This window comes from Myotis myotis, unplaced genomic scaffold (assembly GCF_014108235.1).
Source record: "Myotis myotis isolate mMyoMyo1 unplaced genomic scaffold, mMyoMyo1.p scaffold_m19_p_3, whole genome shotgun sequence".
Lineage (NCBI taxonomy): Eukaryota > Metazoa > Chordata > Mammalia > Chiroptera > Vespertilionidae > Myotis > Myotis myotis.
The window spans coordinates 7,910,046-8,054,224 of NW_023416335.1; the positions used below are offsets into that span (position 1 = coordinate 7,910,046).

At 43.5% G+C, this 144,179-nt stretch overlaps 1 protein-coding gene across 5 annotated transcripts; it reads right to left on the reverse strand.

Annotated features, from left to right (window-relative positions):
• Positions 1-376: 376 nt before the first annotated feature.
• FAT1 (FAT atypical cadherin 1) lies at positions 377-116,968 on the reverse strand. 5 transcript variants are annotated; one of them, XM_036301205.1, is made up of 29 exons: positions 116,525-116,914; positions 94,740-98,022; positions 58,793-59,107; positions 45,988-46,049; positions 43,570-43,899; positions 43,025-43,235; positions 40,677-40,816; positions 38,232-38,507; positions 37,904-38,114; positions 28,277-32,344; positions 27,565-27,761; positions 26,269-26,422; positions 25,240-25,473; positions 23,562-23,951; positions 22,074-22,288; positions 21,016-21,153; positions 19,923-20,066; positions 18,549-18,746; positions 17,399-18,200; positions 16,809-16,940; positions 15,249-15,406; positions 13,878-14,340; positions 12,129-12,282; positions 11,846-11,956; positions 9,775-10,412; positions 7,907-8,044; positions 5,263-5,322; positions 2,841-2,876; positions 377-1,851 (listed from the first exon to the last, which is right to left on the reverse strand). In XM_036301205.1, exons 1-29 carry the CDS (start codon positions 116,657-116,659, stop codon positions 1,220-1,222), a joined length of 14,025 nt encoding a protein of 4,674 aa, XP_036157098.1. In that variant the 5' UTR covers positions 116,660-116,914; the 3' UTR covers positions 377-1,219. The 5 variants fall into 5 exon arrangements, with proteins under 5 accessions (XP_036157098.1, XP_036157093.1, XP_036157095.1 ...); XM_036301200.1 differs by lacking the exon at positions 5,263-5,322; XM_036301202.1 differs by lacking the exons at positions 5,263-5,322; positions 116,525-116,914 and adding an exon at positions 113,830-114,034.
• Between the last annotated feature and the right edge of the window lie 27,211 nt (positions 116,969-144,179).

Consider the following 144,179-nt stretch of genomic DNA (forward strand, 5'->3'; position numbering starts at 1 on the left):
TATAAAAAGACTTTGCTTTTTATATAAGTCATAGGCAAAAACCATAAAAGCATTTAAATTATGGCCAATAAATAGTAATAAGATAAAAATATGTAAAGGAAAACTTTCTTAAGGTTTTAGTTAGAAAATATTTGTAAGAGTGCTGTTTACCTTTATACCCAGAATTCTGAGCAGTATCACGTAGCCATATACTGCCACCTAGTGGTTACATCTGTAAATATCGCCCGGTTTTGGCAACTGGAAAGAGACTTCACTTTTAAGCCACACAAAGCTATTTCTACATCCATTCTTCCATTCATCCACCCATCCATCCATCCTTCTCAACTCATTAACTAAATCCTGACCAGGAGTATAAATGTGAAAGAAAAACAGGCAGTAAAGCTAAAATATTTTATTAATAATTTATTGTCAGTAAGAAAGACTGGCTAATGGTAGTTTTCAGTAAAAACCTTTACAAGACCGTTGCATCACAAATATACAGACACTATAAAAACTGTGTCATGATGGTTTTGGTTCTAAACAGGTATGCAGAAGGTCCCCTTACACTTTCCAATAATGAAAAATGTTTGATAATTCTAAAATACAGCAACCCATTTAAGACATGGCATGGATCAGACCTTTTCCTCATCCTATGTACACCTAGAAATGCATGACTACACTGAAATGTATGAATGAAATGTCAAACTTCCGTGAAAAAGGACATAGCGTGAAACCCTGGTTATAGGAAACGATCAGGGTGCTAGGCAATGACACTAACACCACCCAAATCGGGTAAAAACAACACAAACCAACCCCACAAAATGTCTTGGGAAAAAAAATCGAGTTAAAACTATGAAAAATTAAATCTGTACATAACATTTACAAAAAAAAGGGGTGGGGGGAGTAAGGGAGACAGGAAATTTAAAATAATCAAATCTATATAAATACATGAATCATGCTAACAAGATGGCAGGACAGGTTTCCGTTTCATTATCGTTAACACAGACAAAACGCAAATACAAAGCAACTGCTGGGACGTGGCACAGCCGACGACACCTGCGCGCGGTACAGTAGGTGAGGACACTGGAAATGGCTAACCCGGGGAGGCGGGTGCGGTGCAGCCGCGCCCACCGCAGCCCCCCGCAGCCAGCGCGCACCCGCCGCTGCAGAGAACACTGCGGGCCATTCATAGAACCTCGAGGTTCCCTCAAGTCCAGGCACTTCGGGGGGAGTCGGGGTGTCAGACCTGCGTGTGCTGCTGCTGCGCCTCGAGCGGAGGGATCGTCACCTCTTCGAAGTGGCCGTCGTCGCCGCTCTCATAGTCACTCATCAGGACCTCGGACTCCACTTCGCAGCACGCGGACACGTCGGAGCAGGAGGCCGTGGAGGCGTACACGGCCAGGGGCACGTGCTCGGCGGGGGGCGCGTCGCAGTTCCGGGGGTACCCGGGCGGGTACGGGGCGTAGGGCTCCCGGCACGGGAGGCTCTCGCCAGCGCCGGCTTTCTGAGGTTCCGACAGGTCGACGGGGTAGAAATGGGGCAGGTACTGGTTCAAGTGGAACCGCTGCCGGTTTCGGGAGGAAGCGCCCGCGCTGCCCGTGGCGGGCATGTCCCGAGGAGGGTGTATGGACTCGAACTGGTCGCTGAACTCGGGCGGCAGCGGGGGCAGCTCGTCGGGCGCGGGGAAGTCCTCGGGCGGGGGCGGGAAGTCGCTCTCGATGTCGTAGCCTCCGGGGTAATAGTCTGTGTCGATGGAATTGGGATCTGCCGCGTACAGGGGCGTCTGCTCGTCGATCACCTCGTAATTGGGGAATTCCTGGATGTCCGGCAGCGGGACGGGGGGCATCCAGTCCGATGTGTCCCAGTGGTAGCCTGGGCGGGAGACAAAACGGCAGGTGTCAGCGTGCTTTTCCGAGCCCGGGCCGCGGGGAAAGTGCTCAGAGCGTCCCGCAGCAGAGGCGCCACGCCTCACGCACGCGCAGGCAGGCGCATCCTCTGGAGACCCCGGCTTTGCTCTGAAGACACCCCCCAACCCCAGCCCAGTTCTGAGAGCCTCTCAGAACCGGGCTCACTTCCTAAAATGTGGGCTTCATTTTAGGCAAGTGCCTTCCACTCCAGGAAACAGAGTTTGCACAGAAGCCGTGTGCTAGCATCTAAGACATGCACCTTCCCCCAAGGACCCCCCCGTCCTTCAGCTGCCCGTCTGGCTCCATGTGAAGAGGGGGGTTCGCTCAGCTCAGGACACAGGGAGGAAGTTTTGTCCTTTCAAAGAGGTTTCCATGTCAAGTATCAAATGTCACCTGATCTGCACTAACTACTTGTCATTGAAAAATACTCTTTAATGCAACTCTTTAAAATAGTAAAAGTAATCTTTAACATGCTAACATCTTAAAAATTTCCTATATAATAATGATAATGTAGTAAGTTTAATATAAAAAGTTATACTATTTTTCATTAGCCCTAAAAAACACAATGAAGTATATTAATACAGGTGTGTATCAAAGCATGCTTCCAAATCAAGCACAATGCAAACGCTGAAACGTAATACATTTTTGATAGACCACATTGATTTGTTATTTGTTAAAAGTCTACAGATCACTTTAGAGAACATAAAAGTATAATAGTTTTTTTTTTTTTAAACCCTCCCAATGTGCGGGTAGTTTTTTTCTCCCTTAGGATTGTGCAATCCTGTGGCTGAGAGGGAAAGGCGAGCGGAGGGCGTTTAGAATGCAGGGCGCAAATAAGGAGGGACTTGGTTACTGCGCATCCACCGAGCGAACGAGGGAAGCAAGTCAGCACTGGGGCCCGATCTTTGCCAATTTTTAGTGCGTATCAATCAACAACTGGCATGCATAAGTCACCTCTTGATTTGCCCAGGTCAGGAGCAGCCAAAGACTCTTTTGGTGGCAGAGTAGAGAGAAAAGAAAACATTCATAATTAAAACCGAAAGACGGCTGAAAAAGGCAATCAAGACAAGTACACGATACAACGCAAACTGTTCGTAACGGCCCGGTCAGCCATGGACCCTGCCTGTCAGCCACTCGCTATGAAAATTCCAAATGGCTGAGACATTTATGTAGCACGAATATAACAGGACATGAGAATGGAGCAAAAAAAGATGACCGATGATGATGACCTGGCGACTTTGCCGGAAAGCTCAAACATTATTTTACTTTCTTTTCCTGGTTTCGGCAATCTAAACCTGAAAGCACACGATTTTGTTAGGAAGAGTTAAAATAAAGTATATAGTCTGTAATAAAATGTCAATTGATTTAAAAACTGAAATTACAGCTTCGTGGTACTGAGAAACATGATGAAATCGCTTTGTCTAATACCAGGTAGCATCAGGTTACTTAGGTGATAACCCCAATACATCTAAAGCTACATAAGACATACTTAATAAAAACAGTATAGCCTTCAAATGTTTATGAAGGTCAGAGATATTCAAGAAGGAACTTAGATACTTACAAGTAATTAAAAGTAAATCTCTCCACCCCACCTCCCCTTCGAGTATGATTTGATATTTACATTGTTCACTTTTCCCTGGAGGACCATTAGCTACACTTACTGCTCACCGCACCCACATTGTAGTTACGCTCACGCTTTGCACACTCATTTATACCCAGAACCCCAGCAGGCGTGAGAGAAGGCAGATGCAAATCCCAGGCCCAGGGCAGGTGCTGGCCAGGCTAAGCTCCAGGCTCTCGTCTTTGAAACGGGGGTGGAAATCCCTTAGAGTTATTACGAGGATTAAGTAAGATAAGGCAGGTCAAGCTCTCACTGGCAGCTATCATCTTGAGTCTTGTTATTGCGAAAGTTGTAATCATGGGAGAAGTGTGGTTACCTTAGTGATTTTCTAAATGCTTTCTATGCCTTCCACAATGTTCTTAAAAACCCATGTAATAAAGTAATTTGGAACAAATAAGATTTGATTGATGGTTCTCTTCCAGGCATTTAAATCAAGAACTGAAGAAAACTGGTGCCTCTAAAAAATGAATAAGCCACCATTTAGTTAACATGCATCTATAGAATATTTTCAAAAGTCTAGTAAAAATGCAATCATTGCATTTTAAAAAGAGGATTGACAGCCTTTGTTAATAAATGGGCACTCGATAATTCTTAAAATGTAAGCTAGTTTTCAATTTTAAAATCAATATGCGCCCCCCCCCAAATTATTTTACAAAGGAGGTTGCAGTGAAATAACTGTTTCCATTCTGTTTCTTTAAACGCTATCAATATTAAAAACATTAGAATCCTATCATGTTAAAACTAAAATTCACTAGGGCAAAATACAGATTACTTGCTGGTTTACCAAACGAAAGCACGGTACTTCTCAGGAAAATAAGCATCCGCCTCATCAGTAACTGGGACGGGCAACACTGAGACCTCTCGCCTCACTCCCCCCCCCCCCCCGCCCCCCGGCGCCCCGCATCAAATGCAGCACACCACCATCCTTCCTCTCCCTCAATCCTGACATCATACGTGTCCCAGCAGTTCAGGTCTCTAAGCTTTGTGTGCTCTGGGTGGTCTATGCCCCTGGTTCTCAAAGTATGACCCCCAGACCAGTAACATCAGAATTAACGGGGAACTTGTTAGAAACGCAAATTCTCAGGGCCAACCTAGACCCATTCAATCAGAAACTTTGGTGCTGGGACCCAGCCACTCAGCTGGCTTTTAACAAGCCCTCCAGGCGATCCAATTTATCATCTAAAAACTAAAAACTAGAGTGCAATTTGCATGATTACTCAATCTTCAGTACACTAAGAAAGGGCTAATTTAACTTACAATTTTCAGGGAGGTGGTCAGTGCCCTTTCTTATGAAAATTTTGGACAAATATATGAAAATCGACCTTCTGCCATGTTCAACCATTTCCCTGGCTCATATACGGGGAAAATCCGAAAGTGAAGAGCCAGCTATAGGAAACTGTAAACGCGGTGTGTTATTCTTATTCATATGAATATAACTTTTTTATATTAAAAATCTATTTAGATAGAATTATTTCTAAGCTTCTTGCCATATAAAGGCAACATTGTCAGGATCCCCTGAGTTACTTCTGATGTTGTGGAAGTTCATTATGAGTGACAAAAGGAAATGGAAACGCACAACATAAACATATTTCTGCCACGGATCTGGATTGTGAATATGTACACCTGCACAAAATAAAAGTCCGCAGCCTCCTCAGAACCACAAATGGCTATTTCTAAGCCTGTGAGAGGCCGAAGCACACGACACTAGCGACAGTCACTGTAACACAAACGCGAGCACACGCATGACGGCTGTACCTTCGTTCGTCACCGTGCCAGCTGCGGTGCTGACAAGGTGTATTACAGTCACTACGGAAGCTTGTAAAAAGGGACAAAGGGAGGAAAAGTTAGGGAAATCTTCAGCTCATGAGAATACAGTGCGTTAAACAGGATTTCTTTACATAATTTCTACCTCGAAATTTAAAAATGTGAAGCGAACACTTTAACACAATGTTAATGTGATGCATGACTCCTGCACTCTTCCTGTTAGTTCTGTATCTCAGAGATTTTTCTAATCGAGCTATATATTTGTTATTATTAATCAGAGAAATAGAGTAATAACCATGTCATATTGTAATTTAGGGAAAAAATGTAGCGGTCAATTTTTTCACAATTACAATTATGGATCTAATCATGATAAAACAGTCCTTATTTTAACATCTCCCGGGCAAAAGACTTCACATTCAACGAGTAAAATACTTGCTAAGACAATTTAGACAATTTTCTGAGTCCATGTAATGAACTCACACATTGTTCCAGGAAAAAGAAATTTAAAGAGCTACATAATAAGGTAAAATATGCAATACAAATACCAAAAAGGGGAGGGGGGTGCTTTGTCTCTGGTCTGTGTACTCCCAGCAGAAAAATGCAGACGGCCTGCCTGGCTGTTTCCTGTGTAACTTCCTTGTCATCTGTGTATCCAATTGTTTTAAAGTGTTTACGCAAAGATAAGGGAGGGAGCATGCATAGGGAGAAGGATGCTCTCAGAGATGTCCGCACCCTGACCCTGGGAACCCTAACTGTTGCCATCCCAGGCGAGAGAGACTTTGCTGATTCGATCATGTTAGAGAGCTGGCGGTGGGGAGATTTTCCTGAATTATCTGGGTGAGCCCAATGTAAGCACAAGGGTCCTTAAAGGGGAGAGCCTTTCCCAGCTGTGCTTGGAGGGGGCAGTGACCACAGAAGAATGGCCATCGAGACGGAAGGCAAAGGGAGAAAGCCAGGCAGGCAGCCTCTAGAAACTAGAAATGAAAACAGCCCTGCTGCCACCGTTTAGTGCAGCGGTCGCCAACCTTTCGGACCTCCAGTGGTCCTCGGACAACCGGCTGGCGACCACTGCTCCGAAGGTTTCCTTAAACTGGTGGTCGCCAACCTTTCGGACCTCACAGACCACGGGTTGGCGACCGCTGGTTTAGCCTACGGAGACTAATGTTAGACTTCCAAACCTCAGAACCATAAGATACATTTATCTTGTTTTCAGCCACTATGTTTATGGTAATCTGTTACAACAGCCTTAGAAAACTAAAACTATAATTTAAGTACAGACTCTTAATACAGACCTAACTTCACAATTGATAATGATGATGAAGATTGAAATATAAACTCCTGGACATATTTCTTTTTCCCCCCTCACATTACATTATCTAAAATTAATTTTTATAACTAATATGACCATAATTTATTTAAAGTATTTAGGAGTGTTTTTAAAAAAGAATGTTTTAAGAAAAATAATTAGAGAAAAAAAAAAAGAAAATTCTGAAATGTGTTTATAAAAAGCATTTAGGGATCAAAATATAAATTATTACATAAACTGACAACTGTAACATTTTAGAATTAAGTGTAATGAAAAAATAATCCTAATTTGTTGTGATTGGCATAATCAGCAAAGCTATGCTCATATACCGCATCACAATAATAAACACAGGCACACTTTCATATCATATACAGCATGCTTGAAGTCAGAAAAGAATGGAACATACTTAGGGTCATCTTTAGTTTGGAAAAGTTTAGTTTGCAATCTATTACTCCAGATTTAGTAACAAATAATTATTAGTGGGTTACTTCTTTCCACCAATAAAATATTTGAAATGTTTAAACACATTACATTTTTATGCCAAAAAAAAAAAAATTACAGTAAACTTTACTAATTCTGGGATTTGAAAATTTCCACTAAAAACTCACTTTATTGTGTTTAGTGAATACTGACAATTTTCTCTACTGGTATGTGTGTTATTACGGCGAAGCTGGTTCTCCATGCAATTTACCCTATGGAAACCAGACACACGTGACTGGCATCACAGAACCCGCTGTCAAACTGTCTTCATTAGAAAGGTAAGCAAACTTACTAGCAATCTCTTACACTGTGCTCTCAGTCAGTACGCTCTGATCCACATGGGAGCTGGGGCCGCAAGGGGTGAGGAAGAAACAAATAAAACCTTGTAATACCGAAGGTGCTACCGAAGGTCACACTGCAGACCGCCCCATCTCCTCTTACGGGCGTGGGAGAGGGGAGGGGTGAAGGAGGGAGGGAGTGATGCTCAAGGAAGTTGCTCTTAGGGCTTTGAAAAAATCCACAGAACTTCTAACATTTTCTGGTGTGGAAAAAAGTCAATACAAGGTTGGCCACCAAGATAAACAGTATCTTTCCATTCATTCTACTTTCTGCCCTATTACTGGGAAGTTGCCACAGTTCAAACACCAATCCGCTACCAACATTTTTAATATCTTCCCCAGCAGATGCTCATGCATGTATATACTGGGCATGAACAGTGGCCCACAGTGAAACATGGACACACTCTGAGATCTAACAAGGGCCCTGGGTGCATCGCGCTGATCACATCACACCACGCAATCAGCGCGAGGAACACGCAAGCGAGCAGCGGCTCCAGGGCTGCTGACTCACCGTTGTCATCACAGGACTCCGACTGGAAGGAGCTGAGGGACTGCACTTCAGACAGGCTCTCCCGGGCACTGTACGGGAGGGACGGCTTTTCCTCCAGAGGTTTCTTGGAGAGGCAGGGGTCAAGATCCACCACTTTAGCTACAAGGAAGAAACGACAGACAGGAGGCTCCATGAGGGCTCGGCCTGTGTTTTGGTCTCGGCTATAGCCTGACACAGAGCAAGCATTACCAAGACGGTCTGGGGTTTATTCAGTCAAAGAACACTTGAAATAAACATTTGAAAAACAAACAAAAAAACACAGAAAACCCCACAAAAAAACCCTATAGCACTCCTTGCAGATGCACAGAATAGAAATGAACCTGCCGCTGGATATCATTAGACAACCTGGGGAACTAAAATTTTGTTTTAAAATGGTACATACAACTTTCTACATTTTTTTAATCCTCACCTAGAGATACATTTTTATTGATTTGAGAAAGAGAGGAAGGGGTGAGGGGAGAGAGAGGGGGGGGGGGGGAGAGAGAGAGAGAGAGAGAGAGAGAGAGAGAGAGAGAGAGAGAGAGAGAAAGAAACATCAATGTGAGAAACATCAATCAGATGCCTCCCATACATGCCCTAACCAGGGACTGAATCCACAATTTGGGGATGCGTCCTGGCTGGGAATCTTGGTGTACAGCAAGCATGTCAAACTTGCGGCCCACAACGAATATTTTTGCGGCCCAGCCAATATAATGGCATGTAAGAAACATTTTAATAAAAATTTCATAACTTAAATTTTTACAATATCCTTTAACATAATTATTAATAACGAACTACAACGTTCGCTAATGACTCATGATTATAATCATGTTGCATTCATTTCCCTTATGTGCCTTACGTGCAGGCGCACCATTTCTCTCCACTAATACCAGCAGCAAATATTTTAGCAGCTGACTGCCATGTCATTAGTCTTGGACTGACTTGTTGGGTGTGTGCAACGGTAAATATTTCGCTTTTGGAGAACAAGAAAAATAGGTTAATTTGCGTTATGCTTATTAATTTGTGCAGTTATTCAGTGTCTGGTAAGTTAATGTTCAAGAAAATTATTAATTGTTATTAAAGTGTTCTATTATTTTATGCTAACGATGACTCATTTATTTCAGCATTCTGTATTCAGTATGTCTCTATCAAAATAAACCTACGCTTCTATGAAAATTGAAGCTTTGGTTTTTTTGCGGCCCACGTAAACTGAAACCTTGTTTATTTGGCCCGTGTTAGCCTTTGAGTTGGACACGCTTGGTGTACAGGATGACACTCCCACCAACTGAGCCACCCAGGCCAGGGCCATAGAGCTATTATGAAAGCATCATACATGTTAGGCCATGAAAATAAATACAAAGATGAGCAAAAGCAGGTTTACAGTTGTGAATGACACTCTTTTGAGTTAATAAAGCTATTGTAGTAATCATAACCTGCAATTCTTTTTCCTTACGAACTGTATACCTACTTTTGCCCACCCTGTATTGTCACTTTTTCTGGTCCTGTTTTTAAAAAATCCTACCAAATACCCTCCCGATTTTTTAAGCCCCACCCCCACCCTCCCAAATTATAGTTGAGGACCCATATCAATTACAGAAATGACATCTTTCCAGACTAACTGGAACATGACCAGATTCCATTCCTGAATTAAAATACGGTCACAGCTACAATGCTCAGCCAGGCCCGAAGGCACCCGGAAAAGATGGTCCAATCTTTCCAAGGTCTCCAGAGCCCGTCTGCAGTGACAAGGACTCCACATTTGGGCTGGAAGCACCGAGGCTCTGGGAGGGACTGGCAATCTCACGGTTCATCTCGGCGACACCTCCCTGAGAGGGGAGCGAGGTTCCTACCGTCATAGTCGAAGTCCCAGCTGGGCTTCTGGATGGAGTCGCTGTCCGAAGGAGAGTTGGACGGGGGTGGGGGCGGCAGGTTTGGGGCGACGCTGCAGACGGCCACTGCCTTCCGGTGTCCGTGCACAGACTCAGGGTTAAAGGTGCTGAATTCGGGGTGCTCCGGGATGGCAGAGCCTTCGAAGGAGTTTCGGTCCAGATTGTTCCTGGAGTCGCTGGGAATGCTTGGCGTGTAGGAGATGGGGCGGACGGGCACCTGGGGGGGTGTGTCTGAGTAAATGTTTTTATTTAGTTTTGCATCGAAATACGGCCTTGGCATGAACGCCGTGGTCGGTCCCAAGTGTTTGTCTTCGGGTTCCGGCTGGTGCTTCTTCTTCTTCTTGCTGCGGACCATCTTGCGGCAGAGGACAAACACCAGCACCAGGAAGAAAATGCCGATGACGAAGACGAGGATGCCTATGCCTTCGGCCAGCCCGATGTTCCAGGGGGTGGACACGTACTGGTTGGGAGCCGCGTCCTCGCAGTGCCTCCCGCGGAACTCGCGGCTGCAGTTGCAGTGGTAGGAGCCGTGCGTGTTCTCGCAGAGCGCCCCGTTCCGGCACGGGCTCCCCGCACACTCGTCAATGTCGCTCTGACACCTGCCGAGAGAGCCAAGGATGAGGAGTGACCTTCGCCTGTGAGTCAGACCGTGGCAGGCCTAGAACTCTTAGAGACCAAAGACTAATCTGATCCCTTCTTAATAACATAAATAAAATCAAACAGATAACGACCAAAAATACACTATCCCGCAAGGATAACTACAACCAGAAACTTCCCGGGGAGTAATTAATCATTTGTGTCATACTTGGTGCATTTGGGAGAAAACCACGAGGTCAAGCCAATATTTAACTGCCATGTTGCTAGGACTCAACAGGTGACTAAATCAAACGCATTGATTGGCTGTTTCTATTCTGATCCAGACATTTATAATGTGCATTTTGATACATGGTAGGCTGTAGTGTAAACCGTTCTAATAGGCTTAGATTAAATTTCTAAGAAAAACCCTCCCATAGGGGATTATGAGAGTTCCATCACACACGTGAAAAGCTAGAAAACTCGGTTTCCCATTTGTGTTTTTCCCTGTTGAACACCCCACAGCTCCTCACCCTTACGGAATGGTTCCCATTTGCACCTGTGCGTATTTCCCTGATGCTTCTCAAACCCTTCCTCCTTTAATAAAATGCTTCTACTTACTACCCCCACACCGACCTGGCATTAGGATTTTGACTACTGAGACATATTTGTCCATGATATTAAGTATTAATGGGTTAGAATTGGGAAAGTTAACATATGAACTAAGACGATGTGACCAGCAGCAAAATTCAAGACTACAACCTCCATGAGAGCAAACCCCCGTGGGAATACCTACAAGCAGGTCACACTTAAGGCCTGATGGTCAAGGCTCATCTAAACGGGCACTTTCGAAGAACATCCATTGAGTCATTTGCTAAAACTGAACTGATAAGAGGCCTAAGGAGAAATGGCATCTGAAACAAAATCTACCTCCTTCCAGGTCTACAACAGGCACCTCAGTGCCTCATTTTTCTTCCCTGGAAAACAATGATCACCTCTTAGGATTATGGTAAGGATTACGAAAAATAATGAGAGAGCTGGAAAAGGCTTCTAGATGCTGGAAAAAGTTTCCGGATGCTATCCAAGTGGCAGTTATAGCATATTATGAGAAAATGTCATTATCGCCATCCTCAAAGACAGCAGACCACAGGTGTCTGCTTACAAAACATAATAATCTTACTCATCCCACACACATTCACTTCCTGCAAAAAGCCATACATAATTTGTTTGTACATGCCTTGAAAGTATGGAAGTAGGTTTTTTCAAGAATTATACTATATTCATTTACTTGTTTTTATTTTTTTTATTAAGAGCAACGAGATAATTTACACCAGGGGCTAATAAGAGAACGATCAAATTCTGAAGCAACAGTGTCCAAACTACTAGGGTTTATTGGCATCTGCCACTCCAGGTGACATTACGGAGAGCTGGACATAAAGTCATGAAAGAAGGCAGTTACCTTTCTCCCCTGAAACCTGAGTCGCACTGACAGACGGCACCGTCCAAGCTGTCGAAGCAGGTCCCACCGTTTTTGCAGGGCTCGTCCTTGCAGTACGGACTAAGCTGGCACCTGAGGAACAAGGAGGAGGCGTGAACCGAACCCTCCTGCCGCCGATGAATACCGCAAGGCAGGCAGAAAACGTTAACAAAGGCATGCAGACGTTTTTTGGAGACGATCACCTTTCAAACATTTTTAGATACCAGAATTAATTATAAAAGCTAAGAAAGAAGAATACACCTACCTCTTTCCAGCGTATAACCCTCTGCACTGGCAGACGAAGTCTCCATTGTCCACAAGGCAGGTACCGCCATAAAGGCAGGGGTTGGAGGAGCAGGGGTTGACGCTCACCTCACAATAGGTCCCAACGTACAAGGCACTGCATTTGCAGTAATAACCTACATCAGCACGAGGGAACAAAAATGTCCTGTCACTCAAAAACTCAAAAGACAAGTCTTAGGACATGGGGCTTTTTTTTTTTTACTTTTATGTTTAGGTGAAGATTTAGTTCTCTAAGACCTGTAAAAGCCAGGACCATCCCCATTCCCTCTAGGTAAAATGCTGTGGAGATCCACAAGCCACTGCTTGTTTGGGTAGAACCAAAACACAAAGAACGAAAGAGAGAACTCGTCACTAGCTTTCGTTCATCAAGATGTAAGATGACTCGGCCAAGCACCCAGAACAGGGAAAAGGTAGTCCTGTATCTGGGTGGCCACTGGGTTGACAACACTTAGTACTTACATCGCAATTTATTTGCAGCTCACGAGCTTTTATGGATTAGATGAGATAGGCGTAAGGGAAAAAGTACTTTGAAAACCATGAACTACCATTTTAAGAAAGGTGGTCTTCGAATTTGGATAAAGGAGCAAAGATAAATGCCAGACCCCTCACTTTGTGAAGACTGAGACAGCTGGGAATTGTGGGGGCTACTTCCAATGCCCGACCTTGGCCACAGAAATGTGGCCCTTCGGGCTCAGAGCTGTAGGAGCCACTGTGTGGTCTCCCAGTTCCCTCCTCCTGCTGCTGCGGTGATTTCAAGAAAATGCCTCTTGGTCCCACCCCTGACGACAGTGAGGACGGACACGTGACGGGAGCACCACGGGAACTGTCCGAGTGTTACTGTGGGGATAACCTGGCCTACTCTTTGCATCTAGATTGCAGGCTCGTTCCAAAGAAAACAACAGGAAGCCAAGTCTTTTGAAATCCCACTTAATGAAAGTCTTATTTTGATTTCTGCTCTATTCATTACACAAAGCTCTATTTATTGAGCACGGCGACTGTCCTTTTCATAACCGTGCTCTGTTACCAGTAAGCGGACAAACGGGTCTAGGATGCAGAAGCCAGACCCTCCACTAGGCCAGGGCTTTGAGACAGGGATGGGGCACTTCAGGCCCCTGGAAAAGCAGTCCTCCCACCTACAGGTGGCAGGAGCAACAGTCCCCTGTGCGGGGCCATCGGATGAAGGGGGCATGGCACACAAGGAGAACTGAGCGGTACCCATTCTAAATCCCGCTGGGTCAACATCTGGGTTTGGAAGGAGAGTTCCGAATTAGTTGTGGTCCCAGGTGCAGAATGAGACGTGACTGCAGGAGCTCAGCAGGCAGACACTGCTCCTGTCAGCCTGGCTGCTCTGCTCTCCTGTTTATAACACACACGCCGTGATTCCTACCCTGATGCAAGACCTGACCATTGGATTGGAATAAAGAGGAAAAACAGCCCTCGCTGGTTTGACTCAGTGGATAGAGTGTCAGCCTGCGGACTGAAGGGTCCCGGGTTCGATTCTGATCAAGGGCACATGCCCAGGTTTCGGGCTCAATCCCCAGTAGGGGGCGTGCTGGAGGCAGCCGATCAATGATTCTCTCTCATCACTGATGTTTCTATCTCTCTCTCCCTCTCCCTTCCTCTCTGAAATAAAAAATATATCTTAAAAACAAATAGAGGAAAAACAAAACCACATGTAACATTTAAAAGCTGACGACATCACGAAGCCTACCTCCCGCAGGTGAGGGGTTGCAAACGCCTCCGTTCTGGCAGGGGTTACTGGAACAATCTTCCGTAGCCGTCAGTACGCACCCAGGAGACACGTCCACCCAGTCTTCAATGTGGGCGTAGCTTTTGGGCTTGTGATTTAAAGGGAGCTCCTGCCCATTCAAATAAATGGAGTCCATGCAACCCCGGAAACCATTCCCGACTTGGGGGCTCCTTCCGTGCCTCGTGCCTTGCTGACGGATGTGGCCACCGAAGAACACGTGGTTGTCCAGGTTCAGGGTTTTCAGAGTCCCCGGGGCCGTGCCCGACGCGGTGTGGACCTGGTCCAGGACCAGGCGAGCGTAGTTGCCGTTCACCTCCAGGGACACCGCGTGCCACAGCCCGTCGTTGACCTGGATGCTCTGCACAGACACGATGCCAGGGCCGCTCCCGCAGTCAAACTTGTACTGCAGTCTTCCGTTATGAATCTACGGCAGAAACGGGGACAGCTCGCGTTACTCTCATAGAATCTCCGATTATGAGATCAAACATCTGAAGGAGGGGTATGTGGGCAATTGAAGGCAGAAACTTAGGAAGGCCTTGGGTTTAAGTATTACAGATCCCACACTCATGTGTTCCTTGTACACCTAACAGCAGACCTTTGGGGATACAGAGTTCAGTTGTGAACTGCACATCCAAAAAGCATCATGGAAGGGACTAATACTCAACTAGTAACTGAACAACAACCCAAAATAGCACTGAATTATATCAAAAGTCAAAAGCTTTGGGCTGGGTTTAGCTCAGCGGTTCCTTCGCATACAAAAGCTAATCACACTTAACAAAATAATAAGGGTGGGCAAGATAATGATCACTTTAAACTTGTGTAGGCTCTCGCTTCACAGTAAGATGTAATAGCACTTAGAGTTTAAATGTTAACGGTCACATGTACCTAAAAATGTTTGTAAGCCACAGAAGTAAGTCTCCAAGCTACTGCACAGCAAAAAGAGCTTTTCAGCCCACAGTCGAAAGTCTACGAGGTATCAATGAACTATTTATAGGAGGAATTCAATCATTTTACTTTTTTTTTTCTTCAAAAATGGACAATCTGGCCCTGACCAGTTTGGCTCAGTGGATGGAGCGTCCACCTGCGGACTGAAAGGTCCCAGGTTCGATTCCTGTCAAGGGCATGTACCTTGGTTGCGGGCACATCCCCAGTGGGAGGTGTGCAGGAGGCAGCTGATCAACGTTTCTCTCTCATTGATGTTTCTAACTCTCTATCCCTCTCCCTTCCTCTCTGTAAAAAATCAATAAAATATATTTAAAAAAAAAATGGACAATCTGAACATCAAGTGGAATATTTTTAAAGCTGCCCATAGTCTGTGGAACAGACACGAACCTCCAAGATGCTGTAGTCGGTGCCGCGAGCATACATCACGACCGCGTGAGAAGAATACGTCCGGAGCCTCATGGTCAGCTTCATCTCCAACTTGCTTTCAATTTCCTTCAGGCGGTATTTCACAAAGCTGTTTCCGGTAAATGTTACAGATGAACTGCCTGTGAACCACAGCGAGGAAAAATGAATCAGAACCAAGCTGTGGCATATTTTAAACGTGTGATTTCATCTGCCCAGAGACTGACCCGGTTTTTTATTTAAGATTAGAACATTATCAAGTTGAATTCAATGGGAAACGTCTAGTTGCTTAATGAATGGCATAGTGTAACTAAAATAAAAAATATATTTTAGATGAGACTATGGTATCAAAAAGAAATGAATTCTGAAATACTTTAATAAGTAACTATAAAAATGTTCTATGTAAAATTACTACAAGGCACGTTAGGAAAATATTTGCATATCCTCGAGGTGGTTTGGGAAACCTTTGAAAGAAGATATAAAACAATCCCAATTCTCCAAAATGATGAAAATACTATCCATCGCCAGAGATGGAAATCGTTGTGTAAAATTATGTACAACTGACACAACAGAAATTAAATTTCAAAGTAAAAAAGATACTGTTAAATAAATAAAAAGATCAATATTACACAGACAGCAGAATGCAGATAATGTTAACACTGCAACACACAAACAGCTCCATATGTGAATACAAGAGACGGACAAAATAACCCAGACAACTGGGCAAAGAGTGCGAACGGGCCAGTCACAGAAGGAAAAATGCTCACATGCAACGACCAAATGAAAAGACAACTCTCACAAGAAGCCAGGCAAATGCAAAGTGAAATAATTAGGTAATCATTTCACGCCCATTAGAAGGGGGTATTTATTTTTCAATTGAAAACCTTTAATATTGGCAAGAGAATGGGGAATGGGACCTTCACACAGGACTAGGAGAACTAGAAAGTGGTACAACTTTTTACGAAACTAACATAATGGTACATTTAACAATGTTAAATGTTTAGTTTAGTCTTTGACCATAGTCCTAGTTTTAGAAACGGAAGCACCAATGGGTAAGGATGCACACGAAGGATTCCTTTTTTAGCAGAAGAAAACATTTTAACAACCTAAATCTCTGCACATAAGGAAACTGTTTGAATGAACAACAGGAGACACTTGACAGCTATTAAAAAGCATCAGGTTTACACACAGCAACTTGCAAAGATGCCCATGACTTACTGCTAAGCAGGAAACAGCAAGCGGTAGAGGACTGTGTAAGGTACTTCTTAATTTCTTTTTTTTAAAAAGAGAGGATGTGAGAGAGAAAGGACAATGAATCTGTCCACGTGGGACTGTATGTTCACACGAGCGCTGATAATAAAGAAGGAAACACGCCACACTATTCATTCAGGTGAGTTGCCATGTAACAAGAAAGTAGCATCTCTGTCAGGCATGCTATGATAAACATAATTTACAATACGTTTCACCCCATTAAAGAAGAAAATGATTAGAAACACGGAAAGTGGCTTTTTAAAATAAAAGCACGCCTAATCACTGGACTCTCACCTGGGCACTGCCCAAACTTGCCACCTGGACAGACACAGGTGTATGTCTCCTCCCTGGGGTCAGCGATACATTCCGATCCCTCGGGGCATGGACTGTCTTCACACCCATGATGGATGAGCGGGCATCTTCCCTCTTTAAAAAAAAAAAGAGGGGAGGAGGGAGAGCTAAAGAATAGGAATTTCAAGAAAATCTTTAATGTGCCAGCCTTCAAAGAGTATATGTGAAATCATGTGTACCCCCTAGTTTCTCCTTTTTGTTAACCTCCCCGGAGGACATTTTTTTCCATTGATTTTTAGAGTGGAAGGGAGGGAAGGAAGCATGGGGGAAGGGGGAGGAAGACAGACAGACAGAGAGAGAGAGAGAGAGAGAGAGAGAGAGAGAGAAGAGAGAAACTGATGTGAGAGAGACACATCAATTGTTTGCCTCCTACATGCACCCTGAATGGGGCCAGGATTGAACCCTAACCCAGGTACATGCCCTTGACCAGGAATTGAATCCGAGACCCTTCAGTGCATGGGCCGACGCTCTGACTACGAAGCCACGTTGGCCAGAGCATGTACCCCCGATTTGCACACACACACGGGTGTTACCTTTGCAGAGACACACAGCCGTCCTGCGGTGGCGGGGCGTCACGAAGCTCAGCCTGGCCGTGCTGTGTGTGGACATCACATTTTCGTCCACAGACACCTTCTCGTCACAGAACCTCCGTGGGCAGTCCAGCCCCGCACAGCGCCTCTGGAACACGTCCAGGATCCTGACGCCAACGAGGTCCTCGATGTCAGCCACGGAGGCGTTGATCTTGTGCAGGAGCTGCCTGGACGACACCTGGGCCCCAGCCGGCTTCTCTATGAAAAGTAAGACGTCCAGGTGGGGCTGGGGCTCCGAGGGCTGCAGGCTCACGATCTGTATGTCGCCCCTCCTCACACCCAGGACATTCCTCAGCGCCCGCTGGACGTTGCGCCAGTAGTCCCCCACGAACTCCTCTGGCGTGAGGTTGGCGAAGCGGATGGCGATGGTGTGGTTCAGCATCTCCTGCGTCACGGGGCGGACGTGCACCGTGATGTCGGCCACCGTCGTGAACCTTCCGTCGGTCACGCTGACATTGAGCAGGTACTGCCCCAGGTCCAGCTTCTTGTGCGCGATCAGCTTGCCCCCCGCGCTGGAAACGGAGAACAGGCCGTCCATCTGGGGATCGAGGCTGTAGGTCAAAGTGTCGTACACGTCCTGGTCTGTGGCGTGAATCTTCCCGATGACGCCGCCCGCGTATTCCTCGCCGACTGCGGTGATGAAAATCTCCAGGGGCAAGATCGCAGGCGGGTAGATGCTCTCTTCGATGACCATGATGTCCACGTGGGTCAGAGACGACAACTGAGGCTTTCCGTTATCGGCCACCTGGGAGAGGAGGAAAACAAGAAATCACCACTGTCCAGATCACTGTTCACAACTTCGTAATAAAAATGTACTTGCATTGCTTAAGTTCTTAAAAATGGCCAATTATTAGGTTCTTTTTTTCTCCCCATTAGACGCTTATCAATGTCTATGATAAAGTAACCAAATGAAGCAACGGGCCCCAGAAATGCATGGAATAAAAATGAAGGCAGGGCGGAACACAAAGACGACAACGCTAGACATTTTGTTGTCTTCTCATGAAACCTGAGCTGTTTACATACAAGAGGGTAACGACAGAAGCAGCTCTTCTCCAGGAGCCCACAAGAGAATCCTGCAGAAAGACGTCAGTACCTTCACGCGCAGTGAGTAGTGATCTCGCACTTTCCTCTCGATGGTGGCTGCAGTCAGGAGGACGCCTTGCTGGGTCACCTCGAATGCGCCGTCATCGTTTCCGCTCTCGATGGTGAAGAAGAAGGGGGGGCCGTTGTGAGAAGAATCCTTGTCGGTCACCACCAGCTGCAGCACACTGAAGCCCACAGGCTTATTTTCCTGCACAGAAAACAAAAACAAAATAAACCCACAACTTTCAACAAAACCAAAATCTGTTTCTGTTTGTTTGTTAATCCTCGTCCGAGGATATTTTTCCACTGATTTTTAGGGAGAGTGGAAGAGGGAAAGACAGAGAGAAAGATCGATGGGAGAGAATCACATCGAATGGTTGCCTCCTGCTTGAGTCCCGACCAGGGCCCAGGCAACCGAGGTACTTGCCCTTGACTGGAATCGAACCCAGGACCTTTTGGTCCGCAGGCTGGACGCTCGATCCACTGAGCCAAACCAGCTAGGGCAACAAAACTAAATCCTTAGAGCAAGAGACATGGGCAAGTTTCCTATACTATGAAATATATGGAAAGCAAAATCTTACTGCTGCTCCATTTGACAGGAAAGAGAGAAGAAAGGAGGGGGCTGTGATAAGGAGGAAGGGAAAGGGGGGATAACGAGGGAGGATGGGAGTGGACAGGGGGCATTGTGGAGTGGGGGAGGGATAAAGTGAAGTGGAAGAGGAGGGGAATGGAAAGAGGGGTGTTTGGAGGAGGAGTGGGGGTGGGGGGGGGGGGGGGGGTGGGGGTGGGGTGAGGAAGGTCAAGAAGGGGAGGGAGGAAAAGAGGGACAGCAAAATTTAAGATTAAGAATCAGGCTGATATAATGAACAACAAACTGATGAACAAAAATAGAGCCAGAGACATAGAAGCATCAAACAGATCATCCAAGCCTAGAGGGAAGGCGGGGGGAGCGTAAGAGATCAACCAAAGGACTTGTATGCATGCATATAAGCATAATCCATGGACACAGACAGTAGGGGGTGAGGGCATGTGCTGGGTTGGGAGGCGGGGGGAGGTGGCAGCGGCCAGGGAGATGTCAATGGTAGGGGAAAGTAGACACATGTAATACTTTAAATAATAAAGAATTTAAATTAAAAAAAAAAAAAAAAAGAATCAGGCTAGTGAGAATATCTTGAACACCAAAGCACAAAAAGGAGAGAAAAGCTTGGCTTCGTCATGAAAACGCTCATCTGTCAGTCCCGAAGAAGACCCTCTCCTCTGACCCATCTCCTGTTTCTGAGGCGCAGTCTTTGGGAAGGAAAGACATTTCAGAGGAATAACTGAGGCCAGAGAAGAGCTCATCTCCAAAGGGCCGCGCGCAACGAGCCCCCAGCGCCCGAGGTACCTGGATAATCACGCTGTAGTTCCCCTGGGCGAAGACCGGCGCGTTGTCGTTGACGTCGGACACGTCAATGTTCACGGTGGTCGTGTTGACCCTGGGGGGACTGCCGTTGTCGGACGCCTGGACTGTGAGCGTGTACCCTGAAATCTTTTCGGGGACAAGACACAGAGACGGCGTGTCCATTTTCACAAGGCCAAAGGACGGGATTCGATCAGAAATGTACTCCCGACAACCGGGAAGGGCAGATCTGAACGCCCGTCACCATTTGCTACGTCCTGCAAGTGGGCAATTCCCCAACCTACAGCAAGTTCACTGCCAATAACGTAGCTGCCAAATGGCTCAACCACTGGTGACTGGATTCTCTGATGCCCCCTGAATACGTACTCATTCTTTTCAAGTGTTCAAACTTGAGAAACTTACGGACCTATTAACAAAAATTAATACAGAAAAGTAATTCAAACGATGAGAAAAAAATGCTAATGGATCTCCACGGCTGTCACGAGAAGAAAGGCAACCTTTCTCAGCGCTGCTCTCAGCCGGAGGCAGACAGACGTGTGGCGCATGTCCCACCTGAGTGCTTGCCGATTTCAACTCCTCAGGACATTCCACATCCCCCTCCCATCAGTTTTGCCCTTGGACTGCCTACAACTCCAGAGATCTTCCCGTCACGACGTCCTATAAAAAACCGAGTCCAGTAAGGCAGCTTCCTTTCCAGGGCCGCGGAAACGCTGCCCACATCCCGAGTGTGTTCTGCAGCCCTTCTCTCGGCACCTGGGGTTTCTCGAATGTTTGCTGTTGCTTAAAATGCAGCTTCTGGCTCAATGAAGTGCCTCAAAACACTGGAGCCAACACTAATTTCCTCCTGACTATACCCTCAAGTCATCTCAACTTTAAGTACGAAGCACAGCTCTCATACTCTCACTGTATTTTCATACTGTTGTTTTCAAGTACTTCTATTGTGCTTGTCAGCTGGGAAGGAAGAGGCTGGCTCTACCCTTTGGGCACTTCCCATCCCACTGGTGGGTCTGACTAGGAGGCACCTCTAGGTACTGATTTTGTCATCAGTGAACAACGGGAGCCAAATGTTTTCACTTACTGTTTCCCGGTCTAGAAGTTTGGTCACTTTCACTTCTCCTCGGGTGGGGTCGATGGTAAATGGATTTCCTTGATTGCCGTCTATTATGGAATAGTGGATGTGGCTGTTTAAAGGTCCATCTGCATCATCAGCCATCACCTAGAGAATAGGACAATCTCGCTTAGGAGACAGCGAAGAAAGGGACTGAAATCTTTCAGCGAATTTCTGGTATCAACACCTAGCTGTTATAAGGCAATCTACATAATAAAAGCCCAGTGGCCATTACAGCAGAACGACCAGTCGCTATGATGCGCACTGACCACCCGGGGGCAGACGCTCAACACAGGAGCTGCTCCCGGGCGGTCAGTGTGCTCCCACAGCTGGAGAGCCGCTCAGCCAGAAGCCGGGCTCACAGCGGGTGAGCGCAGCAGCGGTGGCGGGAGCCTCTCCCACCTCCGCAGCAGCACTAAGGAGCGGAGAGTCAAGCAATAAGGGGTGAGCAGGCGGGCGATTAGGAGCAAGGGGTCCTGGAATGAGAGAGGAATGTTGGGCCTAAACCAGCAGTCAGACATCCCCCAAGGGGTCCCAGATTGCAAGAGGGCACAGGCCGGGCTAGGGGACCACCCTTTCACCGCCCCCTCCCCCTGCACAAATTTTGTGCATTGGGTCTCTAGTTACTTATAACAGAGTCAGTAATTGGCTTAACAAAAGACATTTCCATATCTTCAAAAGATATTCACGTAAGGTCAATACAGAAAAGCTGGATCAATCTTACTAAAGCAAACAAACAAACAGAAAAACCTCTTGCAGTGATCCAGGAGAAGAAAACTGTAAGGAAAAAATACACACTGTGCCCACCAGTGTGGCTCAGTGGTTGAGCATTGGCCTATGAACCAGGAGGTCACAGTTTGATTCCCGGTCAGGGCACATGCCCGGGTTGTGGGCTCAGTTCCCAGCAGGGGGTATGCAGGAGGCAGCCAATCAATGGTTATCTCTCATCATTGACGTTTCTATCTCTCTGTCCCTCTCCCTTCCTCTCTGAAATCAATAAAAATGTATTTTAGAAAAAAAATACACACCGTAAGGACAGGCTGCTCCAGAACAGCGTCCTCGCTGACCACAGCCGTGTAGGTGTCCTGGCTGAACACCGGGGTGTTGTCGTTGATGTCTGTCACATTCACGTTCACAGTGGCCACGTCACTCAGGGAAGGGGTTCCTCCATCAGTGGCTTCCACAGTCAGATAATACTCGTGAGAGCTTTCGTAATCCAAATTCTCAATGATAAATATGGCCCCTGTACAGAAAATCAAAATTACTCCTGCGTTTTAAAATGCTACCGCTTACTCAGAGCTGAAACAGGCACTTGTAAATAAATGGAACTTTCACTTCAAAAGTTTACTTCCCTTTTATGGATGTTTTCTAATTTCTAAACTCACCGATTAGAATTATAAATTTGCCCATCCCTGATCCTTATTTATGTCTCTTATTTTCCTGATATTCTTTGTGTTAAGTTATTCTCCCAATCAATACCATCAATACCCCACCTATAAAAATGGCTATTTGCCTTATCTCTTCTCAATCACAGACTTCACTGTAATTTAATAAAATAAAAACATAAAAATCCTTCCTTTGGCTTTGTTTTCTTTTCCTTCTTATACTTTTTCTTTTATGGAAATACACATCCTTTTTTAAAAAAAAAATCACTAGAATAACTACATCTCATCATTTTAAAAATCCCTTTGATTTAACAATGGTTTAACACCTTTCCTTTTCACCGCTGTATTGCCCATACTACTTACAGAGCCCTAAAAATAAGTTTTTAAGATATGTGTTAAAAATAAATTTTGAAATAGCATCCTCACACACTTACTTCCCCCAGGAAATAGTTACGGACAATTAAATACGATTTGAATGGAGCAACTTTTTACAATGTGCTAACACTTCAAGCTATGTAGACCACAGGATACCACGACTAGGGAAGTACTTAAGCAGCAAGAGCCTAAACTCCTATGACTTTTGACCTTGTTGGCAGTCATCCCATCAGTGTGATTGAAAGTACTCCACCTGTTATGCGTACCTGGCATAATAAAAAAGTCATCTTTCTGAATCATCAGATGCCCCCATAGATGCTAAGATCGAAGAGGTGGGGACTGCCATTTCATGTGGGAAGCTACTTCCCATGAGCTCCATACGGGGATAAAAAGGAGCCATTATGCAAGGTCCTTTTCTACCCTCCAGTCTTTATCTTCATTAATTTATCTCATCTTATATCTGTATCTTTACTAAATCCCTCAAGTGAGATACTTTAATTTTCTATTTAAAATTAATTTGCTTGTAGTTATAATGGATACATCAGAAATGTATCTTATTATGTGGAACCATATTTTGAAGTCTTGGAAACCACTTTAAACCCCACTTAAAATAACAATATAAAGGAAATGTTAGTTTCATCTTTTTAGAGTATCTACTAACACTTTATGACCAGTCCCTCTACATCAGGCCAAGTGCTGGGCAATCTACCCTTTATGGCAGAATAAAGGGCGTCATATCATTTATTGGTGAGTCACCTGTTTTAGAATCGATGCTGAATTTCCCGTGTTCGTTTCCACTGATGATGGAGTAGGTGATGTCTGCGTTTGCCTCGATGTCCCGACTGGCTGCGTACACTTGAAGGATTTCTGTTCCAACCAGAACGTCCTCAGACACCGAGGCACCGTATTCGCGGTATTCGAACACGGGAGGATTGTCATTTATATCCAAGACGGACACAACCACGGTGCCCGTCGCTGTCAACCTCCGTGGCACGCCCTGGTCTACGGCTTTCACGGTGAGGGTGTACACGGCCTGCAGCTCTCGATCCAGAGGTTTCTCCAGCTGGATGATCCCAGACAATTCATTGATGGAGAACTGCCCGTCCGCAGAGTTAATCAGAGAGTAGGCTATCTTCCGATTCAATCCTGTAAATAGAGGACATCACGCCAGAAGGCTCAATTTCAAAGAATTTAAACAAATTATGTTTTTTAAAATACACGTAGCGTACATATTGAAAAGGAAAAAGGCTAAAACACAATCTTTTAAAGGTCATTGTGATTATGACCTTAAAAAAGTAAACTTCTAGATTAACAATTTACTGAGTTAAAGTAAATATAATTTCGTAGTTATCCAGCTTCCTAAGACTGTTTTATATGAACTTACGCTATAATACTCAGATGTGTTTTTTTTTTAATCCTTACCGGAGGATATGTTTATTTGTTTATTTTTTTAGAGAGAGGAAAGGGAGGGAGGGAAGGAGGGGGAGGGAGGGAGAGAGAGAGAGAGAGAGAGAGAGAGAGAGAGAGAGAGAGAGAGAACATTGATCAGCTGCCTCCCACATGTGCCTTGACTGGGGACCAAACCGCAACCTTTTTGGTATCCAGGGCGACACTCCCAAGCCACTGAGCACCGGCCAGGGCCCCCAGCAGCTCTTTTAAAGCCTACTGACTACTTACCTTCAGTGACAAAGACTGACCTGAAAAGTAGCATTTCTGCTACTCTTCTACTTCCTCAGTATCAATATGACTGAAGAAGTTATTTTTATTCTCTGCTATCAAAATGCTAGACATCCTAGACTTTTATTTCTCCACGAAAACTTGGGAGGTTTGTAAAACTGTGAAATATTGCATTTGTTCCTATGATCCTAAAATAACTTTATGTCACTAATGGTTTAGTCACAAAACAACACTTCCCTAACTCAATGAGAAATGACGATCAGTCAACATAGTCACTAACCAGAATTGTAGGGACACCACAGCTACCTAACAGCATGTTCACTGGGCACCATTCTGAGACTGCAAATACTCATTAAAAGTGAACTCATGCCCTAACCGGTTTGGCTCAGTGGATAGAGCGTCGGCCTGCAGACTGAAGGGTCCCAGGTTCGATTCTGGTCAAGGACATGTACCTTGGTTGCAGGCACATCCCCAAGAGGGAGTGTGCAGGAGGCAGCTGGTCGATGTTTCTCTCTCATCGATGTTTCTAACTCTCTATCCCTCTCCCTTCCTCTCTGTAAAAAATCAATAAAATACATTTAAAAAAAAAGTAAACTCATTATTCTAAATATTTCATTCCATGTTTAAGGCCAAGGAATGAAACAACACAACAATGAGGAGTTACTCAACACGCAGGAGGTACAATAATTCCGCGGCCCGAATCTGGGATGTGTTTGGAAAGAGAGGCTCCTAGGATCTGGGAGCACGTCGGGGGTACCTGCATCCGCGTCTGTGGCCTGCACTCTGGTCAGCAGCGTCCCGGGCTCCGTGTTCTCGAACACGGTGATGGTGTGCGGATCGGCGGAGAACTCGGGGGCATTGTCATTCACGTCTTCTAACGTGAGCACCACATGCGCTTGACAGAACCGCCCCCCGCCGTCGGTGGCCTTGACGAGAAGGTTGTAAACCGCTTGCTCCTCGCGATCGAGGGGGGCTAGTGTTTTCAGTTCACCTAGAAACAAACAAAAATAAATGGCCTCCCTTGAAGTTTACGATGTGAACCACGATACCAAGTGTTACGTCTTCCCCCTTTCTCTTACATTTGGTAAGTCTGAACAACAGCCTTCCGTTGGACAACAGTTTTGTCCATGACAGGGCCAGCGGCTGTGTGAGTACATGAGTTCCAGGTTTCCAACCTGCCAAGTGCCAGCCCTTTAAGTCCCAAGGATAGCAAGGCCGGGGCCTTTTGCAGTATGTATGTCACAAAACAAAACAGCTACCGGATTTGCCAAATTTAAATGTTTCTAGATAACTCAAAATATTAGATTCCTATGTTCATAATTAGTTCTTTGGTGGGGGACAAACACTATTACTGGACCCCAATTTTAATAAAATACGAATTATAAGAGAAATACAACTATAGCACAACTTAAAGATGAATCACACATCGTGAGTTATTTTAATGAATATGCTAAATTATGACTTTATGGTCACGTAGTCATGAAAGCAAGCTATATATAAAATGGAGACAGTGAAAGCTTAAAATATACTTTAACATCGTGAGGTTTTCTTTTATTTTTAAAGGTGATAAAAACGACTTTAAATCCTTGGCTGTTGACTTTTTATCTCCTCCCACATTTTACATGTTAAGTTGCTGTTTCGGTTTCTAAAAGATGGCAATTTTGTAGCAACCAAGTACATTTTACATGAACAAAATGGAATTTCAAATTCTGCGAGTGGTCTAAAACTACCAACATAAACGATTTTGTTGGAGTACAATTAATTCTGGCCCAAACTCCATCATTACCTGTGTCTGGATTTAGGTTGAATTTTTCTGCTCCTGGACCAAATAAGGTGTAAGTGATTTCGGCGTTGGACCGGATATCTGCATCCGTGGCGGCGACCTGCATGATCAACTTCCCGGGGAAGGCATCTTCTGGAATCGTGTCTGAATACAAAGTCTACAGAGATTGGAAACAATACAGTCAACATGAAACACTGACAGCATGGCTGCCGAGCAAGTAACAGAAAATCAATCATTTCGCTTTGGCCATAGAAAACATGGGAAATGACTAATGTTAAAATCCAAGGAGATTTCAAAAGGATTTTCCTTATGAAACGAGGAGGAGCCATGGAACAGTGAACAACCCGATGTTGCCGAGTCTGACCTGACATTTAACTACTGAGTTCCGAACGCAGTGCTTTATGTCTTGGACCTGGGTTCCTATTCAGTTTAAATTCTTATGAGACAATATAAATAGTGCTCTACATTGCCCTAAAGATTGGAGAGACCAGATGCCTGTTATATCGTATCTACTAATTTCCAATACAGAAATCTATTGCTGGCAATCGTTCTTAACACAAATAAATACAGGCAGTTCAGAAAGAAGCGATCTTCAATCTTCATGTCTTGGGAGAAAACAAAGATTCCCCCAGACCCTGTGGGTGAGTGAAGCTCAGGCCAGGGCTCTTCCATCACCAGCTCTAACCTCTCTGCATATCCAACCGACTCTCAAACGAAGGGGTGTTTCCTGTTCCAACTGTTTAGAAATCCATGCCATAAACCACAACGTAAGACAGCAATCACTCCTGCCCAAGTCCCCACCCTGCACCTCCACAGACAGCTCTGCTCTGGGTTATTCATATGAAACAGCGGCTCCATAGTTGCAGGAGCCGCGCTGTGAACCCTGTAGTTTCTCTAGTGCGTTAACAGCAAGTGTCCCCAAAACTGTAAGAGCAAAAGCGAGCTCTGTTTGAAGAACTGCTGGCCAGATACTTCCTCCAAAGTAAACTCTTCCCCAAACGAAGGGAATCACTTCCTGAAAACTTTACAGGGCATTTTTAGAGTTAAACGCAACTGCAATCCGGCTCATAATTGACAGAATTCAAACTACTGGAGCACGCCCTGAACCAGTTTCAAGGCTAGCCCATCTCTTGCCCCATTGCACACTTGCCTCTGCTTAAATAGGAAGAGGTTATGATATGAAACACACCGAATGACACCACGGCATCCCACCACCGTCCTACTGCCCACCACAGTCCTGCTGGGTGGTTTAGGAGAGAAACCTGGATTCGTAATCTAGAAACTTAAAGAGCAGCCTACCTTTTCACAAACTGGACTGTTGTCGTTGGCATCAAGGACTTTCACTTCAACAATAGCTTTTGATGAGAAGGTGCCATCAGTTGCTGTGATTGTCAGAAGATAATTGTCCCTTTTCTCTCTGTCTAGAGGTTTCTTTACATACACCTTCCATTCATTCTGTATATTTTCAACGGCAAACTGCCCCAAAGGATCCCCTCCTATTAAATCAATGGAGAAAGATGACAGTCAAACTTGTTAAAATAAAGAAGGAAATACGTGATAGAAAAAATAAATTATAGAATAGATATATAATGTTATGGTTTAAATTAAGGTGTTTTTTTTTTATTACATTTGAATTTGGTCTATGAGCTTCCCCATTAAAATTTGTATTTCAATACAGCATTCAGCCAAATAAAATATAAAGACTACTAAATAATACATTAGCCTACATTGAAACTATAGCTTTTCTTTTTAATTACTACATATTTATTATACACGAAGATAAAGTTGAATAAATGAGTCATACAAATAAAAAAGGTATAATGAAGCAACTATTTCCTTTGCACAGGCAAAGAACTTGAAATATAGCTAAATGGTGCTATTTCTCCTTATTTTAGTTTTACTTAACTAAAATCATCCCTTCACCTTCTAATTCCCATAAAATACATATCTCAGCATTTATGCTTCTAATGTATTTAATTTTAAATTAAGCCACTGAGTTGAAATGTTTTACCTGTTATGTAATAGGCTACTTGTCTGTTAATTTCTTCAGAATCGGCATCTGTGGTGCTTAAAATGGCAATGACACCGCCCGGTGGGTCATCTTCACTCACGGTCCCTTTATAAATCTCCGCCGTGAACCGTGGGGGGCTGTCGTTGACGTCGGTGACGGTGACGTCCACCGTGGCCGTGGAGGACAGCTGGACCTTCTCCCCGTGGTCCGATGCGACCACCTTAATCTGGTAACTGTCTCTCTTCTCATGGTCGAGCTCCTTGAGGGTTGTAATCCAGCCTGTCTCCATGTTAATGGCGAAAGACTCGATGACCTCTATGCTCTGGGACTGATCTAGACTATACATAACTTGGCCGTTGGCTCCCGAGTCCAGATCCGACGCCCTGACCTGGATGACTCGACTGCCCCCTGGCTGGTTTTCCACAATAAAGGCCTCATACGGGTTAGACTCCAAGACAGGGCTGTTGTCATTGGCATCCTTCACTTGGATGCTGACGTCCACAGAAGCCACCACCTCGTGGTCCCCGTGAGCGCACCTGGCGAGGATGGAGAACTGGTACCACTTGGTCGTCTCGTGATCAAGGCTCTTCTCCAGTTTCAGCCTCCCACTCTGCCTGTCAATCACAAAGAACTCGTCCCTGTTACTCTCGGGAGTATTCCCCTTGACGAGGCTGTACAGGACCGTCCCACTGTGTTCCGCTCGGATGAGATCGATTTCGGTCCCGATAGGCATGTCTTCTGAAACGGTGTAGGTGTAAAACGGCTCTGAGAACTTGGGGAGCCGCATTTCTGGGGGGAGTACCTTCACGTAGACGGGAACAACAGACTCCCTGGGCGGAGACCCGCCGTCCACAGCTCGCACGAAGAAAGTGAAGACCTCGTCCTCTAAGCCAATTAAGCTTTCCTTTGTCGTGATGATGCCAGACAGCCTGTGGATCTCCAGGTTCTCCTGAACACTGTCAGAATCGGCTTCCAGGGCGTAGGTGACATCGGCGTTGGATCCCTCGTCGGCGTCACTTGCAAGAACTTTAATGACGGATGTGCCCTTGGGAGCATCGGACCCGATGTTGACCTCGTACCTGGTGGCTCGGAACTGGGGTGCATTGTCATTGTCATCGGTGAGGATGACGTTAATGGTGCAGAACGCAACCTTTCCTCCCGCATCCTTCGCCATTAAGCGGACTGGGATCACTTTCTCCGCTGGGATTTCTCGGTCGAGTTTTTCCAAAGTAAATACCTGTCCTCTCTCATTGGTGTAAAACCTGTCTCTGGCAAAGTCATTCACAATGTGGTAAGTGATGTGGCCGTAAACGCCAGCATCCCCGTCCGTTGCTTTCACCGCGGTCACCAGGGTGTGCACGGGAGCATTCTCCGCGAGCTCCACTTCGTACTCGTTCTGAAGAAACACGGGGCTGTGCAAGTTGCCCCCAATGACAGTCACGTGAACCTGCGCCGAACTTCGGAAAACGCCATCCGAAACGGAAATGTTAAGACTGTAAAATGGCTTCAAGGTGACCTGGCGGAGGTTGGAGAGCGTGATAATCCCCGTTTCGCCGTCCATGACAAAACTCTTCTGATCATTGCCGGACAGAATGGAGTATTCCAGCGTGTCTGCGTCTGAGCTGTCTGCATCGTAGGCTTTGACGCAGGTCACAAAATGCCCGTGCGTGGCGTGCTCGCTGATTTTGGCCTCGTAAACCTGTTGGTCAAACAGGGGCGGGTTGTCGTTGAGGTCCGTGACATCCACCGTGACCACCGCCTCGCTGCTCAGCGGGGGCATGCCGCCATCCACGGCCCTCACGGCAATCCTGTGCTGCCGGACCTGCTCGTAATCCAGCGCCCGGACCAGGGAAATGACACCCGTGCTGCTGTCGATGTGAAAATGATCGTGACTCTTGCTGTGATTCCCAGACATGTGGTAAGAGATTCCCCTGTTGGGTTCCGAATCCGCATCTGTGGCTCGAACACGCACCACCGAGGTCCCAATGACAGACGCCTCCGACAGCGTGGCGGCGTAGACCTGCTGAGCAAACACGGGGGCGTTGTCATTGATGTCTTCCACCACGATGTCCACAAACACCTCGGCGTGCGCCCCCGTCAAGGAGTCGGTGGCTCGGACGCTCAGTTTGTAGGCCGGGTGGGCCTCAAAGTCCAGGGGGGCGATGACGTTGATGACGCCGGTGTTGAAGTTAATGGTGAACTGGCTAAAGGGATCGCCGTCGGTGATGCTGTAGAGCACCTTCAAGCCCTCGGGACTGTTGGCTTGCACGTGGACGACGGGGCTGTGCACCTGGATATTCTCCGGGATCTCGGCGCTGTAGAAAGGCTTTTCGAACACGGGCATGGCTTTGTTCATCACCGTGATGGGAACGATCACTTCAGCCGAAAAGGCAGGGTTTCCCCCATCTTTTGCAACCACGGTGACGAGGTACTGTTTATTTAAGGTGTCGGGTTCGAATTGCTTCTTCAGTGAGATGTCACCCGATGGCCCGATCTGAAAGTGCTCGTGATGTTCCTTCAGGTAGTAGTGCACGTCCCCATTCCTGCCGCTGTCTCTGTCCACGGCGGTAACGTGGCGGATGGTGTGGCCTACCGCGGCGTCTACCCTGACGACGGCGTAGTAAGGGAGGTTGACAAACACCGGGGCGTTGTCATTTTGGTCTTCCACGGTGACCTTCACCACCACGTGGGCCACCGCAGCAGGCTTGTGTTCCTGCGTCACCTCCACGACCACGTCGAAGGCCTCCTGCTGCTCCCGATCGAAGGGTATGCCAGTGGTGGACAGGACTCCCGAGGTGCGGCTCATTTTAAACCTGCGATCGGGGTTGAGGATGTGATAGAACAAGGGCTCGTTGATCGGATTGCCAATCGCAGTAATGACAGCCAACGTCCTGGCTTCGGTGGAATTCTCCTTCACGGTTGCCGAGTAGAAATCCTGGGTGAACTTCAGTTGACTTTCTTTGCTCTCCTTCACGTGGATTTTCACCGAGGAGAAGCTTGCAAATCTGCCGTCAGAAGCGCGGATGGTTAACTCGTAGCGGCTTCTTAACTGAGTTGTGTTTTGCACCGTGATCGAGCCCGTCTTGTAGTCCATGAGAAACTTCTCCCCGATGTTGCCCTCAGTGATGGAGTACATTATCTGGGAGAAGGCGCGAGAATCGGCATCGGTTGCATTTACCGTGATGACTTTGACGCCTTTGTATGTGGGCAACAAGAGAGAGGCTTCATACAAGGACTTGGAGAACACAGGAGGGCAGTCATTAATGTCAATGACATGGATAGTCACGTTAGCTGCGTATTCAGCAAACAAGCGCGGTGTTCCCATGTCATGCACTTGCACGGTAAAGCGAAAAGTGCTTGTTTCTTCATAGTCCAAACTCAGTACTGTATGAATAGCACCCGTGCTAGAATCAATGGCAAAATATTTGTGTATCGATGGCTCAACGATGTGGTACACAAGCAAAGCATTCGACTCCTTGTCAGCATCGGTGGCTCGAATCACTAATGGGACGTTCTTGTCTGTGAGGACCACGCTGTTCAGGGAAGCCGACTCGCTGACGAGTCCTGTGTATTCTGCTTGCATAAACACAGGCCAGTTGTCATTTTCATCCTGCAGATGCACTAGGACCGTCGTGTTAGTGGACAAGCCGGCCATGTTGGTTCCTTGGACAGTCAGTGTATAAATGGGCAAAGTTTCAAAGTCCAGGGCCTTCTGAGTGATGATACTTCCAGAATGTGGATTAATGGAGAATGCATCAGCTATGTTTCCATCTCTTATTTCATAGACCACCGATGACTGACTGTGGGCTGTAACCATTCCGACAAAACTCCCAATGCTGATGGTTTCACTAATTTCAACAGAATATTCTTTAGACGTAAACCTCGGAGCGGCATTGTCAGCAATTGTAACAAAGATGTGCACGGAAGTGATTTCACTCAGGGGTGGACTGCCTTTGTCTGTAGCTTTAACCATTAGGTCATATTCCACTTGGTTACTTCGATCCAATTCTTTGGCAGTTTTGATAGAGCCCAAGATGGGATCGATTGTAAAAGAATTTCCAATATTTCCTGGGAGGGGAAAAAAAGAAAAAGAAGCACGTTAGAGAAAACTACAGGGATCAAATACTATTTGGAAATACAGAAACCAATGAAGATAGCTTTAAAAATTATATTCTGAGATTAAACAGAAATTCAGGGGTTATCAACATTTGAATGGAACTTGTCTCAAATTTTCAACTTGTTTCATTTCTGTCCAACTAAAATAAGGCAGACTAGTCAGAGTTCTGTCCATAAATTATGAAAAGTAAGAAACAGAAGAAATATCACTCTGGATCTAACACCAAACACACTCTCTTTTGCTTGAACCAAGAATGCGCTTATGGAAGGGTATGCTACCTTTCATAAAGCAGTTAAGTTCGTAATTTTCCAAGCGTTCCCTCAAAAACCCTTTAGAACATACTTATATTTCAGCATTTATCACCTGAAAATGCTCAAGGTTCTCATTCCTTATAAGAATTTAACAAATTTCATATTCATTAAGAGAATTTAACAAATTTCAAGAGAACTGTCCCTTATGTTAAATATTCAGGGTACTGATAAATAAGCTTGTGTATAACTTCTCCTACTCTTTAGAGGATTTTGGTAATAGTCTCTTCTGAATCATGTTCAGGTCAATGTATCCCCTAAGTCAGTGGTTCTCAAGTGGGGGTGATCCTACCCAGAAGGGGATGTTCAACAATGCCTGGAGACATTTTTTTAAAATATATTTTTATTGATTTCAGAGAGGGAGAGAGAGACAGAAACATCCAAGATGAGAATCATTCATCGGCTGCCTCCTGCTCACCCCCTGCTGGGGACTGAGTCCACAACCAGGGCGTGTGCCCAGACCAGGAATGGAACTGTGATCTCCTGATTTATGGGTCAGCACTCAACCACTGAGCCACACCAGCTGGGGTTTCTGGAGACATTTTGGGTTGGCACTACTTGGGGGAGAGACCAGGGATGCTGCTAAACTTCCTGCAGTACACAGGACGGTCCCCAAAACAAAAATCTGTTGTTCAAAAAGTCAGCCGTGTTGAGGCTGAGAAATTCTCCTCTAGCACCGATTGCTTTACTGGCTTTTCCTGCACCTTTTCCACCTGCACTGTAAACATGTATTCAGCTGCAAAGGCAACTCTGAGTCCTGTTGTTGTATAGCACCGACTGAAATCTTTCTGACAAAAACCAGCAGTTGACTATAGCTTAGCAGTTACCTCTCTTTTTGAACAGATCAAGGCAGTGTGAGGGTTCGACCCATCCATGAACCCTTCATCCCTATTCTGTTTTATAAACAGGAGTCCAGCTCCCTTATCCTAGACACAGAACTGCGTGTGTTCTTCCCAAACGAACTATTACACTCGCCCCAAACAAGGCTGACTGGCCACTTAACGGCTTCCTCCAATGGCTTTCCTCCAGGTTTGCAATCGAGTGCGGCCCTCCACAGAACAGCATTACTTAGTGTGATTTGCAAACCAGGGGATTAACCAAGCACTTCTTTCTCCACCTCATTACTAGGAAACGCTTCCTCTCTGGCCTTCATTTCCTTCCTTTAATACATTTTCCAAAAAATCCATGATAATGTTTTCTGAGGCCCGACCGAGCCTGGTTTTCATTAAGCCTGCCTGGCTCTGCACCCAGGGCAGGGGCCCAGGCTTCTCCAGGCTCCTGAGCTCTGAGCTAAACCCTGGCCCATGGACGGGGTCGTGCTGTCTCTGCCAGGCCTTGCAGACACGGGCCCCGGCCTGTCTGTGTCTATGAGTCAACGATCCCAGATTCTCTCTCTTACTCATAGTCATCACGGTCCTCTCTCATCCTGCCTGCGCATCACCCCACCTTCCAAAACTGTGACGGGCTGTCTGGACCATGGAGGAGACTGCAAAACCTTCATCCCCACTCCTTGGACTTCCTTCTATCTGTCCTAAAAGAGAAGCTGACCTACTGTATTTTATACTCATTCATCTTTGTGCATTTCTCTCTTATCTTGGATAGTGAAATCTTTTTTAATGATATATTTTTATTGATTTCAGAGAGTAAAGGAGAGGGAGAAATAGAAACATCAATGATGAGAGATAATCATTGATCCGAAGCTGCCTCCTGCACGCTCCCCACTGGGGATGGAGCCTGCAACCCAGGCACATGCCCTGACCGGGAATCGAACCGTGACCACCTGGTTCATAGGTCAACACCCAGCCACTGAGCCACGCCGGCCGGGTGGACAGTGAAATCTTAATGCTTCACGTACACAAGGCCTCGCATTCTTTATCACCTGGAGTTGCCTGGCTTTGCTAAAGACAGTTCTGATCCTGGCATTGGTAACAAGTAGGTAAACAGGAACCCAGCCAGTCAATTAATATATGGATCCCACAGAGACCACGGCAGAAAGCACAAGATTTACAGATGGGAGAGCAACGTGGTGTTTATTGGAAGAACCCCGAGGGCTGCTGAGTGGCTTGGACATGCCGTCTGATCTAGTAATAGACACGCTCACCAAATACTGAAATACACGTATGTTGTTTGTGAACGAACCCACAGGGCAGGGGCGGAAGTCTGTACTCCGCTGGGGGCTTAGTCAGTCTCCTTAGCTGGAGATACGGTGATTTCTAAAGAGCCTTAAACTGTCCTCGCTATTGGAGCCAGGCGACTATGTGAGCAAACGTGCATGCGTGCGCTCATTAGCTATGACTGTATTACACACGCACACCCCACAGGGCATCAGAGAGCTGCGCACAGGAATCCGTGTCTTCCCACAGGGACACGCTGTGGATGCCGACCGCCGGCCAGTGCGGCCACCTCTCTAAACTTCAAGTGCAACGATAGTGAACCTAAGTTTGGGGAAGAAAATCAATTCTGGTCAATAAGAATATTTACTGAAAGGCTCCTATTTCCAGGCGTTCCAATGGTTTTGAAGTTACAATTATCTACTTTCAAAAAATAAAGAGAACACGAAGCTGCCCAGAGTATGGCGCTGAGCATGTGTCTCCAAGCACATAACTCAACTGCTACTGAACATACCCTTTAATTAATTCCTTTTCCCCTGAAGACTCCTCATCAGACCCAACCTTTTGCTCAATAAATCGCTGCTAATTAAACATGCCGTGTGATGGCCTGAATTCATAACTAGTCTTTTGAACTTTATTAAATGTAATCTGACAGACATTAGAAACAGGTGATTATGAATAAATGGTAAGTGAGCGGCCACAGGACCATTTTATAGTCCCTGCTGTTCGAACAGATTCACACACACACAATTCCACAGCATTTAAGGGGAGTCATTTCCTATAAAGTACTTGTTCAGCACTATTTTTATAATACCAAATCGAAAACAGTATCTTTGTAAAAGTCCAAGGTCTGTGCTGGAATAGGCCCTTGGTATTATGTATTCGCTGAGTGGAGATACAGTTCCATTCTTGGAATACCAAGTTACTAATTCCATCAGCCCTACAAGCATTTAAGGAATGTGTATGCCTTCAGTCGGGCACCAACAATCATATTTTAACCACCCAGTTGTTGAAAATTATGTGAAAGCTAAGGGAAAGTTTAACATTTTCTCCTACACAAACCCAGCCAGTTTGTCTGCGGGAAAATTATTTCATTGAAGTGCTCGGGCATGCACACGTGGAATGCGCTGCTTTTTTAACGGCGACATTTCTGAACCAGTGGGAAAACCTCCATCGTTAGGCAAGGCACTAACTACATGAAAACACATCTTACTGCTGCAACCATGGGCAGCAGACGAGGTCTTCCTTATGAGGAATGGACTAAATTTGGTCGCTTTCAGTGAAATAAATGAAACTTCAAATATATTAAGAAATAAAAATAGTTTGACCACAAACTACATCAACAAAGTGTTTGTTTTTTTAATTACTATCCATTTGCTTGGCTTTTGGTAATATGAGTTAATAGCTAATTGACACCTCTTTGAATTCTAATGCCTATGATAGATGCAATTTCTAAAAATGTAGCAGTATGGACTTACAAAAAAAAAGGCAAGTTAAGTGGAAGATCTCAATACTTTAAATTCATTATAAAGGCAGAATAGGAGAGAGATTTTGTACTAACAATGACACAAAGACAGAACTGAAAAGTGCCTTCTCATATTGAATCACTTACTCCTATCATTTGGCATGAGCAGGAAAAGCTGCAAAGCAAGGCCATTTCTGACTGCACACATCAGATGCTCTAAAGCCGACTGACCCGTCTCAAGCAAGAACATGCCTGTGTGGACCAATGGCGACCCCCACACCTATAAAGTTCGAATATGAATGTGCCCAACATGGCACCTGCACATGAAATGAGCTTAATGAGACCCTGGGATGAATACATGGGTGGCTGAATAGCAGCATTCAACAGAGAACAAAAACACTGCTTGGCCACAGTGCTGCTCTGTGACGCTCCTCCTGGTAACCCTAGGCAAGACTCAGATCTCCTGCCTTATCCTCCCTGGAACTGCCCACACTTCCAGCTGCCCTCCCTGCCCTGGTTGCCTCTTGCCCAGCTCCTCCAGCCCCTTCAGCTTTCCAACATCTCTGAGTCCAAATCCCACCCCTGGGGACCGACCGCATGAGCCATGAGTGACACGCAACTGTGTGAGCTGCACGGGGTGACGGTGGCAGCAACAGTAAACCCGGAAGGAGCAGGGGCATGACCCTCTCTCTGTGAGATCTGAGTGGGTCATAATTGGAAGAGTCAGCAGTCCACCACGAAATCCCTGCTCTGCCTAGGAGAAAACACTCGCTACAAGTATACAAGTAAAGCACTGCATTAAGAGGCCAGCATTTTCCTAAGAACGTTTCCTAGTTTAAGAAGGAAAATGATTGTGTGGTGAAAAAAAGTTTAGAGCCCGGCTAGTGTGGCTCAGTGGTTGAGCGTCGACCTATGAACCAGGAGGTCGCAGTCAGATTCCTGGTCAGGGCACATGTCTGGGTTGTGGGCTCCATCCCCAGGAGGAGGAGTGCAGGAGGCAGCCACCAATCAATGATTCTCTCTCATCATTGATGTTTCTATCTCTCTCTCCCTCCCTCTGCCTTCCTCTCTTAAATCAATAAAGATATATTTAAAAAGTACAGCCCTAGCTGGTTTGGCTCAGAGGATGGAGCGTCAGCTTGCGGACTGAAGGGTCCCAGGTTCGATTCTAGTCAAGGGCACATGCCTGGGTTGCAGTCTCTCTCCCCACTTGGGGGTGTGCAGGAGGCAGCCAATCAATATGACTGTCTCTCATCACTGATGTTTCTATCTCTCCCTCTCCCTTCCTCTCTAAAATCAATAAAAATATATTTTAAAAAAATACAAGTTTAGAAATACTAAATTGGCCAAATCAAGTTTTCTTTGTGGTAGGACCTCTCAGCTTTGAATTATGCTAATATCGTGAGTCTCCAAGCACTTGACCCAAACTTGTTAGGACTCTATCCTAGCTTCCTAAAGAGCTAGAACTTAAATTGTTTTCTCTTTCTCCTAACATGTAAGCTCCATGTAAGTAATTTTTGCAGTGATACACAGAAATGTTTTAACCTCCAGAACCAATTTTAGAAAAGAAGAGACAGACATTTAACAAGTGCTAAGTTATGAACCTCTGGAGTGCTCCCCAAGTACCTGACTCGATGGAGTACACCACTTCGGCATTCCTCCCCTTGTCCTTGTCCAGCGCCGTGACCTGCAGCACCACCGAGCCCACAGCTGCGGATTCATACACCCGCCCTTCGTAGGAGGAACTCGTGAACCAGGGCGCGTGGTCATTCGTGTCACTGACATTCACCACGATCCTCGCAAAGTTGCGCTTCACAGGGACATCTTGATCTCGTACCTGAAAAAAATCAGCATTATCAATCCCGTTGGAATTTTCCTGACTTAAAATCCCTCTCAAATGCATGAAACCCTTCAGGAACTGCAGGGTGGCCGGAGAATGGGCAGAGAGCCGTACCATGACCGTGAGGACGTGCTGGTGAATGGCTTCGTGATCCAGTGTCTCCGAAGTGTAGAGAGAGCCAGTTGCAGGATCCAGACGAAACTTCTTGAGACTCAGCGGATCGATGCTACTCTGCAGGGTGTAGATGAGTTTGTTTTTCTCATCCTTATCCACAGCACTGATCTGCAAAATCTCTGTTTCTGGCGCTGTGTCCTCAGGAATAACGACTTCATACTTGGATGTAGAGAACTGAGGGCGATGGTCATTTGTGTCTATGACTTTGATGAATACCTATAATGACAGAACGAGTCACACAGAAATATTCCTAAGTCTGACATTTTAATAAATAACCAGTGACTCAGATGCACATTTTTAAAAATTGATTTCTTTTAGCAAAAATGAAACGCAAGCATGAGAAAAGTAACAAAAATCAAAATATCTTTCAATTTTTCATTGATATACTATTTCTATACCTGAGTATGATAACGAGGACCTTTCTAAATTCTTGAGGCTAACGTTGGAGAGAAAATGTAACACCTTTCACACATTTCCTTATGAAATGCAGCAGAGGTATTTCTAGATTCCTCAGATAACGATTACAGAGAAGTTACTTTCCCAGGTTTACAGAAGACTAGTTTCCTGGATCCGAGTTGAATCTGTACCTATCATGCTGCTGAGTGAGGATAATACTAGACTGTCACAGGATCTAAATTTCTTGTTCTAATCTTTGAGACTCCAACTTCTTATCGACAGATTATTTTTATATTTATGAAAAAGTAAGAAATGTGCTTGTAAATTCTTATCTTTTTGTGATCGCAAAACCTATGTATCAATAGTAAACACATCTACTTCCTAAAAGAAACTGAAGTACAACGAAAAGATAAACTCTCTTAAACATATCGGCATCGAATAAAAACCTTAGAGGAAAAAGGCTGATGTTAAAAAACTCAGTCCCCAGTAAAATCCTTTTACATGCCAGCAGGATTCATTTTCAGATTGCAAAGGCATATGTGGATGAGGCACAGTGGAAATCACCACTGATTATAACACCGATTTACAGTATGAGCAAGAAATCTAGGCTTCGTTGGTGCATCTGGAGAAAGGGGTGTGCTAGTCCCGATGGCACGGGAGGCCTGGGCCCGAGGAACGCACAGGTGAAGCTACTAACACACCGCCCCAGGCGTGTGAACCAGCGGCCTGTGAGAGAAGCAGGTACCAGCTCTCAGAGAACACCAAGTCCATGATGGATCGGCACGTCAGACTTTATATGAATACTAAATGCAATCACCAAGTGCAGAAAGGTTTTATGTGACAGTTATGTAAATATTTAAAACTACAGAGGCCTCACTCTTCAATGTCAACGGTGATGCAGAAGGGATGGCTCTAACGGCAATTTCTACAGATTAAATCATTATGCATTTACTCCCACTATAAATTTAAAGATCATTCTTCTCATGGAGTGTTGGGCAGACATCGTGTTATCCTGCTCCAAGATCCATTAATCACAAGTGAGCAGGAACCACTGAAGGAAAACCAGCCATTTTCGATCAGGCCATTCAGCCGCAACATTGGCTGGGCACTTAAAGGTCAGCGCTGAGCGTGTAAAATAAATGTGGCAATCCCGCCCGCATGAAGCTTTCAACCTCCTGGGCCATGCCCTGTACCTACAAAGTCTAATGAGGTTTCATACACGATCAAGTAAGTCTTTCAGAGAAGCTCTTCAGGAGGAAGTAAAGCTTTGCTTGCCTAGGCCTTGGGTTGGTAAATGAGTGCGTATTTATTCGGGTAGGAGTGAGATGCTAATGGGACTTTCAGAACGATGTTACCAGTTATTTTATACAGCCCTCGCTAAGGGAGCCAAGGCTTTAACCAGCTTCAATGAAAACGACTTGGACAAATCATCCTCACCAGGGACACATTTTTTTGTAATCCTCACCTGAGGATATTGTTTCCACTGTTTTTGTTTTTTTTTTAGAGAGGAGGGCGGAGGGGGCAGACAGAGAAACAGCAATGTGAGAGAGACACACATCGACCGGTGGCCTCCCGTTCGCACCCTGGCCGGAGCTGGGGATCAAGTCTGCAATGGATGTATGAGCCCTTGACCTGGAATCAAACCGGAGACCCTTTGGACCGATGCTCTAACCATTGAACAACCGGCCAGGGCATCAGAGATATATTTTATACTAATACAGTTGAAAAGGAGTAAAATATGAAAATATCTTGATAATATAACAATGTGTGGGTTTCTTAAGTCTTCTTTAAAAAATTTCTCGGGATTTGCAGTTAATTTTATTTCTGCAAATAAAAGTCCCTGGTGTGCACGTGTGTTAACTACAGCAACATGGTAACTTCTGATCGGAGAACCTCGGGGGGTGTGTGTGTGTGGGGGGGGGGGGGGGGGAGGGCAGAATGAACTGCTCATACCCTCCTCTGACAAGCACCCCCTCATCCTCCGCTCACCTGAGTCAGTATTGTGCTGGTTCCATCTGTCGCCTCGACGGTGAGGTTGTAGTCTGATTTCTGTTCCGCATCAAGAGGTTTGGCAACAATGATGGTGCCCGTGCCCTTGTCCACATCAAAGTGACTCTCATAGTTGCCACCTGGATTCAATTAGGACAAACAAGTAAGAACAGGTAACAGGATGAAAACCTGCTGACTCTTTTGTGGCTTTTTAATTCTTACTGCCAGTAAAACGAAATTTCTGATATATAATCAATATTGGCCAAGGTGATTCCCAGCGCTTTCATTTTGAGAACAAGGAAGGGCAAGGACAAAGGCATCCCTTTTAGAGACGCAGAATGGAGACCTAACTGTCAAGGCAACAACTAAGCGAAAGGAAGCAAGAAAGCAACTCTGAAAAGAGGAAAACATTGCTAATATTGCCCATGAATGACTGCCAATTTGATTTTTCGGGGGTTCTAAATATATCTTTAATTTATGTGGCAGTAGCTATATAAGATATTTGGTAACCAAGGTTGGCCATTTAAAAGTTTAATTATAAAAAATAACAACTGTAACACTTTGGGCATATTGCCCTAATAAAATACCTATTAAAAAAAAATGCTGACTTGGAAAAAAATAGCGATAGTTATCAAGAATTAGCCATGACTCATATGAAGTATGTGAAATTTTTTCCATTGTTGTCAAAGAGAATGAAGCAAACGTTTCTGTGCTACTTACATTATCCAAATACAATGCCAATGATATATTCTTGACAAACTTTTCAAATCCATTGAACTTGAGATACTTATATCAATGAAATGGAATGAAAATGTCTTAACATCACAGTGAAGTTCTATTACTAAATCTTACCAAAAAGCAAAATAGCACACACACGTGCGCACGCGCACACACACACACACACACACACACACAGCAAAGTCTTCAGTTAAAACGAAGGATCTAGGGATGGATGAGAAGTTGGTATGTTTGCAATTAAAATGGATGACCGCGTGCACACTATGAAAAGAAAACGCAATGAAAGGGAGGCCCTGGAAATAAAAGTTCTAAAAAAAAAAAAAAATGATGCTTTTTATTGCAGATCTCATAATCTGAGACAAATTATGTGATCTCAGCAGATACCTTCTGCTGTACAGTTCAGGTCACAAGTCATCTGAAAGATGTAAAACACTTCTCTAGCCAGTGTGTCTCCTGGCACAGCCAAAAAGAAGCAAGCAAGCATGGAAGAAAGCAGAGAACAAGGCAGAGCCGTCAATCAGACCGGTTCCAAAGGCAGGCGGGGTTACACGGTGATGTTAGAGGCTGCCCAGGAGCCGCCTGCTCATCTGGAAATGGGATAGGAATTAACAGACAGCAAACGAACTGTTCTGATTGCAGCGGACTATGAACACAATCTCATTTCTTGTCTTTAAAACTAACCTGTAATGGTTTCATAGGTGGTGATGACATCCACAATTTCATACATTGACCAACATGATGAACAGAGCCTAACTGTCTAGTGTGCAAGTTCAAGGGGGAAAGCCGTACACAGTGCACCTGTGTCGCTCAGCCGATGGCTGACCAGCTCGACTTGCTGAAACAGCATCTGGGGCTATCGTGGCTGAGAGGTGGACGAGGGAAAAGGGACATGAAGTCCCAATCGTAATGCGTGCTTCTGATCTTAAGTATCCTTATTATTAAAATAGTGTGAAGAAATCATAAAAACATGTCAAAGTCTAATGTGAACTTTTGAAAAGTATGTTGGAATAGGTTATTAGATTCTATAACTACGTTGAACTAAATGACAAAAAAAAAAAACTGGCTTAGGCATGTAATTTAATCTAGTGAATCTTGCTTCCTACTGAAAATGAGGTAAATAAAACTTTAAAAGTCACGGTTGCCACTATCGTTTTTAAGTTATAAAATTAAAAATTTTAAGCTTATTCTCTATAAAATACCAATGTGTGACAACCACACATAGTTATTTTAAACATTTAAATCATATCCACTGAAAATGGTAATCTGCCATATGCTATGTTTCAAGAGGGAAAAATTAAAAAGCTATATTTTTGGATCAGAAACTGTACTTTTGGACCAAAATGCTTAGATTTCTCTATAAATCCTTGATGTACTTTTAAAAACCTTAATTTTCATATTGAGATGGTACACATAGAGCACCTATTTTAAACAAGTTTAATATATGTTGGGTACAGAGGCAAACTTTGCAATCAAGATACCGCAATTTAAAACAAATTGGTCTTATTCCCAATTTTACATTTCTGAGACATGCACAAAAATCAGCAGAGCATAAACAGGTTCTCCACGGTATTACCTAGACAAGGACGATGACAACGATGAGGAAGGCTTACCAATGATGTCAAACCAAAGAGGGGTGCCAGGCGGCTCAACAGCTATCACTCCGATCATGTGAGCCACGGGGTCGCTTTCCATGACAGTAAAGGTGAAAAACGATTCTTCAAAGGAAATTGGCTCCGGGGACGGTTTGGGTTTGGAGATCCATTCAATATGGAGGCGAGTGGTTGACCACTTCTGGGGGCGACCGTTGTCCACTGCCTTGATCTATATGAGCAGAGGGGATCAAAACGGCAAATTATTAGAAGTAGCATCCCATCACTGAAGCATGGATTGGGCTGGTCTTAGACTGAGCCAATTTCAAACATTTAATATCTGTCTTTGCATATTCCATGTGGTTAATGCTATATCAGAAAGCATCCTCTTCAGGCCACACTCAACAAATAATAACTGGAGTGACAACTGCAAAGAGGAAAACAAACCCATACTTCCCACTGTCATACTGAGGCCATTTACGGAATAAAGTTATAAGAGAACGAGACCAAAGACTAGATTAATAATAAATGTTTGTAAGACATTCAAAGACTCGATCTTCACTCACTGAAAGAATATCGTATTCTCCAGCTCCAGAAAACTTCTTGGATGACACCAGTCCGGTTTTGGGCTCAATAAAAAATTTTCCGTGCTCATTGCCCTCTTCGATGCTGTAGGAGATTTCTGCGTTGGGACCTTCGTCTTTGTCGGCAGCGATCACCCGGTAGATGGGATCGCGCTTGGCGTTCCGGTCTCGGTCCGGCTTTTCTCGCTCTGGGAGTCTGATCTTGTAGAACTTTTGCAGGAACTGAGGTTTGTTGTCATTTTCATCAAGGATTTTCACAATCACTCTTGCAACAGTTGATTTGGGGGGACTACCATTGTCTGTCACGGTAACCTATTTTTTAAAGGTGAGAGATCAACAATGTTTTTAAAAGACAGTAAATAAAAGTGGTTGCTTTCTTCCCAATGAGAATCAGCATCTGTGGAAACCTATCCAGTGCACACAGCTCTGACCACAAACCACCTCCTCTCGTTCCAGCAACAGCCCTGTGAGGAGGCAGGACAACCTCTCCCATTTTCAGATAGAAACTCAGGGAAGGCAAGGGCTAAGAAAGAACTGGCTGTGAGCCCTAACCTCTCCTGACCAGGCATCTCCCTTCCTCACACTGCCATTTTTTAAAAATTGGTTGTAAAGAGCAAGAGAGGGAGAGAGAAAGAGAAAGACTCATCAATTTGTTGTTCCACTTCTTTATGCATTCACTGGTTGATTCCTGTATGTGCCCTGACTGGGGATCGAACCTGCAAACTTGGCGTTAACAGGACGATGCTCTAACCAACTGAGCTACCAGGCCAGGGCCCTCACATAACTGTTACTGTACTGTGAATGCCACCAAAATGCTAAGCTATCAAACTTATTATTTTTAAGCCAAGGAAGGGATACATGAAGATTTTGCTTTAAGTATCTAAAGAGTCCTCTTAAACTATATAGATACTGCATATACTTAAAAATAAAATCTCCACACAGTCCATTAAAAAAACTGTCATTTTTAAGCTTCATCAATAAAATAAGCTAAGTCATCAATTTAAAATATGTGCTAAGCAGCACGCCTTTTAATACTAGTAATCATCGTTTTATTTTGTTTGGCTCTTGCACAGAAGTTTTCCATGTTTAGTAGGGTGAACCACAAACATTTAAATTTAATACCAATTTATGAAATAAAAATTTCAGTAAAAGAAATGTAAAGTCACTTTGATTCTAAGTAAATTATTCATGTCATCAGTGTGGAATAAAAATCAGGATTCTTGGGGATGCACTGGCATGTGCTTCTAGATGCAAAAGAAACAATTTCACCCGTTAATCAAATGTCCTCAGTGTGTAGATTAAAAGTAATGACCTTAGTAACAGTTATTCTCCCCTCACACATCCTCCCAAATTAATTACTGAAATACTAAAAACTAAAGTGGATTGAAGTTTCCCAGGGAAGTATTTTCTGTTTGAAGCTGATAGGTGTAAATCCTGTTATTTACAAACTGTGAATGGATCCTGACAGTACTTGTCAAGTACATGCTCTACCTTCCCAAACTCTCAAAATAAAACAAAAAAAAATTGCTATTGCAATTTTAATGTCTCACACCATTTCCCTGTGACCAGCTGATATTTGGGAAAAAAAGAAAAATTAAAGAGGAATACAATCAAGAATGGTGCTTTATAGTATTCATCACCAAATTGTTCCTAAGCCTGGATTCAATAACAAATAGCCAGTAACACAGTTTTGTTGCTGTTGTTGTTCTATACTTTTACTGACTTTTAGAGGAAAAGGAAGGGAGAAGGATAGAAAGATAGAAACATCAATGAGAGAGAGAAACATCATCGATCGGTTGCCTCCCCAACACCTCCTACTGGAGATCGAACCCACAAACCCAGGCATGTGCCCTGACAGGGAATGAAACCCAGGATCCTTTGGTGCAGGAGACGATGCTCTAACAACTGAGTCACACCGGCCAGGGCAAAAAAGGCATAAACTTTACATAATTCAGTTTAAAATGGAAAACAAACGAACAAAAACCTGGAAACAAGCTAACTACAGTTTAAAAGGTTGAATTAATCTATTTACAAAAGTACATCTCAAAAGCATAATACTGAAGAAAAAGATGTGGAAGACATACAAAAAACCACTTATGTAAATGAAACTGAAATTCAAATCACTGTTTTCGGTTTTGCTTACTCTCTGTGTGTGCCTGAATAAGTACAAACATTAGAATGGGACTTAGGACAGTGGTCTTGCATCCCGGGGACACAAAGGGACATAAAGGAGGCATAAAATACATGCACAATGTTTTATATTCCTTTTTATTAATGACAGTAAGCTAATATAACAAAATGTTAACAGCTATGAATACTAGTAAATGAGAACAAGAATGTTCTGTCCCATGATATTTACGAGTATATTTTCAAAATAACTGCAAATAAAGAAATGCTTACTTCTAATATGTGCTCATCTTGCTGCTCTCGATCTAGTTTCCTCGATGTAGTTGTGATGAGACCTATAAAAGGATAACAGTTCATTAGTCCTCACAACAATAAACCGTAATCTCACATAATCACACTCTGTATGTAAGTCTGAGCAAACCTCTTAACTTATTCTCAAGGGAAAAGAATGATTAATAAAGAACAGTTAATTATGTTATTTTCATTTAATAATTCTTAAACTCAATAGGTATATTACAGAAGTATTAAGAAAGTGAAAAACTCAAACCAGTTACATTTTTTGGTTTAATAGTTTCAATCTGTATTGTCAAAGAAGGTATTTAGAACACGAGATGAAATTATGCAGGATTTCAACCTCATCCATATCTCCTTCAACTGCTGCAGGACCCGTCTTCTCTCTCTGTATGTCTCTCCCTCTCTCAAAATCAATATTAAAAAAACACATATCCTCAGGTGAGGATTTAAAAACAGAGAATTGACAGAAGCAATTGTTGTAACTAGTGAAGACGGCCATTGGAACTGGTTTGGCTCAGTGGATAGAGCATTGGCCTGCGAACTGAAGCATCCCGGGTTCGATTCCAGTCAAGGGCATATGCTCAGGTTGCGGGCTTGATCCCCAGTAGGAAGTGTGCAGGAGGCAGCTGATCAATGATTCTCTTTCATCATTAATGTTTCTCTCTCCCTCTCCCTGCCTCTCTGAAATCAATACATATAAAAGAAAAGGGCCATTGGAAAATATAATGTATATGACTATGTTTCATTACCTTTGCATCATCTACTCTCAAAAATGAAGATTATAAAAGAAATGTGATTTTCCAGGTAATGCTGCTCAAATAACAATCATTTCATTTCCAACAAAAGAAGAAAATTAAGACCCCCCCCCCTTATTTCTTTGATTTTTCTACCAAACTACAATATTGAATTTATATCTCTCTCCTGAACTATGACAACTATCTGGTAAACTGTGAACGTATGGAACCAAGAAGACCATTAAAACTGATTGAATTTATTCTTGTACTTCACAAAACGTACACACAAAACTGCCCCAGCCACTGAAACACCCTCCCCAGCCTGTGTTGATGATGGACAGGTGGGTGCTGAGCGGCTCCAACATTCGCTCTGAAGGTCAGGAACAGCCTCATGTGGCAAGACAACGGCTAGGGCCAACCTTCCCCTGCCCAGCTTTCTGTGGTTCTTCTGCACGGAAATACTTCAAATAATTCATATTTAAGAGCAGACTTTATCCCTCTTTTGGATCTTCTCTAATATCCTATTTTCACAAAACTACCAATTAAAGGCTATTCAAAATGTTTCTCTACGTTTGTAAATGAGGGGCTTGTGTTTTCATGTAATTTGAAGTATTTCTTTTTCTTAATTAGTCACTAAGAATCTAAATCCACATTGTCTTCCCCATACTTCAATGAAGCAATGCTCTCTTTTGAATAAGAACAACAAAAGACTGTTTTGTAGTTATACTCTGAGGTTTTCCCTCGTTCGAGGAAAATGCTTCACAAAGCTTCATGGTTTGAAAATGTTGCTTTGGCACAAGTTTAATGTCCATTCCTTCAAAACCTTTTCAAGTTCAGTTCTTTTTTTTCCCCCCATCAAAAGTTTACCACCCCTTCTGATTGTGGTTTTTAAGTAGTTCAAAAATGACAGGAAGTCACCGGGACGAGTCCCATCCAACTGTCCCAAAGTGTCCATCCAAGAGTCATCGCCAATGGGCACTTCACAAGGGCAACAGCTTGCTTTGACCACCTGGGTTCAGCGGTAGAATTCACGCTGCCTTCCACACCTATTTTCACCTCTGGGACCCTGCTAATCCACCCTGCTACCCCTGCCCCCCCCTCACCACTGTGATAAACACTCACTTCAAAAATGAACCCGGTGTGTACCTTTTCTATATACCTCGCACATGTTATTAACCGTGGAGGTATTACATAGTCTAAAAAGGGCATCCATTTCTTTCATTTTAAACATCTGCGCTCATCTGTAATGTTTGTTACTAAATCCCAGGGAGACATGTGCTTAATAGAAACAGCACAATATTTCCAAACTGCAGAGAAACCCGATGCTCAGGTGTCTGAGCCAAGGAGAAGTTAAAGTGTTTCAAGGTCAATGGTAAGTCAGAGCCAGGCTTAGAGCTTAGCCTTCCTGAGGCCCAGATGAGAAGGGGTTTGTTTTGTTTTGTTTTTCCCCCCTCCCCATTCCACCACACACTGCATAGTTTATTGCATTATGGTATTTCAACGCTCCATAAACTCTGAACAGTGACTTATATAAAAGTTAAAGTGGGGGGGAGATGAGGGGGGGGGGGAATAGCCATAGTTAATCAGTATTCACTTAGCGGGTCCAACAATGCAAGTTAGAAAAGAAAACAGGAGGGGTGAAAGCAGGAAAATGCATACGCAAGTGCTGGCTTTTGTAACTTTGTGTTTTATCTTTCTTTTCTGCGAAGCACTATTAAATTAAAAATAGAAATGAAAATACAAAACTTTCTTTCCTTGACCTAGAAAAACATCCCATTCTGTAGAACAGCGATTTTCAACCTCTTTCATCTCATGGCACACATAAACTAATTACTAAACTTCCGTGACACACCAAAAAGGTACATTATATTTTTTGCTGATATGACAAAAGAAACGGCCATAATTCTGATTGACTCCCACAGGAAGCTGTTGCTCTTTTGGCTGTTGTTGTTTTTTAATCGGACAATCTAAGGGAGAAGGGTTCAGGACCCTGACTAACCAGTCAGGAGCTGCATGTTTTAAAATTGTTTTGCGGCACACCAGTTGAAAATTGTAGACCAATGCTATTATAAATATGGGTGGGCTGAGAGAACAGATTGCATTATCTTCTCACCAATTATCAGTTCAAGTTTACCCCCCTACGTGTATGTAAAACTAAGAAACCAAACTGTCCTATATTTTATGAATATCACTAAAAGTGATTCATAGCCTTTCTATGCTACTTTAGACATTTGGAGAAAGAGTTCATTTAAGAAAAGAGAGAATGGTAGGTTAACTGTCATACTTCACTAGAAATTTTTATTCTCTGACATTTCTTACAAGCCTGTACCAGAAACCATCGGCAAACTGCTCAGTTTAAGAGATCAAATAGATTTCATGGACTAGAATGCACATACTGGTGAGTATTAGAGGATGAGTAGGTACAGATAATCGGAGATAGTCCCCATAGGTGAAACTCCCTCTCTGCATTCATTCCGCTTCTTTGTGCTGTCCAGTAAGAATGCAGATGACTAAGACAGTCTTGTTTTCAGAGTGTTTAAGACACAAGGATGAAGGGGAGAAGGCAAAAGACTACATTCAACAAACAATAAGAGGGCCTAGAGTGTAGGGTGCATACTGAAAACAGCGGAGAGAAAGCAAGGGCTCTTGCTAAGGGCTCTGTATTCCAAGTAAGTTTGAACTTGGGTGATGAGACATGCAGTCTAGCCAAACCCATTGCTCCTGTGGATAACTAACCAACCAACCACCTACTATGCAAGTGAGGCCATCCACGACCAGCCAACCGCAAGCCGACCGGCCAAGCGACCACCATTGCATACTGTTTTCTACATTGTATTGAAGTCTCCATTTGAAATGTTTTATGACTTTACAGGGTATTATTCTATACTGTTAATTTCCATGGTACACTAGTAAAACATAACATGCTTTGAATTAGTTATCAAAAAACTACAGGGAGTAATCAAATGTATAGAAAACAAAGGAGGCAATACAACTGGTAATCATTCTAATTTTTAAAATAAATGATTAAAGTAAGCAAAGCACGGGGAAGCAGGAGATAGTAACTACAGCTTCCATGTAGCAGACGACTGTCATTCTGTCCATACCTGCCCCAACCAGCTTTAATAAAGTAAAATGTTCTCAGAACAAGGCTGTTCACTGCCATTTACAAAGATCACAGCCGAAGTCCTGAGGTCGGCACAGAAGGTTGGCAGAGGGCACCACAGGCAGGAGGGACAAGGGCAGAAACTAAACCAGGGACAGTGTTTTCCTGTGCAGACTTTTAAGCTGTCTCTTCCAACAGGTACTGACTTTTAACATCTGTGCGAGTCGACTGGAAAGTAAGTACGAAGCAGCAACCACACATCCAGTATCATGTTTGGCTCTCTGGTGGCTACAACAAATGAATATGGGGTGGTCCTGCCCTCAAGGACCTGAGCCAGGACTGCATCCCCTACAGGCAAGACCAGCACCCACACTGAAAATAAAGGCAGAGCAGACCTGCAAGGCAGGCAGGGAGGCTGGGCATCGCTATCCAGAGCCCCACCCTAAAAATACAGGTGGCTTTATAGGCCAAACGCGAGCGCTCAATGTTTCCTACGGTTATCACTCCACATCCATCCCCTTGGAGCTGTAGGTCATGAGCTCAGAGATGCTCCACAGCACCGTGATGCCTTTATTTAGGGGCTGTTCTAAGACAGCCTCTGACCACAGCCTGCCGAGGGCTCTCTGGCAGCTGTGGCCATCTGAGCAGCTATTGTGGTCACCCTGGTGCCGGCAGGATTAGGCTCGGAGCCAAAAATGGAATTCTATTGACAGACGGCCCAGTCTGTACGGGAGCTCAGGGCTCACGGAGTTCAAACTTTCCGAGGCCCAGAGAAAGCGCTGATCAAACAGATCACGCCACACAGGTAGTGGCTGAGTGGGAATTTACACCCAGAAATCTCCAGGCTTCTCTTCTGGCTTAAATTCTATCTGAGTAGCTGTTTCTTGTTGGAAACTGGTGGCATGAAAACCAGGACAAACATAAGATCAGAAGCCAAATGTGCTTTATTGGAAGTTGCCTTCATCATTCCTACAAATGTCAGCTACAGCAGAGAGAGAGAGGGGAAGAAGCTCAGCCCACTTTCAAGGTTAACCCCATGTTGACAAGAAAAGGGGAGCTGCACGCAGGCACTTAAACGCGAAAATCTTAAAATACTGGTCTTTAAAATAATTTTAGCAAGTGATATTCAGCAACATGTTTTAAAAAATGGAATACCACTTGAATCCTAAGGGTTCAACATCAGCAGATTTTAAAAGAAAAGCATGTCATCATTTCACACGTGTAGAGAAAAGGCACTGAATAAAACCTGACTTCCTTCAGGCTTTTAGGATAACATACTTCACTAAAAAATTAAAAATGAGCAGGTTAGGTAAGACAAGCCTATTGATCCTTCCTTATAATATTTGCATATCTTTGGAAAAAGTCTGCAAATAGGTACACTTATTCTTTTTAAATGAATTCCTGCCATTGTGAGCGACTGGCCCTCCGTTTCCTTCCGCTGCGGCTATCAAATGTCACCGGAAATCCTTGGAAGTTGTTTGCAGCTGTAGCTGTTTCCTATTGCACTTTGTTCAGCCTCTGTTCCAGCCACAATAAAATGCCACTAACTTTGATGGAGGAAAAAAAATAGTGATACTGTGATCCTGGACTAGAACATAGATGAGCATGCCTATTAGCTACGATAACATTTTATGGCTTTACCAGGCTTTCCAACGTAGGTTTTGTTATTATTCAGGGATGGTGAGGCCAACAGGTCAGACAGCAACCGTCACTGAAAAGACACTTGGTTACCCACAATCCCCAAGAAAAGGGACATGCAAGGCAATACCACCGGGCACGCCTACCCATACCGCCAGGGCCACAGGAGGCTGCACCAAGGCGGGCAGGAGCCTTTCTTGTGGTTTCCGCAGCACCAGCCAGTTTGAGGATCTCCGTGGGGCTGGAGATCAGGGGTTGTTGCCCTACTTGTCTGGTCCGGCCCTGGGGTGGTAAGGACAGGGGATACTGGCTGGATAAAGGGTGGCCCCAAGGGTGGGGTCTGGACTGGCCAGCGGGCACATGACAGGTGAGTCATTTACTGCCTCCTAAGAACCATCGAGCCCTGAGAGGGGCAGTCTCTGACAGGGAGAATCCAGACACCAGAGCATCAAGAATACAGAGAATGCCGAAACCGGTTTGGCTCAGTGGATAGAGCGTCGGCCTGCGGACTGAAGGGTCCCAGGTTCGATTCCGGTCAAGGGCATGTACCTGGGTTGCGGGCATATCCCCAGTAGGAGATGTGCAGGAGGCAGCTGATCAATGTTTCTCTCTCATCGATGTTTCTAACTCTCTATCTCTCTCCCTTCCTCTCTGTAAAAAATCAATAAAATATATTAAAAAAAAAAAAGAATACAGAGAATGAAACAGCTAATATATTAAGGAAGAAAGCTGTCTGGGGAACTGAACAGGAACAAAAATTTTCATGGGTATCTTCTTTGTACCTTTCAAATTTTGTACTATGTGAATTCATTACGTATTTCTAACAAGTAATAGAATTTATGAAGTATGTTACACTCACACACACACACACGCACCCTCAAACACACATCTACTTCCTGGTCTTGGTAAGCACACTATACTGAGAAGGAGTGGCATTTTGGGGAAGGAGGACCAGCCAGAACTGGGGGGTCAGGATTCTGGTCTTCAGGTTCAACACAGTGACACAATTTTACAGATGAAACTGTACAGTGATCTGCATTTCTACAAACTCCAAACTCTATAAACATACTCAGGATGTTGCTAAATTTAGGTTTAAAATAAATCTAGAGATTCAATTTTAATTCCTTAAAAACACAAAAAAAAATCTTGGTTAAGAAGATTCCTACTGTTTATTAAGGGAGGGTTTAACAGTATAACACATATTTGTGGCAGCTCTCAAATTAAATAAGCATTTTTTTTTCCCAGATAAAAAGCAATAGTTGACCCTCCACTTCTAGCCAGGGGCTCAGATTCACCCTCCAACATGAAACAGACAGAAAATAAGACAAAATAAATGAAACTGTGGTTTCTGGGAAAGAACGATGGCGGAATCCTGAGAGACGGGAAACTGGTAGCCCCCCAGAGCAAGGACGATGGGCCAGGAACAGAGAGAAGGGGACACTTCGGGGAATGGTGAGCATGTTCACTGCCCCATTGTGGTGATGGTTTCACAGTTTGATAGCTCTGCCAAAACTTAGCAAATTGTAGGCTTTCAATATGCGCCATTTACTGTATGTCAATTAGACGTCAATAAAACTTTTCAAGAATAAAAAACAATACTTGCTTTGCGTCCTAAAGCATGGAAAATACCAAACATGCAGATAAGAGAATAAAACGTTGGTCTTTCCTAAAGTGTATCTGCCCATTATAAGTTGCACATCACTCCTCCGAAGTTCAAATGGAAAACATGGACTAAGAAGACGCTTTGCGAGGGTCATGTCAGTTTCCCGAGGCTACTTGTGGACAATGGAACCCCTGAAGCACACTGGTTCCCATTGTTCGGGACTCCCCTCCTTAGCTGTCCTTGACATACCACAACGAGGCTGTGATGCGTCTGTCAGCAGGGCCGGGGTGGCGGAGGTTCAGACAATCTAACATTCTACACCTTATCTGTCTCCCATCCTCAGCAACTGCACAATTTATATTAAAAGAAGCAAATTTCACCCTAACTGATATTGGACATAATCAGACAAAATAAGGTTATAAAAAATTCTTATAAAAAATTCTGGTGTCAACAAAATTTTGTGTGTGCATCAGGAAAGGGAAATGGATCGAGCCTCTTTTGCCTGTACACCAGGGGTCCTCAAACTACCACCCGCGGGCCACATGCAAATACAAATATTGTATTTGTTCCCATTTTGTTTTTTTACTTCAAAATAAGATATGTGCAGTGTGCATAGGAATTTGTTCACAGTTTTTTTTTTAAACTATAGTCCGGCCCTCCAACGGTCTGAGGGACAGTGAACTGGCCCCCTGTTTAAAAAGTTTGAGGACCCCTGCTGTACACCCTGAAAAAAACACCACCACAAAAACACACCCCATCACTCTCCTTATAAACAATATAATAAGAACCATCTGAGATGTAGAAAGACAGTTCCTGGCACCACAATCGAGCACCGAAACATTGGCTGAAAGATAAAGAAGGTTCATTCAAACTTGTCATTTGGAACCCAAAACTCAGATGATCCAATCCAGCCTCGGAAGGTTTTCTGGTCTCGTTTTTAGAATTGTGCCGTGGCATGACGAAGGGAGGAAGGGTGCTGTGGAGGTCTTGTCTCCAAAATGACAGAGCGAGGTCACTGCATTTATGTTTACACAACATGTTCTAAGGGATCGCATGGAGACACTCAAAAATAGGTCACTGTTTATAAACATCACATAAATAGTCCCCTTCCACCCTTACTCTGGTAGCTAAGGTTTTCCATCAAGTGTAACTCGTTTAACATTATCTCCTGGCCACAAACTCACCACTCCAAGTGTCCCCCCGTGTGACTCGCATCCCCACTTCCTCCGCAGGTATGTATTAGACCTGCGCACACTATCGATGCCCCCCTACCCCCCCCCCCCCCGTTTCTCTCTGCTCTTTCACCCTCGACGACCACCACCTTTCAAAGCATCTCTTAATGCGCTGCCTACAGGGATGAAGCTCACCTACACTTGCTGCATAAACACATGATCTCAACGGCCATGAATGTAGGCTTTCCTCTCGCCCGCCGGACACTCCCCAGGCTCCTAAATTGCTCCTAACTTGCTCCTAAGCAAGTTACACTCATCTTACTTCGTCAACATTGTTTATCCAATGGAGATGCACACGTATATTGTCTTCTGTAACGTTAATAAAGTAACATATGCACGTTGAGAGAGGCTGTGGCATCTTCCCCACACCCGGTTCTGAGTGCGCCGCCCTCTGCACACAGGGGCCTTACTTACCGGGCAGGGCGTGCAAAATTCATCGCTGGTCACACAACGCAAGGGCCAGGGAGCCCGTTTCCCCAGGATCCCAGAGGGAAAGCCTCGCTGTGGCCCAGACCTCTGGATTTCCAGCCCAGTAATTTTCTCACTCAGCCAGTAATTATTAAACAACATGACTCAGGACCTCCAGGTGGTGTTCTGGGTCAGTAAATCATGGGAACTTTCTCGACCAGACTGTCTTTCATCAGCTCTCCCAATCTGGCCTCCCTATTAGAAATACGTCTGCTTTGAAAGTCTTGAAGAAGAAGGATTCTTTGAAGCACTGCACTTTTGGACCCCGAGGATCACGTGCAAATTTTCTGCTGAGTTGAGGGAATAGAGCCATCAGAGACAGGCCGTGTGAAGCTACATTTACTACACTCTGCAACAATGCCCATGTTAAAATGTGGTTATTTCTTTTTAAAAATATACTTTTATAGATTTCAGAGAGAAAGGAAGTGGGAGAGAGAGAGATAGAAACATCAATGATGAGAGAGAATCATTGATCGGTTGCCTCCTGCACGCCCCACACTGGTGATCGAGCCCATAACCTTGGGCATGTGCCCTGACCCGGAATCGAACCGTGACCTCCTGGTTCACAGGTCGACGCTCAACCACTGAGCCACACCAGCCAGGCAAAATATGATGATTTCTTGATCTGAAAAGCCATCAGGTGATTGGCAGAACTATCAGACTTCTTTACTAACTACACAGTCTATGATATACTTCAAGACAAACATGCCTATGTACTAACTGTAGTTATTCCCCACTGTTACCTGCCTCAACCCATAAGAAAATAAACCCTCTCTGTAATCCTTATGAATTTTCTTCTGCTGTCCCGGCAGCAGGACGCATGTGCTTCCTGCCCAGGGTTGGGAGCTGGCTGGGGCTGGAGCTGGGGAGGTGGGGAGTAGGGCGGGGGGGGGGGGGGGGGGGGTGTATTCTCCCTGATGCTAAGGAAGAGGTCTCTGCAAACATCTCTTCCCAAGTGTTGTCAGGACAGAGGGATGTAAAAGGGAGAGGCAATGCCACATTAATCCCACTTGCACAAGACATAACAGGAGAGCAGCGCTATCTTTACTTCAGAGGCCCCAGAGATAACCACGGTTTCAAGGCTCCCTCCCCACAAAGGCTCTTAACAGAGAGAATTTCCTTACGTTCCTTTCTCCTCAAATATACAACAGGTCCAGACCTATATTTGCTCATTCAAAAGGCCATGGATGGCTTTCTTGCCTGTCTCTTCAACAGAGAAGTTAACCTAATCTAAAAGCCAACATAAAGCAAAATGAAATCATCTTAAAGTCTTAATCATCAAACCATTTTTTAAAAGGGGTGGTTATGTTTGTTAGTTTTTGAATTACTAGCTGGCGGCTTTGACTTTTAAATGTCTCTGCTTCTCAAGGCCGGCCCGCCCCACCTACCCCCACCCCTTGCTTTCAGGCAAATAGTTTCTTGACTCTGAAATCCTCCCTCAGAATCTGTGTGCATTTCTAATCTTGCTTCGTTTACATCTGGCAGTGCCTGACGTTTCAGCTCTTCGTTTCCTTTCAGTGACTTCACAGGAAGTGACCACAGGATGTGGTCACTACTTGTGCGGTAAAGAGTGTGCGACTGCACTGCTTACACCAGCCTCCTATTAACCATTTAGAGGCGCTGTGTCAGGTCTTCCTGTTCTTGCATAATCTCTCAACCCCAGCCCTTTTTCATAGGCTGGGGGTCCTGCGCCCTGCCCCTAATGCTTCCCAGAGGAAAAACTCTCCGGTCCCGTATAATTAAGTTCTTATATGGCTCAGCCATTAACCAACTGCTGGTTTCCTGTGACTCCAACCTCCCTCCAAGGCTCCCTCAGAGGAGCACAGCAGAATCTGGCCAAACACTAGAGCATGACCAACGATCTCAAAGCAAAAGCAAATCCTAGATGCGCAACACCCATCTTTACCTGTGTTTACCTTTAACTATCAAGAAAGGGTTTCTGTGAAAGTTGGTGTATGCTAACAAGAGGTTTAAAACTAACATTTTAACATGCCTTTTAAAAGACAAAATATTACATACACACACACATACACTCACACGATCTCTATCAGGTGTCTTTCTACAGACATTTGAGTATACAAATACTGAATTCAGGTTTTTTCCACCTTAAGAATTGTTTCCTCAACCCAAGTGCCCATCAGTAGGTGAGTGGGTGAAAAGCTGGGGGACAGTCACGCCACGGAAGACTACTCTGCTGTAAACAGGAAGACAATTTTACCCCGTGTGACAGCGTGGATGCACCTAAGTGGAATAAGCCCGTCAGAGAAAGACAAGTGCCACATGATTTCACTCATGTGTGGAATTTAACGAACATACTGAACTAACAAGCAATAGAGACAGACTCAGAGAGAGCAGGCAGACAGCGCTGATGGCAGTGGGAGGGTGGTGGTGGTGGTGGGAGGGTGGTGGTGGTGGGGGCAGGAGGTGGAGGGATTGAGCAAAAAAGAAAAAAAAGGGGGAGAGCTCATTGTCAGGGACAACAGTGTGGTGATGGTGGGGGGGAGGGGGGCCTGGAGGTGGAAGACAGCATAGAGGGGATAAATGGTGATGGAAAAAATAAAAATTAAATAAAATTACTACAATAGAGTAAAAAATAATTGCTTCCTTTTAAATTCAACAAAGGAAATTATGTAATAAAAAATGGTACAAATAAGAGATAAAAAAGATTGCTAAGGAAGCTGGGAATGCCTCTTTAATTTTGATTGTCGTATATTATTTCCTTGACATATATCAACCAGACAACCCAGTAACTGAATAGGCCAGTTCCCCTTGAATAAGAAAAGACCTAAAAAGCAAAACCATGATAGAGGTATGCAGATTACAGCAAATCTCCTTCTTCAGAATTCATAATTAGATTCCACAGGAAGGTACTGAATCATCAAAACATCTTGGCTCAAAGGCCAAGTGATCTATTTGATAAGTACCTTTATTTTCCTACAAATAATTTCTCAATGTCATATGATGGTTCCTGTTTCAATTCTAATTAAGAAACTGAAGATTTCCACATGTGAAATTTTCAGTGCATAAACAATAGCCAACTTTCCACTACACACAAATGATAGCTAGGGTGAATATCTCTCCCCAACCCCTCCCCCTCTCTCTGCAAAATAATGGGGGGGAAAAAGAAACCAAGGACTAAGAAAAAAATAGATACATTGTCCAATGTAAAGGAATAACGGTTAGAAGTTTGTTAGAATTTTGGAAGAGGATTTCGGAGTCAAGATGCCTTCTGCTTAGAAGCAAGGGTTCAGACATTGACAGGAGAAAACAGAAAACTTGAGGTATCAGTTCAAGAAAGTAACTGCTCCCAATTTGAAAACACTGAATCCTGATCCCTACTGCTCAATGGAAAACTCCAAACAACATAACAACCAAAAAACGACTGTGAATTGTGAAATGAACTCTAGATATTCTTCATAAAAAGTAGTCAAGACTGCAGCTGGTTTGGCTCAGTGGATAGGGTGTCAGCCTGCGGACTGAAGGGTCTCAGGTTCAATTCCGGTCAAGGGCACATGCCCGGGTAGGGGGCATGCAGGAGGCAGCCAGTAAATGATTCTCTCATCATTAATGTTTCTCTCTCTCTCTCTCTCTTCCTCTCTCTCTCTCTTCTCCCTTCCTCTCTGAAATCAATAAAAATATATCTTATTTTTTTAAAAAAGTAGTTAAGAAAGCTGGAATACTTAACAGCCATAGAGTATGCAGTAAGTTTAAGAGATATCACTAATTTAGCAGCTATTACTGAAACAATATTTGCTTTTTAACCTGCAAATGAAACTCTACTAATGCGCAAAATCATAAAATCGCTTTACAAAAGCAAATTCAAAGGAAAAACACACTTGGATTAAATTTTCATCTGGCAATAGACTTGTTTTGAACAACTCCAAAGGAAAACAACTTATTAAAAACTAAAGAAAATCGGAGCACGGAGCATTAGTTCTTAAAATGTTCCCCTATTGGGAGAGTAAGTATAAACAAGAACATTTCATACGATAGTTTTAAGGCATACCTGTCTTAGGATGTATGGAGAAGAACCCTTGTGGATTTCCACTTGTGATTCTGTATGTCAGCTTGTCATTAGAGCTAGGATCAGGATCGAAGGCCTCAATGTGGACCACGGATACATCCTTGGGAGAATTTTCCATGATTTCTGGAGAATAAACTGGCTCTGAAGTCTGGGGTGCGTTGTCATTGACATCCTCCACCTCGATGTAGACCTCTGTGAACGAGGAAAGGGGCACAACACCCTGATCGGTGGCGTAGACTGTCAGCCAGTAATGGGAGGTCGACTCGCGGTCCAGACGGTCTGCAGTCTCTATGACACCTGGGGAGAAAGGAGGAGACCATGAGGAGGCCTGTCAACAATCCCCAACACTGCCACTTCGAGAAAGTGTCAACCTAAATGACAACTCTGATTGATGGAGGGCCTATGGGTCACAGCTGTGAGATCTGGAGCAAGTTAGCTCAGCTCTGTGCCTCGGTTTGCTTTCCTATAAAATGGAGATAATGGCAGTACCTTCTTCCCAAGTTGGTTAAATGAGTTCCTACACATGCTAAGGATTAGAATGGGCCTTGGCTATTAAAGTATGTGTCATTATTGGTATTAGGTGGCAGGTACTATGTGAAGCACTTTGCAAATGTTATCTCATTTACATTTCCAAACAACCCAATGAGATGTACTACGAGATTATCTAATGGCCCCATCATCTGCTTTTCCAAGGATGGCATTTATGGTTGGTTAGGATGAGTTGACTTTTCTAGAGTTTATCCGGGAACCAGAGACAAGACCAGAGACATGGCCCCGATCTGAGCCCCACAGTCTAGCACCCCTTTTCCCCACGCTGCACTCGTGTGACCCCTGCTACAGTTAAGAGGAAGAGGCTGGAGCAACACTCCTCCGCACGTCTTAGTTTGATAGACACGCCCTGCCTAGTGGCTAAGAACCAGAGGACAGCCTTTCAAAGTCCAGAAGAAGGAACTGCTCAGGTCTCTTATGTGATGACACCTTCAGTTTCTTACGGCAAGACAACCCGTGTGCTAAAAATATACTTTCTCCCACTTACACCGTAAGTTCCAAAAGGGCAGAGGCCACATGGTTCTCAAATATCTGTATACCCAGCACCTTGCCCAAAGCCCAATAATTACTCCTTAAATGAGTGAACAAAAATGAATAGAGATCTGGAACTGGTACAGAAAAGTCCTCAATTAAGACCCAACCTAGGACACATATCTCATTTAAGTCGACTAGTAAAAGATGGAGTTATATAATTACAAAGGAGAGGGTTAGTGTATCATTTCAGCCCCATCACTGAAATTAGTCAAAATCTCACTTGATCCCAGGATTAACCTCTTCTCAGGGTGATGAACAGTGAAAACAGCCATTTCTCTTAGGCTCACCCCGTGGTGTAATCATGTCCTCTGGCTTGCCAAAAATACATCACTGCGTTTCTTCACGTGCACTAACCGTTCCAAACGAGTTCTGCTTTTAGGGTTCGACACCATGGTCCAGGTTGGATTTTGGAAACTCCACAACACTTGAGTCATGGAATTTCCCATTTAACGCCATTCTGTTTTGAAGGTTTGCTAAGAATTAATGAAGCGATAATAATTATAATGCTTCTGAATGGCAATAAACATTCATTTTACGATCATCTATTTCACCTTTCAATATTTGGTAACTTTGCTATTTGTAAGTTGTAACCTGTTTGGTAGTGTTAGATATTATCTAACAAAATAAATGAGATTTTCCCCCGACTGACTACTTCAATATGCATGTACTTAAATTTATAAATGGATCGAGAATGACACTCACAGAAATAAGGACGAGAGCCTCGGAACTCGTCAATCAAATCCAGCTACCTGGTCTCCCCACGCAGCAGAGACAGCTGTCAGATAAACTCAAGCACGTTTTCCTTTTCCTCTGGTCCAAACATAGTCTAGGCACTCTACCCCCGAAATTAGTAAAATAGTATGTGTGTCTTGTTTTTAAATATTTTTATTGATCTCAGAGAGGAAGGGAGAGGGAGAGACAGAAACATCAGTGATGAGAGAGAAGCACTGATAGGCTGCTTCCTGCACGCCCCCGGCTAGGGATTGAGCCCGCTGAGCCACTGGGCCAGGCGAAAGAGCACGCATTAGCTTGAGAGAAGAGTGCCCTTAGTAAACAGGAGAAAAGGCTCTTCTCCGGTTTCAGCTTTCCATCACTCCCATCAGCCGCTACAAGGCAGCCGGGGAGTCCCAGAACGTTCTCTCTGCTGGGATTACCTATTAGCACACCAATGCACATAAGCTTCTCTTGCGCCCTGCCTTTCCTTTCAGTGTAGCCTCATTCACCGGACAGGTGAAGGATTACTAGCAAATCTGAACAGGACAGGTACATGGTGCTTGTCTTTGCCCCTCTCCAGTTCTAATCCTCAAGCAGTCCATGCTGCTATCATCCACTTCTGTAAATTGTGTCCCTCGACCTGTGATTTGTAGGCATTTAATGACAACAATAATTATGGAAACACATTCATTCACTTTACTATATGCCAAGCACTAGGAGAACTGTCTGACAGGCATTATCTCATGTAATCCTTACATCCAACCTGCTTTCATATGTGGTGTTATTACCTCTAAATCATGGATGCAAAACTTGGATTAAGAGAGGAGGGCCCAGCCGGCGTGGCTCAGTGATTGAGCATCAACCTATGAACCAGATCACAGTTTGATTCCCTGTCAGGGCACATGCCCAGGTTTCGGGCTCAATCCCCAGTAAGGGGCGTGCAGGAGGCAGCCATCAATGAGTCTCTCTCATCATTGATGTTTCTATCTCCTTCTCCCTCTCCCTTCCTCTCTGAAATCAATAAAAATATTTTTTTTTTTAAAGAGAGAGAGAGGAGGAACTTTCCCAGGGTCACAGTAAATGCAGACTGCATTCAGACACCACGGATCCCTGACTGCAGTGCCAGCAAATTCCGCGTCAGTCCTGCTATTCCTATGACCCATGTGTAGTATGCAAAATTTATGTGAAAAGCCAAGTGGAACCTCATATTTCATTCATTTTTTAACATGTCAGTATTCAGAAGTAGTGTACTCAATGTTCGTTCATATATACTAGTAATAGCTTTTCCTAGTGTCTGGGTGGAAAAGAAAAAATAGAAAAGGAAAGGATCATATGAGGCTTAAATCACAGGCAAGTCAGCTATTTATTTTCCATCAAATGCCACTCTGTGCCTGGTGTGCAAGTGTCCAGACTGCACTGTACAATTATCGATGCCTTCTGTGGTGGCCCTCGGGGCGCAGCCACGGCCTTCGCATGACCTCCCAGACATGTTAGGGGGAAGTTTCCGAATTTCGGGTAATCCCTGGATATTAATGAAGGTTAAATGTGAGACAGCACAGTGGCTCTACACAAGTATGGATGAAAACTAAGATGGCATTAATTAGCCATTTAAATATTAAATATGCATAGTGAGATGCTCAGAGGTTCATGTTTCATTAATTCATAGAGACTATATGTTTTATAATATCATGTGGTGATTTTAAGATAGTTATGTTGTGATGTATTTTAATTACTGCATTCTCGTAAAAGAACAACATTATTTAATACAGCTTCTAGGTAACTATAAAGTGAATTTTGATTGTCAAAAGGGAAATGTGGGCATATTGAATAGTCTCTTCTAAACAAAATGCTCAAATTCATGTTAATACAAGTGTATTCACTGTATTTATAATCCTATATTTTAAAAGGCTAATATGCAAATCAACTGAACGGAGGAATGACTGGTCGCTATGACATGCACTGACCACCAGGGAGGCAGACACTCAATGCAGGAGCTGCCCCCTGGTGTTAGTGCATTCACACAGGGGGAGCACCGCTCAGCCAGAAGCCCGGCTCATGGCTGGCAAGCACAGTGGCTGGTAGCTGGAGCCTCTCCCACCTCCGCAGCAGCGCTAAGGACCCCTGGGGAAGCGAGCCTAAGCCGGCAGGCGGACATCCCCTGAGGGATCCCAGACTGCGAGAGGGCAGAGGCCAGGCTGAGGGACTCCCCCGCCTTCCCCCCCCTCCAGTGCACAAATGTCATGCACCAGGCCTCTAGTCATTTAATAATAGAAATATTTATTGTATGCCAAGGATTTCACTAGGTGCTTTACATGCATTAAGTCATTTAACAGACATAAAACTTGTATGATTTTCATCCCGGTTTTACAAAATAAGGAGGCAGAAGCTCACATAAAGTAATGAACTTGCCCAAGCGTTAGAGTTGAAGAAGCAAAGTCAAGATCAACAGTAACTTGGTAGCACTAGGATCTGAGCCAGTTTGATTCTAGAACTCAGGCTCTTCACCAGGATGCTAGGCAGTGATTTCCAACTTTTTTTTTTTATCTCACAGCACACATAAACTACTAAAATTCTGCAGCCCACAAAAAATGTATGATATTTTCTGATCTGACAAAAAAAAAAAAGGTATTATTTTGATCCCTTCACACTGGAGGGCCACTGCTGTGTTGGCTGTTGCCATTTTTTTTATTTGATAAATAAGGGAAAAGAGGCCAGTGCCCCTGACTCAACAGTCAGGTACTGCATGTTTCCAAAATCCTCGCGGCACGCCGGTTGAAAATGGCTGCGCTTAGCTGAACTGTCATCATTAGCCACAGCATCACTGTCACACACCCCACAGCACCAAGGATGCTGGGGACCACGGGGGCAGGGGGGCCACAGCCATGATGAGAAGCTACAAGGAGGTTTCAACTGCTGACATAAGGGTCCTCCCCACACTGAAAGGAGAGGAGATCCAAGGACCGTGCCTCGCCGCAGAGGCTCAGGGCCTGGTGCCTAAGCATGACTCTAACCGTAGATTCTAATTCTAGGCACCAGGACAAAAACATCCAGTAGGCGGGGAAAGGACATGCATGTGCAAGGAGACTGTGTTCTGCTTTTCAATCATTTTTTTCAGTCACAAGATACATCCCCCACGACCCCCAGGCACAGAGGAAGCCCTCCACTGAGCTCCCCTCTGGAATCCAGGAGCAGACAAATGCTGGCAAGGCAGGACACCATCTAGATAAACTGCGAAGAAAGACCCATAGCCCTCGCCTTCGCATCTCAAAGTCAAGACTTGTAGACTGGCAACCCCTTGGAAACCCTCAGTGCAACTCTCTCGTTTTAAAAGGAGGTTGAAATGATTCACTCAACTTCAGGAAGCTCAACACAGATTTCAGATTCCAGAGCCAGGCACCTCCTAAATCAGGGGCTTATCGGAATCCCAGTCATCCTTCACAGGGATCCAGGCTCTGAGACAACCAGCAAACCAACTGTCCAGATGACTCGCCAGAGGCGGTGTTTATTCTTTCGGTCACTTCAAGTCTTTATTCCTACACCCCTGCTCCCAGCCCTTCCTAAACCCAACTAGCATCTAGGACGGATTTCTCCTGTAACTTCGGCAGTTACCTGAACTCATAAAAGGGAAACAACTTTTCAAAATTGTATTGTGAAGACTTCTAATCAGTACCTTTAATATAGGAAAACAACAACAACTGCACCCCTAGCCATCACTGAAAGCTAATCCATCAACCCACAGGGCTCATTCTCAAAACTTCACCTCACTCCTACTTCACTCAATCCAGGATCACCTACCATCCAACTTGCAGTAACTACTTTTTTGCACCCTGGGTTATACATTCACTTTTCCTGAAACAATTCTCTAAGGAACCAACAAAAACTTTACATATTTAAGCTCTAGTTTTAAGCATATTTCTCTTCAACACATACGCAGAATAATACTGCATCTTATTCGTCACTTATATACACCATATACAAACTCTGCAGTCTCTATGCAGTGTTATGTTGTATATTCTGAGCACAGAAGACAAGTCCACACAAGCTTGCTAGATGCACTCCCCAGCCATGGTATAAAGAATCTTGTATTTGCTTTAAGGAAACACCACAGAGGTAAATACCTAGCTTTCCAAACTCAAGAACACAATGAAGACATTCTCAGGAAAAGTTGTTAATAAGATGAAACAATGGAAAGAAGATGAAATTTCGAACTGTTAAGTAAAAATGTTTATCATTCCAAACATACTCTCTGGGGTTCCAAAGCCACCACCAGATGTCACTATGGAAACTGATTTTAAATGTGAATACAGTGGAAAAAACAGACAGAAGGAAGAAAAGAAAAAAAACACACACACACAATGTAATTGTTCAAAGAGCTTGACCAATGGAGCTGAAAACCCAGATCAGGACAAAATTTCTTTCTAAAAGGATTCATTCATGTTCCTATATTTAATTAAACGGGGATTGATGTTGTCTTCCGACAGCCTGATTATTCGAAGGTCACAGGGGACAGTATCAGGTGCTCCAGTAAGGGGTTCAAAAGTAAATAAGGTTTCAACAAGTAACTAACTTCTACCCCCAGCACTGATGTCTAAGGCTGCTGTTAACTCAAACTGTCCTTGAACAGCAAAAGCCAGCATCCCTCCACCTGACCCCAGTGGAGCAAGAGCCTTTCAACATAGTCATTTCTAAGATAAAAATAAAGTTATATGTAGCCACTTCTCTGCCAAAAACAACCTAACTGACTCAAATTTCCATGGCCACAGAACACCTTTCTTCCTGGAATTTTCCTATTTTCTTTGTTTAACAGGCTTTGGCTCCCAATCAAGTCCTAGTGCCAAAGCTTTCAACAAAATGTTACTATTTCTTCAGCTGCTCCAACTCCAAAATACTTATAATCACCAACTGCCTGGCAACTTAAATTTGCTACAAACCCTACCACCTTTCTGATATACCATGCTACATATGGTTTATGTGTGTGTGTGTGTGTGTGCGCGCGCATGTCTCGCCCCCCCCCCCCGCCACACACACACACACACACACACACACACACACACACACACACACTTTTCTGGAACCAAGCTTAAGACAACAATCGTTGGTCGATCAGAAGATAAACTTACACATAAAATATAATTTTTCATGGTATTTCTCTGTAGGCAACAAGGAACTGACTACTCTGCTCTCTAATTCTACAGTCTCGCCATAAACAGAATAACTCTTTTGGAAATAAGTGCTTCCCAAATACAAAAGAACAGCCCTGGCAGGTGTGGCTCAATGATTAGAGCATTGGCCCAAGCAGTGAAGGGTCTCTAGTTTGATTCTCAGTCAAGGGCATGTACCTGGGTTGCAGTACCTGAGTTCCAGGTTCAATCCCCAGCCCCGGTCAGGGTACATGCAGGAGGCAATCAATCGATGTGTCTCTCTCACGTCAATGTTTCTCTCTCTCATTCTCATTCCCCACCCCTTATTTTTCCCCACCAGCCCTCCTCTCTTCCACTCTGTCTAAAAATCAGTGGGAAAAATGTCCTCTGGTGGGGATTAACAAAAAAACAAAAAGAAGAAAAATATCTTCTACATACTAGAGATGTAATATTGAGGTTTTTGCAATTAATCCATAAATAGTTACTCAACTTTTTCCTGATAATTACAGAAAAAAAATCAGAAGCGCCACAACTGTTCTATTCAGTATTAATCTACTATAAGACATTCTTTCTTCCTTGAAATTAAATTTAAAATGTGGGCTAAGCTTCCTGCTGAAATGCAAGCCCTATGAGGGCATGGGTTTGTTGTCTGTTTAGTTCAGGGGCTGGTAAACAGAGGGTTGCTGATTAAGCATGTGTGGGAAAAGGATGTACATCAAAACACAAGTATGAGACATGCTCGCCCTTTAATTCCTTAGGAAACGTAAGCACAGTAAAACATAATATAAATATATAACATGTATATTCAATGTTCCTGCCTGTTTCTGCCATTAGTTGGCAAAACTGTGTTACTACTACCGACTAATGAAGAACAAGTGAGATAAGAGTCTGTGTTAAGTTGAAGGCCTTTCAGATTCTAAAATGGCTATCAGTCCACTTAGAAAATGACAGAGAAATGCTTTCCGTACTCAAATTAAAAGTTTATACTTCCTTTCACCTCAATTATACAAGCCATTCTTATTTCCTTTACTGGTTGGTAATCATAAAAACATATGGAAAATACAGTCATGTTTAACAGTTTATTTTGCAGAGAAAAATTCTCTGCAAAAAAAAAAATCCTAGCACTTTCAAAAGTAGAGAGATACAATTAATTTTTTTACTTCCTGAGGTACAAATAATTATTTTTTTAAGTGCGTGAGACCACAAATGTAAGGTAAATGTCCTATGCTTTTAATAATTTTAAAATAGATCAAAATACATAAAATAAAGCCAACTAAGAAGCAACCCTCAGGGGCTAAGCAACACTTGGCAGGCTACTCACAAACCGCACAGCTCAACGGACACCTCTCTGCCCTCTCGCAGCTAAAAACCCAGTGAGCTGGGTTGTAAAATTCTCTCTCCAGTTTAACCAAAGACATGGCACTGATTACTACCAAGAGCCAACCTTTCAAAACCGAGGACCTGCCCTGATGTCATCTGTGGGAAACCTCTGAGATGGGGAACAGAGCAAGCTCAGGGAAATGCTGATGGCGAGGGTGACATCACCAACCAGCAAATGCATACGTGGAGCTCGTGGTGTGCCAGCCATTATTTTTAAGCACCTCTCACATGCTAACTCACTGAATCTTTATAGCAGCCCTAAGAAGTATGACGATCATTCCTGGTTTACAACTGAGAAAGCAGTTGGACAACTTGCCCAAAGTCTTCTCATTGGTGAGAAACAGGACAGCAACTGAACACACGCTGCAGTTTCCGGAGAAAAAGTCCTGGCTTCCCTGGGATGCAAAAATGGAGTCACCAGATGGGAAAACTGGTTTTGTTGTTTCCCTGACATTTGGGGATCTGGGTAAAGTGATGCTGCAAAAACCGTGTTGCTCTGAGCCATTAGGACACTCAGCGCATTCCACGGGGTCTACAGAAAAGGAGGGCGGTTTAATGTATAATGGTAACTAAGATACAGCTTTAAAGTGAGATGTGTACATTCAATACACGGGAGAATGTGATATACAAATTGAGTGAAAAATGTAAATCTTTATAAAACTGTATAAAGTCTGACCATGGTTCTGTTTAGTTCCATTTCAAAATTTAAAAGCTACTCACACACAACACGAGTAAAAAGAAGTCTAGAATGAATAAGGTGATGAAGGGGCAATAAAGAAAAAATCAATGAAATAAGCTAATGTTTTTAAGCTGTGGATTTCTATAACAATAGGTTTTAAGCCATATTTAAAATGGATATAATAAAAAGCCGAATAAAACGTCCCATCAAGTCCCTCAGAAGTGTTGTTAGTATAACCTTTGTGTTTTATTTCCCCTTTGCATAGCAGACATAGTTTCACTTCAAGTTTGTATTTATTTGTGTAATCTGAGTAGATGTTTAAATGTATATGCTGACAGCTTCAACAATTTACTATTCCAAAAGTATTTATATGTGAAAAGACTTACAAAGTTTTGGGTCTAGGAAATTCTATGAATGTAATGCCCAGAATTAGGTCATAAGTTAATCATTAAAAGGAAAGTTTGTTTATAATAGCAACTGTCAATCTTTTTATTCATTATTCAGATTGACTGTTTAAATCATTTTAATTAAAATGTAGGTCGGTCAGCTCTTTCCATTAAGAATGTTGCAGTAACTTTAAAATTAGCTGAGGAGGCTCTTTTACTTACAAACTTACTAGAACTTAACATTAATTAAGTTCATAATCAGATTTTAAGCATCAGGTTTCAAGTCCAGGGATTTCTTTAAGTCATTCCACGGCAAACTCTGCTAACCCACGTTTGCATGCTTGGTCGGGAAGTGATTCCAAGTTCTAATTTCCATGTCAGAATAATTACGATTGTTAATGAGGGCTTTCGTGGATGAGTTCTCTTAAAGAGGGTCATCCGTGGCTATCACAAGTATCACTGGAACACATATTAATTGGATAAAACTACATACATAAGATGGCCTTTGGAGACATTCAAATTCAAAGGAAACACTTCATATGCCAATGGCAATGTTCCTAGCAGTTTGTTTTATGTTTTAGAAACCAATGTTCATTACTCTTCCTGCCTGGTATTTACTGGACACACACTCAGCAGATGTGGCAGATATGCCATGCTGTGTAGTCCTCACAATTAGTCTGTAAACTCGGTGGTCTTTTCGTGATTTCCATATGTGAATGCAGAGGTTTACAGCGGAAAAGTCACTGGTTTAAAGTCAGTTACTCACCATTATAACAGTAATAAATTAATCAGCAAATTCACTACTGCATTCCCTGACCAATTAGCCACCTCAATGCTTTATATTTAGTAACTCGTTTAAGACTCAAAAGTTAAGGAAGTTGCCTTGTTACCCAACTAGTTATAGAGAAGCAAGATGCAAAAACCTGGCTGACTAGTTCCTCAGTCCACACGCATAACCACCGGGGTGCTCTGCTTTTCCCATCCCCGTGGGCTGTGGGGGCAGAGAGTAACACAACAGCCACGTCTGACTCGCAAGCCTCGGCTCTTTCCTTTTAAGCCCACAAATAAACCCACCACTGTTAATGGGAAAAAAACAAACTAACAAACAAAAACACATCAACAAAAGTTTACCAGCACTGATGCTGCCAAAGTTTACCAGCACAGGCCCATGGCGGGAGAAGAGACATAACAAAGTATAAACCCAACTAACTGCGGGCCAAACAGATTCCTGAACAGAGTTCAAGAATCCAGGTGACCAAGTCCATTTAGAATAAAAAAGGAAAAATGGTAACAGAAAAATAGACTCTAACTCTGTTTTATATTCAGGAGGTTGCTGCATTTATCACACCATCTTGCTAATGTAAAAATGCAGACTAAATTTATGTTAAATGAAACACAGGTCGTCTACAGCATTACATAATACCGGAATCATGGCGAGACCATCAAAACTGAGCTGTGCCTGCAGTTACTGTTATTAACTTTAAAGTACTGAGGGTGGTTTGAAAAACGATTTCAACCATAAAGCAGTTTTTAAATTTTAAAAACCCAAATTATTTTACAAATTGAAAAGGTATAATTTAGAGACAACATTCAATTACTTTCAATATCGAATTTGCTGCCAAACCGGATACCATAAGAACTCAGAAACTTAAGTTAGGTGAAGCTAACCTAGTTCTGAGTTGATTCACCGACTCTAATAACTCAGGAGGAACTCCAGGTATATACCATGATTCGTATTAACAAACATCTAAATCACAAGCCAGTTGTCAAAGTTCTGTGCCAGATAAAAACGAACGTCTTAGGAAATATCCCTCTTAAGAAAAGAAATCTGGGGCCTTTTTATTCTAGTCCACAATACTTAGGAAACAGACTTTTAAAAAACTGGACCCTATACTGTCCTCTTCGTCAAAAGGGATCTCATGTTGTGGCAGTGGCCTGGATCTTGCTAGAAGTTCATCTGGAACCTGTTTAATTCATTCAACATGCACAGGATTCCTACCATCTGCCAACATGGCACAAGGTGCTAAAGAATCCCAGAAGAGTAAGTCAGGAAAAGAAAGTAAAGGGTCATTTATCCCCTGAAGCCACAGGGGGAAAAGGGAGAGAAACCATACGTGTTTCAAAGGGCAGCATTATACTTTAACAACCAGCCAATTTAATAAGGGCTTCCCATTTATTTTATCTTACACAAAGGTCAAACAAACCCTTCTTAGGTGGTAAAGTCCGGGCCTGAGTTCTATGATGCAACATGTAATTATATCATTTTTAAAAATAAATTTTAATTCATTTTGTGAGAAAAGATAGGGAGGTGTGTATAGACACTAAAAATGGTGGGTTACAGGAATGACGTTTTTCTTCTTTGAGTCAATATTTTCTAATTTTTCTACAAGAAACATATACGTATTGCATAAAAATGTTTTTAAAACCCACCTGTATCAAGGATTAATCCAAAGTGTACTAACAGAACTTGAGAAATTCCAGAAATGTGAAAGCAACCTTTAAAGGTTAAGAAGTGACCCCAGGTCCCCATAAGCTGGGTAAACCAACTGCCCGAGACATCTGTATTGCAAAGTATGTCCTAGCACCAAGACAAGGCACTATTCAATTATTAAAATGTCAGTTGAAATGACTAAGCCTCATGCCAAACTCCTTCAAGCGCTCCCTTGCTAAAGAAGGAATGGAATGAGATTCCTCCTGCTGCAGCCAAGTATTACACTGGCCATTGTATAAACACGGCTTTTTCCAAGAGACAGCCGTCTGGGAGTTCCAGAATGCACGAGGCCATTGGAAGGGCAGGTTGCCCTTTTTCTAAGGCTGCTGAGGTTTCTGTGAAACAGATTCTAAATCCAGAACGCAGTGAGGAGTATTTACTTTTCTTAAAATAAAGCCTAAGACCCACATGCAGCCCAGCTATGCAAAAAGGAAGGTGTGTTGAACACGAACTGAATACCAGTTACAGGCAATGAAACCCCATTTCCTTCGTGGTTCCAGTGGTAATGATCCTGTGTAAATCCCTTTCCCATCCACTCCCAAGTGGCATTTTTCTTTAACTTTTGATCAAGTGAAAAAAACAAACTGGTTTCTCTATTACATTCTGTTTCAACCATAAAGCAGTTTTTAAAAACCCAAATTAGTTTACAAACTGAAAAGGTATAATTTAGAGGCAATATTCAATTACTTTCAATATTGAATTTGCTGCCAAACCTGATACCGTAAGAATTCAGAAACTTAAGTTAGGTGAAGCTAAACTAGTTCTGAGTTGATTCACTGACTCTAGTAACTCAGGAGAGACGCCAGGTATACCATGTGTTATATTAACAAACACTGCAAATTAAACCCAACACCTATCAATAAGGACCTAAAAGCATCGCAAGATCTGATTATTGAAACCTTACTAAGAATCTTTGTTAAGGCAAAACATCAAATTTGTAAATACATATCATCCCTTAATTTACCTATCTAAATTCAGATTTTTTAAATGAAGAAAGGTATGAGTGACAGACTCAACTGCTGCTGAAGATGACTAATTTGATATATTTTTAAAAATCACAAAAGGCAGCCTATTGGTGTGGCTCAGTGGGTAAGCGGCGACCCAGGCATGATCCCCAGTAGGGGGCGTGCAGGAAGCTGCAGATTGATGTCTCTCTCATTGATGTTTCTATCTATCCCTCTCTCTGTCTCTTCCAAAAAATAAAAAATAAAAATATATTTTATTTAAAAAAAATCACAAAAGACAGGTGCACACCTACATTTATCAGTGGATTCTCAAACCAGAGAGATCAAGACTGAACAGAGCTATAAAATCCTGCATACACTCACAAACAGAACAATCCCAGCCAAGATCCCCCAGTGGAACTGTGATGCATACATAGGAATTATATAATCTGCACTATTTTAAGCAATCAGGAAGCTTTTCAGGGAGTACCTACTTTGAAACACTGAATTACGGCTCCTGGAGAAGGATTCCTGCTAATTCATCAGTTTAAAGACTATGGAGACATAATCCTTAACTTGAGATAATAAAAGGCTATATAAAGAATACACTGGTCCCCGAGCTGGTTTGGTTCAGTGGATAGGGCATCACCTCCGGACTGAAGGGTCCTGGGTTCGATTCTGGTCAAGGGCACATGCCCGGGTTGCGGGCTCGATCCTCAGTAGGGGGCATGCAAGAGGCAGCCGATCAATGATTCTCTCTCATCATTGATATTTCAATCTCTCTCTCCCTCTCCCTTTCTCTCTGAAATAAAATTTAAAAATAGAATACATTGGTGGGTCTCAAATTACTGTCGCATTAAAAAACTAAAGAACTGAATTAGGGAAAAATTGAATACACACAATAACTTCTGAGGAAAAGCAACTTGCTTTTCTGATTTTTGTTTAAAGTAGTTAAAACAGCAATATGATTTCTCAGGTTTATATCCAAAAGAAAGCCTATGACCTGGGAGGAAAATTGGTTTGGGAAAAGCAGCAAATATGAACAGAGCAGTCAGATGACTAGAAGAACACTTTGCTGCTTCTCTCCTTGTCACTAATGATTACCAGCTAGCACGGAGGTCCCCAAGGAGCCAGGCGGAAAGCCTGCACTGGGACAAAATTCAAAACAGGGCTTCCGGGGCATGACAGTCATAGGGAAAAAAGGAGCATCTATCATAAAAGCGAGAGGGCAGGTAACTCCCTCCCCTGGGATTGCCCTGCATCCCCACCACTCACCTCATCACAGACCCAAAGCCGCCACAGGACCTGACCCTGCCTTCTCACCTACCTCGCCTCAGACTCCCACCATTAGGAGCAGCGGTTCTCAACCTTCTGGCCCTTTAAATACAGTTCCTCATGTTGTGACCCAACCATAAAATTATTTTCGTTGCTCCTTCATAACTGTAATGTTGCTACTGTTATGAATCGTCATGTAAATATCTGATATGCAGGATGGTCTTAGGCGACCCGTGAAAGGATCGTTCGACCGCCAAGGGGTCGCGACCCACAGGTTGAGAACCGCTGATTAGGCGCTTGTTTGTATTTGGGGGCCACTACTCCCTCTGCTCAAAGGTTGTCCTCACGTGGCTGGCTCTCCCTTCTTGTCCTTGAGTCCCAGCACACACGTCCTCCTCAGAAGTCCTCCTCTGACCACTCAATGGAGAGAAGGCCAGCCCCACCCTGCAAACCACCACGGTCACCTCGCCCAGTGTATTTTCTCTGCAGCACGCCGAAGCCAAGAGCAGTCTGTGTTTATCCTCTTCCCTACGTGTGCATTAGCCGCCTCCTCTCCCCAGCGAGAAGCGCCACGGGGACCACACAGCAGTGTGGATCCCAGACGCTGCGGGAGCAGGTTCCGGCAGGTAGCGGGCCTGCAGTAAACAGTCAGCGGCGAAGAATGAACTCTTCACCGAGGCCTTTTTGTTTTTTAATCCTCTCAAATCTTGCCGCTGTGAAATTCTCCCAGATCTTCAGTTTCAAAGTCCCCCTGCTTTGGGGACCCAAGCAGTAGTTGAGTTACTGATGCACAGACTCAGTACCACATATGCACTCTACCCCCTCGCCCCCCCAATCTCCCTTCCCCATCTCTTCCTCCCAGAGCCTCGGACAGTCCACTCAACTGGTTCTTCTCCATGAGGTCACACACAGACCCCCCAGGGTCATCGAGGCTCACGGTTTGGCTCTTCGCTCTCTCTATTATCTTCTGGAGTGATTAGTCCTTTTAGGAATAAGAGATCCCTTTGAAAACAGATATAATTCCCACAGTGACCCACAAAATGTTCACTGAAAAATAAAAACAAAAATGACAAGATATTTCACATAAAACTTAATGAAACTGAATTTTCCAGTTGTTTTCAAGAGTTATGGCTTAGTGTGATTACTATATCATTAATCCCACTGGGCCAACACATTATAGGCGCTATGTAATTCACTTATGCAAAGAACTGAATATGCAAATGAATAGCTTAGATAGAACTATAGGTATAAGCTGGAACTTGTCATGTTTCTTGTATTTAAGAATAGATTAGGTACATAAGAAATTTTTCTTAACTACCCCACTCCATTAGGTCATAATGAACAATGTGTATTTGATAACAATAAACTGTTATCTTCTTTAAAAAAAATTCTTTTTTCGCCCTAGATCAGCGGTTCTCAACCTGTGGGTCACGACCCCTTTGGGGGGGTCAAACAACCCTTTCACAGGGTCGCCTAAGATCATCGGAAAACACATATAATTACATATTGTTTTTGTGATTAATCACTATGCTTTAATTATGTTCCATTTGTAACAATGAAAATACATCCTGCATATCAGATATTTACATTACAATTCATAACAGTAGCAAAATTACAGTTATGAAGTAGCAACAAAAATAATTTTATGGTTGGGGGTCACCACAACATGAGGAACTGTTTTAAACGGTAGTGGCATTAGGAAGGTTGAGAACCACTACCCTAGATGGTTTGGCTCAATGGACAGAGTGTTGGCCTGTGCACTGAAGGGTCCCGGGTTTGATTCCGGTCAAGGGCACATGTCCAGGTTTCGGGCTCAATCCCCAGGCATGCAGGAGGCAGCCAATCAGATTCTCACCATTGATGTGTCTATCTTTCTCTCCCTTCCTCTCTAAAATCAATAAAAAATATATTTTTTAAAAATTGTTTTCAAGATTTTTTTCATTACACATTTTTCTTTTTAAGCTTGTGATCTAGACTAGTGCTCTCCTCCAGCTCCAGTACATCCCATCCCAGACTGAGGTTCAACGGCACAGCCCTCATTGGTGTTGCTGTGCTGGACACTGAAATGGTCGCTTAGAAAGGCCAGGCCTGTGGCTGTGAGAGGAAGAAAGTGCTTTTGTAAATTTCCTTTTGGCTCTGGGACAAGACTCACCAGCTACTGTTGGCTGGGCTTCCGCCCCAGAAGAGAGGGCTGCCTCCCACACCTGAACATTCCAGCCAGCACCAAGTGGACCTGGCGCTTGGCCGGCTTTCAACAGAATGGAATAACTAGCAAACTTCTTCAGGAAACTTTAAATAATTACCATGTATTTTTCCAAAGCAATCAACATTCCTTTCACAACTGAATGGCCACATGTTAATCATTAACTTTGTGGGGTAACAGGAAAAGAGGAAAAAAAAAAATCACAGGTCCCTTTAACCTACCAGTCAGTATTAATGACAGCGGACGAACATTTTCAGACAAATAATCTGAAGAGGGTAACAAAACTAAACAAAAATGAAACAAATCTAAGCAGCAAGGGTAACCTTTGGGTAGGGTAACCTATTAAACAAAGGAGGGGTAGTTCTCGCTTACTATTCCGAGTTCCATTTCAACTAACTAAAAATGCCATCATCTCGTATTATTTTTGGCAACTTCTTTTATGTCCCAAATCAAGGCATGAATTTCAGGAATTCAGCAGGCCAGTCGCATCTGTGCGTGAAACACTACTGTATCTGACTTTGCCACCCCCTTAGGCAAAAAAAGGGAAAGGATATATATCTATTATCTATATCTATCTATATCTATCTATATCTATCTATATCTATATCTATATCTATATCTATATCTATATCTATATCTATATCTATATCTATCTATATCTCCACCATCTCAAAGCCAAAATGAGAGCAGTAAGCAAGCAAGAAGCACATTCCTGTCTTATCTGGCCTGACACTGATTCTCCTCACCTTTCTTTCATTACAGGAAGGGGACTCCAAGGGCATTCCCCTGAGATCAAACAAAGCATTCCTAAAAGGCAAAGACATCCTTCACATGCACCTCTCCTCCCAGGGAGAGAGAGAACAAGCCTCCCGTTTCATGAATGAATAGCTGTAATGAAGCATTTCTGTGGCCTTAAGTACAATTTCAAAGAGGTGACGGTATATGAGAGTGCAATCAGAGAACTCTCACATACCACCATCAAGTGACTACAATGAGAGAGAAAGTTCATGGGAAAGCAAACTTCCTTTGTTTTTAGTAAGAACAGAAAATACAGGAAGGCCTAAAAATTCCACCTTGAAATGAAAACCCCTTCATTAAGGTTTTCTTAAAATCGCAGCAGATCTCACCACCAGCAAACAGTGGCCCGCGACTGCTTTCGTGCTTTTAGTTATCCTGTAGGTAGGGATTATGCATCCAACATATTATTTACTCCAGCTAACTTCTCCTTTTAATACATCTCAGAGGCTCCTTTCTTTAACCTTCTGAAGCATTTAGCCAGTAATTTTCAAACCGTAAAATGCTTTCTATATATGGGAGTCTGCAATTAAAACAGAACTCAGCTTTCCATAAAGCATATATTTGGTTACTGTAAAAAAGGAGATTTTTTTGTTAACTTCTACAACAGACTATTTTATTCCCTTCAACGAGAGTAAGAAGCATTATTGTCTCTGCTGTAAAGAAAACACTGGCAGACACGGACTCCTCTATTCTATTCGGTAGGTCACACTACAAAAAAATGCTTGTGCATTTGTGGTTGGGCCCCTTTCTGAGTACCCAAGTTCTGGTAAAGAAATCTACTTCCCTTAAACAGTCGGATTGCGACGTCATAAAAACTACTAAAACAGATTAATCCACCTCAGATCCCTACTCCCAATTCTCTGACTCTCTCCCTCACTTATGACAATCCCTAAAGCTGGAATTCAAACATATACAGGATGTACGCGCTGGGAAATAAAGCCCTGAAGAAATGTAATCAACCAACTGTTCCACGGAAACAGACAGCCACTGTCTGGTTTAGAAAAATAATGGGATTCCTGCTTCCACATGATTGAAGCTGCATCCAGTCAGTACTGTGCCTTTAGAACTAGTCCCCCGAGGCATGGTAAGGCAGGGAAAGTTGTGTGCCATAAGTATTGGTGAATTTTTTTTCAACCACACTCCAGAAACCTGTAGGAGCTTTTGTTCCTGCGTACCTCCTCCCACCTTTCATTTTATTGGCAAATTGGACTAAACTGCATTTTTCTTGAGTTACTGCAATTATAAGCATGAAACATGAACCTAACAAAGAATGAAATATCAGTTTCTGAATGAGTGTTCTTTTTTCCAAGGGTTCAATCAAGTCACCATATCTAAACCAATTTATGAGCCTCCAATATCTAGGCCTAATCCATGTAAATGCAGCACTCTGCCTCACTCCACATCTAATTTCCATATTTAATTCTCATATCTATTACGTAATTAACCCAAAACGTTATCACTTTGCTCTTTTTTGAAAACACTGTTCTTTGCCCAATTGTTTTGAATAGAAATCTGTCTTTTATTTACGCCAGTCTCTCCCAAGACCTTGAGTTAATAGCTGCCAAGGAACTGCTGATTGCCCAACAGCAGATCTTTGATAAGTCTTAACAAATCATCCCGTGAATAAGATAATTTGTTTTAATTCACCCACACTGTGCTGCAGAGTATATATTAGCTATGAACATGGTGAATTAATTTACACTGACCACCTAGGAACGAGAGAGAAAAATTGTTTTCTTGGTTTTAACAATAAAAACGTATTTTTTTATTTGAAAAGCCTCACAGCAGCTAAAATTAGAAAGTCATACAGAGGACCCTGAAAATGAAGATACCTACTAAGAAGATATCTTAGTAGATACCCAACTGGAGGCCGCTGCTCCAGTTAGTTTCTTGGCAGCTAACTGGACTCAAATTTAAAAAACAGAGCCCAGCAGTAATGTCCACACAGGGGCCTCTAACGCAAACTCACTCCAGGGAGAGGCGGCCTGTGCTACGCTGCCTGACTCCTGCACTGAACTGCCTGCCTGCATTGCGTTTCCGCCATCAGAGCCAGTCCAGCCTTTGTAGAGAAGTTCCTGGGATCCTATTTCAACCAATAGGACTGAGGCTCTCCCTGACCAATCAGAGCTTCAACGCTGTAGTCCTATCAACATCTTCACCCACCTATCAGATTGCTCCGTTCTGGCCAATCAGGACAGCGTCTTTTAGACCAATCAAACTGTGAGGATTTGGAGTCATCATTTGCATGAGGATGGACCAATCAGGGACCAGGGGTGGGGACTTCTGTGTATATAAGTCGGTGGCCTCTGGCTTTGAGAGCACACTTTCCCTTTCCACCTATGACCAGAGACTATATTTCCCAGCTGGAGCTGAAACACTGCGGCTGTCTCACTAGAGAAGAGCATAGCAGAGCTGTCTAGCTGGAGAGGGGCCTGACCCCAGGGCCCCCGCAGAGCTGTGCGGCTTCACAGCCAGCCACGCTGCTTCATAATGGAGCTGTAACACGGTGGAGCTGGTCCACAGCAGGGCGGCATCGCAACTGAGCTGTTTAGACCGTTTCCTTCTTCACTGCACCCCCAAACTGGGGATTCCCGCCGAAGATGAACTGATGCCAATGACCATCAGTTCACAATACTAAACATGTGCTTTCACGGAGTAAGCAGTATCTAACCAAGTGAAATACAAAGTCAACCGCCATTTTAGAGTTCTTTTTCACAGGGCCATTATTTGGCACATAAGGAAAAACTCATCTAAAAATAACAAATTAACATAAATAAGTCTTAAGATGCCGATGGGGACAAAGATCTGAAAAAGCTAAGTTAACTCCGAGAGAACAGTCTCAAAAGGTTGGTTTATAAAAACAAGAATTTTCCTCAACACAGAACTACAGGCACAAAAGGAACCACCACTGTTTTGATTATGATAGTTCCCTGAACGGGGTAATTTTCTCACCAACGATACTGGAAACTTTTTGGGTTTTGTTTTTAAATCCAAAGATTCAGTTCCAGCCAAGAATGCAGAGATGTGTGCTCTCAACTGCGGGTGAGTCTTTTCCTTGATAAAAATGTGGCAATTTGTTTGGCAACAAAAAGCTTAAGCTTTTATTTCCTTTGATCTACTAATTCCACTTCGTGGAATTTATGCTGGGGTGACAGAGAAACACACCAACAAGGAAACAGTTTGAATATTCAAAAATTGGGTATTATACATAATATAGTTTATCTCTGAGATGGCATACCATGTTCTCTAAGTGAACTCAAGAATCTTAAAGGGATATATTAAAAGACAGTCAACAAAACAAAACGTGTATATGTTTACTTTTATTTTTAATCCAGCACCAGGATCTGTAGCAGTAGGGGTGTGTGTGTGTGTGTGTGTGTGTGTGTGTGTGTATACACAAATTGCAAAATATTTCAATGGTGCTCTAAGGAATTGAGCTGTAAGAAATTTCTTTATTCTTTACAATAGTCTGCATTTTCCCAGACTTCTACAATGGTTATATGTTAATTTTTTTCCTTGAAAAATAAAACTCACTTTTAAAATGAGGGTTCTTCTCGGCCAATGTTGCTCAAATGCACTGGAGAGTCAACTCTTCAAAGAATCAACATTAAGTAATCATTTTCAAACTCTCCTTCCAAGACCTTAAAGGGGATTTCTCAAGCCAACAAGCCCCAGCAGAAAATACATTTGCAACTGAACGGATGCTCCCGCAGAGAATGGGGCAGATGCATCTTCGGTGGCTTTGGCAACCATTTCCTCTCATTATCCCTTCCCTCCCAAGTGCTTTTCAGAGCCCCCAGAAGCCTGCCGAAGTTAACAGGTCCTGAATATGCACTCTGAGGCCTGAACTGATTGCCCTTCCTAAGGTAATAGTGAGCCCCCAGGCGGCCCTTTCACCGGGGCTTTAACAAATGCCCCCTGCAGGGAGGTGGCCGGGGGCAGCTCAGTTCTCAGAGGACCAGGCTGTGACCCAATCAACAGGGTTCCAAGCAAGACAATCCCTCCATTCAACAGTCCTAAGAAATGCAGGGGGCCAGCGACAGGGGGAGGGACCCGCTCCCCGGAGGAATGCTATTTACCTGTCACGGTGCGGATTCGCCCGGCAGCGGTTAAAGAAAATCTCCAGCTGCTTCAGCAGATTCCCAGCCAGCAGCAGGCACAGAACAAACATATTTACTTAGGCTTCATTCACAGCTCTGCATGTGAAACTGCTGAAGCCCAGATGGGAACAGGTAGGTCTGTGGGCGGCTCCCGCTGGCAGTAGGGCACAGCGGGCTTTAACAGTCTGTGTCCATGGAAAAGTATCCTGTGCACGTCCCCAAATGGACACAGAGAGTTCCCATACCTGAAGTGTGACCCGAATCAACACAAAGGGCAAGTCCAGAGAAGGACTACTTTATGGCCCTTAATTCCAAAGAGAAGTATGGAAATTACCAGCTTTGAACGAATTACACAGGTTAGCGATTTTGCAAGCCTGCAGGAGCTTGTTTGTTAATGACCACAGGCTTTGTTTCCCTTGGATATGGTGGACCTGACCCTAATCAACTCTTTGGGGAAATTACTCTGTAAAACAATGTCTTAGGACAGCAATTTTCAATTCAGTGCGGTGCAGGAATTTGTAAAACATGCAGCACCTGACTATTTAGTCGGGGGCACTGACCTCTTTTCCCTTAGATTGTCAAATTTTTAAAAATGACAATAGCTGTTTAGTGAGTGTGAATGAATCAAAATTATACCTTTTTATTTGTCAGATACTGGCAACAAATATATTTTTGGTGTGCCGCAGAATTTTAGTCATTATTTTATGTGTGCCATGAGCTGAGATGAAAAGGGTTGAAAATATCTGTCTTAGGACCTCACATACTTTCACATAAAAAAGATGTCTTATTGGTGAAATAAACTTCTAATCTTTGTATTAAAATTATGCTACTGACCCCAAGTAGGCCCCCAAAAGCAATGTGAATGGGACAAGTTTAATAACTGATGTTTATTCTGAAAAAAGAAAAAGAAAAAAAGGACTCTTGATTCACTCAGAATTTTACAGAAGCTACCAGTGGAACCTATTTAACGGAAAACACAGTTCTAATTTGCAGTGAACTGTTCAGTTGTTTTCCGACATCCATTAACACAAAGCAAGTGCGAGCCCAAGTGAAATGACATCAGAATGAGCTTCCACGGAGCTTCGACACGAGTCTAAATCACAGGAATCGCTTCAGTGTGGTATTTTAGGAGCCATGCCAGGACCTATGCCATCAGCATCTCTGACAAGGAAATTTTCTGCAGCACCAGCATAACGGGTTTTTATGATTCTCCCCAAATGCCATTAGAAGAAGGGGCCTGGCTCCCACACAATACTACACTTTACATGTGCACCTACTAACTCTTTCCACCTCCCCTTCCCACCGGGTGTGCCCGAGCCTTCTTTACAGGATAAATATCCTTTTAAGTAGCTGAGCTCTACACAGATCTCTAAACCTGTGCTGTGCGAACGGGCGTGAAAGGGGGCTAGTCCCACCTGGGATGTGCTCTAAGTGTAACGTGCACAACGCTTTCAAGATTTCACATGAACACAAGCACGTGCAAGCTCTACCTCATTACTATGTTTTTATGTTGATCACATGCTGAAAGGACACTTTTTGATATGTTGGGTTAAATAAAATATATCATTAAAATATCACCTGTTTATCTTTTCTTACAGCAGCAACTAGAACAGCCGTGGGCAAACTACGACCCGCAGGCCAGATCCGGCCCGTTCGGCTGTTCTATCTGGCCCTGGAGCCGAAAGAGGGAGGGTTCTCTTGCTCTCCCCTCTGCTCCTTCACCAGCAGCAGTGTTAACATGGCAACGTCGGGAACACGGCCGCAGCTCCTTCTTCTGAGTCCAGTTTAAGAACCCACTGTGGCCGAGTCAAAAAGTTTGCCCACCCCTGAACTAGAACATTGAAAATTACATATATGGACAGTACTATTGAGCAGTGCTGCCTTACCCTGCTAAACCAACTCCACTGACGATCTAAAGAATAAAAAATGCTGGCAGAATTTACACACGGGTGCTACTAGTAATTGTGAAAATCACCTTTATCTAACGGACACCCAGCGGAGTCCAGCCCCAATCCCCAACATGCTGAATCGTGGTCTAAATAAGTGGTGGTTGTTTGAAGCCACTAAGACCTAGGATGGTTTAGTTTTCAACAAAAGGCTAAATCAGTTCTCTGTGATCCCCTCACGGTATTTTATATCAGCCCAAAGACAATAAAAGGTCAATTCAGCGTTGGATTTGTCTACACTTACTACACTGAATCTTCTACTCTCCTTCATGGGACACGGCCACCATGTCATTTCTTACTGGGTCTCAGGCACTAAAAGGTGCCTCCTGTGAACAGATCTCTACCCAAACATATGAAATAAATGAAAAGAGACTTCCTCCACGGTTTTCTGGCCTTGCCTTCCTTAAATCATCCTAAAGAGTTACTGAAAAACTAAGTTAAGTGAACTGCTAACTGTCCCTTCTGCCTTTGAAAGGTATAGAATCCGATGCCCTAGATAGCAAAAGCACTACAAAAAGAAGACTTTACCTTTTTTATTTAGATGAGGTCACTAAAATAAAGGAAATATTTTTAGTTTTGCAAACATTATTCTCCTCAAAATAGTCTAGTCATTGAATCTCCCTTTATTCAACCAGGCTTTAAAAGAAGGGTTTGCTCATAAGTAATAGTGCCCTTTAGCAGAAATAACCAAGAGATTAACAATACACAACAAATGCCTTTTCTAAAGGGTACATGTCAGTGTGCTTAATTTAATCCAGGGAACTGACAGTTTCAAAAATATTCTGTGAATCTCTAAAAATGAGTATCTCTTTTAAGTCTTAGGAAATTCATCAATAATGACACTAGCAAATAAAAATAGACTCTACTAATCTTAAAGTCTTTCAAGAGTTCAAGCTTTTGTCAAAAAATGTACAATCTCAATGGATATTCATATCTTTGATATTTAAAACAGAAAAAAAATATTTTTTTTAATCCAGAGAAAGAGATACAGGCAGTATCACCATTTTCTAGCCCAAGGAAACAACAATGCCTAACCCAAGTAAATCCTATGAATTCGGGACTCTAATTCCAGGCTTTCGTACTCAGTCTGACAAATGAAGTATCTCCAAGAGAAGGCAAAATATAAAAAGGCACTTGGCATTGTTACTGAAGTTCTGTTGTGGCTGGTGTTCTAATGCTTTGTTTTTAGCTGCTTCATGGGTGTGGGAAAGAGGGCACTTGAAGTGGAAGCGCGGTTTTAACTGCATTAAAAGAAAAGGCAGCCCGCTGGCACGGCTCGGTGGTTGAGATCTGACCTATGAACCAGGAGGCCACGGTTCGATTCCCGGTCAGGGCACATGCCCAGGTTGCAGGCTCAATCACCAGTGTGGGGTGTGCAGGGGGCAGCCAATCAGTGATTCTCTCTCATCGTTGATGTTTCTATCTCTCTCTTCCTCTCTCTTCCTCTTTGAAATCAATAAAAATATATTAAAAAAAAAAAAAAGAAGAAGAACAGGCAGAACTATGGCAAATCTGACACCCCTGTACGCCTAATTAGAATTTTCTATTTACCCAATATAACAAATTTAAGGTCTTTCCCAGTAATAGTTACTTAGATACGTTTCCTTTTATAATTTTGTGATAATCTATTTCAATTTGAAATTGAACTCACCCATCAAGCCTAGCTGGGTGCCTACCATGTGCCAGGCACAGCTCTAGGCACCAGCAATACAGGGGCGGACAAAGCAAAGTCCCCGCCCCCATGAAGCCTTTATGTGGTGGCAGTAAAAGAAGAAAAGCAGCTTGGTTTTATTACGTTAGGAAAATTAGGCACTAGATGCAAGACATATTTTTAAAATCATGGGTCCTAGAATTTTATATTCGTAGATGTGATGCTTAGGTTTGACTTCTTTCTAAAACCAACAACATTGCGTTCAATAAAACCAAACATGAATATTCTTCGTATTCATGCCTTCCTAATTAGCTTTCTTCTTCTACATGCGGTTATCACTCTATTAAGAAAAAATACTTTTAAAAAATTTAGGTCTTTTGAAAGTAACTGATTTCCATTCTGATGTCTCAACTGAGAAACTAACTTGGTGTTGACATGACAAACTCATCTTTTCTTTTTTTCTTAAACATGTAAACACCTTCGAGCTGAGAAACAAATAAAAAAAAGAACATCATATGACAAACATTTAGTGGGTTTATCAAAAGATGAACATTACGGAACAAGTACTGTGGGCCCGCACTGAGATGAGAAATAAAGATGTTTGAACATCCTGCTATCAAGCAGCTTTAAGAGTAAAGAACCTAGTAAAAAACTTAGTAAAGAGCTAAAAACAAGTGGATTTTTAGAGAATCTCTTAAGAATTTATGGTGGCCAAAACCGGTTTGGCTCAGTGGATGGAGCGTCGGTCTGCGGACTGAAAGGTCCCAGGTTCGATTCCGGTCAAGGGCATGTACCTTGGTTGCAGGCATATCCCCAGTGGGAGATGTGCAGGAGGCAGCTGATCGATGTTTCTCTCTCATCGATGTTTCTGACTCTCTATCTCTCTCCCTTCCTCTCTGTAAAAAATCAATAAACTATATTAAAAAAAAAAAAAAAAGAATTTATGGTGGAACTGCTTTAAAGTCATCTTCCAAAAAGTTTTCAACTAAGAAAACGCCCTCAACTGGTGGTAAAGAAAACATGTTATTGCATGAGTTTCCAAAATCACTGTTTATAAAATAAAATAAAAAATGACCTCCATAGAGGTCAAAAAACATATTGACTGGACATTATAAAAAATTAATGCCTATAAATCAAATTTCAGAACATTTTGCCACACATGCATTTCTTTCATCTTTCACTGTAAAGTTGTTTAATGTTCTTTTTTACAATGAACATTAACCCATAAAAATAGGCATTATTTACCAATTTTTCTTTTGTGCTGAATAAGGGGACTATTTAGAAACCTAAAACAGTTTATTAAATCCCAAATGCTCTGACTGTTGAGTTCATTTAAATAAAAACCCAGTCTATCAAGAAAGTTAACTTTATTATGAGAATTTTCTGACAGATTGTTTTACCTCTACTAGTAGTTGAGCAGAGGAAGGTTTCCATGGTAAGCTGGCAACACTGAAGATCAAATCCTGGCCTGGAGGGCTCCTTGGTTTAAAAATAGGTGTACTGTGTATTATACTTAGTTTATTAGAATAGTTTGTCTCATACACCTCAACAGAAAGACAGGGCTCGCTGACAATACAGGTCTGTAAAGAACTACAGGTTATCATCTAACTTGAAGACAACCTTGCATGCTAGTTTCTCTTGAATCACTGTAAGCACATGTATAAACCTATAGAAAAGTGGTTTCTATGTCTTCACTATAAAGTATTTACCTACCTCACTTACAAAGTAGAAAGAAAACCTGCTATATAATAAGCATATACTAGACTAGGTGGTATGCTATACACGTAGAAATACCTGCAGACTATATAGAGCGCATTATACAAATGCCTGTCATTACCAGTGTCACACCGCCGTCATCATCATCATCCTCACCATTCTCCTCCCCCTCCGGTCCTCCTTTACGAGAACTTGTGAGGACTGGCAGCCCTGGAACCTCTGGAACAGAGGAATTCAAACCAGGGGTCCCAGGACACTGAGGGTCCATGAATAGGCTCGGCACTTCTTGATACCTTGGCATTGTAACCAAATCACTATATGTTGCCGAAGACAAGAATGACAGTTTTCAACAGCTTCTCAAAAGTGTCTTTGATGCCAAAAACATTAAGAACCCCTGCTTTGGAGATCTAGAACTAGGTATCCTGGCGGTGGGAGAAAGGCTTCGCTCACTCTTCCCGAACACCATTATTATATGTTACGATCGGATTGTGCTCAGGGGAGGGCAGAAACATGAGTACGGCTGTGCTCCGGCCTTGAGTTCTGGGAGACAGACATGAAGGAGACAGCTGAACAACACCCTGAGTCATGCATGGTAACAAAAGAACATATAGAAAGAACCACTGAAACAAAGAAAAGCAAAGACCAAGTCCCTGGGACTTGGGAAAGAATTTTCAGGAGAGGTAACAATGGCTTACTGGCTGTCCTACCAATTATCTATTGAGTGCCTGTTTTATGAGTCCAGTAGTAGAAGATTTAGACTCTACCCCACACAAAGCTGACAATTTAGAGGGAAAGGACATATAAGTAAACCATTATACTAGACTGATACTTAAAATGTTTTTTTAAGTACATATAAGAAAAGAAGAATTTGCTCCAAATGAAAAAGAAAGATGTGTTAGGAAGAGTTAGGGATAATAAGAGCCAACCAAGTGGTCAATGTGTCCCCCAAAGGCGGGGAGACAAGAACTGAGTGCTGCATGGGGAGGGGCTGGCTCCACTTGGCAAAGCACAGGGATGAGCAGGAGCTGATGCGAGGAGCACGTAAGTAAACTGGGAAGGAAGGTGAGTTCCTTAGGGTATTGCTGGCTATGCCAACGGGCTTGGACTTTATGTGTGGGAGAGACTGAATGGTTAGAAGGAGGATTCCATGAGAAATGGAACACCTCTGCTGGAGAATCATCTGTTACCAGAATGGCCTCAAATGTTACACCTTAAACCACATCCATTTCTACTACATTATTTTAATTTAAAACATTTTCAGAATCATACAAGGCCAGTATGTGCTTAATCTCCATTAATTGTCATGCTTTTATAATTTCATATAGGTCCTACATGAATTTTAATATAGGCCCTAGATGCTATAGGTATTAGCATCTAATTTTCCTCATGAATTACTGTGATGACCTGAGACACTATGCAAAGGGCTTAAAATAGGACTGATACACATTCAATAAACGTCAACTATAATTATATACCAACCATGATAAAGAAGAAATATTCACCAAAGATAAGATATAACACGGTGAAATGATCACACATTAGAAACTATAGAAATAGCTGGGTAACTTTTATCAAAAAAAGAAAGAGAAATCAATTAGACTAAAACTAAAAATAACTACATTGAGTACATTTTCCCCAGCATCAAATAAATAGACAAATCTAAAGAACCTCTTTCAACAGGTTCGTTCACTCAGCCTCTGGGAGGCCTAGCAATGAAACGGGTTCGATACAGTATCAGGTATTCCGAGGAGAGAGTGTAGTTTAACTGACAAGGCAAGTTAGTTGATGAGATTGGCTGGCCCCTGAAGGAAATATGTGAATGGCTTCCAGACTCACTATCACTGCTGTTAAGCTGGCTACCTGCCAATTCAGCAAGTACAGGCATGTGCCCCGGATGGCAATCTTCCCAAGTTCACGTGTTCCCAGGAACAAAGGCATGAGAGAGTGTATTTCGTGGCATTGTGTCCTGTACGCTGAGCATGCGGGATTTATAACCAACATGGTTTGATTTTTTTTGAATTAATTGCCATAAAACGTAATGCAATGTAACACACTATGCAAAACAGACACTAATAGATAATAAAAGCTTGACAAGTCCAGCCTTCTGAACTGAAATCATCCACAAAGTCAAAACGACAGGAACTAAGTGGGTAAGAAAAGAAAATCCAACATGGACAAACACCTAAAGTTTAAAATCTACTCCATTTTCATAATTGGGCAAGGTGGACAACATGGATAAAACAGGGCAGATATTAACTGAGCATTAAATCTCTATACACATAGTCACTCACCAAGTTATGAACACAACTCTAAGAACAAAAAAAAAAATAGTTCCCTGCCAAGAGGACTAAGGAGAGCCACGTGCCCTCATTTAAATGCCGCATACCGGATGGCTGGTGAGCACGGCTGCCAAAGCCGGGGCATCCAGGCCGAGGATACCAGATGCCAGAGAACAATGACTACACGTAACCTGCTTAAAGGGCAAGTGCAGATTAAGTTAACTTCAGCTACCCTGTGGGTTAGTTTGGTTTCCAAGGTTAGCTAGAACCCTAACAACCATCTAAAACTTTGTTTTGATGAAAAAACACTCCAATTAGCATTCTGACACGTGTTTTTATACGAGATCACACTTTCACAACTGAAAACCCGGGTAAGATACCTGTCCACCTCAACTGGAGCGTGATTCACCCACTACTCACCAATGACTTCGCTGGAATAATCTTAGAAATTGCCGACATGCCACCACTCTGTAACGCTAAAAGCCTGTTCTCCTAAATGTGCTAAAGAGGAGCATGTCATTCTGAGAAAAAAATGATGAGAGGTTCTTAGACACTCTACGCCAGTGGTTCTCAACCTTCTGGCCCTTTAAATACAGTTCCTCGTGTTGTGACCCAAACATAAAATTATTTTCGTTGCTACTTCATTACTGTAATGTGGCTACTGTTATGAATCGTCATGTAAATATCTGATATGCAGGATGGTCTTAGGCGACCCCTGTGAAAGGGTAGTTCGACCGCCAAAGGGGTCGCGACCCACAGGTTGAGAACCGCTGCTCTACTCCTTCAAGACAAAGCCTCAAATCTAGGATTCAAGTCTCCAGCCTGACTCAGCCCAGTTCAGCCCAGAGCCCTACTCCACTGGTAGTTTTCATATGGGCTTCCTTAGAGCATCTCAACATGGTTCTTTAAAAGTGAGAGGCAGGACAAGGTTGTGTTTGCAAGCAAGGCTCCAGAGTTTGGCCGCTGAGTACCCAAGGGGCTCAGGCAAGTTACTTAACCTCTTTGTGAATGTGTCCTCTATCTGGGAGGTGTGAGGATTAAAGAAATGAAGTGCTCGGAACAGCACCTGGTTGTAACAGTGTCTGTGGTTTCCGATTATACCAATGTCCATGACAATGGCCATTACTATCGTTACCATTGAAAGCATGAGGCCAAAGAGACCAGACTTGAAGCTGCCTCTACCCTATCGCACCCAAGTCCTGGCCCTTACACATCATTTAGATCAGACGAAAGCATCGCGCAGCCTCACCACGTTCTGCTTCACAGCATAATACCACCCTGAGTCACAGTCCCCGCAGCTTCCTAACCCAACCGGTACGCCCATCAGTCCTGAAAGAGTCACCTTGCTAAATACCATGCGAAGAACTAAAGACAAGCTGATCCTCTGTTTCTCTGAAAACGAAATGGAATTTCCTTAGGATTGCTAATTAGACCCTACTGTCACCTAAGCACCCTCCTGCTTCAAAGGAGGCTCCCGTCCCTCAGTAGAAATTGCTCTGTGCCTGGCCCGACTCAGAATCACAAAAGAGCGGATCGATGCTCCCACACACGCCAAGGCTCGCCATCCTAACAGAACTTCTGCCTAAGCCCGACTGTCAATCTCACTGTGGCTAGGAAATCCATTTCTCGCCTCTTCAACTTCTCTAGGAGGACGGAAAGTGCAGGACAGCAGCTGCAGCCACGTAGGGAGGAGACGGCCACACAAAAGCCCTTTCACCAGCACATTTCTGAACTCCCTCCAGCGGCCTCCCACCAGCATCTCCAAGTCCCTGCTGCCAGGAACTCTAGACCCAGCTCCATCCCAGGGGACTGCCCCCCCCCCCCCCCCCCCCCCGTAGACCACACTTCCAACAGCCACTCTGACAGACGTACTGCCATACCGCGTGAGCCCATTGCGACCCTCCTCATTCTATTTCCTGTCGTGAGAGAACGGGCCCTAGGAAAAAGCAGAGGTCCCTGTTCTATGCCGAATATGCTACTGTCAGTTGAGAAAGGTTGTTTCAAAACTTCAATAAATAATTAAAATAACTCAAGAATTCTGCCAAACCAGACAGAAGCCCCAGAAACATTCTCCCTCTCATTTCAAGACCCTTCTTCCTGTTCCCCACTACACAAGCTCATTCGTCCTGTGTCCCGCTAATTAAGGAAGGCCAGGAGCCAGTCTCCAAATGGGTAACATGGGGATGATGCAGTGACACTCCCCCGCAAGGAGAATGTGGCCAAATTCTCTTAAGAAGAAGGGAGTCCTAATTCCCCCTCCCATATTTCACCACCGGTGATTTATCTTGTTGCAACAGCTGCACTTCCACATTAACTCATTCCAAGTCTTTTCATCAAAACGTCCATTTCAATCCTGAAACCCCGAGTGGGATTCTAAAGGTAACACAGCTCTAATAAAGTTTAGAATTTGCTCTTATCTTAATGAAAAACATGGTCTCCCCAAATAAGTTGTCAGAGAGGGAAACACTCTTATTGGGCTGCATTATAAAAACTGCCAAACGCTGAACCGAGGAACTCGAGACAGAAGGGGAACCTCCTCACAGGCATTCCATTGTAATACACACGTCAGGGGGACAGACCTACACAAGTCTCTATTAACAATTTGAGAAAAGTCCTTGGCCAGCCATTTTTCTGGACGTATCCTTAGTTTTCAAAATTGGCAAAAAGCTGCAACTTTTTATTGGTGCTCGAGGAGTAATTAACATGGAAGGGTACCCATCAGCCCCGAACACTAAACTGAATTGATTCCACAAATCTAAGGACAGATGCTCAAGATTCTATTCCACTCAACTTTGAAGCTTACAACAAAGGGAACCAGGAACATATCTGAAGTGAGAATGAAGTGAGTGCTGAGCACTATAAAGTCAGGCAAATCAAACGTAAATGGGAAATTACATATGCTTTAAAGATACTTGCTCCACTAACACCTATTAAACCTGCGTTATAATCCTCACTGTAGATCAAGCATGTCAAACTCACAGCCCACAACAAATATTTTTGCGGCCCAGCCAATATAAGGGTATGTAAGAAACGATTTAATAAAAAATTCATTTCCCTTACGCACTTTACACGCAGGCACACCATTTCTCTCCACTAATACCAGCAGCGAATATTTTAGCAGCCGATTTCCACATCCTTTGTCTTGGACTGACTTGTTTGGTGTGCACAATGATAAATATTTTGCTTTCGAAGAACAAGAAAAATAGGTTTATTTGCGTCACACTTATTAATTTGTGCAGTTATTCAGTGTCTGGTAAGTTAATGTTCAAGAAAACATATTAATTTTTATTAAAATGTTCTATCATTTTATGTTAACGATGAGTCATTTATTTCAGCCCTTTGTATTCAGCATGTCTCTATTGAAATAAACCTACGTTTCTATGAAAATTGAAGCTTTTGTTTTTTTTGCAGCCCACAGAAACTTAAACCTTGTTTATTTGACCCGTGTTAGCCTTTGAGTTTGACATGCTTGGTGTAGATGTTGGGACAAAAAGGGGGGGATCTCAATGACAGCACTGGAGATTGGCTCTTAACCAGACTGACTTTCCGAGTAATTGTTCACATCACTCTCTGCCCTTCCAAACCTCACAGGGAAGAGCAATCATGTGGGCCTGGTTCGTGAGAACAATTCCTAACGCCCACCCAGAGGCCTCGCCAGGCAAAGCATGTGATACAGAGATTAGCAGATGAGTCAGCTGTCACTCCCACAGGGCAATTACAGTGAGCTCCCTGCAAAGCCAGTTATAAAGTGCCTATAACACCTAAACCCGACAGGACTGTACATATTTTAGGTAGTCCACGGAATTTCTATTTCTTAAAAAAAAAAAAACACACACACGCAAAACTACTTTTCAAGGGATGTTTCAAATGTAAGCTCCTTTAAGAAAAGATCTTAAAAAACAGTAAGAACTAAATCCAGATTTCTGAATATGTTCTCTGTTCTATGAAAAGTATGCAAATGATACACATACTTGACAATGTTGAAATAGGCAGAACATCCCGAATACTTGGTTACGTTACTCAAAGTCAAAGGCAAGAAGTACTAACCAGTTAAGTGGGCAGGTTCTTGGTATTCAGAAGCAAAGGACTCCTGTGTGGGCCCATGTCAGTTAGCCCAACAGGAAAGGCATGACTAGGAGAGAGAGTCAGAGCCTGGCAGAGACGGGCAATGAGCAGACACTGAAGCTCTAGGCAGGTGCTAACACACCTGACCTGAGCCAACTCAACCCATACCAAGAGTCAGTGCTGGGTCCCACGGGGATCCCCACTGGTGTTCCTGAACTGCTCCGGCTTTTCTTCATCCGACAGGCACCTCTCTACACCTCCAACCTGTCCTAGAAATTAATCAGGCAAACCCCAAATGAAAGAAATTAGCCTATCTAATTTCAGCATTTCTACTGCACAAAACCCACTGGCCTTCCCTGCAGGAATTCAACATTATGGCATCTGTTGACTTGCCAGGATTCTCTAAAATAACTTGCACTGATAATTCTATTGCCAAAAATACATCTTGTAATGTATACCAGGCCAATATGTCATTATTATATCACTTGTATTTCATTTCAAAACACATCTAAACCTAAGTCTACTGTACATGCTGTATTTTGCTCTGGAAAGCAAGAATTACAGAATAGGTGACCTAGAAACGGCCAACTTTTCTTTCTCTCACCTTTAAATGTCAATATTTATACAAAGGCAGAACAGTTTCATATATACTTCCCAGCCCCACTGCCCATAATCCCGGCGTCCCATGGAGTCTGGCCCTGCCACGGAGCTTGCAAAAGGAGCTTGCAAACCGCTGGGGATCTATTTCAGGACGCGGCAGTGTTGGGTGGGATGTTCCCTCTTTTTTCTTTCTTGGGTAGTAAAAATTTCTCAGTCTCTTAAATATATAGGTGAAAAGTACTCGTTTCTAAATGAGGCTTTAAAAAGCAACAAAAATACTCTTTTCACTTGAAAGAAAAAAACCCAAAAGGCAGTGCTCATATAATTTAAGTCATCAAAGAAATGTAAATTAAGGTTTTGGTTCTATTTTCTGTTCGAACTTTCAGTTACAACAGCTCTTTTTAGGCTTTTAAAACCCACTTTGGAAAAGGAAAAAAAGTAGGGATAACTATCCTGAGGAAATTCAAAACACTTCAGAGTTTCAGCTCCTAACTTCGGGGTATTTTTCTCTGTTGACATCGCACCTGAAAATTCTAACTCATGTTGGAGAATATGACAACAACAACAAAAAATCTATTCTACTCTTCAGATGAAGGACTACTAATTGCTATTGATTATGCTATTTTCTCTTGAATTGAACTATTTTAGATATTTCAGATGAGTGGTAGATAAAGTGTGTGTGATACATGCTGGTAGTATTTAATTCATTAGAAAAAGAACCCCTTGAATAAACCAGAACACATTAAAATATTATAGCATCTAAATAACTTACTTCTAGGAGAATATCCTATTTTTCATGTGTTATATACCTATTAGATGTGGGAGCGGGTACGGGGTGGGTATTGACTGAATACCCAAGGTATTACTTTAAAAGAAACTTCTAATATAATAAGAAAACATCCCTTTTTAGAATGGAATTAGTAATACAGGAAACATCAATGAGATTAGTAAACAAAGTGAGTTCCATCTATGCTGATAAATGCTGTGATTACCCAGTTTCCTTCTGTTTCCACTACCCTTCTGGGGGAGGGGGGGGGGAGCGGCATTCAAAGCCAAAGTAGTCATTAAATTAATCATTCAGCCTTTTAATCTTTAGTGAGCAGCTTCTACATGGCAGGCACTTTGGGCTAGATGCTGAGGATAGAGAACGCATGAGCTACCATTAAAAGCCTGCCCTGAGAGGTGGTTTAGGGGTAAATTATAACACCCAAAATTCGTGTATTGAAGTCCTAATCCCTCTACCTCAGAACATGTCTGTACTAGGAGATAGGGCCTTAAAGGAGTTAAAATGAGGTGATCAGGGTGGTCCCTGATCCAATACAACTGGTGTCCTTATAAGAAGAGATTAGGACAACGACATACAGAGGGAAAGTCATGTGGAGGCACAGAGAGAAGACATCCATCTACAAGCCAAGGCGAGGTCTCAGAAGAAACCTCCCATGTCAACACCTTGATCTTGGACTTCCAGACTGTGAGAATATTAATTTCAGTGTTTAAGCCACCCAGTCTGTGGTGCTTCATTATGGCAGCCCCAGCAAAGGAATACAAAGGTTCGCGTCCCATCAGAGGAGAATGACATATAACTACAGGAATTAGCTATGTAAAGCAGCTAAATTCAGAGATACGTACAAAGTGCAAAACAGTACTCTCTAGCATAAATTGGCTGCCTCAGATGATCTGGCGTGAGGACCTTTGCTAGGTGGGAGACTAGCCTAACAAAGCACCGCTACCATTTCCAAGACACTATTAGACTCTAACACCTGCTAGGAATCCTTCCCGTGTTAGTTCACTTCATCCTCGCGTAAACCTTGTGGTAATTTTGAGTGTGTCCATCTTACAGATGAAGAAAGTCAGTTTTAAGAAGATAATGAACTTGTCCCAAATCACCCAATTAACAACTGAAGGAGCCAGAACTCCAATCCAGGTCTTCTCCACTCAACATTCTACATCAGACTCTTAAACAAGACCTGCAGGGGGCACTGAGCAAAGCAGATCATGTGACAGAAGTTTTAGCAGAGTCTTCTCTTGGTGCACTGCAGAATTCTGCATGTTTGCAGTAACCTCTGCATGGCATGCTAGCCGGGGTGGTAGTGACTGTTCTAAGGCTGCAAACATTCTAGCTGCAAAAACTCTGCCGAGGCTTCTCCAGGTTAAGCAAAACCACAAGGATGCCTCTGATCAGATAAGAGGAGAAACAAAGAGATCCATATCGGTGGTCATGATTTCAATGCCTCCTTGTTTTTTACTGATTATAGGGCAGCTCAACCAGGTTCCATTGGTTCCATCTTCGTGACTCACTATACATTAGACACCTGCAAAAGGACGAAAAACACGCACGGGCATTGCCACTGCTACCCTGAGCCCTAACAGGCCAACGGGGACCTACAGGGGAGACCGTGAAGGAGCTAGCACAGGGCAGGTGGTCACTGTAGAAAAAACAGGAGGGGAGAGCAAACAGAGAAATAGGAACATAGTTACCTGTTTCTTCATCTATTTTGAAAACACCAATGCCAGAACCGTCTCTGATGGAATAGCGGATCTCCCCATCTCTTCCTGCGTCCTCATCACGAGCTGACACTTTCATCACTGACGAGCCAACAGGGACATCTTCCTTCACCGCCCCCTTCTCCACAAAGCTGGGAAACACGGGCGGGTGCAGGTTCTCATTCACATCGACGACCTCAACTTCCACGTAGCACGTGGATGACAGAGAAACCGGCTTCCCTTTGTCTTTGGCCCTCACGGTGAGATTATAGACTTGCTTCCTCTCAAAGTCCAGCTGCTGCACAATCCTAACCGCTCCGCTGAGTTTATCCACATCGAAGTGGCCTTCGCCGTGGTCCATGAGACTGTATCTCACCTGACTAGACTGACCGAGGTCGGGGTCATAGGCCTCCAACCACATGATGATGGTCCCTTCGGGAAGGTCCTCGCGCACTTTCACGTGGTAATGAGCTGGAATGAACTTGGGGGGGTTGTCATTAACATCCTCCACGGAGACTTTCAGAAGCACCGTGGAAAACAAGCGGGGCTCCTCCGTGGCTTGATCCCTGGCTTCGATCTTCAAGTAATGCACGGGCTGGACTTCAGGATCCAGGGGCTGCACGACCTTCACCACACCGGTCACGCTGTCGATGGAAAATTGATCGGTGTCCGTGAGGATGGAGTACGTCACCTGTCCATTTGGTCCGAGATCCTTATCGGTGGCTTCAACCTGGATGATCTCACTCCCCATCTCCTGGTCCTCGCTCACTTCAACGAAATAGCTCTCCTGTAGAAACTCGGGGGGGTTATCATTGGCATCCAGAACCCTGATATCCAGAAGGCGCCACGCGGCCTTCTGCGGCAGACCAAGGTCAGACGCGGTAATATTCAGGGTGTATCTGTCTGTCGCCTCACGGTCAAGGGGAGATAGAACCTTTAGCATTCCAGTGTCCATGTCAATAAGGAAGCAGCTGTCCTCATTTCCTCCAGAAATGGCGTAGACCAGTTTCCCATTGAAGCCAGTGTCGAGGTCGGTAGCATTCACGAGGAGGATGCTGGAACCCACGGGCTGGTTCTCTTTCACCTCGATGCCCGCGGGAAGATGACTGCTAAACTGCGGGGCGTGCGCATTGACCGAGTGAGAATCGAAGAAGACATCCTCGACCTCCCCCTGGCCGTGCAGCTTATTTGCCTGGAGCAGCTTCTCCGCCAGCATTTTGGCAACACCGGTCTCCTCACACTGCAAGTGCACTGGCTTGCGACTGACCGCCACGGTCATGTTGATATAGAATGGCGTGGCAAAATTCTCTCCATCTGTAGCTGTAATCCTCAGGCTGTGAAACGACACCTTTGCCCCCAAACCTTCCGTTAGCGACTGCTTTAAGGACAGCACCCCGGAGGTGGGATGTAAGCTAAACAAATCTAGTTCATTGCCAGCTTCAATCTGATAGCGGACCAACTGAAGTTCATCGGCATCGATGGCAGACACGGTGGTTATTTGCTCTCCCACCTCTAGATCCCTGGGAATTGTCCCTTCGCAATTTATTTTCTCAAACAAGGGTGTGTTGTCATTCAAGTTATTGAGAGTAAGGGTGGCCAGGACCTCAACTTCCCGGCGGTATGGCAGGCCCCAGTCTGACGCACGAATCCTCAGGGTATAAACCCGAGGCATCAGCTCATAGTCCAAGTTCTCTGAGGTACTCACAGCACCAGTGAAATGGTTGATCACAAACGGCACGGGGTTGAGGTTTGCAATACTGTACGTCACATACCCATTCTCGCCCTCATCGGGGTCTACTGCACTCACACTCATGACAGTGGTGCCAACGGGGACATTCTCATCAAAAGATGCTTTGTAGGAGGTCTGGGTAAATTCAGGGGGGTTGCTGTTAGCACCTAGGACTTTGACCAAGACCCTGGTGGAGGCTTTTCTGTCACTTGTTGTTACTTCGAGTTCAAAATGGGATGCCTGCTGTCTTTTAATCGGTTCTAAAATGGAAATGAGACCAGTGTTGTGATTTAAACTGAATTTGGCTTTTCCGGGCGCACTTTTGAAAACATACCTCAAGTGGGAATAAGGAGGCGTGGCTTTTACCATGACCACGGGGGTGTTGGCAGGAGCCAGTTCACTGATTTCTGCCCGGTAAACATCCTTCTCAAACCTGACTGGCCCGGCTCGGAACTGTGGAGAAGTCACATGGATGACTTTCACCGCAGAGAACTGGGGAGGCGTGCCTTTATCTTTAGCCTGAAGCGTCAGATTGTAGCCAAAAGGATGACTGTCCCAGTCGATGCCACCAGTGCCTTTGACTTTATATTCTTTACTCCCCGGAGAGGACCTCACCGTTCTAAACTGCTGGTGGAAGTCACCGGCCACAATGCTTAAAGACGCTACTTCCCCATTGGCTCCCTGATCACAGTCCTCCACCGTTACAACCGCGTATGTGGGGTCCTGGTCCGATTCTGACGGCGACAATGTCACCGCGGTGATCACGGGCGCGCACTCGTTGGCCTGCTCCACGTGCACCGTGAGCCTGGCCATGCTGCTGATGCCACTGCTACCGTACAGCTTCATCCCCCGGTCCACCGCGAGGATTTCCATCTCATACAGCGGGGTCTCTGCGTGATCAAGTCTCCCGGTCAAAACGATTACACCGCTGGTTGGGTGAATAGCGAACATGTCTGTTCGGTCTTTAAAACTGTAGTAAAACTCCCCATTGGTTCCTATGTCTGCATCTGTGGCACTGACCCTTGCAATACTGGTCCTTATGGCTGTGTTTTCAGGTAAAGAGACGCTGTACGAGGTGGGCGAGAACAACGGTCTCAAGTCGTTTGTATCCAGCACCTGCACCCGGACCACGGTCCGTGCCTCCGCGTTCGTGTTCTTTTCCACCGCTTTGACTACCAAGGTGTAATGGTCTCTCACTTCCCTGTTGAGAATAGCGGTGTTTCCTCCTTTGGTCCTTATTCTTAGGAAGCAGAAGTCTCCAAGCACGTACTCTTCCGCTTTGAATAGGTTTTCATTGTCTCCCGAGACAATTTTGTACCGTAACTCCCACGCTGGGTGGGTCAGGTAAATGCCCATCTTTGTGGGATGCCCGACGTAGGTCTTGGCGGCGGAGTTCTCGTGCACAGTGACGCTGTAGTGGGGCTGGGTGAACTGCGGAGGCGCCTGGTCGGGCGCTGGGCTCCCATCGCCGTCTCCAAAATGCTGGAGGAGGAGCAGCAGCAGCAGGAGCGCGGCCAGGTGTCTCCCCATCGCTCCCCTCGCAGGGACCTAACAGACGAGAGAAAGAAGAATCATCACTTGGGGGAAAGAAAGCCAAAACATGTAAACTGTTTTCTTACACTTTGCTTTAGACCTTAGATTTTAATAAAGCATTTTCATCTTTGTGGAATATGAATAAATGCAGCGGTTGTAGATTTTTTTCTGTTTTCCAATATAACTATATCAACACTTATTTGTCTAGAGATACTAAGTTGAAGAATACTCTATTTTCATATTTTAACGACTCAAGTTAAAGAATCCTAATGAGTGGCTGGCCGCTGTGGTTCAATGGCTGATATGAACCAGGAGGTCCCAGTTTGATTCCTGGTCAGGGCACATGCCTGGATTGCGGGCTCCATCCCCAGTAGGCAGCCAATCAATGATCCTCTCTCATCATTGATGCTTCTATCATTCTCGCCCTCTGCCTTCCTCTCTGAAATTAATTAAAAAAAAAAAAAAAAAGAATCCTAATGAGCATCAGATGAAAGATTGGCAATTATAAAAACTAAAGTGTATTCTTATACTTAAAACTTCAGGGCAGATACAGTATAAGCAATTGTTAAAAAGATGGATAAGGACATTGTTTAGATTTACTTACAAATAATAATTGCTCAAAAGCTCACAAACTTCATTCTATTACATTCTCCTAAGCATGGGAAGCTTTGAACAACTCATGTAAAACAACAAAACCCTCAACAGTGGCTTTCTATCACCTCCCATAATGATAGCTTGTAATCTCATTTCCCAGAATTTATCCTGAAAGTATTTCTTTCTATGATTAAGTTCACTCCCTACATAATGTGAGGGTTTACTGTCTCAGTGCTATACAACAACGTAAGTGTATTAAAGTAATTATATCACTCAGTGTGATACTGAGGCCATCTCTTATCCACCACAAGCCAAAAAAAAGAGTCAGTTTACAAAAGGAAAACCCGCAGTTTGATGATGAACAGAATTTTGCCTCTCCAAGTCCACCAATCACATCTCGTCAACCACACCAACGTCTTCTCACATCTGTTGTCAACAACCAGTACTGTCCTGAGGGCATTGAACACCTGTCACCAGGACATAAGACACACACACACACACACACACACACAGCCAAATCTCCTAAGCTAATGCCCAATCAATGTAACAAGGAGGTAGGGACTGCAGGTCAGAGGGAGACGTCGGGAAGGGAGGCAGTCCACGGGCTGAGGTCTGGCAGGAGAGCAGACCAATTATTTCCCGACCATCTGTTCGCCTAAATGCCAACAAACTCACCTTATACCTCACTGTAGCTTCACAAAACAGCCCAGCACTGAGAGGCGAGGACAGGACAGTACCCTTGGCAGAGTGGCCATTCACCAAATGTGAATGCTACCACAGCTGGAAGGGACAGCAGCCAGGAGGGCCGGTTGAACAGCCAGGCTGAAAAGGCAGCATTAATTTACAGTATCTTAGTGCAGCTCACTACTGCCAACTTTGCCCCATCGCTCATTTCCCCAGGGGAAAAAAGGAAAATGCCTGATATGCTGGAAGCAATGAGAAGCGTAACTGAAACTGAATCACGTTCAAGTTGGGCACCCTAACCTGTTCTTCGGTTATCATCATACCCTCAGCTTGCATGGGAAGTAGGGAAATTAGATTCCTCGCCTCTAAAAGAAAAATTCTCATTTAAATAAAATAACAAAGCAATTTCCTCCCAGAACTATTTCTTAATTTGGCCAGCAAATCTACAACCCTGGGAAATTTTAATATTTTGTAATGATCCAGTAATTTTATCAAAACAAGTGAAAACTTAATTCCGTTCCACCTCCAGGTACTGAGAGCCTGCTATGGAACAGCCCATACAAAGGCACATGGAACTAAAGATCATTTTAAAAGACAGAGATGCCCATCCTGAGGTATTTAAAAGTAGGAGTAAATAAATAAATAAATATATAAAATGCTTTAAAGAACACTTAAAAAGATATGTTAAATAAGCATTTCTTTGTTTTTGGAAATAATATAATTACTATTACCCACTTTACAGCCAAGTATTATACCAGGATTCTACTGTAAGCAATTAAAATATTTTTGCTTAATTCTACATATAAAATATTATGCATTAAAAGGAGTAAGAACACACTCTGTATGTTGATATGTAAAGATGTCCAGATATATTAACTGAAAATCTAAACTGATCCCATGTATGTGTGCAAAAAAAAAAGGGGGTGGAGGAGATAAATTGTGTGCAGAGTACATGAATGTGCTTAAAAATGAACCGAATCGTTCTGGACACAAATTAAAAAAATAAATTGTTAACTGTGGTAACTTCTGGAGACTAGGCGGCTGGAGAAATGTTCACATTTTCACTTTTCTATCCAAATGTTTTGGCATAAGCATATGTTATCTTTGTCATTCATTCACTCCCTTCATCAATTATTTGATTCAATGAACAAATATTTAACCAGTTAACTGCCATGAAATTTTAAATTTAATTAAAAAAGGTCCACTGCTTGCATCTATAGACGTTTATGGCAGTTAATTGGTTAATGAGCACCTACTATATGCCGGGATTAGTTGTAGATGCTGGGGATATAAAAATGAACCACACAACCTACCAATAAATCCCCATGGTGATACATTTCCTGGAGACAAACAAGAAAACCATGCATATCGGAGGCTGACAATTAAGTGCTAAGAAGAAAAATAAATAAAGCAGGGCAAGAGACACTGGTCAGTAACCCGAAGGGAAAGAGCGAACCCTAACTTCAAAAGATCCAGGGCTTCTCAGCCTCAGCACTGTTGACATTCTGGATTTGGGGAGGTGAGTAAGGTTTAGAGGGCTCTCCCATGCATTACAGGATGTTAGTATGATTCCTGGTCTCCCACCCACTACAAGCCTGTAGCAGCACTTCCCCACCAACTAAAAGTGTCTTTGGATATTTCCAAATATCTTCTGGGGCTCAAAATCTGCTTCAGGAGAGAAGCCCAGTTAGAGAAACAGCAGAGATCCTTGTGGCTAGGGCACATGGAGGAGGGGAGGACAGTCAGGGGACCACTGTTTATGTAACCCATCAATTTTAGAATAGTTTCAGATGTACAGACAAGTTAGGAAGGCCCGTTTCCCCTATTGTTAACTTCTCACATTATTATGGTGCCTTTGTCACAACTAGTGAGCTAATGTGACACACTGTTGTTAACTATTTAAATCCTAAGGCCCTCTTTCTGTCCCAGGATCCCAACCCAAGACCACCACACTACGCTGAGTCATCCTATCTCTGACTCCTCTGGGCTGCCAGTTTCTCAGATTTCCCTTATTTTTAATGACCCTGACAGTTTTGAGAAGCAGTGGTCATATATTCTGTAGAATGTCCCTAGAGTGGAATTTGCCTGATGTTCTTCCCATGAGTACACTGGGGCTATGTGCTTGGGGGGGGGGGGGGGGCAGGTGAGGTGCTGTTTTAAATCACATCCCATCGCCATGACTTCTTCTCCATGTAGGTGCTGATCTTGCTCAGTGAGTTGAAGCGGTGCTTGCCAGGTTTCTCCATGATGAAGTTACTCTTCCCCCCTTTTCTGTACTATTTAGAAGAAAGTCATGATGCTCAGCCCACACCTAAGGGGTGGAGAGTTATGCTTCATCAATTATTTAGAATTTTTCTACGGGGAGATCTGTGTAGTCTCTCCCACTTGTGTATGTACTCAATCATTTCTTCAGATCAGGATGAGAGGTGACTTTTAGGACTTTGAACTTTACTTGAGGATTTTGAACAGGGAGTGACATACTCTAAGTAAAGTGAAAAGGTTGGCTCTGGCACCTGTGTTGGGAATAGAATGCAGGGCGGCCAGGGCAAAGCTGGAGGGAGGCCAGTTCGAGGTGATGGTGGTAACGGTGGAGGGAGAAGTGATCACATTGTGGATCTATTTCAGAATTTGCTGATGAACTGGAAGCAGAGGGGAGGAGAGAAAGGTATTAGAGAAGATTCCAAGGATGGTGTGCTGAGCAAGAAACACTGAGCTGTCGGGGACAGAAAGAGGGAAGAATAGGTTTAAGGGAGTAAGATGAGGAGTTCCGTTTTGGACAAGTCAAGGTGGAAATGCCTGTTGTAAATATAAATGGGTGGTTAGATGTGTGGCAGGGGACCAGCCTGGAGACATCAATGTGAGAATGGTCAGGATATAGAAGATGGTATCGAAAACCACAAAACTGAGATCACCAACGGATGGAGTCCACCCAGATAGAAGAAAAAGCAACCCCCGTTGCTCCCCAAGATTTAGAGGACAGCAAAGGAGAGGAACCAGCGAAGGAGACAGAGCAGCTGAGGAGGTAGATGCAAGAAACGGGTGTGACGGAGACATAAGTAAATCAATCTTCTTGAACATCTGAAGCCAGACATTAGAACTTGGATATGAACGACCCATAAATACCCGTTGATGCCATGCTGCTCCCCCACCACTGAAAGGCCCTGGATACCCTCTTTACCTCCCCCCCCCCCCGACCCCTACCCCTGACCTCACAGGTCACTAGGAAAACACACAACATGTCAAGTTACTGCAGCTGTTCTCTGGCCATGGCATCTCAGTCACTCAGTCCGACCACAGCTCTGCCAGCACCCCCTTACTTCTCTCATCTGGATTCCCAAACACCTCGGTCACCTCTCTCAGCTCACCCACCACACTTCTCGTGGGACACGGCGCAGCTGGAAGAAACTTACTACGCCACGTTATTAACCAAGACCTTTAAAAACCCTGAATGTTCTGAGCAACGCCTGCTAACAGAATGCCATGGTAATGAGAATAAATGACTACATGCAGTTCTTTTGATCAGAAAAAAGTAAGGCCACTTTTTAGGAGATATTGTTAACTTTGCAGTAAGTAATATAAGACCTGTGAACTCAGGTTTCACTATAAAATGCCCTGATCAAAAAACAAACAAACAATGAAAAACGATGGCTGCTCCTCTATGCATAACAAGCAAGCTGAAGGGAATGAAGATACTAATACCATTTCATCTAAAAAGTCTAAAAAGTACATTATCACCTAGAGTGCATGCTTATGAAAATTAAACTCCAAAACCCATTTTAGCCAAAGGCTACACTTTGATATTCTGAAAGTGATCAGCTACTGGAACTCGCAGTAATTCGGGGTTTCTTCCGCCTTCCCCAAAGTGAAAACAAAGAATGTTCACCCAGTGCAGCCTTTAGGGAAAGGGGCCTCGGGTCCAAAGCTTAAATATCTTTAGTACAGACCCCTGGAAATGCAAAAAGAAGAGGAAAACAATTTTCCTGGTAGAGCTCAGATATTACTATGCTCATATGTCTTCATTAGGGAGAGCTTCATATAAAGAGTTCCAATCAATTCCTGTGACTGCGCAGTCTTCACAGATCTGAACCCAGCCCCGTGCTGAGGACCTGGCTGCGTATGTTTAGGTGGAACGCTGCAGATTCAGAAGCGTTTCCTACGCTGGGAAACAGGACATTGCGTGGGACACAGGGTTACGCAACACACAGATTCTACTTGGTGGTGTATATTTATTACTTAGTCATTCTAGCCCTCGATGCAATAGGGGAACAGTACTACACTCTCCATTGCACATGATAAAAACATGCAACAACATCCGAGAACTCTGTGTTCCTCCTCATGTTCTCCTGCAGCTCCCATCCGTACCAAGGCCAGGGATGCAACTAGATCGTAACTGACCACTCAAAGTTAGAGCTTAACGTTCGGTTTCAATAGTGTCACATTTTTAGAGTATTTTTTAAAGATGTCTAAATTGCAAGGAAGATAACTGCATTTCCAAATAAAAATGTCATGAAGTTGTCAAAAAACAAAATATGAGATTAAATGACTCCTGGTTTTTTAAATATCGTATGTTAAATAAATGTTCAATGATCTCAAATCACTTACTAAGGAGTCAAATAAAAGCATTGTATCTTCCTAAGAAAGCCTATTTGTCACTCAGCTATAATTAATTCACAGCTTCCAGAAAACATTTATATCAGGGAAGAAAATCTGCATTTTCTAATTACATTCTAATAGTCATAGACAGGACTTTTAAAAGCTTTCGTTCTTACACTGAAAAAATTAATGGGTAGGTCTTTATTGTCTGGGCGCATACTAAATCTTTTTAAGCGATCTTAATACATTTTTCAATAAAACTGGGTGGGGGCCCAGCTATGAACCCAGAATTGAACAGCAGCCTTAGGCTTAGTGTATATTTAACTACCTCTGGTAACTCTGTATGTTGTTAAGTTTTTATTGTTGCTGCAATAAGTCTGATTACTCTAGCAATAACTTAATTCCCATATTGCCTTCAAATGATCAACAACTGATTCCAAGTTAAGTGAAAACAGTCCTTAAACTACTGATGCTGACAGGGAAAAACTACCAATCTCTCTTCTCAGCATATTACAACTCTTTCAGAAAGTAAACGTCAGCATTTACATGATTTAACTAATCCCAAATAATTTTTTTAAAGTTTTCTCGCCCTGAAGAAAGTTAAACAGACTTCCTAACTTTTTAAATAGCCTGCATATAAAATGTACTATGTAATTTACTGGCTGCATGAGCCTATAAAACATGTCTGTGGGCATTTCGAAGATGACTATTTCTGGCGGTTCCATGCTACTGTGACCTAAGAGACGAGACAGGAGACCAAGGGCTGTGTGTTGTGTTTCTGGCTGGGCCAGGCACCCCTGAGCTATCCCCTTCTCTCTCTCTCTCCCCACTATCATGACCACTTTCTCTTCATCCACACTCCAAGGCAAACTCTGCCCACAGAGAAGCGCAATAGACAGACTGTTCACCTCTTGTGATTGAAGATAATCGCGCTGGATGTATCTTTCTCTGCAAAGAGAAATCATTCAAACGATGATTTGGCAGGGTAGCCAGTAATTAACACAGGCCGATTCTTCCAAGCCCGAATTAGTAAGGTTTTATTACAGGTCAAATGACGAGGTTCCTGTGTATTTCGGTACACGTACTGGTATCTCAGTGAATAATGGGAGAAGAATGTGAACGTTCAATGTAAGTAAGAAAATGAAAGTGATAAGGTAGAAGATCCCTCCTCTTCCTCTCCTTACAAGATTCTCTTCCCCTTTTCTCTCTCTTCTTCCCACATCTCAGAGATGCCCTCCCCACACTTCAGCTATAAATAAAGACATCCTTGATGCCCTAAAATTCTGCCTCATCTGAGGCTCTTCCCTAAATCCTCTCCCACTCAAACATGGCATTCAAATGACTCTTTGCAGGTTCATCCCTACTTAAAAATAAACTTTATCCAAACCTCTAATTCCTTCAACTAACACCCTATTTCTCTTTCTTTTACTGGCAAAGAGTTTCAAAAAAAGTAGTTTCTTGTGCTGCCCTGACTTCCCTAGAACTCTCTCCCCTCTAAAGAGATGCCTTCTGCCCTCAACTGTTCCACAGGATCTCAGGTCCACCCAGCAACACAAAGTTCCTTCTGGCACCACAAGCCAATGTCAAATCAAAGGACCTTTTCCCAGGACTCATCCTCCTGGACCTGGTGCCACATTTGACACTATTCATCTCTAATCCCTAATACCCTTGTGTCCTCTATATTGTCACAGACTGCCTATAACACAGAGGCAATCTATAACATATAAAGAATAAAGGACACAATTTTCCTGATCCTATTCAATACTTTCATACCGATTCTTTCACCTTAAAGTCTGATATTATAAATTTCTGTCTTCCAACTCTTTGTATACATGCACATATTCTGACCCTTAAAGATCTCATCCGCTATACCTTAATCATAAAGGATTGCCACAGAATCCCACATCCCAGCCCTAACTCCCTCAAATGCCACAGAACACTCCTCCTGAGATGCCATCAGACCTAAGCTATCCGGCCTTTTCACCACCGCCCACTGCAACATACAGGCATTCCTAGGAGGTAGTGTGGATCCTGCTACACACCACCGCAATACAGTGAACATCGCAATAAAGCCAGTCACACCATTTCCTTTTGTTTCCCAGTGCATACAAATGGGTGACCCTATATTGTAGTCCACTAAGTGTGTAATAACACTATGTCTAACTAAGCAATGTATATACCTTAATTATAGAGAATGTTATTGCGAAAAATGCTAACCACCATCTGAACCTCAGCACCGTCTTTTTGCTGGTGGAGGGTTTTGCCTCGGTGTCAATGGCGGCTGACTGACCAGCGTGGTGGCTCCTGAAGGTTGGGGTGACTCTAGCAATTTCTTAAAACAAGACAAGAGTGAAGTTTGCCACACTGATTGACTCTTCTTTTCACAATTTCTCTGTAGCATGCGATGCTACTGTACCCACAGAACTTCTTTCAAAATTGAAGTTGATCCTCTCAAACCCTGCCCCTGCTTTACCAACTAAGTTTATTTCAATAATCTTCAAAGAATCTTCACCAGCAGCAGACTCCATCTCAAGAAACCACTCCCTTTGCTCACCCATCAGAAGCGACTCCTCACAGTTCAAGTCCTATCATGAGATCGCAGCATTTTATTCACATCTCAGGCTCCACTGCTAAGTCCACTTCCGCCACATCTGTAGTTACTGCCTCCACTGAAGTCTTGAACCCCTCACAGTCATCCATGAGAATTGGAATCTACTTCTTCCAAACTCCTGCTAATACTGACATTTTGACCTCTTCCCATAAATCAGAGCTCTTGGGTGACTAGGTGTGTTGTCAATGAGCAGTAATATTTTAAAAGGAATCTTTTTTTTTTTTCTGAGCAGATCTCAACAGTGAGCTTAAAATACAGGGTGAGGCAAAATAGGTTTACAGTTGTTTGTATGGAAAATGATATGATAATTAATAATACAAGAATTAAACTCTGTGTTTTGCATACTCACAACTGTAAACCTACTTTTGTCCCACCCCATGTTCAGTAAATCATGTTGTAAGCAGATGTGCTGCCATCAGGCTTCGTTGTTCCATTTAGAGAGCACAGGCAGAGCAGATTTAGCATCATTCCTCAGGGCCCTAGGATTTTCAGAATGATAAATGAGCACTGGCTTCAATTTAGTCACCAGTTGCATTAGCCCCTAACAAGGGAGTCAGCCTGTCCTTTGAAACTTTGAAGCCAGGCATTACTTCTCTTCTCCAGCTATGAAATGCTAGATGGCATCTTCCAATATAAAGCTGCTTTGTCTACACTGAAAAATCTATTGTCTAGTGTAGCCACCTTGATTAATTATATTAATTAGATCTTCTGGATAACTTGCCGGGAGCTTCTACATGAGCATTTCAAGTTTCACCTTGCACTTCCATGCGATGGAGATGGCTTGTTTCCGTAAACCCCATGAGCCAACTTCTGCTAGCTTCAAGCTTTGCTTCTGCGACTTCCTCCTCTCTCAGCCTTCAGAGAATTGAAGAGTGTTGAGACTGTGCTCTGGATTGGGCTTTGGCTTAAGGGAATGCTGTGGCTGGTTGGATTTCTATTCAGGCCATTAACACTTTCTCGGTATCAGCAATAAGGCTGTTTTGCTTTCTTATTATTCCTGTGTTCACTGGGGTAGCACTTGTAATTTCAAAAATTTTTCCTTTGAATTCACAGCTTGGCTGTTTGGAGCTACCTTTTGTTCTAACTTGGCTTTTGATATGTCTTCCTCACTATTTAATCATTTCTAGTTTTGATTTAAAGTGACAGACATGCACCTCTTCTTCTACAATATTGTTGTGTCTCAGGGAATAGGGAGACCCCGGGAGAGAGAGGGGAAAGGCCAGGTCAGTTGGAGCAGTCAGAACACACATGTTTATGGATTACGTTCTCGGTCTTGCATGAGGGAGGTTTGTGGTGCCCCAAACAATTACTATATTAACATCAGAGGTCACTGATCACAGACCACCATAACAAATAGAACAATGAAAAATAGAAATATTGTGAGAATTACCAAAATGTTTCACAGCAATAGGAAGTGAGCAAACACTATTAGAGAAATAGTACCTACAGACTTGCTTGACTCAGGGTTGCTACAAACCTTCGATTTGTACAAAACAGTATCTATGAAAAGAAACAAAACAAGGTGTGCCTGGAGCAGGGATTCCACTGTATTTTCCTATTAGGGAGAAGTTTCACCTCTTCCAAAATCACCCCAAGTCTGCAACTTAAGAAATTAAATAAAGAGTGCCCTCGGCGGTCCCGGCTCTGTCTCCTGCTTCAACAGTGTTTGGACGGAAGAGACCCTGGGACTCCCTTCTTCCAGCCTCCGGCCTCTCTCCTGCGTCTCATCCAGTCACCACCTTCAGAACCACCTCCGGGACCAGCCAACACACCGGGTGTTTTCCACCTTAACTCCTTATTGCCCAACAACCGAGGCTGCAGCCACCCGCCTGGCCAACCTGCCTCTGCAGGCCGCCTACACCCACCTCTCTCTGGGCTTCTATTTCCACCGCGAGGATGCGGCTCTCGAGGGCCTGGGCCACTTCTTCCTCAAGTTGGTGGAGAAGAAGCTGAGGGCGCTGAGCGGCTCTTAAAGTTGCAAAACCAGCGCGGTGGCCGCATCCCCTTCCAGGACGTGCTGAAGCCCCCCCAGGACGAGTGGGCAAAACTCAGGGCGCCATGGAGGCCGCCCTGGCCTTGGAGAGGAACCCGAACCAGGCCCTTTGGGAGCTGCAGGCCCTGATTCTACCCGCACAGACCTGGTCTCTGTGACTTCCTGCAGAACCACTTCCGGGTGAGCAGGTGAAACTCATCAAGAAGATGGGCCACACCTGACTCACCTCTGAAGGCTGCAGGCCCCGGGCTGGGCTGGGCGAGTCTCTCTCCAAAGGCTCACCTCAAGCACCACTAGGAGCCTTTGGAGCCAGAGGCCTTTGAGGGGCCCCTCTGCATCCCCTGGTGTCTGGCTTTTGCCTGAGCCTCTCCCCCAAACTACTAGCCATTCTTTTAACCACCCTGGAGCCCTCTCCCGTGCATTAGACCAAATGAAACAATAAAGCTTTTTGCAGAAAAAAAAAGAAATTAAATAAAAAAGAAGGAACTGGGAGACATAAGACCTATGATCCAGCCCCAACTTTGTCACTAATCAACTCTGTGAATGGAAGGAAATTCCTTAATCCTTGGATGCCATTTCTTTATTTGAAAAACTAGAGATTGGACTAAAATCTTTACAGCCTCCTACTACTCCCCCGCCCCCCCCCCCCAGCCCACAGATACATAATCTTTTACACACACCCCTCTCTAAATACACCCACAAACACTCTGTCTGTCTGAAAATTCAGGATTTCTATGATCTTTTATTCTTAACTGCCAAACCTCCAGGTCTACCAAGTTCTCTAGACATTTTTTCTTCTCGATTTCTCAAAGCTGTTCCCTTTCCATTTCTGACGCTGCCACATAGTTCATGTTTGTATTTGCTCAGGCACAGCACCTGCATAGCTTTTCAGTTTTCCTGCCTTCCGGTCCCCACACTACCTCACCTATACACTGCAATCAAGTTAATCCCACTGAAGCTTCTTTGTAATATTAGCCCCTAGTTTATAAATAGTGTTTCCCTTTAGCCTGCTGATTAAGTATATTCTTTTCAGCCTTACATTAACAAAGGTCTTTACCTTTAATAGTCCTACCACTTCCTACTTCACTAATTTAACCTCCCAATCTTCCTATTTCAAACCAAAATAGTATATCCTACAGCAAGTATGTCAAACTCCCGGCCCCGCAGGCCACATGCGGCCCACAAGGAGTATTTTTGCGGCCCAGCCAATATAACGGTATGTAAGAAACGTTCTAATAAAAGTTTCGTAACTTAATTTTTACAATATCCTGATATCCATATTAGTAACGAACTACATCATTCGCTAATGACTGATTACTATAATCGTGTTGCATTCATTTCCCTCCACTAATACTAGCAGCGAATATTTTAGCAGCCGATTGCCACCTCATTAGTCTTGGACTGACTTGTCTGGTGTGCACAACAGGAAATATTTCCTTTCGAAGAACAAGAAAAATAGATTTATTTGCGTTACACTTATTAATTTGTGCAGTTATTCGGTGTCTGATAAGTTGATGTTCAAAAAAATATTAATTTTTATTAAAATGTTCTATTATTTTATGTTAATGATGACTCATTTATTTAAGCCCTTTGTATTCAGCATGTCTCTATCGAAATAAACCTACGTTTCTATGAAAATGGGAGCTTTTGCTTTTTGTGGCCCACATAAACTTAAACCTTATTTGGCCCATCTTAGCCTTTGAGTTTGACATGCTTGTACTACAGCTTGAAACAACCCATTTGTCCTGAGCTGAGGAAACCATCTAGTGGTGAGAGCTCTAACCTTGTAACATCTCCATCTCATACCTTCTAAAAGATCATGCCAACATTAGCACTTTATTTTCTCCTGTCCTTCACTCCTCACATATAATTTCGTTATTTCCACCTTTTTCTTCCATTTTTCTTTATTTCCTTCTCTTCGTACCTGCCCATAACATTGTCCTCCCTTTCTTTGTAAACCAATGTAAACCCTATTCATAGACCTACACAAAGGAAAAAAGACAATTCATAATCAAGTGAAAATAGAATTAAAGAAGCAGTGATGATCCACCAACCAACCCTTTTCCTAAAGATAACATGGCATGCTTAAGTCTTGGGTCTCTTTTCTCACTATTTATCACACCACAATCAAATCGCAACTAATCCCTAATCCTCAAGTAAGACTTGACAAGTAATTAACATTTCTACAACTTGCTTTACAGCATGTCATTTCCGCTCCCTGAATTAGTCCCTTCAGATTCACTTTCCCTCAGAGCACCCTAATATCCACCCACCCCACACCCAGCTCACTAAGCTGCTATGATGAACTGCCCTCACTCGGATGCATCTCTCTTGTCACATCGGGTATTAACTCTTTATCTGTCCTCCCACCTGGACTATAAGCGCTTTGAAGGCAGAAGACATGCTTTGTTCACCCTGTGCGCGATGTCTGGCCCAATCAATGTTTGGCACAGAGGAGAGCCACAGTTGTTGGGTTCGTGAATGAACAGATGGAGGAGGATAAAGGATGGAGAATGGCCGACAGGACTGAAGGAGGAAAGGGGAGAAGCAGGGAGGGGAGGGAAGGAGGGATAACATGAGATAATAATATATCCATTGCTCCAAAATTAACAGGAAATCCAGGTGCAACCACCAGGCCAGTAACAACACTGCAGACTGCAGATGGCTCTAATTTCCAGCAGCTCAGAAAGAGGTCGCCACCCACCTCACAACGCTTCCTTCCAAATTGGCTAGAGGCGATGCTAGATCAGTGTCTACACTGCCGACCTTATTATGAGGCGCCATACTTGAAGAGTCCATGAAGGATAAGGAGTAAACAATAACTGATTTTCCTAAGAGGTTTGTAGAACACACTTATTAGTATCGAGTTATCTCCACATATATAATAGACTATGAAATTAAGCAAGAATTCTAGCAATATACTTAAATCTAGGACTTAAAAACGATAGAATTTTTTTAAAAGTTTAAATGTGAAATATCCAGAGTCTCTTCATCTGATCAAATAAATTTTTGAAATAAAAGGCTCCTCTCAAATATGAGAAGAAAAAATGGCAACTTTCTGATCTTCATTAAATGAGTTCCCTGCATCAACTCATTTCAAAAACTCCTGTCCAGTGCCTAAGGATACACTAACACTTGCAAATTGAACAATTAAGCTAGAGAGAAAGATACAGTTTGGCTTCATCATCTATATAATTTGGTCAAAAGAGAGCTTACCTACAGCAATTTCCCACTCATAAAGATTAAACACACACCTAGCCTTATGGCTTCCAGCTATTAAAGCAGGTGTAGGCCACGAGACAACATTGAATGCAACAATAATGAACTAATTTGATTCAACTTATTGCCTCTATGTAACATCTGCCAAACTTGGGTGAAACAGGTTGTGGTAGACTTTATGATAAGGGAGTGAAAACACCTAATCTGTAAGATCCCTTTCACCTATGACATTCAAAGTGACTGACTGCTCGCTCATTGGTGGATCAAGAGCTAAGTCTAAGGCAGGGGATCAAAGGAATGAAAACTGTTAGTGTGCACATAGATTTTAGATTCCTCTTTTGGCACCTGTCCATTATATGGATTTAAATGATCTATTAACATGCTAAGAACCTACTGGGATAGTTCTGGTGATTAATTAAAAGACACAAATGAATACACAGTTGACCTGAATGGTTTTTTGAAGTCCTCTAACAACCTGGTTTCCTTTCAGAGTGACTAAGAATTTGGTTCCTTTGAGATGTTCATTTTTGCCAGACATGGGTACACAAATGCACTCTTGATTCAAATCAAACCTTGCACTGAACTGGTTAAATGCCATGTTTGGCATAACTTAAGAGTTATAGCAACTGTTTTTAAAGTTATGTAATGTTTTAAGTATTTTTACATACTTCTTAAAGCTTAAATATATACCAAGGAAAGAGGAATAATTGTGGAACCAGAGCTGGTCCTTCTAAAACACAAAGACAAAGCCAAGTATCTGAATTAACCTATATCACTGGAGAATCTATATTCATGAGTAACTTTACTAACTAGATGTACTAAATAACAACAACTCTAGGAGTAAATGGAAAACCACCACCATACTGGATTTAACACGTGCAGATATCTTCTTAAACCACTGAAACCTACCTCTGAATACAGTATATAAAGATTTAAGAATCTGCTTTTGTAAAGATAAATACATAACCAGATAATTTGCCTTTTAAATATTTTCTCGATTGTAATAGCCACTGTAAATATCCAGGTGTTTTTTTTTTAAAGAATCTATTCTACCAGGCACCAGGGAGTTGCTTAACAAAACCACTTAATGAAACCATAGTTCAGAAGCATGAAAAAAAAAGCCCTTTAACTGCATAGAAAATATTTATGAGTTTACTTTCCTAATGCATACAATCGCGTCCTTGTTTTCAAAGCCCTGCAGTTCACATCAGTGGGAACAAAACAATCCTACAGACAACAGAAAGTTAGCTTCCCAGAAGAAGGCACTTGGAGGAAGATCATTAAAGAACCAGAATCTTTCTTTAAAAGCATCTCTCTTTCATGAAAAAAAAGGAACAAACTGACAACCAGCACACTGTGCAAAGGTTTAGCCCGAAATTAATCAATTGCACCTATCAATGTATCGATCGCATCTCTCTCCATTCAACCAGTTAGTACAGAAAGCTCAGAGCAGCACTCCTTCAGGGCGCAACACATCTGGCAGAACTCGGCGACTCCATTTCAAAGATGCCATCTCTTGACTACTGGCCTCTTTTCATCTCCCCTCCACCGTGAGTACTGGTTCATAAACTGGAAGAATGAATCGAGCCGAGATCGGCTAAGCCCTACGCAGGCACGAGTGTTACCGGAGAGAAGAGGGGAGCGCGCGGGAGGGTTCCCAGCTCCGGGGAGCAGCGGAAGTCCCCGCGCCCGGCCGCCCGGGAGCCCCGCGCCGCGGCGGCGCTTTGATTTCCAGCAATGGCTCCAGCACCGGAGCCGTGCGGCTGGGGCCGGCTCTCTACAGCGCCCTGCTCGCTCATTCCCATTCGGTTCAAGTCGCGGACCGTCCCCGCGCGCCCGCCCCTGCGCCCCGCCTCCGCCCCTCGCCTGCCGCCGAATCCAGGGCCAGCACTGAACTTTGCAGTGGGCAGGCGCCACCGCACCGCCACCGTCCAGCCCGGCCCTTTCTTTCATCCCCTCTTCTGAGCTCGGGCGGGAGCAGGGTCCGCAGCCAGGCGATCTGCGGCTAGCACCCACGGAGCCCCAAGTGGGCCACCCCCCGCGGCAAGCGGCACGCCTCCCCGGCACTCACCGTGCGGCGCCCCGAGCCCACCGCCCTCGGCTCCAACTTCGTTCCGATCAAACTTACAGCAAAGTTGGCTCCAGTGGCGGCGCTGGTGGTGGCGGCGGCGCTTTCGGGGGCCCCGCACCTCCTGGCCTCAGCGCGCCCCGGGGCAGGGATCGGGTCGGCCGGGGGTCTCAGGGGGCCCGCAGGAGCGCATGGTGCCGCCGGCCAGGTGTCCCCGGCTCGCCGCTCGCCACCCTGCACCTCGCTCCCCGACCGGCCGGGCAGAGTAGATCCCTCCGCCCGCGGCCACGCCCGCCAGCGCCGGCGCTCGTTTCTCCAGCTCGGAAACTCGCCGAGACTTTCCCCGGCGGCGGGACGCAGCCCGCGGGCCCCGGGCAGTGACACCCGCCGCGGGTCCGGGATCGCCGGCGGCTACGGCAGCCGCACCTGGCGAGGAGAGGAGCGAGAACCGAGGGCGATCTGGCGACACTCCAAGGAGCAGGGTGGGGCTGGCTCTAGTGCCGAGTTAAGTGAGGCCAGCACAGATTTGTGCAGAGAATTCATATGGAATGTTTCTTGCTAGGAATGGGGAAGTTTAAAAAAAAAAAAAGTCAGCTAAGGCAAATGAGAAAGCTTCCCACGCCTCCTTTTAGAGTCTCTAGACTAGAACCTTCAGGGAATTCCTAAATCTGCATTTGAATGTCTCGGTTCCGGGTCTGCAATAGCTTAGGGGGAGGGGGGGTACAAAATCCTCCGAAAGGTCTGGAAGGAATGCAGTTAGGTCGGAAGGACTTCCTCCTCCAATCTACAGTAAGGTAAGAGCCTGGGAAATGAACGCGCTCCCTCCGCGACCTCTGTGCGCTCAGAGCTAGTTAGACCCCCAAACTTCCCCAACCCAGGTGAGGAACCCCAATACCCGCCTTCCCGGACCGACACCCCCAACTCCCTGGTCGGCGGGACAAAAGGCAGTTCTGCCGCCTCGTGCGCTTTCCCAGCCAGTAAGCCGCACCCCGCAAACCGAACCCATTCTTACTAGAAGCTACACATTCCCTGGGGAGAGAGGGAAGCCCAGGACGCCTAGACTGCCCTCCATGAACTCCCCACGCCGGGGCGCGCAGGCCGGCGGCCGGGCTCTGAGCCCGTCCTCCGCGCCAGCCAAGCTCCAGACGCGCGGGCTCCGCGCACGGGGACGCCGCCGAAGCCTGAAATGCTCCCGGGCGTTGGGAAATAGCCCCGAGGAGAGGGCGGGCGTGACCTCGGAAAGTTTCTGGGGCGCGAACATTTTAACTCTCAAAGGACAAAGATCTGATTTCCCCGGAACCTGTGGGAGAGACTGCAGGGAGAACGCGAGGCTGATGGGGGGGGGGGGGGGGGCGAGGGACGTCTAGATTTCAAAGAGAATTTCCTTCCACCGTTAATGCAGTCTTCTTTTAAAAAACCATCTTCAAGAAGGTGATTGGTGGGAGGCGGGGGGGAAGGTACCTAGCAGATTCTGGCTGGGAAGGAAAATGCCTGCAGAGTGAGTGTGCTGATTAGTACGTAGCACTGAGAAGAGCACGCAGTGTATTCCCTGCGCATTATTTAGAATACACACCATTTCACACACCCAGCAGATACTATCATCCAGGCACTTGGCCACGGCCACAATGCGCAAAGTGCTCCATTTCCTACATGGAACACCTCGAAAGTAGGTGGCCTGATCTCCAAGCTCAACCGGTTTGCGCCCTTCGCCGAATTCTAACTCTCAACAAAACACAACCACACGAGATACACCAACAGCTGGGGTGGGGGTGGGGCAACAGTAAAAAGACACCATCCTGTAACATAAAATCACAAGATTTTTTTTTTTAAATGGCACAAAAGAATTCCTGGAGAAAATTACCATTCGTTACTAAATGATAAGGTTCACTCAAGCTGAAACAGCTGTCTGGGAATCCCCTTGTTCCAATCTCACTGAGAAACAGAACTGCCTGGAAGAAGTTCCACCGGGGCGGCCACAGAAACGCCGAGAGCCGGAGAAAAAGATGTCAGATTCCGGCGCTGCCACGGTTTCCCTGATCCTTTAGCCTCAAATGAATGAAACCGAGGTGCCTTTTTGCAACCATCGGATTACCTTCACACGAAGGAGAAATGTAGTTCAAGCTCCACGTTTGTCCTTCCAATAGTCGATCCTTCCTAACCCTGTCCCAAAGGCTCTCGGACATCAGGGGGTTGGGGGCGGGTTCCCGAAAAACAAAAACGCTTTCCTCCCAACACCGCCTCTGAATGCAGTCCACTCGAGCTAGCATTGGTAAATCACGAATAGAATGGGCCGGAGTGGGCGGGTAATTAAGGCTGGGGTGGCGGCGACAGAGCTCACGCCCACGTCCCAGGAGCAGGTCCAAGTTCGCGGTCCGCAAGCCAGCCGGCGGGGAGCGCGCGCCTTGCCTGGTGCCCGGCCTAGAGGGCGCTGCGCCCCTGCGAATCACGCGGCCCCGATGCGCCCTCCCTGGGCACTATTTCTATAATAAGTTACCTTCGAAATAATGCACAGACAGCACAGCTTTTCAAGTTTTCTTTAACAGTGCTATGTATGTATTTTATGAATTCCCAAACCTACGCATACCGATCTTTCATTCGCGAGCCATGCACGGCCCGAGGGGGCGCGCAGCTCGCCGAGCGGAGAGCCCGTAGGATGCCCACGCTTCCCGGCACTCGCTTAGGGCCAAATACCCCACGTAATTTAATTTACGTGGAAACTTAAACACACAAGGTTTGCATTCAACAAAGAACTCACCGGTCCAGCCGAGTCCTCGGGGCTCCGCTTGAAAGTCCTCGGCCGCTCGGTAATCCCCACGCGATTTGGATTTTTGTTAGAAGCCCTGTTGTGTGAGGTCCCACAACTTTGCCTCCTCCCTCGGCTCTTCAGCATGTCCCCAACCGGAGTGCGACCCACCCGCGCTGCCCGGACCCAGGTGGCCCCATCTCCGGAGGCTTCCGTCCCGGGCGAAACTTGAGTCCCAAAGCGAGGCTGGCTGAGACGCACGAGGGCTAGCGAGAGGGCCGAGGAGAAGCCAAGTTTGCCTGGACTTGTCCAGGCAGCGAGCCGCCGAGTTTGAGAGTTGCGGCCGGGAGCGGCGGTGGATCACTGCCTCTTTCCCCACTCCCTCCCTCTTGGAGGAACGGGGGGAGGGGAGGTGACGTCAGAGCCCCGCCTTGCCCCAGCCTAGGGGCTGGGAAGGGATTCTCTGGCGGAGTCCGCCTCCGGGACTGTAGCGGCGGCGACCTGGGAGGCTGTGCAGAGCCTCACCTGCCGGAGCTGCCGTGCCTCCCGGGCAGCCTCTCCCTCCGGCCGCGTCTCGGGGCTCCGCTGACCGCTGGCGTCCCCTGCACCCAGCCCCCGAGCGGCCCCGGCCCCAGCCCGGGCCCCCGCTGCGCGCCCCTCTCGGGCTGTCTTTCTTTCCAGCTCCCTCCGGCCGCGATTCCCACGCCTGGAGCTGCAGGTGATGCTCTTCCTCTTCTGCAGCTGAAACTCGTCGCGACGCGTCGCCTGCCTGGGGTTTGCAAGAAGGAAGCGCGAACAGCCTCTGCAGCCTGGCCGGGGCGCCTTGGACTTTGTAGCCCTCCAACTTCTGGAGGTGATCTGTTTTAAATACTTCTTGTGCTCAGCGCAGCTTGTGGTCTTTGTGTTGAAAATCACGGAGCCATGTTTTAATTTGCAAATCCTTTCCTAAAGAGCCTAGGTTTTCAGACCGTACTCGGGAAGCTGAGAAGGTTCCAAGGGGGGGAGGAGGGGGAGAGGTGGAGGAGGAGCCAATTTCTGATGTTTCTTACTAAGTCTTCCATCGCGACCGGGGCCAATACACAGATCAGTTGTCTGCTCCTCGTAGAATAGCCTGCGATGCATGCAAGCAGTGTTGACGTTTAATTTATAAATGAATGCGTCGTTTTACGTAATTGTCCAGACCCCAGGAAAAAAATCTGCTGTGGAATTTTTTTTAATGTCGCTAAAATACCAAAATAAAATATCTCCTAACAGCGTGAAATTCCCAGGGAGCCATTTCTGTGAGCTGGTTGACGCTATTCCCAGAAAGTTGGCATTGAAATTCTAAGATTCCTGGGAAAGGGGTGGTTGGGCTGGGGGGTGGTTGGGCTGGGGGGTAGTACTACAAGCGTAAGCGGCTACCAACACTGCATATACATCTAGTGGTCATTTTAGCTGGTCCCTGTCTTGGAAAGGTAAAGAGCAAACCCCGGAGGGCACAGGAAGCAAGACAAGAAATGAAACAGTTAAGAGAATAAAAGATTAACTGTTGGAGTGTTGTATGTGCTTAGCCTTAAGGAAGTCATATACCTTATCTAAGTGTCAGTTTCCTCATCTGCGGTAAGGGAATAATACGTGTCCCACAAGGTAATAATGTACTCATGTATTTGCCCATTCAAAAAATATATATTGGCCGAAACCGGTTTGGCTCAGTGGATAGAGCGTCGGCCTGCGGACTGAAAGGTCCCAGGTTCGATTCCGGTCAAGGGCATGTACCTGGGTTGCGGGCACATCCCCAGTGGGAGATGTTCAGGAGGCAGCTGATCGATGTTTCTCTCTCATCGATGTTTCTGGCTCTCTATCTCTCTCCCTTCCTCTCTGTGAAAAATCAATAAAATATATTAAATATATATATATATATATATATATATATATATATATATATATATATATATATTGAATGCCACTTACTTGCCTGGGGTATAGCATTCATTCATGCAGGCAGTACTCTTACTGAGCATCCAATAAAGTGTCTAGCAAGCACATAGGTAATATTAGTTGTCTTACCCACTCTCGTTCTTTGTAATGTCTCCGTTTTCTCATCTATAAAATTAGGAAGAGTTCAAGGGAGGTTATCACACATCATTCAAGGTACTTTTTGATTTGGAAGGGGGAGAGCACGGAGAGGCTAGGAGAATGGAGAGCTATGGGAAAGAAACTTAGAGGCCCCCACAAAGCCAGGGGGCTGCCCCAAGGTACCAGGTTCTAGATGAAGGAGGAGGCCATCAAAAGAAAGGCCTGCCTGTCCGTGCAAAGCACAGACTCCTCATGCTTCACTAATTGAACTGCACAGGCTCACTCCTTTTATGTCAGTAGTTGAAATTAGAAACCGACCATGTATTACAAGTTCTATAAATGATAACACGTAAATTCCCCCAGACACTGCTGTGCAAGTCAGTTGGATTTGCTAATCTTTAGAGTTATCATAGGTAAATCTAATTATTTATATTAAAAAAGAAAAATATACACGAGAGGAACTTTATATATAACTAGAGGCCCAGCGCACAAAATTCGTGCATGGGTGTGGTCCCTAGGCCTGCCTGGTAATCAAAGCGCGAGCATCTGGCATGGAAGGGCAGGTCCCAACTGACCTCTGGGCCCTGGGCAGCACCTGGGCCCCCAGACTCCTGTGCACCTCCCTCCGCTTGAGTCACGGTGCCTGAGTCCCCACGCAAAGATGCGATGAGCGGGGCAGTGCAGCGAGGGCCTCTGGGCCACCCAGTGGCACTGCACAGAACCTGGCCAGGCAGTACACTCTCTCCCAGCCTGCCTTGCAGACCAGCTCCTGCGTGAACCCATGGGGAGCCCAACTGGCCCCTGCGGTCCCAACAGCTGCAGCCTGGCTCATCCGAAAGAGGTCATGTGGGCTCCTCATAGGCATCTGGCATCTGAGCGCGGGGGGGGGGGGGGGGGGTTGGGGGGGCGGAGGGGCGGGGGGGTTGGGGGGGGACTTCCCCACATGGAAGCCCTGGCATCCTAGGGGAGGATAGCAGGGGAGTGAGAGCGAGCTCGCAGACACCCCACATTCCCACCGCACCTCTGTCCCATCACCCCCACCCCCAGGTAGCCAGCAAGAGGTCGCAGCCCCGGCCCAGGGACCACAGGAGGTTGGTTACTGCCACCCACCCCCAGTTCCCCATCCCAGCCTGGGGCTGGCCCCAATTGGGAGATCGGGGCTTGAGGGCTGCTGGTCGCCGACTGTGGGGAGACCAGTGGGGCGATCAGGCCCCCACTTGCACCCACCTTGGCCTGGTACCGCCCACTCACCTGCTCCACCATTTCACCAAGGTCCTGCTCTCTTCGAGGCCCATCAGTGCCGGCAGTGCCTCCACTGCTGCCCACTGACTGATGCCCGCCATGTTCCACGCTGCCCCCTGGTGGTCAGCTCACGTCATATCAAGTGGTCGAACTCCCATTCAAGGGGACAATTTGCATATTAGGCTTTTATTATATAGGACTAGAGGCCTGGTGCACAAAAATTTGTGCACTGGTGGGGGAGAGGGGGTGGGGGGTGTCCTTCAGCCCCACTTGTGCCCTCTCACAGTCTGGGACCCCTCAGGAGATAACCACCTGCTGGCTTAGGCCCACTCCCCGGGTGGCAGAGGGCAGGCCCGATCCCTTGATGCCTGCCCCGCCTCCCCAGGTCACGAACAAGGTAGGGCCAATCCGGGGGTTGGGGCACCGCCCTGGGTCGGGTCACACATGGGACGCCAATCACTGCTGCCCCACCCGGCCGCCCCGGGTCCAGTCGCACACAGATGCCTGCCGCCCTGGGTCGCAGATAGCAGGCCCAGATGGCACGGGGAAGGCGGGATGGCACTGACCTGCCCTGCCTGCAGTATGCAAATTAACCACTATCTTTGTTGGCGGTTAATTTGCATATTGCGCTGATTATCCAATGGGAGGCGTAGCGAAGGTACGGTCAATTACCATGTTTGTCTATTAATAGATAGGATATTTGATGGAATCAATCAAAATAGCTAAGTTCAAAAACAAAGTGAGAGGGGCAGAAAACATTTAATAAAACCTATAAACCTGCCAGATCCAATACCATAGGCAGCCACTAGCCACAGAGGCTATTATTAAACTCCAGTTCTTCATCTGACTAGTTCCTGTCAAGTACTCAATACATACTTGTGGGCAATGTCTTCCATGTTGTTCAGGGCCAGTTAAAGAACATTTTCATTAGGAGCAACACTGTTAAAGACTTTGCTATGGTTTTCATAATCTTGTATCATAATCTTGATGCATCCAATACTGAGTCATTTCCAAAGTTAAAAAAAAGAAAAGAAAAGAATCACAGAAGGATTCACTCATTCCACAAATATTTATCAAGTACCAACAATATACTAAATGAAATTAGAAGGACTCAAAATTTAATGAGTTAGGTATGTTTGGTGATTAAAAGATACTAACATGGCTTGCCCAGGCCAGGTGGCTCAGTTGGTTGGGAACGTCCTCTTATATACCAAAAGGTTGCATGAACTATTCCTGGTCAGGACACATACCTAGGAATAGACCAGTTCCATCCCCGATCAGGGCACATATAGGAGGCAACCAATCAATATTTCTCCTTAGCATCAATGTTTCTCTCTCTCTCCCTTTCTCTAAAAAAAATCAATCAACATATCCTCTAGAGAGCATTTTTAAAAAAAGAAATATTAACATGGCTTAACAAAGATATAAATGCCTAAACTGGAGGAAATTTGAAACTCTCATGTTAATTCTTAAATGTGGCATTTCTAACTTATAAGAATTAGATGGATAGACAGCCATTTTTTGTGTCTTAAAATAACTGGGGACATAGATAAATTTTATGCATCAAGTGATTGTTGTTGAATGTTGCAGTTGAGATGTGGTTATTTTTAGTTTATTTGAAACTTCCAATAACCCAAGGGGGTGGAGAGCAGGGAAGCAAATATTTGAAATTTGGAAAATACTAAACATTTTGGTAAGAAATTGTAATTTTCACTTATTTTTTTTTAAAGATATAAAAGGCTGATAGTGGAGGTAGCCAGTCAATGTTTTGCTCTCACATCAATATTTTTCTCTCTCTCTCTCCCTCTCCCTTCCTCTCTTTCTAAAAATCAATAATAATTAATTAATTAATTAAAATAAAAGTATAATAGTTGATGTAGTTAAATTGAACTGTAACTATTGCTGATCATGGGGCAGGAAATTATTCCCTTTTGAGAAAGGTATAGTCTAAGAATTAAAAAAAAAAGCTGAACTTTTTGTTTACTTGCATCATTTTATGTATTTATATGAATTTATAAACTGCAGTAAGTTTTTGATGAGATTAATTTTGTCTAATATAAGTAAATGAGTCTGTAGACTGGTTGCCTTCAACTAAAATGTACAGTACATTAATGGTGATAGTGTTGGTTGATAAAGGGCTAATATGCAGAACATAAAGGAATTGAAAGAAAGAAGAAAGAGAGAAAGGAAGGGAGGGAGGGAGGGAGGAAGCAAGGGAGGGAGGGAAGGAGGGAGGGAGGGAGGGAGGGAGGGAGGGAGGGAGGGAGGGAGGGAAGGAGGAAGGAAGGAAGGTTGGTTGACATGGCTTAACATGCCCTTTCAGTTGTCTTCAACCATTGTTGAGTACTGAAACCAGGGGAAATACTTAATTTAAAGCAAGAATTATTTCTAAGACATTTTTAGGACTAGTCTTAGGACTACATAATTATAAGTTAGCTGACTGACTTCCAGCATGCTATGCTCTCCGTTCCTTGCCACTGCTTTCTCATTGGCCTGCACCCCCTTACTGCCTACACTTCCAAAAGCTGACATACTAATAATCATTCCTTTCAACTTCCCTAGTTTTGGGATTATTTTACCCTTTGCACTGAAGCACAGCTCTCTTCCAGGATCTTCAAGGGGGGCCGTTAGAGCAGACAACTAGTCAGCTGGTAAGCATAAGTAGGTTAATATGGGTATGAATATGTTAATATTCCTGATCCCTTCTATGTTCACCAGAACAAGTATTTTCTAAAGCTACACCTTAAAGATAAAATTTTACACTTAGTGGTGAAATTCCAGATGCCATAGCCAGTTGGGAAAATATTTAGAGGCATTGCAAATCACCTAGCGGATGGCTGTTAACAACATCAATAAAAAAGGAAAAGTATACCTTTATTTTAGGGATAAATACATAGTGAAATAGGCTGGTTGTGGGTTTTCTGTCCCTAAAAATATAAGATCAACATTCCCAGGTCGTTAGGGAACAGATCTTGCTGGAGAAATATAATTCCTGTGATGCTTTTCCAGCTCAGTGATTGAGGGATTCTAAGTCTACCTTTTTGAACAATAAGCAGTGAATCATGCAGAAACGTAAACATATTTTCTCAACAGAGGTGGTAGAAAGAACATTACACTTGAAGTCAGTAAATCTGGTTTGAGTTTCATCTTTACCACATAAAATCTAATGGGTTTGGTTATTACCGAATTTGAGAAGCAGTATTTTCCTCTATAAAAGTGCATCTCTAAAATGGTCTTTAAAAAATCTGCCTCTTGCCCTGCTGGTGTGGCTCAATGGTTGAGTGTCAACCTATGAACCAGGACATCATGGTTCAATCCCCAGTGTGGGGTGTGCAAGAGGCAGCCAATCAATGATTCTTCTCATCATTGATGTTTCTATCTCTCTCTCTCCCTTTTCCTTCCCCTTTGAAATCAAATATATATATATATAATTATTTTTTAAATCTTCCTCTCTAATTGTGAGATACCAGTAAAAAAAAAAAAAAATGAAGATAACCACTGCAATGCCGTTATTCTACTCAGATGTACCCACTGTTTCTCACCCTACCACTCCCAACTCAGTTATGAGGCTTTGTAGAACCAATAGCAATCAGTAACATCGATGTAATGCCAATTATGCTCCAAACTCTGTTCCAACTTCCTTATATGCAAATGTCATGTAATTTTTATAAAATACTGTATGATGGTAGCAATGAATAGCCTAGCACCATGTTACAGATGTGGAACTGAGGTTTAGGAGGTTAGACAACTCACACTGAGTCGCCTTTCGGACTGAGAACCAAGGCTAGCCGAGTCCATGGCCAGCACTCTTCTTATGCAGTAGCTCCTTACGCTCCAAGCCTCATTTCCACCCTTTATGAACCAAGGCTGCTGCTGTCAGCAATGCTGTGGTGTAAAAAGCAGCCTAAGAGGAGAACAAAAAGCTATCCGATGATGGCTGGAGGAAGATTCTATTTTTCTAGCACCTACACTGAGTATGGATTTTTAAAAATTGTTTAAAGGTGGGTCCTTTAATCACAGAGTGAAAGCATCACTGATTGTGTCTAGAAATATATATGTAATGCTGTACATCCATCATTTGTTTGGCTTACATATTTTCCTAGGTAGATATACATGCTCTTAAACACATTTCTTTTCAATTCAAAATCGCTGCCTGGCTTTTAACTTGTTTAGTCTGAACAGCAGAAAAACACACACCAATGATTCTCAATGAATTCTGACAAGGACTATCTCACAGGATTTCATGATCAGCATTTAAATTTATACTTTGTTTTTCCCTTTGCTGGTCTAGGCAGACTAGTGTTCATTGATCTCACCAGTTCTCCTTTCTTTCATTTATTATTTTTCATATGACAAAATGGGCAATTCTCTTAGTCGATATGTATTTATCTTTACTATTAAGAACTCATCTCCTCCTCATACAAATTTTTGTTCATAAAAGCTAATCCGATATAGAAATTAAAAGGTTCCCATTTAGAAAATAAGGATTGTATAGACCCCAACATCCTTTCTCTAAGCCCTCCATGGTAGTTCTCTGCCCCTTGTCCTGAGCATGGAGACCAGTGGTAGCAGGTGAGATATTAGAGGAAGTTTGCTGGAGGCCTCTGAAAATAATCTTTCTCCCTCCTAAGAGGGATCTATCTGCCAGAGACAGCAAGTGTTTCACTGGGTGTTGTCAGGTGAGGATGCCATGGCTGGGACTGCTGCACCCCTCTTACTCGCTGAGGATGAGGCCTAAACCAGGGAAGGCAGATGAGGCTTCTCAATGAATCCAATCAACTCTCTCAAGGCTTCTTTTTATGGGAGAGCATACGTTTCCATCTTATTTAAGTTGGATTGTGTCAGGATTTGGGTAACTTGTACCTGACATCATCTCCCATAGCTATAAAATCCTTTTTTAAATGTACAAGGAATTATTGGGGGGGGAGGGGGGGAAATAAATGATGTACCTCCTCAACTCATTGGCCAATAGGAACTGAGACTGACTTTGATGACAAGATGGAAGGACTCTTGGTGCTTTCCCTTAAAGGTGAGAAAGAAACTGCGAAGTACAAAATGATTCAGTCTTGCAAACTGCCCATTTTTCTTAACCATAACAACGATGAAAATAAGAATATGAAATTTTATTTGTTCAACTAAAAGATTTTTCTTCATTCCTCTCAGTGCCCAACGCCTTTCTAGCATATTTTCTTTGTAAAGACCTCCCAGAAATAATTTCTTAGGATTTTCAATGAACGTAAATCAAACCCTGACGTCAAATAATTACCAGAGGATACAGCAGTCAGCTGGAGTGCCCACTGTTGGTCAATCCATGACATTTGGGATTTGAATCTGTTTGTCCCTCCAGTTGCCAATATCAAATGCCAAGTCAAAAAGTGAAATCAGTTTATATACCACGGCCCACTTTGACCACACTTTGCCCATTATTTGAAATAGAACTATTTTTTAAATGTAATTAAGATGTGCTGTGGTTGAAGATAAGGTCCTCTTTAAGTCGGCTTTGTTGTTTTGTACATCTAGAAGACAGTTTGCCCCTGTCCCGTTTCTAAGTAACAATTTGTAAAAAGTCACTTCTCCTGTGTGGGTATGAGAGACAAAGGAGAGAGTAATCTTCCTCTTATTTCTTCCACTCCATGTTTCCTCCGGAGTAGTGTTGATAAAAACGTATTTATGACACTTGATAAAACGGTATGGCAGACTTTCCTCAGGACCATCACGACAGATGTGAGGACCACAGCAATGGCATTTTGCAGCAGGAAGTAGAGGACCGGGCTTAGCTCGAAATACAACCAGGGAAATAGAAAATGATTCAGTCTTGCAAACTGCCCATTTTTCTTAACCATAACAACGATGGTTAAGTGGGGATTCATAGCCAAGGAACAGTGTGTGTGGGCAGATGGGGTATGGGGAGGTGTTAATTAGTGGATAAGAAATTACTGAGAAGAAATCGTCAGGAGTAAGAGGGAATTCTGGCCAAACTGATCTGACAGGATTCTTGCTGAAGAACAGCCAGGGTGATCAGATTCGATTAGATATCAGGGTAGGGGATTCTGGCTAAACCAACCTAATGGGATTCTTCCTATGACTGAGTGACGCAGGCTGGACAAAGACGGGCACCAAGTTCAAGGCCTATCAAAGGAACCTGTCTAGAGTTTGGTCAAAGAGAGAGTGTTTGCCTCTAATTCTCTCCTTCTGTTCTTTCTACTCTCCTATAATTGTCCCCCCGCCCTGCCCCCACCGCACCAAAGATAAACAAAAGGAGAAAAATAATTGTTATTAATCAAGCGTCTGAGACCCTTTGACTCTCAGCTGTAATATTTGCAGGTTAACATTATTAGTCTATGTCATTGCTTTGCAAAAGTAGCCAAATTGTTTAAGGAGGTTGAGGTAGTACCCAGACAGGTGAAGGCAGAGTGCTGCGGAACAAAGGAGTTAAAAATCAGAGGGCTGAGTGAGAGTTCTGCCTCTAACATTTATTAGCTGTGTGAGCTTGGCAGGATACTGAGCTTCTTAAACAGCAACGTGATCAGTTGGATTCTAACATGGGCCCCAATGATTACCATCTCCTGACATTCATACCCTGTTAGTCTCCTCCCATATCCTCCCAACCAGGGTCTGTATAACAGTAGAAAAAGCCAGAAGGGATTGGTATGTCACTTCTAAGATTAGGTTATAAAAGATGATAACATACCCACCTATCTATCTATTATCTATGTATCTATGTATCCATATATCATCTGTCTATCATTCTATCTATCTATCTATCTATCTATCTATCTATCTATCTATCTATCTATCATCTATCTCATTATCTGTTCTGAGGTAAGCCCAAAGCCCACATGGTGAGAAACTCAAAGCTTCTTTCAACAGCTACATGTATAAGATTGAAAGTGGGTCCTTCAGCCCCAGTCAAGCCTTCAGATGACTGCAGCCCCAACATCCAGTTTGATTGCAGCCTCATGAGAGAGCCTGAGCCAGATCACTCAGCTGAGCTGCTCCCAGATTTCTGACCCTCAGAAACTATGTGAGATAATACATGTTTGTTATTTTAAGCTGCTAAGTGTTAGGGGGAATTTGTTACTTAGCCATAGATAAAAAATTTGGATTAATGGCTTTCTACTAATAATACAAGGACTCAGTAAAAGCAGGGATGAGAAAACACTTGGTAAACCATCAAGTACTCCATGAATGCTAGAACCATATGAACAGAGTGTAAGACAAGGTCTAGAACAGCACTATCCAGAAGAACTGTATGTGAAGATGGAAATGCTCTACCTATGCTGTCCTGTGTGGTACAATTGGGTACCTGACATGTGGCTAGTGCAAAAGTTTGAGGAACTGAATTAGTTATTTTACTTAATTTTAATTCATTTCAACTTAAATAGTCATAAGTAGCTCACGGCTACAATTTTGGACAGAACAGGTCTAGAAGTTTCAAAACCAACAAATGACTATTCCAAAACAGTCAAAAAGAACACAGCACATAAAAACCATATGCACGCTTTCTTTCCAGTTGTGACTTTTCTGAAGAAGACACACGCTGACCCACTCTCCCTCTCAGGAGCACACCTGTGCCTTTCCCTTTCCTCTCCCCTTCCCCCGAGGGTGTTACCCTTGCCTTTCTCTCTCCTAAGCTCCAAGGGCCCTTCTTTTGCTTCTGTAACTTGTACCCCGAGCCTATGCAGCCCGGGTGGCCCACTTCTACTACCTCTGTAGCTTTCTCTTACAACCTGAAAATAAAACAAAATAAGGCACATGCTATTTATGAAATCTGGAAATTATGGGTTAAGGTAAGCAATTATTTCCTTCCTTGTGTAAGGAAGGGCAATACCTTTTGTAAAACCGAGTTTTCTGAGACCACTGTTTTTGTGTGTATGTGTGTCATTTATTAGACTTGAAATTATGGATTCAGCTGACTATCTCACACAATTGCCTAATTGGCATCATTGATTTGTATAGGGATGCGATGAGCCAACTGTTGCCTTAACTACACAGGGAGGGAACTGCTGATTCATCCCTCTGGTGGGTCTGAGAGAGTTAATAACCTGAGTGTTTCTTGGCGCCACTTTACTCAATGATGTCATTTGTTATATACATATATATATAACTCTAAATGCAAAAACAACTTCTCTAGGTTACTTTCGATGACAGTTAAACCTGACTAGAGATAGACTTCAGTGTTCACAAAGTTGTATCAGTTAAGGCTTACAGGATGTCATGTTTTTCATGCTGTTAGAAGAGTAGGGATGTCCATCTGGGTTCTCTTATACTTTCTAAGTGATACATGTTGAATTGTGCTCTGTACGAAAGCTGACTGTCTTCAATGTTGACTGTCTCTCTAATGTATGTTCCTTTGTCATGTCAGATCTTGCCTTTCATTCTCAAGCTTGTGGTTGAGCAAAATAACTGCTTCTGCCCTAGGCATTGCTCAAGGGAGGATGAAGGGGAATTCCTTATCCCCATTCATGAAAAAAGGAAAATTGGATCCTTACCTCATACTGTCATAAAAAATGTTCTCTTGATGAATTAAATATGTAAAGCTTTGAGGCTAATTGTTAAAATATTTAGAAGAAAGTAATTTATGTGAGTTTATGGAAGGATTTACTAGAAGGGACACAGAATGTTCTAATCATGAAAGGTTGGCACATTTAATTACAAAAAAATTAAGAACCTCTGTTTATCAAAAGACACCATTTTAAAAAGTAAAAACGCAAGCCCCAGTTTGGGAGAATACTCAGTTCACAAATACCATTGATAAAACTTACTATCTATATATATAAAAGCCTAAGCAACTGTTTGACCGTTCAACCAGTAGCTATGATGCACACTGACCACCAGGGGACAGACATTCAACACACAGGCATAGAAACATGGAACAGACTGATGAATCTCAGAGAAGAGGGGAGAAGGGGGAGGGCAGGAAGAGATTAAACAAAGATCTTATATGCATACTAGAGGCCCGGGGCATGGAATCGTGCACAGATTGGGTCCCTCGGCCTGGCCTGCAGGGATTGGGCTGAAACTGGCAGTCTGACATCCCCCAAGGGGTCCCAGATTGCGAGAGGATGTAGGCCAGGCTGAGGGACTCCACCGGTGCACAAATCCATGCACCAGGCCTCTAGTATTTTAAAGTCCTACCAATCAATAAGAAGTTTCAATAGAAAAATAGGGAAGATTCAATAGAAAAAAATGGGGAAAATTATAAACCTGTATTTTGGAAGAGGAACTATCAATGATGATTATACATGTGGTAGGTTTAATTATGCTCCCATCCCCCAAAAATTATATGTCCATGTCCTAATCCCCAGAACTACCAGTATAAATGTGAACTACTGGGGAAAAGGGTCTTTGCAGATGTAACTAAATTAAGACTCTCAAAATGAGATCTTCCTAGATTATCCACGTGGCCCTTAAATTCAATCATAAGTGCCCTTATGAGAGTCATTCAGTTGAGACACACAGAGCTAAAAGGCCATATGAAGGCAAAAGCAGAGATTGGAATTATATAGGCACCAGCCAAGGAATGCCTGAGACACCAGAAATTGGGAGACACAAGGACAGATTCTTCCTGAGAGCTTTCGAAGGAAAACCAACACCTTCATTTGGGACGCCTGGTTTCCAGAACTGGGAAAGAATACATTTTTGTTGTTTCAAGCCACCCAGCGAGTGGTAAGCTGTTATGGCAATGCTGAAAACAATACAGTGCATAGGAAGACATACTCTCCTTAGTTACCGGAGAAACGAAAGTTAAGTCGTCCATGTAATACCCTTGTATACCTACCATATCGGCAAAAAGCAAGATGTTTGATCATATCGGATGTGGTGAATATGCGGCTTACCAGGAGCTCTTACACAGTACTGGTAGGATTACAAATTTTTGCAGCTACTGGGTTTAGTACACCCACGGGGGACTCTAAAGCATGTACGCCAGCAGAGAGCTTTATAAAAACTTAGAGCAGCTTTGTTCATAATAACAAAACCCTGGAAAACACACAAGTGTCCAGCAATAGGAGAAGGAATGAATAAATTGCAGCATCTTCACACTCTGAATTTTACACAGGGGAAAAAGAACATGCAATGACAGGTAACAATATGAATGATTTTTAGAAATACAATGTGGAGTGAGAAGTAGATGTAGATATTTGTTCAAAATCCAGCAAAACTAAACAATATGATGCTTAGGGAAATATTCGTAAGATATAGAGTATTCATGTTTTATGAGGATAGTGGTTGCTTGAGAGCAGGCTGGTGGGTAGGATAGGGAGATACGTTAAGGTACTGGGCTGTTCTAGTTCTGAGATAGGAAATGATTGTATTCATTTTGTGCTTATTAACTTAAAATATTTTACATGACTTCTTTTACTACCATATTACTATTAAAAATATTTAACACCCAAACAAAAGTAAAGGAGAATGTTGTAATAATTAGGGCCATAGATAGAGTTCATCTGTTGCCTAAAGTTTTCAATGTGTCTGTTAAATACCCTTTTGAGAGCTATTTGGAGAAGTGGAGGGTAGCACGAACAGATATAACCTCAAATACAGAAATGAAAGGAAATAAAATACTCCTCTGCATATCTGTTGACATGAGAATAGCTGTTAGAGTGGGTAGCAGAGAAAGGGGACATAGATCAGAAGAAGGGGGATAGGACTGCCTAGATAAAAGTGTGATCCATCACGAAAAGCTTTTCTAGGTACTTAAAATTATCACAGTCCTGCTATGAGTGAAGATGAATTAGTGGGATGAAGCAGTCAAGGCCACCAGGTACTCTTGGAGGAAAACAGTAAAAGTTTCAGAGTGTACAGTAGATACCTACGTGGGCCTTCAGCTAGCGCGCAGGTGTATGTAACCGGGTACCGTGAGCTCGTGTCAGCTGTTTTAAACAAGTGTGTGTGGAGATGAGCACAGTTCAGTTTTTTACCTGTGTGTTTAGACCGTCAGTACAAAACCCCAGGGCCTAACAAGATTCACACATCCACTTGTTGGCTGTAGGGAATTCATCCTATTTGAAGTGTGCCATCTGTTTCCAGTTGGGACCCCAAATGATACAAGCAGGCCCATTAATTAACTCTCAAACCAGCTATTGGCGATCCTGGGTGTGGTTTCCTAGCAGCCGTCACCCATACTATTTTTCTATATTCCAGGTAACAAAGGTGTTTGTATAGAGCGGTGGTTCTCAAAGTGTGGTCTCAGACCAGCAGCACCGGCATTTCCTGGGGACTTGTTAGAAGTGCTGAGGTCAGGCTCTGCCCAAGGTCGACTGAATCCAAAACTCCCAGGGGGGCTGAGCAATCTGCTCTCATAGACCCTGCAGATGATTCGGACATGTGTTCAAGTGTGAGTACACTAGCATAGTGCAACCCAATGAAGCTTGTGAACCCTGACAAAAAAAGACACCTACTAAGAAGATGGTTAACTTGATTCCATTTTTTTGAAAACAGAGTTTAGCTGCCATTTCTGCACAGGGGCCTCTCCTGCAAACTGCGGAGAAGCCTGTGCTTAACTGCCTGCCCCTGTACTGAACTGCCTGCTGGCACCGTTCCTGCCATCTGAGCCTGCCCTTATAAAGGAGTCCCACCAGGGGCAAGGACTTCTGTCCATGTAAGCCAGCCCACCACTTGCTGGGAGAAAGCACTTTCCCTTTTCCCGGATCCTGAAGACTGCCTTTCTGTGGCTCAGCATGTGGAGCAGCCCAGCCCAGCACGAGGCAGACCAGCCAGGGGCAGAGCAGAGCAGACCATGGAGCAGAGCAGAGCTGTCTAGCCTGGGAGGGGCCTGGCCCTATGGCTGCCTGGCCCTATGGCTGCCTGGCAGCCCTGCTGCCTCACAGTGAGCTGGTGCGCACTGAATAAAGTTTTCTTCTTCATAACACCCCAAATTGGGGATTCCTGTGGGCGTTGAACTGACACCAGTGACCATCAGTTCACAAAGCTAATAGCAGCTACAGTGCTATTTTTAAACTAATGCTTTGATGTACACATACGTAGTGAAATGATCACTACAGTCAAGCTAATGAACATTTCCATCTCCTCACATGATTGTGTGTGTGTGTGTGTGTGTGTGTGTGTGTGTGTGGTGAGAGGTCTCTCTCTGAGCAAGTTTCCAGTGCACAGTACAGTATACTGACTACGGTTACCATGCTGTATGCACACCAGCTCTCCAGAACTTATTCATCCTAAGTAACTGAAACTTTGTACCTTTTGACCAATATCTTCCCTATTCTCCCACCTCTCCACCCTGGTAACCATCGATCTATTCTCTGCTTCTATGATTTTCACTTTAATACATTCCACATATAAGTGAGCTCATGCAATATTTTTCTTTCTATGCCTGACTTATTTTACTTAGAAAAACGCCCTCCAGGTTCGTCCACGTTGTTACAATGGCAGGATCTCCATCTATTTAATGGCTAACGTATGTTCCATTGTACACAGTGGCTACCTGCCAATCCATGCCTTCTGTTCAGCAGCCCTAACTGCAAATAAAGAGCCGACGGTGAGATGATGGCACCAAAGACAGGCACCACAAATTCTGAGGTCTTGTCCCATTTTCTGGACTCATGTTAGGAAACAGCACAATCTGTGTCTGGATGACTGAGATACCTGGCATTCTCTAATGCTGCTCAAGTGGAAGAAGGTATGAGGGCCACTTAAGCACTGTCATCAGGGTTTCGAATAGGGCCATTTGGATGCAAATTAGCCAGGAAATGAACTCCAATAGAAGTGCTTATTTAAATATATTCATTTAAATATATATTCATATATATATATATATATGTATATATATATATATATGAATATATATTTTCTGATTTTGAGATGTCCTGTTTAAGTAAAAATGTATATAATTTGCCTTTAGACGGGGTGTGTGTGTGTGTGTGTGTGTGTGTGTGTGTGTGTTTAGCAATGGAAATATATTCTGGTTTTCTTTTAGGTCCAAATACTTCCTGTTGAATAGTTATTTTTGAACAGTGGTTTTTTAGTGTACATTTTAAAAATAGTGAGTGATTCTGTTAAGAAGGCTAACTTTTTGGTAGACTTTAGTCCAGCAATTCAAGTAAACCCACTTCTGAGAACCTTCAGGATGCACTAAGTTCTTTCTTTGTTAAGTTTAATGTTCTGTAATGGATGATGAATTAGTTTTTGAAATCCACTCTTCAGGCAACTTCTAGTTGGTGTTGCATTTTATTTTAAAACTTTCTTCTGTGAAACGTAGGCAGTTTCATAACTAGCTAAGTAGGAAGGTTTCAAAGACAAGCAAGCATCTTATTATTCACATCACAGTGTTTATACCATCGAGCATCCCTGATATGTGCTGTCCTCCACAGGCTGCGTACACAGGACATGGTGACTCCAATCCTGATGCTTTTTGAGAAGGGACAGGGCAGACCAAGCAATTTTTCATCACTAATTGTGGCACTGGGATATACCATCGTGGCAAGATGCGTGAATTCATTTTTGGGCAAAATTACAAAACTAATTGTAGAAAGGTTCTTTGAAACCCCCACTTTAAAACGTGGTGGATGTTTTTATGCATCCAATGAAATTCCCTACCACTTAACTTTATTTCAGGCTCAGATCTGACCCTTGCCTGGGTAAGTCTGCGTTGTACTTTCCTGTGCAAAGACTTCGTTCAGTGCATCCACCCAGTAACCTTGTGAGAAACTTACTGACAGGACTGTGTTGCTGAAGTGGACACGTGATACCTTGGGAAGAGGTGGGGTTTGCAGGCAGACAGACCTACCTGTGATGTGGAACAAGTTACTTAACAGCTTGGAACCTTCATTTTCTTATGTAAAATTGTACATGACATTTACCCAGTAGGTTATTAAAATTACGTGTGTAAATATTTAACAACGTCTGAGACATAGCAAGCCCTTAAATATGTTTCAACTTCTTTCGCTTTTTAATATATTTGTTATCTATTAACGGTTGTAAAATGTATGCAAGTTATATTTATGTAATAACCTGGAAGCCTGTTTATTAGTATACGTTTAAAAGACATAGATTAGAAAACTGTTACGTAGGAAATTTGATCTTCTAGCTTAAATACAACTCTTCAAGCTGAACTCTGATAAGCTTTCTCCTGAAGGTTTGGGTCTTTAAACTATCTTTAGCCCTGTTATCAGTGTTTCTGAGAGGGCCATTTGGATGCAAATTAGCCAGAAAATGAACTCCAAAAGAAGCATTCATTTAGAGACCAATATTGTACTCTGATCCAAAGAACTTCCTCATCGAATGGGATCACACAAAGGTCAGTAGTAATAAAACAAAACATAAATCAAAGTAGAACCTTCCTATAACGCACCAGCCATACACTCAAATCAATCAAAATTATTTACAAATATGTCGTTAGTGTAGCATCTCTTGGTTCTTTGTGTTTATGCAAATTTTTTACTACCCTGGGCAATATAAAAAAGATTTCATTGTTTAGTAAATATCTGTCACTTACCTAAACTAAGGACATTGAAGAGCAAGCAAGCTCACATTACTTATCTTAAGATGTTAATTACTGCGAGTCCTTTCTTTTTTCTGTGCTGGTGGTTGTCAAACTTTATCAGGCATCAGAACCAGAGCTTGTTGAAACACTGATTGCTGGGCTCCACCCACAGTTTCTGATTCAATAGATCAGACTGTAGCCTGGGAATTTGCATTTCTAACAAGTTCACACCCCTACCCCTTGGTGAGGAGCAGGAAAGGAAATGCCTAAAGCTCAGAGGGAGTAGAGAAACCCTGATGTTTTTCTCTTTTTTTTTTTTTTTTTTTTTTTTTAAATATATTTTATTGATTTTTTACAGAGAGGAAGGGAGAGAGATAGAGAGTTAGAAACATCGATGAGAGAGAATCATCGATCAGCTGCCTCCTGCACATCTCCCACCGGGGATATGCCCGCAACCCAGGCACATGCCCTTGACCGGAATCGAACCTGGGACCTCTCAGTCCGCAGGCCGACGCTCTATCCACTGAGCCAAACCGGTTTGGCTGATGTTTTTCTCTTTCTTTTCTCTGCTCTCCCAAGCCCCAACCTTGGAACAGAGCTATAGTCAAGCCACCGTCCCACTAAGAGAAAAATAGATGTTTTGTCCTATAAACCTGCGAGATTTGGGGGTTGTTTGTTATCCCAGCAAAAGCTAACTGATGCATATCATTGCATTGCAATGTTGTTTAAGTAGTGACATTTGGAAATGATCTAAATATTCGTTAAAAAGAATGAATAAATAAATTGTGGAATATTCAGGTCAGAATAAAATGTAGCAGTTACATTGAGTGAGCAATATATAAATATCTATCAATATACAAATCTTAAAAACAATAAGAAGGATAAAGAAAAAAACCCCACTACTGGAGGCTACATACAGTATTAATACAATTTATATAAATTTTAGAAAATGCCAAATACTATTATATATTACTTATAATATATACTATATGGTGAAATTATTAAAACATGAATAGAATAATAAATACTGAATTCAGAAAAGTGGTTAGATCTCAAAGGATAGTGAAAAGAATGAGATTGGTGAGCAGTGAAGAACAGAGAGCTTTTTGTGTCTGTAAAGTCTTATTCCTTAAAGAGATTTGACAAAGCTAGGTGCTGGGTGCATGGATGTACTATTCTGCATCCCTTATAGGTGGAGTGGATCAGAGCACAATAAAACAGATCTTTCAAAGCAAAGAGCTTTTGTTTAGTAATATTTTATTGACAACTCATTAGGTCTAACAGCTTCAGGTGTGTGGCTGATGAGAGAGGCTGGGATTTTGAAATGCTTGCCGATCAAAAAACAAAACAATAGAAATAAGGGGTTCAAAATATTTGTAGATTGGCCTTGGATGTGAAACAGGGACACAGATATCAAACAGTGCATGTACTGTCCTCTTCCTTTTTTGAATGCTGATTCATTTGGTTGGAGAGTTTGATTTTGTTTTCGGAGAATCAAACTCCTATTGCTCCTGGGAACGAGGTGGAGGCTCTTGGGGTGCCACTGAAACAAGCATTTTCAGAAGCCCCATGGGAGGATGGGATGTGGAAGACTATATTGGCATGGAGTTGCATTTCTCAGGTTCCAAAGTCCCTGTCCCTTAAGCCAGGCCTGGGAAGGGTGCAGCTGGGGTTCCAGCAGAACCAGGCACAAGGCCAGGGGCCAGAGCTTCTGTTCCAAGTTGTAGTTCAGCATTCAGCTAATTAGAGTCCATTAGTCCATGTGTGGAGGCCCACATGGCTGTGGGCCACACGGGTGCAGGGGAACACACCCCCTGCCACAGGAGAGCCAGGAACCTGGAACCCGGAGCGTGAGAGGGAGAAGAGAGACAGAGGCAGAGAGAGAGAGAGAAAGAGAGAGAGAGAGAGAGAGAGAGAGAGAGAGAGAGAGAGAGAGAGAGAGAGAGAGAAAACACACTTTCCTTGTTTGAAAGTTTTAAATATTCAGGTTTTGTGCTTTTGGTGGCCACATCTATCCCGGCCACTAATTTGTTCCCAGGTATGACTGGCAGACAGGTAGGCACCTTTCCAGTCACCCAGACCTAACTGGGCCTGTGTCTAAACTGCCTTTGTCTAGTCCCTTCCCCCACCAACCTGCAGGGGAATAGACTTGGAGGATGTTAAATGCAGCTTTTTGGCAAAGCTGTGTAAATGGCATGCCTATATCTGGTCTTCCCTTTCCTCCTTTCCTGTTAAATAGTAACCAGGTTATTACAACGGCATCATTTTGATTTGAATTCAGGATAAAAGTTGGGATTAAGCCAAATAATCCCTAATTTTTTTAAAAAAGTGAAGCATGAAAAGAAAATCACTGGTGTGTATGTGATTATTTCAGAACTTCCTCCACTTCCTTCCTTATGTATACTGCTTTCATATATGCTTTCAAAGATGTGAAGTCCCTCCTAAGTGGTGTCCTGCCTCGAAAACTGAACCAGAAGGGAAGCATCTTTATGGACCAGTTTTTAGGAAATCGGAGAGAAAGAGGGACATATTAATGGATACTCTAAGGATGTAACCTGCCAAATCTATAATAATAAAAGCGTAATATGCTAATTAGACCGGACAGCCTAAGGACCTTCTGGACAAAGCTGGGGCTCCTAGGGCCGAGCCCTTTGCACGAATTTTGTGCATCGAGTCTCTAGTTCAGAATAAGGCAATTAGACTAGCCCATTTTTCAAGAAGTAAATGGCATAGAAACATGAGAGTGGGCACAGGGAGACAGTAAATATGTAATGAGGCTTAAAAAACATGTCAACCAAATACGTTTTTAGGCTCTTGTTTGGATTTTGATTCAAATAAACTAACTTATTACATTTAAAGAAAACTGAACACAATTGGGTGTTTGATGATATTAAAGGCGTGTTGCTAATTTTATCAAGTATAATAATGACTTCGTGATGATTTGTTAAAAGCCTTTATTTGAAGTGTTTATGGATGAAATGAAAGTGTGACTGGGATTTGCTTTTTACTAGTAAAATTGACAAGAGAACAAAAAAGGGAGGGAGGAATAAATGACAAAATATGGATAAAATGTTGCTAATTTTTTAAAGCTAGATGGGAACTCGTGACATGCATTATATTGTTATTTGCATTTTTGTGTATGTTTGTAAATGTCTATAATAAAGTTAAAATTACTTAAAAGTAAATAAATAAAATTTTAAAAGTTTGAATTTTATCATTTTCTTTAAATAAAATTTACTGAAATAAATAAAATTATTTATTTAAAAAAAGGTTAAAATACATGACCAAATTCTTTGTAAACAAACACACAAGCTCCCCAGTTGGTTCTGACAAGTCAGTCAGCTTTGGGACTCCTTTAGGTAGAGAGGACCCAGGAAGGAAGGTGAGGCAGGTGTGGAGAAGTTGGAACAACCCCCCACCCCTTCTCATCCCCCCTCCCCTCCCCCCACTATCCCCAGTTGCTTTCCCAGGCCCAGGGGCAGCAGTCTCAGACTTGGTCACTGGATTATTCTCAAAGACTCACCGTCTCAGCAATGCAGAAGGACTCAAGATGCTTGAGAACCTGCTTATAGTAGTTTTGTTAACATTCCTTCTTAGGAAGAAGGACAAGATTAATGAGTGTTCATATTTAGCTTCTATTTCCATGAGAAAGCTTGTGGGAAAACATTTTGAGAAGCATCTATAGTAACTAATCCAGAAAAATAAATCAAATTAGTCACTGTTGAGGGCTTGCACTACAAACCAACATAAGGCACATTTTTCTTGATGAGTGGCAAGCTTGAGGGTAGAACTTTATGGCGTGTGCTATGACACAAACTTTTCATTAATTATTTCAAAGTTAGTTTAGCTCAGACTCTAGTGTAATGCTATGGAAATAGCACCACACTGTATGTCCTATGACCCAGGCTTTGAATTTGGATCTTCCGCTGACAAGCTGTGTTATTTCTTCAAGTTACCCTCTCTGAGACCTCATTTTGTCATTTTGAAGCAGAAGGAGGCTGAGGTCCTTCCCGCTTAAAAATATTATTTGTCCAGGAATAAGAACATGCTCATTTCTTTGCGTGCGCTTTCATTTGCTCTTAATGACAAAGTTATGATGTACATATTCTTCATATTTGACAGAATTAAAAAAAACTAAGAATTAGAGAGAATAAATAACCTGATGAAATAGATTCTCAATAGATGTTGAACAATGAAACTTCAGGTGTGCCCCCAATTGTCATTCATGTAGAAATATTCAGTCAGTGATTTTTCATGTGTGTGGTAGTATATACTGTTAATAGTGGAGGCTCAAAGGATGTAGAGATATGATGTCTCCTGAAGCTGTGAAACATTAGAAAACTTTGATTTCTCTAACCATTATGAAAATTTTGCATTTCAATACATATAGTAAGAGTGTTTCTGTTGAATAGATTTCTTTCCAACTGAATTTGTGTGTGTATATATGTGTGTAAAGGTAAGTTTCCTAAAATTTCAAGGGAATTAAATGAATCTATAGTTTATATTAGGTCTAAAATGTCATGAACGCCGAAACCGGTTTGGCTCAGTGGATAGAGCGTCAGCCTGTGGACTGAAAGGTCCCGGGTTCGATTCCGGTCAAGGGCATGTACCTGGGTTGCAGGCACATCCCCAGTGGGAGATGTGCAGGAGGCAGTTGATCGATGTTTCTCTCTCATCGATGTTTCCAACTCTCTATCTCTCTCCTTTCCTCTCTGTAAAAAATCAATAAAATATATTAAAAAAAATAAAATAAAATAAAATAAAATGTCATGAAATCAATGAAAGATCTCTTAGGTTAAAGAGGTCCAATTCACTCATTTAGCAACTATTTAGTGAGCATTAGCCATGGACCCCTTTGTTCCAAGTGAATTTGAATGTTTAGTGTGGTTCAGGAATTACCTGGACAGGGATAGTGTCAACACCTAGAGTTTGGGTGCTTTAAGATAGAGTCTGTGACCTGATTTTCAGGGTCATTGCCCTGTTAGGTCACACACAGTGCATTTTGGCCTTGTGATCAACATCCTGGCATCTGTGAGAAACTTCAAAATGCCAGACCACTTGTAGTGCATAACAGAACATTGTACATAACACAGGTACTCTGTGAGTGAACATTAAATTGACGCTAAAACGAAGGTATGCTCCTTGAGGGAAAATGTTGCCAAGTTTAAGGCCATTTCAGCAGGTGAGATTTCAGATGACAGTAAAGCATGTTAGTATTATAAGGGCAATACGCGTGTGTGTGTGTGTGTGTGTGTGTGTGTGTGTGTGTGTGTGTGTGTGTGCGCGCATGTGTGTGTTGCCAAACTAAACCTGTGTTTTTCTAAAGATTTGATTTTTCCTCAGTGACAATGAGAGAAAGATTCTTGTTCTTTACTTTATCCCTTTTTGTTTGTTTTTTAACATGGACAGGTGAGCTTCAACTGTTCTCATTAAAAAAATTGTAAGTGACCAACTGAATGAATTAAGTTAATCAAAAGCAATCAGAGATGGCCAGAGATGATTATTTTTTAAACATGTCAACATTTTAATTTAATTTAAGGAAGGTTAATTACTATGTCAATTACATTTTTAAGTGAAGGACTCTTAAGTTTTTTGAAAACAGACCCAAAACTCAGTCATAGAGATGGTTATTTCCGAGGCAGCTTTCAAGCAGCGGCGGTAGAAAATGAAAGGAATACAAGGTGGGTCTCTGAGCGTGAGGCAGTCACCAGCCAGCTGGCACCAGGTGCCATGTGGATGAGTGACAATGTGAAGGAGGGGAGCCTTTTAAAGCCCTTTACTTTATACTTTTAAAAACACTTTGATTGTTACCATGTTTGCTTTTTAATATCAATTTTTTAAACTTTATTTTTGCTTTTATTTCATTTTTTCTTATTCAATTACAGTTTACATTCAATACTCTTCTGTATCACTTTCAGATGCATAGCATAGTGGCTAGACAATCATATACTTTCAGAGTAGCCCCCCCAATATGTTAAGTACCCACCTGGGCCCATACATAATTATTACAATATTATTGACTATACGCCCCCATGCTGTAATTTACAATCTCTGTGACCAATCTGTAACTACCAATTTGTATGTCTTAATCCCTTCATGCCAGTTCTTGAATGACACTTTTATGTAAACATTAGCTTAAATTTTATGTGGAAGATGAGCAAACCTTATTTTGGGGAGATAATATCTGTCTGCTAAAAATAATGTAAATAACAGAAGAAATAGTAGTATCCTCTGAAGGCAGCACACTGATACATTATTTGAGCCACCAATGGTAAAATACTGACCTTGTCTAAAAAATCTACTGTCTGTCACCTATTTAGGTCTGAATGCTCTGGTGAAAAGGAGAGGAACTCCAGGGCTGTTAAATTAAGAGGCATGCTACCCTGTTTTAACTTGTATGACCATGAAAATTATGTCTTTACAAAACTGTTTTTCTAATTTACAGTGCATTTTAATCAGCATAAGTCTGTTCTCAGGAGCATTGAACAGAAAGCAACACGGTAGGTGGCTGATTAATATTTTATGTTTATCTTTAGTAACTAACCATGTCAACATGTGAAGATGTGAAAAAAGCGACACGTTCAAAACAGACTTCCTTTGCTATGTCATTTCCTTGAGATATTTCATTTTTAAAAGTGTTTATATTAAAGCTGTTAAAAGTTGTGCAGCTTATCCAAGTACTGGTAGTATTTGTAGCTCATATTTGATACAATTTATATGAGTTTAAGGGTGGGGAATAATTGGCTCAACCACTGTTTAAGAAAAGTTCCTTTCCTATTACCACCTGCTATATTAAAAATATCTTTTAGAGAATTGTTTACATCTTTATACTTCCATATACTTTGGAATAAACTGTTTATGTCCAGGTCATTTAAAAAAAAATGTCTCAGAGTTTTTTCCAGATTTTATCTTCCCAACCCCTCACAAAGAGCTTGGTCTATCAAATCTTCATTTTCCTGATGATACATATTATTTAGTGAAAGCTATTATCTTTCTTAAAGGAAGGAATTTCAATCAATATCATCATTGAAAGGATTCAGGTAAACTTACTGATGAGAGAGACCATTTTTTATAAATACTTATAAAATATTCCAAATATTTAACAACTGATAAGGCCGGAGCACTGACCAATCAGAATAGCCATAAGCCCTGAAGCTGAACAAAGTCCTTCAGTCCCCTTTGGGGACAGACTTTAACCCTTTAGTTGCTGGATTCTGAGAAGGTGAGAAGGAGGGGATGGACCAAGAGAGAGGCAGAGGAGAGGTGAGGGAGCGCCTGTGGGCTCACGATAGTGACTATCTACCAGGGTTTCTCAGTGTTGGCACTGGTGACCTTTTGGGACCAATGATCCTTAGTTGTTGGGAGCTGTCCTATGCATTGGAGAAGGCCTGGCTGCGTCTCTGGCTTCTCTATCCACTAGGTTCCATTATCCCCTCCCCCTGAATTCTGACCACCTAAAATATCTCAGATATTGTCACATGTCTCCTGGGGAGCAAAGTCACCCTAGCTGAGAGCCATTGTTATAGGCTCTCTGGTACAGAAATATTTCAATATTTAAAAACCGTTACATTCCTACCATCACACACAGTGTCTGGAACTGTTACCTGCCTTGTAGGGCTTAATAAAGATTTGTTGAATAAATGAATGATTCATTCAATCAGTCAACCTTTCAGGAAAGGTTGATTCATAAGTTACCTATTGCACTTTGAATGTGGGTACATCTTGAGTTATGTCAAACAGGTGTTTCGTGAGACCGTTGACCACAATATCAGACCTATGGCGGCTGCTGAAGCATGAGGTCTGGGGTTCGTTGTCGGCAACTCTCCTCACTTCATACATTCTCTTTGGATCATTTCCTCCTCTCTCATGGTTTTCACTTCTATGCAGATAAGTTCTATATTTGCATCTCTATCTCTCAAACGTCTTTCTGAACTGAAGTTGCATTTCTGTGCCCTTGTACCTATGACATGTGAAGGACTGAACTCAATTTTTGCCTCACCTCATGCATCAAGACAAACTCTATGCCCTGCTTTTTGGCCACAAGAGGCATTGGTGTGAGGCTGATCCACATTTCTATATTCCTAAGGAAAATAAAGTTGCTTTGCAAATTTTGGGCAAGCTGGAAAGGAATGGGGTGAAGTGGGGAGAAAGGAAAGAAGGGGACAACAGCAATAACAAAAGCATAAGCTTTGCTAGTTGTATAACCTTCAACCAGTGCTCTCCTCTCCAAACCTGTAACTGCTTCTATTGGGGAACATTTAAAAAACAGAATAGAAGCCCAGTTATAATAGCTCTGTTTTCTTCCTTGGTAAAGTGTGAAAAATGTCCACACCTCCTTCATCACCACTCCACTACTCTAGAAAAACAGACAAACAAAAACAACCATCGAAATAAAAATTAAGCTTTGTGGTGTTTTTTTTTCCCCTGCCTCTTCTAGGACTCAAGCTCAGATGAGGATATAAGGCTAGCAGATGGGCGAAAGAAGTTATAATATTTGGGTTGGAATCCCCTACTCTGTTAATTATGGCCCTGAAGACTTCTTGTCACAAAAGCAGAACTTCACAACCCCTTGACATTAAGAGTGTTGATATCCAGGTCCTAGTGCAGCTGCCTGTACATGAGGCCAACAGATGGGCATAGTGTTAAAAGAAAAAGAAAAAAAAAAAGGCTGCATCGCTAGGGTTTAAATTCTGTGTCTAACCCTGTCGCTGTGGCTCCGAAAAGCTCCCTGCGTCAAGAGCTGGCTTGCTGCTTCCTCCTTTGAAGAGCCTATTGGTATTTTGGTGCCCTTCCCGGCCCAGCCCAACTCAGTACTTGGAGCCAGAGAGCAGGGTGTTAAGAAGCCACAGCCAACTCAGTTAAGGTGTCTTGGAAGATATTTCTGTGTCTGGCTTGTTACCAGGACCCTAACCCACACCTGGTGTTATTCTGGAAAAACACTTAGGAATAGGGATAAAGACAGCTGAGTGGGCAAACAAAAGATGGTCATGTTTTCATATTGTTTCTAAACCGAGGTATTCCATTTACAAATCAATGACGACCTACTTATATTCTGTCAACAAACAATATAAGCACTACCGACCCTTTTTAGTTACAACAATAAAAAAGGAAACACACCAGATTTTCTCCCAATCCACGTGCAAGTTTATAGCTTGATGAGGGTCAAAAGAGATGGGGTGGTGACTGTATGCATGGATTGTCAACAACCTAAAGGAAACTGACTGTGATCACTGGAGGAGCCAAATCCCATCTGCAGTATGTGGTACGTTGGTTGGAAAGAGCATAACCTTTCATCCAGTCAGGCCTAACCTCAGGCCTTGTTTCCTGGACTTACCAGCCATCGGACTTAAATTAGTCACTTTATCTCCTGACCCCCAATGTATTCATAGGTAAAACCGGAGAAATAATAACCCCTGGCAGATCTCACTGAATTCAGAGATTTGTGGGAGGTGTTATTGCTCATTAACTGGCACATTCCTTATGTAGATTCAACTCTTCATCACAGGCTCACATGTGCCTTTCAGAGGCCCTACCTGCTGCCTTCAGGCCCTAAGCATCCGGCCTCTTGTTTCCCAGCTTCTCCTCTGTGGGCGGGACCGGAGGTGGCAGTCACCCTCCTGTTCTTCTTCAGCTCTGACTCTGCAGGTCGGGGTATGCTCTTCTTCACAAAATGGGTGCTTTAGAGCGTACCCTTTACCTTTCTGTTGTGAAACAAGCGACATACAAGTAACTAAGGTGGCTTTTTAAAAAATATTTTTAAAAATTGATTTTAGAGAGAGAAAGTGAAAGAGAGAGAGAGAGAGAGAGACATTGATGTGAGAGAGACATTGATGTGAGAGAGAGAGAGAGAGAGAGAGACATTGATGTGAGAGAGAAACATGGATCTGTTGCCTCCTGAATGTGCCCAACCCGGGTACGTGTCCTGACCAG

What these genes read in the sequence shown, in the direction of transcription:
- FAT1 (XM_036301205.1), bottom strand. Translation starts at nt 116,659, where the DNA reads ATGCTGAAGAGCCGAGGGAGGAGGCAAAGTTGTGGGACCTCACACAAC. An exon ending in AACTTCTAGACCGGGAAACA is followed by an intron (nt 20,067 to 21,015) that starts GTAAGTGAAAAC and finishes GTCCCCGAAAAG; the next exon opens with ATTTCAGGGTACACGCTCAC. An exon ending in CAAGTTTGGGCAGTGCCCAG is followed by an intron (nt 15,407 to 16,808) that starts GTGAGAGTCCAG and finishes TGTGGTTCACAG; the next exon opens with GCAGTTCATCTGTAACATTT.